Source organism: Rousettus aegyptiacus, unplaced genomic scaffold (assembly GCF_014176215.1).
Source record: "Rousettus aegyptiacus isolate mRouAeg1 unplaced genomic scaffold, mRouAeg1.p scaffold_m13_p_13, whole genome shotgun sequence".
Classification (NCBI taxonomy): domain Eukaryota; kingdom Metazoa; phylum Chordata; class Mammalia; order Chiroptera; family Pteropodidae; genus Rousettus; species Rousettus aegyptiacus.
In genome coordinates this window covers 11,926,000-12,070,178 of record NW_023416288.1, presented here as the reverse complement: position 1 = coordinate 12,070,178, position 144,179 = coordinate 11,926,000, and the positions used below count along the sequence as shown (strand labels likewise).

The window sequence follows — 144,179 nt, the reverse complement described above, 5'->3', positions numbered from 1 at the left end:
GAGAGATAAGTTATTGTACCAAGAAAGTTTATGTTTAAGAGGTGACCACAGAGATGAATTTCTAAAAATAAAACACACAGGATTTGTTAAATAATATGATGGAGTTGTAAGTAAAATGTAACAGCTACATAAGGAAGGAGAGGCAATTCTGTCTGTGGAGATTCAGTGAAAAGGTAAGTAATAAATGGATTTTGTCTCGGCCAATACCAGGCTCAGAGGTAGAAAGATGTCTTCATGGCAGTCTAGGAATAGAAAGAAAATTAGCAGTTTCTGGGCTCAGCAAACACAGTGTCAGTGGGAGAAACATTTACTAATCAATGGATATGAGGGGAAAGTGCCTAACTTCCTAGCTGTGTTTCAGACTACTTCCCCTCATTGTTTTTTTTCTCTCTAGCTCCATCAGTTTACATGTGTTCCTCAAAAACTCCATGCTGCTTTGCTTCTTCAAGATTTTAGCATTAATTTTCTCTCTACTTATTTGCAAATCTTTTCAGGTTTTTAGGGATAGTTTTAATACCATTCTTGTTCTTGAAAATATCAGAACAGATAACAATAAACAAAGTTACAGAAAAATATTATTACAATTAACATTTTATGCATTAAAAAACAAGGGAACATTTCACTTAACCTTCAAACTAGGGAACATTTCACTTAACCTTCAAAGGAGGTATATGTTTTCTGCACATTTAGAAATATACAACTGAAACTCAAAATTAAAGCAAATTTCTTTTTGAGGTAATTCATAAATTTCAGGGCTCAGATTTGAACTCTAAATCTGCAAAAGAAAAGAAAAACTTCCATTAAAACAAAATTCCATCAGAACAATGACATTTGGCCAATGTATTTGCTTCTTAATCTCCTGCTGTTATTAACTCACAAAAATTTAAATAGAAAGTTAATTTTTTTTTCAATTCAATATGTGAACACTTTTGTACAATTGGGGAGAAAGTATGGGTGCAAGCCAAGTAAATTATAAATTCATTGTTCCAAAAATTAAAAATCGTCTTAATCCCTGCATTTAAGATTGGCATACTGAAATAAATATTACACATTCAAAATGATATAACTTTATGTAGCCAGGTAATATTATCATGCCCAATGCCAAAAGCAGTATATATTTTATGAAAGAAGGAATGTTACTATTTTAAACCCAGAAATATTAATATATCTAAATTGTTCATTTTAAACATAAGCTCAGTGAGTCATATGTAAGGTACATTATAATCATCATTATTAGGTAATATCCTTTATGTAATGTCAATCTTTCTCTTTTCTAATCACCAACATCCACCATTCATTATGGATTTTGTATATGGAAAACAGTAAGTTTATTTTTAATACTAAATAAATTTAAGGGGACTATAACACAGTATGATTCTTAATTATATACATATTCATATATATATATAAAACTTCATATATATACAAAACTTCAACTTCCTTTTGGAAGCATATTACTTATAAATTAATAAACAAGTAAACAATGGAATAAAAACCAGGTAGACCTAGTACTAGTATTTTTTATTTTTTGTTTTTTATTAAATTTATTAGCATAACATTTATTAATAAAGTATGTTTTAAGTGTATAACTCAATAACACATTAACCGTATATTGTATTATGTATTCACTACACGAATTCAAATTTTCTCATATATTAAACCCCTTTATCCTTATCTACTTTGCTCTCCTCCCCCTTTCCCTCTGGTAACCACTAAACTGTTGTCTGTGTCTATGAGTTTTTTTTGTTTATCTGTTTGTTTGTGGTTTTCAGTTTTATATCCTACATATGAATTAAATTACATGGTTCTCAACTTTTTCTATCTGACTTATTTCACTTAGCATGATACTCTCAAGATCCATTCATGTTTGCGTAAATAGCAGTATTTCATCTTTTCTTATGGCTAATATTTCATTGTATATATGTACCACATCTTCTTTATCCAATCATTTATCAAAGGACATTTCAGTTGTTTCTATGTGTTGGCCACCATGAGTATGCTCCAATGAACTTTGGGGCACATATATCTTAATGGACAAATGTCTCAAATTTGGGGAGTAGATAACCAAGAGAGGGATTACTGGATCATATGTAATTCTATTCTTAATTTTTTGAGGAAACTACATACTATTTTTAATAGTGGTTGTACCAATTAATAGTCCCACCAGCAGTATATGAGGGCTCCTATTTCCCCAAAATCTTTTCAACACTTATTACTTGACCTGTTGATAATAGCCATTCTTACAGGTGTGAGGCAGTATCTGTCTTAATGCAGTTTTGATTTGTGTTTCCCTAATAGCTAGCAAAGTCGAGCATCTTTTCATATGTCTGTTGGTCTTTTGTATGCCTTCTTGGGAAAAATATCTGTTCAGGTCCTCTGCTCATTTTTTAATTGGATTGTTTGTTTCGTCATTGAGTTGTATGAGTTCTTATACATTTTTCGGATACTAGATCTTTATCAGAGGCATTGTTTGCAAATATTTTCTCCCATTCAGTTTGTCACCTCTTTATTCTGTTGATGGTTTCTTTTGTTTTACAGAAGCTTTTTAGTTTGATATAGTCCCATTCATTTATTTTTGCTTTTATTTCCCTTGCCTTTGAGGTCCCATTCATTTATTTTTGCTTTTACTCCCTTGCCTTTGAGGTCAAATTCATAAAATCTTCTCTAAAATCAAGGTCCATGAGTTTAATACCTGTTTTTTTCTATGCAATTTATTGTTTCAGGTCTTATATTTAGGTCTTTTATTTATTTTCAGTTAATTTTGGTGTACAGTGACAGGAAGCAGTCTAGTTCTTTTGCATGTGGCTTTCCAATTTTCCCAGCACCATTTATTGAAGAGGCTTTCTTTTCTCCATTGCATGTTTTTAAGCTCCTTTGTTGAAAATTATTTGCCCATCTATATGTGAGTTTATTTCTGGGCTACCAAATCTATTCCTTTGGTCTCTATGTCTGTGGGGTTTTGTTTGTTTGTTTGTTTGTTGTTTTGCTTTGTTTTATTTGTTTTGCCCAAACCAAACTGTGTCGATTATTGTCACTTTGTAGTATAATTTGAAGTCAGGTAGTATGATACCTCTGGCCTTATTCTTTTTTTCCCGAGATTGCTTTGGCTATTTTGGGGTCCTTTGTGATTCTATATAAATCTGATGATATCTTGTTCTATTTATTTAAAAAATGCCATTAAGATTTTGATGGGGATTGCATTAAATCTACATATTGGTTTGGACAATATGGCTATTTTAACTATGTTGATTTTTCCAATCCATGAACATAGACTATCTTTGCATTCCCTTAGTGTTAACTTAAATGTAAGTTTGCCCTGTCTGAGGTGTGGGAGTCTGGGGTAAAAGACATAGATCAAAACTCTTTCAGGGTGAAATTGAAATCAAGAACCAGGCCAACAATCCAATAAAAGCATCAGGCTTATAAGTCTAATCATAAAATATAGAACATAGTATGTGACATTAAAATACAAACTGTAGATTCAAGAAAAGTTGGAAAGATTTCAATATAAAAGTTAAAAGACAGAATCTTGAGAGACTCTGAGGAGCTAGAGGAGATTTGTAAGAACCTTCTTACAAATCTGTTGTGAGAGTGGACCAGATGACAGAGAGGATCATTGTCTAATTTGGTAGGTATCAAAGAAGGAAGGCAGTGTGTGGTAATGTTGAGTTCTGAGTTGGAAGAGACTTTCTATAAAATGTAATGATGTTTTGTTTGTAGAGAAATACAAAGATTTTATCAAAAGTATAATGAGATAAAGCAAAAAAAAAATCAAGTTGTGAGTACAGAAAAATTCTCATTTCTCATAAGTATAAAATCATCTGGCTGAATAAATGCCATATGCCAGAAGCTTTGCTAAATGGGTTGTTTCTGATAAGACCTTGCCATGATTTGCTTTCAAAAATCTCTAGCCTTATGGTAATGTATATTATATCCATCCTTTAACGGGAATTCTAGAAGGAAGACATTTAAGTGGGTATATATTTTCCCAAGACACATGGTAGCTAGGTAGAGATAGAGCAACTTAGCAGAAATGTACTGAACACTTACTGACTGGTGGAGATATAACTGTTACTCGAAAATTGCCATGGCTCTGTGTGGATAGAGATCTTACTTTAAGTAAGAAAAAAGACATTATCTAGCAAAAGAATTTAAAAATCTTGTAAATTATCAAATTATTGTACTAGAGAAAAACATTTTGATTCACAGAAGATTGGTCTGGATTAAATGGTTTTGGTTAGACAGGGCCGCATTATTTGTGAGATGTTTTCAGAGACATAGTTAATAATGTTCCATACAATTTTCAGTACCATGTAAATATTAATAGCCAAAATCTGATTTCTAGAGACAAAATTTTGATATGATAGATTACTATGTGACTATTTAAAAATTATATCTTTATGGCAAGAAAATATAATTATAAATAATTACTATATATTGTTAAATAAAATAAATCAGATTTAATATGTAAATATAAATTATATATATAAATTCTGTATATATAATGTATATACACATACCAAATCTGTAATAATAAATACCAAAATTGAAAAGCATTACCTCTAGATGTTCGGATGAGTTATAAACATGGTTTTTCTATACCATATTTTTAATTTACCTACTGTGACAGATATTGCTAATGTCATAAAATATCAACAAATTAAAAATTCTATGTCAGAATAGGTACAGTGAAATAAACAGAATTCTGTCTCGACAAATCTTTTTTCTCTATATAAAATACACATCTTAGAAAGTACTTTGCATTTAGTAATTTTTTATTTATTTTATTTATTTTATTTTTCTAGGCAAGGCAACCCTTGGTTGACCTCACAGATTGCAAGGACTTTGTCAGCTTACAATCCCTTATTTTTTATTTTTATTTTTTATACCTACGGCACCTAGTCTTCCTAGGTAGTCTCTTAGCTTTCGAAATCAGATGGGATCAGGCTTGTTCAGGGTAGCAATGGCTGCAGACTGTATTTAGCATTTAAATGTTAAACAAATTCAGCCACTATCATAGAGTTATCTTGGAAAGAGCTTGCATGGTATAAATAATAGTTTCAGCAGCTTTCACTTATTCATAGGATAGCTCATTATAGTGATAACTTATTTCAGATGCTATCTGGAGTGCTATGGTCTTAATGTATTTTTTTTTTTACCCAAAACCATCCTAATTAAATATTTTTTAAATATTTCAACTACTAAATAATTTTTGGTCAGAGAGATTATGTATTTTAAAAATATTTTCTTTTTAAGAAATATTGTTTTTTCTTGGTAGTGATAAGTGAAAGGATTCAAACCAATTAGAAATATTGGTATGCAGAACGTGTAAATCCAAGAGTCCAAACGAAACATCAAAACTACAAGCAGATACGCAGGGAGAACATCTCAGGATAAATAATACAAGTACCATTTTTTTTTATAAAATGCAAAATTCTAGAGACCTGATAACGCTATCCTATGCAGAAGTGCCAATGATTTGTGAATTAAAAATAAGGCCTAGGGTTCTCTTAAGGCTCCCCAGTTAAGCTCACCTGAAATCCTTTAGGGAAATTGACAGAAGCAAGTAATGAATAAATACATAAAATTTAAATACTGAATTTAGCTAATCAGGTCAACAGAAAAGCCAGAAATTAAAGCAAACTCTAGCAAGTGGCAAAGTGATGTGTGTAAAAGGCAGCGAGCGAGTGACCAGAGTTTGTCTCATTTGGAAGATTACGTGACTCACTATTGGTGCCTTCACACATTATCACTACCATCTGGACCCCTGTTCAAGGCTGTAAATATAAAACGTATCTTCTTAAAACTGAAAAGTGCGATGGGCACGTCGACCTTTTTTGACAAATTACTGTGTTTCCAGGAGTTCCTCTGATAATTCCTTTACGCTATATAATTAAAACAAATCCATTTACAGTAAGATAATAGGACTTTATTTATCTGTTGATTTCATTATGGTTTAGAGTATCAACCCCTGGAAGATTTTTTTTTTCCATTATGCTTTCCATTATTGTCCAGAAAACAATATAAATTTATACCTGACAAAAAGTTCCATAAACCACAGTTCTCACAAATACACACCTATATACTTAGTGCATGTTTTACATTTCAGAAGTTGCGATTGTATTACAATTTTCTACAGAAAACCAAGTCTGATTTGTGGCTCAGTTCATTGGGTATTCAGTTAATGAAGCCGCAGTTATGATTTTTATCTCCGTTTTAGAGAGTTAGTTTTTCTTTCGCAGGCATTTTTTCCCCTTGGGAAGGTGGCTCACATATACTGTTATTACTCACAAGAGAGCAAGAGAATGAGATCAAAGAGTCACTATAAAACCAAACCAAATTACAAGTTCTGCTATGGTGGGCCATTAATTATAGTAGAGCAGAGCACATTCCCAGTTACATTTTCAGGTATTCATGGGCATCTGCTTGTCGGTTCCACAGGGTGCTCCCTCCTTCCCCCCCCCCCCCGACACCACCTTGTCTTTCAACCACTCCCTCTGGGCTATGTCCCTAATGCACTTTCTTTTTCGACAATCTCATTACCTCTGCAATGATGGCACTGTTTATTTGAAAATCACGGACATAGATATTAATTTGGACATCTGATATCCACTATGATTGCTTCTAACATCATCTTGGGGGACAGGAATAAATGATCCTAATATACAAAAATGCCTCCTGATATCAGAAAACACAAAAAGTTTATATGCTATTGTCATTGTCACTATTCAGCCATTATCACACTTTTAGTTTATACTTCTGTATTTATTTGTCTGAATATAAAAGAAGCAACATGCTAGTGATAAAGGTCTTAGGAAATAAGGTATGGCTTTTTACTGGAGAAGAGTAGGCAGATAGAGATTGATCCAAGTTTCTTTTTGGTTAGGAAAATTAAGTTCATCTGTTTTTACTTTCTTTCTTTGAGCTTACACTTCCAGACTCAAACCATCAGCAAATCCTGTTGATTCTAATTTATATAAAAATTAAATACAAAATGGAAACTAGATTTGAAAATTCCCTGAGCAAACAAGACCAATGAAGCCACATAAACATACTTAATTTAGCTTATTTTGCAAAAGCGAAGCTTGAGCCATTTCTAGTAAACGACTCTAAAACTCATAAATGAAACTTAAGTTGTTCCTAAAATTGGCCTAAGGCAACCACTTTTAAACAACGTCCTATCACTATGGTAACTCCAATGCAATAACTAAAGAATAAACAGCATCCACACATTTATGCTATAAGCCAACCAATTAGAATATACCTCTAAGCCTTGGTCAGCTTTTCGACTATTTTTATTTTCATAATAAACTCTTATGAATTACTATTTTAGTAATCTGAAGGGTTTAATTTTGCCATTTTAAATTTTTGACACTTATAGATTCTGTAATTGATCACTTCACATCATCTGTGCCAGAAACATCCTGCTTCAAGGATGGTTAGACCTTTGATTTTGTCAATATCTTCAATAATCTATTGTCCTTACAACCTTCATGGTACAGGAATAATGATCCTTTTAAAATATTAATTCATGCTCAGAATTTTCCAATTGATTCTCATCTTTCTCAGGGTAAAAGCCCAAGTGTAAATGTGGCCTTAAAGACCTCTGGAATCTGTCCTACCAACCCCCAACTATTCAAATTTAACTCTATTTCACATCTCTCATTCACTCAGCTTCTTACCAGGGATGCATCCATCTCTCATGGGCACAGAAATATTTATCTTCATTAGCTTCTTTCTAAATAAGAAAATTAGAATATTAAAAATATTAAAAATAACATTTTATGATTCTATTGTTTAAAAGGTGAATATAATACAGGCTGGATTTATGATGTATTGTTTATCCATATATTTTTTCTTTAAAAATAAATTAAAATGTAAAACATTGTGGGTGCTTGAAAAATATCATGGGCTCTGGACTCTGTCTACAGTGCCTACTGGCCAGGTGGGCCCTGTTCCTTATGCTTTCCTGATGCTTTTTTTCTTGATAACAGATAACTGGAATGTGATCCTTCCAAATAGCTACAGGTGTGTTGTTAGGAATAATGATATTTCCAAACACTGTTTTCGGATTATCTGTCAGTTGCAATTATAGGACTAACACTATGGAGAAGTTTATTCTAAATGAAAAAGATTTATTATACTCCTAAATCCTAGAAGAGAGAGATACAGTATGCAGGAGGCTATATGGCAGAAGCTCCTAGGGAGCTGAGAGAGATTGAGGACCCTCAGACAAGTGTATTTACTGAGTGTTAGGGTGGAATCGACAAGGTAAAGGTGTGAGGGGATTTCCTTGGTGCATTTGAATGTCATGAGGTCAAAGTAAGGGGAAGAGAGGAAGGGGAGTTTATGGCAGTGACCAGTTTATTACACTGAAGCCCCAGTCCCCTGGAGAGACTGTTAATGGGGATGTAGAGGCATCAGGAAATATGAAGTTTTAAAAGCACAATATACAAAGTTTATTTCTACAGGTCTTTGTCCCAAAGTTTTTCTTTCACCTTAATGTAAAAAATGTTCCAAACTCCAGCATTCCTTATCCTTCTCACTTGTGTTTGTTTCATGTTTCATTTTTGTTTATATAATTCGTTATGTCTTCAAATAAGAATGAGTGCTATATGAGAAAAGAATGCTATGCGTTTTGTGCATTGCTTTTTATTTTTTTCCAAACTCCTGGAAGTGTAGCTTGAAATAAGCCTAGCATAAAATATTAAAAAAATAAATCATCTACAAAAATTTTATGCAACTGGAATAGAGTAAGCTAGTTTTTTATACAACTAAATAATTGCTTGCCATACTACCTAGCAATTACATCTTAGCCATTTTGGTAAATTGTTTTCATATTTTTATTTATACTAGTGTATACAAACTATTTTTTGTACATTGATATTTATTTATCCTGCAGCTTTGTTGAACTAATTTGCAACTTCTAATCATTTTTTTAGCTATTTTTAAAGGAGTTTCTCTGTATGAAATCATTGCATCTACAAATAGAAATAATTTTACTTCTTCCTTTCCAAACTGGATGACTTTTATTTTTATTGTCTAATTGTCTCACCTAGAATATCCAGTTGAATTAAAATAATAAGAATGCACATTTTTGTCCTATTTCTGATCTTTGGGAAATATATGCAGTCTTTTACCTTACCTATGAATTTTTCATAAGCACCTTTTATCAGAATGTTCCTAGATTGTTGATTTTTTAAAATTTAAATATGTAAATTTTGTCCATTTTGGGGGCATCTATTAAATAATCATAGGTTTCTGTTTCTGTCTTTTACTTTATTAATATGCTGCATTACACTGATTTTCATATGTGAAATCGAACTTGCATTTCTGGGATAAAGTCCACTTCATGTTTTAAAATCTTTTTTTTATATGTTGCTAGATTAGATTTGTTGCTATTGTATCGAGAATTTTTTGTGTCTAAATGGTATAGATCTGCAGGGTTTTTTTTTCCTCATAATGTTTTTGTGTAGTTTAGGTATTAGGGTACATACTGATCTCATGGAATCTATGGGAAAGCATCCCTCCCTTCTAACTGTTGGAAAAACTTAAGAAGGTTTGTTATTACTTCTTATTTTAATGTTTGGTAGAGTTTACTAATGAAAATATCTATGTCTGAGTTTTTGTTGATTTACCAATTCAATTGCGTCACTCATTATGTCTACTTAGATTATCTGCTTCTTCGTAAGTCAGTTTTTGTTTTTTGTGTCTTACTAGAAATTTGTCCATTTTATCTAAGTCATTTAATTTGCTACTATACAGTTTTAATAGTATTCCCTTATTTTCATAACATTTCTCTTTGGTTCCTCATGTGAGTAATAAAGTTCCCTCTTTCATTCCTGATTTTAGTAAATTGGGTCTTTTCTCTATTGCTGTCTTGCTCTCTTGGTTTCTCACTCTCTTTGGTAAAACTAGCTAAAATTTTGCCAATTTTGTTGATCTTTTCAAAAACCAACCTCTGATTTTGTTGAATAACTCTATTTTCCAATTCTCTCTTTCATTAATTTTCACAGTAATCATTTTTATCATTTCCTTAGTTCTGTTTGCTTTAGGTTTAGTTGGATCTTCATTTTCTCAGTGACTTAAGGTCAAAGTTTAGATTGTTGATTTGACATTTTTCTTTTATTTGAAGAGAGAGGAGGAAAGATAACACATAAAAAAGTGTAGATTTTTGCAAGTGACTCATCTTATCATGTAAGTATTAAGATTTAGTAATTCCAGTAATTTAGACAAGTTACTTGGCCTCTGTGAGCCTCAATTTCCTTGTCTGTAAAACAGAGATTATAATTCATATCTTGAAGTGTTGTGACAAAAATCAAGAAGTAATTTCTCAAGATGATATCTAGGTAAATATAGTTTTTCAATAAATTTTATATGGTAATTATGTCAGTAAAGTAATTTTCTCTCTCATAGGGACAAAAAAGTAAAGATATAATAACATCTGTATCAAAGAAGACATGCATTTAAAACACACATAAGAGATACCATTCATCGGACTCATAATGTAGAGAGATAAAATCATATTTCTAAAAGAGAATTTAATAAATACTTTGCATGCGGTAATTCAAACACTTAAGCATTCCAAAACACTCATGTCTCTTATTATTTTCATGAGTTAGTTAGAAGGAATGATGAAAGTAATATCAGATTACATTTCTGAGAAATCATAAGATCATTAAAAAATTCTATCCTTCAATGCATATTTCCAAAAGCATTTTTTGCATATGATTTATTTGTTCTCCTTGATAAGTAAACATGATTTATCTTTTATAAATGAACCATGCAAGCATAATATGCTCTTTCTTCTCTTGTAATGTATCAAAAGCAATAACAGAATGCTGGAGACAGTAACAAACTTTGAGTAGCTGAGTACTCGGATTGTGTGGGTGGTACCTAACGTTTTATAATAAATACAGAACAAATTTGAATGTATTAAATTGGAATTAAGGTGCTGTACTTACCCTTATAAAGAATAAAATGGTTTCTCATCTCAAAATTCAAAATGTGATTTTCTTTAGGAAGAGTTTTTTTTAGTAGAAAATAATGAAAGAGAAAAACATTTCTCTAAATATCACATATTTTTATTTAATGTAGGACATCTGCTACCAAAACTGACCAAAAAAAAGTTAGTAAATATTTAACATTGTAGACTGAGTAAGAATTTTCTGAGCAGCAGAAGTATTACTGTCACAGACACTTATTTTTTTAGAACTAAAAATTACTAAAATTTTTAAGGATAAAAAATGATGTTAAATAATTAAATCTGATATAGATAAGGTTTTAAAATGTAATATTTGACTCATTGAGCCCTATTTCTTATCTACTTTCTGAAATAGATGTTTTAATTTTAGTGTCATAATGAATACTCGCATGATTAAATCACACTTTATTTAATTCATTTTGTTTCCTAATAAAAGAGTTGTTAACTTCTTAGATGAAAATATATTGTTAAGATGGGAATTATAGTGTTTATGTAATTGAAATACAAAATACTGCTTAGAACCTAGTTAAGTATCATGCTATGCCCTTAAGTAATATTGTAGTTAACTAGCTTATTAAAATGAAATAACAAAGTAGAAAAATAATATGATAGAATAATACCTAGTTTAAGTAAATGTACAACTGTATTTCACTAAAATTTTCATTGTATTTTTAAGTCTATAATAATATAAATTCCATCACATATACTTTATATTTATATTAGAGCAAATACACTATTAGTAATACTTTATTTCATCCTTGTTTATTTTTCTTCTGTGGCTTTTAATACCAAGATGAACTTAAACTGTGACACTGTGACTTGGAATACATAATATGTTCTTTTATATTTCTTACAAAACTTTATATATATGATTTCCCAGCATTTCTCTAATGAAGTATAATAGTAAAAACCTGGGGTGTTTTTCTTACCAATTTCTATGGCTTTTCTAGTAACAATACTTTAGTTCCCTCTCTGATTTTTACTTTCAATGGACTGAATGGGACTTGAAGTACTCATCTCCAAATACAAGCAATATATCCAGATGTAGATAACAAGTGTATTTCATTATTCTGGTTCTGGTGATTAGGTCAGATGTACTTGTGTAATCCAATCTAAACCAAATCAATTTCATCCCAAGGATTTTGCTGGGAAGAGTCTGTTTCTCTCTTCTCATTACGATAAGTGATACGCTTGGAACTTCTTTTGGCTTTTTATGCCACTCAAATAGGATGGAATCATGCCTGAGAAGGAAGCCACAGGGAAAAAAAAAAGCAAGTCCTAGGACTAAGAAATTGATGTCTCTTCTATTTGGGTATCTGGATCTAGACATTCTTAAAGCTAGACTGTCCTCTGAACTTTCTAATTTAATAAATCAGTATGTTTATTGTTGTTTTTTAAGCAAGTTGGAGTTGATGCTCTGTCCATATGTAAGAATCCTTACTAATACATGCAGATAGAAATTTCTTATCCCATATATGACAAAATAGAGCATAAAAATGTCTAGAACAACATTCTATAAATACTTAACTATCTTGGTGTATCCAATATGCTTGTAGCTTCTGTGTTTTTCTGAAATAAGCTATATAAGACATAAAATAGATAAATCTCAAATACATAATTTCTATAAATTAATTTTGAGAAAAATAATTATATGTACACTTTTCTTTCAGCTTTATTTTTCCAGTAATGTATTTGTTGGGGGAAGGGTAAGAGGTTAATCAATAGAAATATTAAATAAAAAACCTAATTTCCTCATCTATTTTATGAAGTTTTGGGGCCTATTGATTTCTCATTTTTTTCTTCATTACTAAAATAAGACCTAATTTATGACAGAAAAAAATGGCTTGATTTTCATGCTTTTATTCATACATATTGCTCAGAGTGGATATTAGGATAGGAGAAGTCTTAACTAGGATTAGGTATTACTGAGCAAGGTATAATAAAAGGTATGGGGCAAAGGAATATGAGGTAATAGTGAAAAAAAGTGATAAATGACCACGGTATTAAAACTATGAGTCAAAGCCAACATATCTTCTTAGAAATGAGCTTGTATCTTGCTCCCTATTGCCTTCTGAAAGCAGAGTTAATGCCTGCCATACCTAAAATACTAGTTCATTTAGATTAAAGCCAAGATAAAGTGATTGATTGAGAAAGTAGGGAGGTATATAGTATAGGTCACAACTAATGTCATGTGAATTTTATTCTGTCATCAGATATATTTTTCTCAGAAGTCCCAATATTAAAAAAAATTTACATTTGAACTCTTTATGCAGAACCTATACTCCATAGTTGTGAATATCTGCACCTATCTCTTTTGTTATATACCTTGTTTAATTTATAAATTTATGCTCTCTTGCTCTGCAAATATTTTAGTATAGTTAAGCAATCAGCAGATTTTTCAGAAAAGTATTTTTATTAATAACAAAATTATATGTATGTATTATATCATTACAATGTAAAAATAAACATGAGATATTAGTGTATAAATATAATGATTAGTATACTGTTAATGTGATAAATAATAGGTAAAAATATATTTCTGCAGAGCAGTAAAGATTCAAGACTAGCAGTGAATTTTGTCCTTACAATTTCTCTAAAGTGATACTCATGTCTGCTTTAGCATATAAATCCATTATAGTATCAAATAATGTTTTCTACTTTAAGTTTAGTAAATAATAGGTGAGCATTTTAATACACAGACATGTTTAATAAAAAACTTTAAGTAATTCCAAACATTATATAGGACTTCAAAATAGAATACATAGATCATTTAGTACTCAATCATATTTTACAAATGAGAAAAAAATACAAAAATGGTAATAATTTTATAATACGCAGCTAAATTGTGATAGGAACAGGCTATTATCTTGACTTTCAATCCTAAACTCTTTCCATTAAACCACTTAATGTTAGAGTGGGCCATATCAGTTAACTAAGACACCCAAGCACAATTTCTTGCTTACTTAACAGGAAAATGCTAATACTTCTGTTTAATCATTTGCTCTCATATATTTTTAACTCATTTCATAAAAGCTTTGGGCCAGAAATAGCATATATAAATTTTGCTTACATTCCATTGATGAGACTTGAACTTGGCGACATCAGCAAGGAGTGTAGTTTGTGTGTGTGCCCTGGAATAATATAATTATTTAAAGTTTTTTGTTTATGTATTTTCTCAAAATTTCTTTAAATTAAAAAAAAATCTTTCTTTTGTTTTATGTGACCCTTAAAATGTCCTGTCTTCTATAACTTAATATCATACTTTAGTATTGTGCTCATGTTTTGCCAGTGGGAAGGAGAGTCGTATGAACCATTTTTTAAAATGCTTTTGTCAACTCTTAAAATAATTCTTTCATTAGGTAGTTTTAAAGAAGAGAATTAAACATTTTTTTAAAAGAGAATTAAACATTCTTCTTGACTATAGTAGCTCAGAGTTAATTTTTAACCATCTTAAAATTATAGTCACGTAGGATCCAGTAGAATGAAAACTATATTAAGAGAATTAGAAATCTCTCCTGTGGTGTTGTGGATGTCAGTTAACATTAAGGTATAATTTTCTCAAAAGTATTGAAGATACTAAAACATTCAATCCCAAAGCTATACGTTACATTTTTTTTTTTTTTGTATTTTCCAATATATCTCTGGAGCTTAGCACATATTAAGAATATTTAAGTTTTGATAAGTTATTACATAAATAGACCTCCTCTCTAGAAATTGTATCTCCCGATAAGTAAAGATAAATTTTCAAAAATTGACAATAAGCGACCCCACCATCCTGCCCTTGGGTACTGCGTTACTATATTGATTCATATCTTTAGTAATGTGGCTTGATTGGATCAGTGTAAATGACAGAAATAAGAGAAAATAAAGTACTTTTGCACTGAGGCACGCAAATCTTGCAATGTTGCTGCTCCTAGGAACTCTACAACCACCTACTGTGTGAATGAGCCAAGCTGCCTCTGAATGATAAGAAGCACTAGCCAAGTCATGCTCATCCCCTAGGTGACACTGAATTTGCTGTCAGATATGATGTGAAGCATCATAGACCACCTCATCTCAGCCAAGCTGCCTGCTGACCAGTGATCATCTGAGCAGCCTGAAAGAGCTATCCTGTGTACTCAAAAATTGGGACAAAAATTACTTGTTGATTTAAGCCAAAAGTTTTAGGGTGATCGTATACTCAACGAAACATAAATGTATACTTTGTTGGAAACTGGAATTTTTCAGGAGATTCATAGTAGAACCCTAAAAGTAATTAAGAAAAGATGTTTACAGCAATTACTGCATTTCACATCCTTTGGAGAACTATGGGTATATTTTTTACATTGTGCTCATTAGTATACAGTTGCTATTTAATTGTGCGTTCTTTGATTCTGAGTTGTTTGTAGCAACAATATAAAGAAAAAATAAATTAAAAATGGAAGAAAAAATAAATAACTACCTTAACTGTGTTAGAATCTACTCAACTCACATGTGCTGTATTTCTTACTGACTAAACATCTGAAGTTGAATTATAATTATTTATTATTATTCAGCTTTTTGGGTTACTACATTCATCCTAAATGACAAAGTTCGTTTCAATGCATAAAGCCGAAAACCTTTATCACAGACTTCTAAATGCAATTCTACTCTCTTAAAAAAAAAAAAAAAAGTTAAACATGTATCCTTTGAAGTAAACAAATTTTCTGAGGACAATACTATAGTCATTTGACACTTTAGAGATTAAGTAAGCTGTTTTTAGTGCTGGCCAAAAATCATCTTCACAATTTTTCTTTTAATCAAAACTATAGAAGTTGGCTAGCACTTGTCATTTTAAAAATCTCAGTAAAGAAAATAAGAAATGACAGAATGGACAAAGACATTTCAGTATGAGAACAAGAAGATCAGAAATGTATTTCACAGAAATAATGAATTAGAACATACACTACAAAATCGAAAACAAATTTATTTGAATTAAAAGTGTTAGAGATAGTATACTTTTCAAAAGTCAGTAGGTTTAAAATGACTGGATACGAATTGTAGTCTTTAAGGAAGTATTAAATTTTCTGTATTTTCAATCACAGTCACTGTACAATACTATTGGCTGCTTGTAAATGTAATAAGTAATTAAATATGAAGTTGTAAATTTTAGCCCCTTACTCCAATACTTGAAACCAGCTTGAAACAGGCACTATCAATTAGTAGTGTCAATCGGCACCCTAACTCCTAACTTAATTTTCCCTTAAAGTAGTACAGACAGTGGCAGATATCTCAGCTATGTTAACACTAATTACACAGTATTTACTCAGCTTAAATATGAAAAAGGTTCTCAGAGTGAGTTTGAGTACTATTTTTTCTTTCCTTTTTTCCTCCTTTCCCCCCTCCTCTTTCTTCTCTACCTTCTTTTTTCCTTTTATTTCTCATCTTCTGCCACTTGCTTTATGCTCAAAATTTATGGTTATTATTTCAATTAAACCGAAACCCCTTATATTCAGAACTATCATGAGCCTCTCTGAACCAAGAAATCTATTGGAAATAAATTTGATTTACAAATCTGTAAAGTGTCATCATTTTGAAACATGTCCAAGTGTCCTTTGACCAACTTTTCTAATACTAGAAAATAATGTATTAAATTGAATTTTCAAATAGTTTGAAAATGAGGAATAGTATTATCTTCTTATAAGCAGAAATGAGAAAAGGAAGGGAAACGGATGGAGCTAAAACAAAGGGCAAGTTTTTAAGCTATATCTCTAGCTCTAAAAAGGGTTCTGAGTTACTAAAGCAGATAATACTTTTAGTTGAAATTTATGGAGGTAGCAAAAACTTTGACACAATTGAGAATCCATTACTTGTCACCAGAGGTGGTTTATGACTATTGTTGGTAGCAGTTTGATCAGCCTTGAGGCTCTTAGCTGGGTGAGAAACTGTCTAGATATCACAAAGTTTGGGGAAGAGCCACATAAGGGCTTCCAGCATTGTTAAGAACTAGTTCTAAAGTAATATGTCCAAGTTTATGTTTATGTTAATAGATCAATTTTTACAGTTTAAAATTTTAATTAAAAATGTATAAATGTAGGTGCTTGCTTATAGGAAAACTTACTAATAAAGTAAAACATACTCTAATAACTGATTTCTTATTTTTTAAAAAGATGAAAAAACTAAACAATGAAATAATGAACAATCCAATATAACCTGTCAGTGGTATTTAACTGACATTCACAGAGTTCCAGAACAAAGATGGTAGCAAATAGCTAGAATATTTTAGTGGTGAAATTATGAACGATTACACTAAGAATAGGAAAACTTTGTGCCGAAGCTTTTAAGAAAGCCTATTAAAAATGTGTTAGTGCATAAAAGAATCTTCCTCAAGATGATTCTTATACAAGTAAAAACTTGTGGCATTTCCTCAAGTTGTAAAAATAGAGATTGATATTTAGAATGAACTGTAATAAAATATAATATGAATTACACCTATAAAATAAACTGTTTATATGTGTGATATTTGGTAAAAAATTAAATATAAAAAATTATAATTTCATGCCCATTGTAGCTTAGTCTAAATTCACCTTCACATGGTTCAGATAAAGAAAAATAAAAGAAAAGCTAGTGTGCATCTCTTATTTTAGCTTCTCCTGGATTGTGAGCTCAATCTAGACAAAATATCTTGTCTTCAGTAACATTCATTCATACCTCAGTTCCATTTACTTGATTTCTTCCTGAACTGGTCTGGTGTATAATTTTCAGTAGAAATATTACAAAGAGCTTTTGAATTATTGTTTGCATTTTCAGAAAATGACTTGCTTACATTTATGGAGATGCTGCTAATATGGAATGAGTTTCAATATTGACCTTTTGGTCGTAATAATATTGTTACTCCTACAATTGAATTTTATAGCTCTAATTAGTAAAATTATTTCTCAATAGTAGGAGAATTTTTGTTATTTTCCCTTTTTCAAGTGTCTACTAGAATTTCATGTAAAAATTTATGATTCTTTTTATTTGTTGACATGTAGTATCATTTTATATTAGTTTCAGGTGTACAGCATCGTGATTAGACATTTATACAATTTACGAAATGATCCATCTCCCTGATAAATCTAGCCCACTTGGCACTACATATAGTTATTACAATATTATTGACTATATTCCCTATGCTGTACTTTACATCACTATGACTATTTTGTTACTACTAATTTGTACTTCTTAATCCCTTCACCATTTCCACACAGCCACCAAGTAAGCTAATATTGACATAGTCATTTGACTCTCGGTTTTAGATAGTACCAAATGTCATCAGTTAAGAGAAGAAAGACAGAAATAAGTATTAGAAAGTGTAAAATTCTTCAATTTACTTTTTAAAAGAATTACATATAGAATTTTTATTGTCTTATTGAAATTCATGATATATTAGACTATGATATAGGAGGATAAATTTTCTAGTTTTGTAACTAAATTAGTTTTAAGTACATTAACACACTATATTTTTTAAAAGCCTTTTGTGATATCAAAGAAAAAATTAAGTTTATAGACAATATAAACCCAAATAAAAGATCATGAAGACAAATAGACATTTTTTCTTAAAAAAAAATCCAAACTAACTTTATACATGCAGTATTGTTGCAAAAGTTGAAAGGATAGTGTAATTTTGTATACCCTTCTCCTTAAAACATCTATTATTAATGTTAGCATCTTAAATAACCAATATACAATCATTATAAAAAAGATAAGAAATTAACACTAGTACAATAGTATTAGCTAAACCATAGACTTCATTAGAAAACAGTTTTTGAAACCAGGATCTGGATTCTAGATGTGCTCATTGTTACTGGATGCCATTTAGGTATTTGTTTATACATACAAAGAGTCTAAGAAAAAGAATATTATTGTTATAACTGCTTGTTATTTTAATAATAAACTGAAATCATATAAATTGTATTATCTACTTTATGAAAAGAAAATGGTTGAGCTGATAGGCGGTAGACCTATTAACAGGAGGAAAACTCCAATTCTTCAAGAAAAGTTGTGCCTTTTGTTAGAGAATCAAATGTTGATCTATAGCTATGAACGATAACTTCATTGATAGTGTAATTTCAGTGAAATTATAATTTCACAGTTTTGAAATTTATAAATATTTTATATGGAGGTAGCATTTTTCCAGCATTGTGAAAAATCAAATAAGTAACAATTACTAATTACATAAACAGAATACATGCCTGAGTGAATTTCGAGTCTTGGTGGGGGTGGGGAGTAGCCTTTGGCATCAATCCAAATGTCTTAGACAGCGAGACAGAAGCCAGGCAAGGTTCAATAACACCACAATCTTGTAAAGTGTCTAGAAGAAGATAGTGAGTTTTAGATGAAAGGTAAATGTCTCTCTTGGAGTTTGTCTGTCACGAATTTGTATGTATGTAAATATGTGTGTATTGTGCACACATTTCTCAGGTATGGACAAGGAGAAAGTTGTAAGAACAACAAGATTTCCCACACTTTCATAGGTGTTTTAAGTTCTTCTACACCTTTAGTCTACTGTTTTATCAATCACAACTGCATGGAAGATGTGTGTGTGTGTGTGTGTGTGTGTGTGTGTGTGTGTGTGTGTGTGTGTGTCTATACCTACCCCATCAAAGTTATGCTTCACGTCTTTTTTCACAAAAATCTTAGAGCAGTGTTTCCCAAATATCTTGCCCTTGATAATGGAAACTAAAAGTAGTATTGAGAAGATATAGTTAGATGATAGATGATGATAGATTAGATAGATAGATAAATAGATATAGATAGATAGATGGATAGATAGATAGATAGATAGACAGACAGACAGACAGTCAGAAAGATGATAGGTAGATTGATAGGTGACATAACGTATCTTCAATGTATTTTTATCTGTGCCAGAGTCTATAAATCATCTAAATATCTAAGAAAGAATATACTGAACATTAATATCACTAGTAAAGAGTCATAATAGCCCAGGGGAAAACTCAAGAATCACTAACTAAGTGAAATATCAGTTATTCATCCCCTAGTCTTATATGTGTTTATTTTCTTTTAGTTGTTGTTGTTTAAATGTGTATGCCTTTTATTCTTAAAATTATTGAACCTGACACTATATCTCTTGATATCTATCTGTACGTAGCACTACATGCACTTTAGGTGTTTGAAAAGTGAATCTTAGTGTCAATGAGGTTGATTAATTCTTTTTTAAGAACTATGTTACTGTTTACTGTTCAATATTTATTTAGTGCCTATTTTCTGAAATACTGTTCTGTACCACACACTTCATTGTTAGACTATTTGCACTTAAAAAGCACTTGGGCAGAGATCAAATTCATTTTGACAAGTTTCTGAGTCATGATTGCCTTCTCACAATGGCATTTTAGGAGGGGACATCTTCTGTATTGCATCAAATGATACACTTCAAACAAGTTCAAATATAATTCCCTGACATTGGAACATCTTAGATTTCTGGAAAAGTTGCTTTGTGGACTGAACATACTATAATCGAACTGTTCTAGGGACAAGGTTAGACAAGATGCTCCTCCCATGCAAACACTTTAAAGTTTTTTGGGGAAAAAAATTATACTACAAACACGGCATCTGAATATATTTTGATCTAGTTTAATCACCAGCATCTAATATTTACATTATTCCTCTTTCTACATAATTGTTACATAATAATATGGTGCCTTAGACAGAAAACTATACTGCTAAGTAAAATCTGGTTGCTACAGGACCCTCTTACCTTATACTCTTAAAAGGCCACTTTATCAGTTTTCTGCAATTCTGAAATTACAAAATCCTACCATGTCTTAGGAGAATATTATGTAATATGGTTTCATATAATTCTACTCTCCTCAGCCAGAGATTCTGATACTTTGCCTCATTTGCAGAAATTTGTTTAAAAGACAGATGACTTCATGCCAACTGATTAAGATGCAGAAAATCCTAAATTATCTGGCTTCTATATTTACCTCTCTCATAACTCCTGTCATATTCCCATATAATTCCTGAGACATCCATGAGAAATAAAAATATTACCACAATTGACCCTTCATATGTATGGATTTCACATCCACAGATTCAACCACCAAGGATGGAAACTATTTGGAAAAAAAAGTTATTTGTTATTGGTATGTACTATGTAGTTAAGGCTATAATGGTTGCATCTGTACTGAACATGTACAGACTTTTTCCTTGTCATTATTTCCTAACAACTATTTATATAACATTTACATTGTATTTGGTATTATAATTAATCTAGAGATTATAATTAATCTAGAGATTATTTAAAGTATACAAGAGGATGTCCATATGTTATATGCAAATACTAAGCCATTTTATGCAAGGGACTTGAGCATCTATGGATTTTGGTGTCTACTTGAGGGTCCTGGAATCAATCCCCTGTGGATACAGAGAGACGACTCTATGGCATTTGCTAATCAATATCTTACTATGATCTATGCATGAAGTGGCACACAGAGAGCTTGAATTGATTTACTGGCAGTACCAAACACTAGCATGATCTATACAAGTCTCAGGCTTTCCACACTATGATCATTATCAAATTTCCCACTCCCCCACTTAATTTTTCATTGCTCCTTTTATGATTTCTCTTAACTCTTGCTATTTGCCTCATTAGAGTTTCATCCACTGAATTGTAAATTATAAATAAGTCATCCACTAGAATGTTTAGTTCATTGCCATTTTACCAGCACTACTGTCTGGCAAATAATAGATTTTCAACAAATATTTTCTGAGGAAATGAATGAACAAGTGAATGAATTCTTTAAAGTTTAGCTTTGTTGTATATTCTTAAAATAGGCCTTTCCTGCTTTCCCCACATTGCCATCAGGCCAAATTAGATACCTCTCCATGTTAAAACACACACTTTTCCAGTAGTATACATGACACATTATTTGTTAATCTTATCTGTCTCGAAACATTGACTTCCTTGTCATTAGGAGTTCTGTTTTATTCATATTTGTTTTTCAAGCTTTTCATGCCTACTAGAGCATACAACATATATTGGGAATTCAATAAATATCTGTTAAAGTAGTGTATGAATAAATTTATTTTTAATCATAAATGGATATTCAGGGTATGTGTGCATGCATGCATGTGAGCATGCATGCATTCATCCAGGTTTGATTCTATCTAGGCTTCTTCTACGTCTTCTCAAGTTTAGGTGTGCATTTGCTTTTTGGACTGGAATCTACTTTGCTATTTTTGATCAAAAAGAAAGAAACATTTTATATCATCAAAAGAGAGAGATTGTTCAAGTTTCTTTCTTTATTGTTACTATTTGTTTATTTACATGCTTTTTATTGCTTTTCAAATGAATGCCATAAAAATATTTAGATATCATCTATATTTTATTCAGTCTCCTGTTAAAATGTGGGAATTGTAAGTGTTCTCAGTGATTAGGGTGGATGAACTGTCAGTCACATCTTCCATTATGTGTCATCTTATATAGGTGCCAAGAGTCTATACCTAATTTGGACATTATCCAAAGAATATCCATGACAAAGGTTTGCTAAGATTTCTATATCTTACAATATGACAGGAAACCAGGAAAGCATGTATCAAGTAAAATGTTAAAGTCAAGGCATAAATGGATCCACTAACAGAAATTAAAATAACATATACAGAAGATAAGTTAATTTGAAAGTCCATAAGGTTTATTTAGTTTTAGTAGCAACAAAAGGATAGTCAGGACTTGATAGTGTGTAAGACTAAATGGTTACCAAATGGTCCATAAGAACTAAAGGGAACAGCAACAAGAAGTCATAAATACTAGATCAGCATAAACAGGATCTGACGCTAGGGTTGTTGTTCTTTATGGTTGTTTAAGATGTTGTTCAGATACTTTATTCCTCTCTCATTCAAATAAGTTATTAATAAACGAACATGACCTACAGGCCTGTGTAAAATTATAATTAAAACACTGAAATGTCTAATATTATAATATAACTAGCAATAACAATAGTTACAAAAAACTGAAATTTTATCTTTTCTATATTCTTATCATAAAATAGAATGATCTTATTTATTTCTCTTTTTACCTTTTTATCTGAGAGGAAAGACACAAACCATGTTTATAGCTCCATGAAATGTTGGCAAACTACATACGCCCATGTCACCAGCCCAAATCAAGACACAGAACCTTCCTGGCAATCCCCCTCGAGTCCCTTCCTGGTCATCCCCAACCCTCCAAGAAAAACCACCATCTGACTTCTAACCTCAGCGACTTAAACCTGAAGTTTCTTAAAAAAAAAAAAAAAAAAAAGTGAGTTTGTGATCTTTATAAATCAGGAAATCTGCATTTCTGCCATCCCGTGAGGAAATCAGACCTTATAACCCTCATCATGCCCCCTGCTCCCACCCTAAATACAACCCGCTGAAGCAGAAGCAGCTGTTCCTCAGTGGGTGTGGCCTCTCCAGGCTCACCTCCTCCTGTCACCGGCTTGGACCTCTGGTATAACGGCTTGCAACACTAGTCTTTCATACCTCTTTTTCTCAATTTCAATGTCTTTGTACTTTTGACCTCCTGATCCTTTTGTATAACAAGGTATTAGAAAAATAGGTAATTTTTTAAAAAATTCCTTTTTTCCAAGAAGCAACTAAAGAGGCCATTCCAGCTCACTTTATTGTATGCCGTCATATACAACTGTTTCCTCACTGTAGTCTATACACGAATGAAGGGTTGGAAATCTCTCAGAACTAAAACGATAATTTGCGTAGCCTCGGTTTTTGTGTTTCTGCTGAGTTTGAAGTGTATGGTAAAAAGCAACAATAACAGTATTTGTAGGAAAATCTGAGGCATTTGATAAATGTTTGCTAAAATCAAGAATAACTTAGAATGAAAAACACACATACAAAATAGCATTCAGTTGTTTAAAAAAAGTTTTCAACATCCATCAATTAGATACTTACATCGTTAAAAATATATTTATTTAAAAGGCAAAGTTGTTTGAAAAGATATTAAACCTTCATAGTAAAAACAATAGCTTAGATAATGAAAAATCCAAATCGCTGACATTCTTATTATTTCTTCTTTCTCAGGTGAAACACTGAAGAAATTGGAACTTTCATTATAAACTTTAAAAGCTTCTTAAAATATATATTAAGTAATAGCGGGCCTTGGGAGCAAAGGAAGTGAAACTGAAGTGGTTCAAAACCAAATTTCATACAGAATTTCACCTTTCAACTCTTTTCTCATCTCCCTTTCTGCCATATGAGTACAGATATCTGCTTTCACTTTGGGGCTGTGGATGATCATGGTCAGATAAAGCTTTGTCCCTAGAAGAATCCTTTAAACATTTTCTCCCTAAAACAGAAACTAGACATGATTGTTGTTTTTTATTTTAATGTTTAAGTGGTCTTTTCAGCTTAAGAATTCAGACACATACAAACACTGAATTTCATGGACAAAGCAGAAAGTCTTTATAAGGTATATGATTAGAATTATATGAGGTCCCTAAATATCATCTTTAGAAGTCTCTTTTAATTTTTAATTATATGTTAGACTTCAAAAATATAGGACAAAAGAATTTAGGATTTAGAACTGTCTTTAGAAGATTCTTTTCTGTGCAAGATAATAATGTTTGTACATCTCTCATGATATTATTTGTTCCAGCCTATATATTTAATAGGTATTATAACTCTTAAATGATTAATATTTTGTTCATTTAATTTCAAATTTTATATACATAAATCACTCAAAATTTTCTATATTTTATTACATTTATAAAATGTGTTAAGCCGTGCATAAATCCTGCATGGTATCTTTTAGCTTATTTATATTATTTACTAAATTAAATATAATTTATACTCTTTTTTTGACAACCTGACACTTCTTTTCTTTTTTTATTTATTTTTTTAGGTGAAGCAACCCTTGGTTGACTTCAGAAATAGCAAGGATATTTTTAGTTTATGATCCCTTATTATTATTATTATTATTTTAAAATTATTTTATGTCTACAGCACCTGGTCTTCTTGGGTGGTCTCCCATCCAAGTACCAACTAGGCCCGACCCTGCTTAGCATCTGAGATAAGACAGGATGGGGCTCCTTCAGTGTTACATGGCTGTAGACCTGACACTTATTTTCAAGATTTAATTTACTCATTTGAATTCCTTCCCACACTTTCTGTTAGCTTAGCCTCTTACTTAGAATCCCCACATTCAATTACTTTCCTTATTTTTTAACAGATTTTTTTGAGGTATGTTATCCTAGACTAGCTACTCAGTATTTCAAATCAAGTAAAATTACCAATGTGTAGGTCATTTGAGGAAGCAGAAAGTACAGTCATGCCTTCCTTCATAGATTATACTGTGCCTCACAGAGCACCTGAAAGAAAATATTGCTTAATCTCAAGCATTCCTTTTTCTCTTAAATATATTCTCTTTTCCAGTTTTTCCCTCCTGACTTATTGCCATCAATTAATTAATAAATGAACAATAGTTTTAATAGTCATTAGAAAACACCATGAAAGTTTAGAATGAAAATTTTTATATTTAAAATTATTTTATGTCTACAGCACCTGGTCTTCTTGGTGAAGAATCTTAATTGATTCTGTAAAAAATCTGGTCAGTATAAAAGTTCAAACTCATTAATGTACCATCTAGAATTTTGTACGTGTCATTGAAATGAATCTTGAGTGTGTAAATCTATTGAATTCACACACTAGGAGGAACTGTTTTTTGAGTCCTCCCAACTGGCCACTCCTACCACCCACTCCACAACTCAAAATCTCAAACACGATTTTATTGTCACATTAACCTCAGTAAATGCAGCACATCTAAAAATAAATAACAAAAGTTTATTTTTTACTGATTATTCAATCAAGAGCCTATTTGCTTGTAAACTCAGAAGATCTAAATCAGCGCGCATTACTGAAGCATTTTAATTTTATTTCATTTTAATTATTACTTCATTACAACTGTCAGCATTTCATTCTGAGTGAGTCATTCCAAAGCATTTTTTACTCCTATCAGCTTCTACTTGTCAGATCCTTGATTGATAAAACCCACTGCTCATTTTACTTTTGCATAACTACACAAAGTAGATGTTAGAAAAGCCCAAACTGTAAAAATCTTATTGGATTAGGAATTGTCAAAGTCCACATCATTTCTAAGGAACCAATTTTCTCAGAGTACAGTAATTTTCCTTTCAATGGACTTAGATAATTGATCCAAATTACATGCTATGAGTCTCAAATTAAACTTTTAAAATAATTTTTACAAAAAAGTAGAGTATGCTAGCATGTGGGAATAAACTAGGAGGCATTCAATATAAGTTGGAAAATTTTTCATAAATTCGATGAAAATCATATTAGTTAATAAAAGCCTTGATTAATCAAATAATTATCATATGAGTTTCTGAAAATTAAATACAAGTAAATATATTTTTATTGTAGTATGTAAGAAGTCTTTTCATCTTAAGAATTCAAACACAAACACATACACACATTTGCAGAAAGTGCTGGTTTGATAAGCAGAAGTTAGTCCTGAGTTTCCTATGGCAAGGTAATCAAGAATTCACTGAGCAAGTGGACCAGAGAAGCAAGAATAGAGAGGTTCAAAAACAGAACTAGTCAACTTAAACTTTCTCTGGACAAGAGAATTTGAAGAAATGAGGCAGAGACTTCTCTAATTAAAGGGAAACATTTGGTGTTAAACTAATTTCTTGGCCTTTGGTCTCATGTAAAAAGCATCTACATGATTTCTGTGCATGTGTCCTTGTGTTTTCTCCTCTGTGTTATATGCAGAACAGGATCTGGGCTGTTGTTACTCTGACTCCTTGCTAGAGATGGAATGAGGTTTGTTCATCTATATGGTGTTATTCTCAGTCTCTTCCACAATGTCTCTCTTCATTTTTTTCTATTAAATACCTAAAATTCAAATCATCTTACTTGACATTAAGTTATCTGATTCTGAAGCCAGTCTGGTCCCTGGATTTTTGCATTATCAAGTAATTTTGCTCCTTATTTTCAACCTCTATCTAAATATATTTTTTTCTCACACATATTGACATGCTCAAATTCCTTCCATCATAAAACAAAATAAAATTAAATGAACTTCTTCAGCAATCTAATGAACCTTTAGCTATTGCCCTATCCCGTTTCTTTCTCTAAGTTCTGAGCTGCTGGGTTCATAAAATTGATATCGATGTCAATATTTCCCAGGAGATTGGTACTTCTACAAATATTTTATGAAAAAATTATAAGATCTCATAATTTGGGGACCATTTGGATTAAAGTAAATTATAATTCTTTGTTGCAAGATTGCTCAGAAAATATAAAAATTTTCATTCTAAACTTTCATGGTGTTTTCTAATGACTATGAAAACTATTCTTCATTTATTAATTAATGTATTTATTTATTCATGCATTATTTGATTCAAAAAATCTAATATACATTTACAGTCTCTAATTTCTCACTTTAGATATTCACTTCAATGAGCATTTTGCTACCAAAACTCTTTTTAATACCATATAGAAATTGTCAATATAGTCATGTGCTGCATAATGACGTTTCAGTCAATTATGGACCACAAATACAATTGTGGTGCCATAAGATTATAATGGAGATGAAAAATTCTTATTATTTAGAGACCTTATAGCCATTTTAACTTCAAAGGGCAAAGTATTACTCACCCGTTAATGGTGATGCTGGTGTAAACAAACCTAATGACAGGCCAGTCATATGAAAATATAGCATATACAATTATGATAATAAGCTATACCATCTAGGTTTGTGTAAGTGCACTGTATGATGTTCATGCAACAAAGAAATTGTTAATGACACATTTTTCAGAATATATTTATGTTGATAAGTGGCACATCCTAATGTCTTCGAAACTGTAGAGAAAAACAAACAAAAACGACTAATGATCTTTTTAGTTTTAAGTTACTGCACCTCAATATTTTATACCAGTGACTCTTCTCTTTCCAAATGTCCCTCTCCAAACTTCATGCTTTTTCTTTGTCATCATTCTCTTTGTTTCTGTATCTCCTACTCAGTCTTCTTGGCAGACTTCTTGTCTATTTACCTGTTGGTGCTGGTATCCACAAAAGGCTGGTCTCTGATAAAATTATTCTATACATTCTCTGGGTTATCTAATTTTTTTTTTAACTATTTATATTCTTGAGACAGCAAAATTTCTATATCCAAAATTTTCCAAACTTCTGATTCACAAATCTAGCTGCTTACATTGCTCTCTGGGTTTTACTGGGAAATCCTCAAATTAAATATGTACTAAAATATCTATTTTTATCTTGTACATGGCATTGCTATCTGTTCATTTACCCATGTCACAGTCCTGAAAACTCTTTTCCTCCTCACTGAGATCTTGACATAAATACATAAAATAATTTCATTGGTTCTATTTTTTTTTTTAATTTTGCCATCTCATCTCCTTATATAAAACTTAAAGACCACTGACTTAGTTCAGTCCCTTACTCATTACTTGATCATTCATTGCTAGAGACTCCTCAGCGCTTTTGCTTTCCTAGATCTTAGCACTTAAAAATGTTCTCAGAATTTTCTAATTCAAGTACAAATTTATTTGTCTGTGCTATTAAAAGTTTTCAGTAATCACAATTACAGAGGATAGTCCAGGTAAAACAATATTTCATTTCTTACATAATCTCCCAGAAATTTAATACATTCCAATTATTAGATGAGTCCTATTTTCCCTGCAATTCAAAGTTGCTGACCATTTTGACTGCTTCTGTTAGGCAGTTAGGTAGACATGAGTAACAGGGGAATGCAGGCCCAATCCAGAGCCCCCCATTAAGGCCTCCCAGAAACACCCATTTTGCAGTTAAAAATATCCTTACATCCTGAAATATGAGGAAATAAAAAGCCACAAAATAACCGCTGGTTTAGTTCAGCCACAAGTGCTTGTGCAGTTAGTCTCACCTTTGTCCTTCCTTGAGCTCTACCTCATTATACCATAATTATAATATCATACATATGCCTGGAAATTCATCAATCTAATTATAACAGACTGAATTCTGGGTAACTGTATGCGTAGTAGACAAAAAGTTATGTAACAGCCAACTGTATTCAAAACGATTTCACGTACCAATTATCTAGCACTGCCCTTGAAACCTCTCATCTTGGCCCAAATATAATGCAGATCTCTCCATTCCTATGCGACTCTGGGTGGGGCCTTCTATGACATAGCCTGTTTCTCTCTTGAAACGTACTTTAATAAATCTTACTTTTCCTAAAATTCACTGATCTGTAATTCTTTACTGCATTGGAGGATAGAATTGAGGCCCCCTCATCACCACTGGAGCAACAATGGATTTAGATGGCATCTAACAGTAACACTTTGATAAAGAAAACAAAGCAGAAATGATGTTGCTTGAGTTTAGAGGTTAAGAAGAAAAAGAAATACACTTCTCCCCAGCCCTCTGTTTGGATGCTCATCCTTAGAAACTATCCACCATATTCTGAACCCAGGCCACTTGGAGAGGGTGTGTCTATATCTTCCAACAAACAGCCTCCATATTGACCACCAGCATTAATGGCGATGTACGAGTGATCACATTAGAGTGAATCGACTTTCAGATAATAGCCCCTAGGTATTAAGTCATTCCTTATAAAACTTAATGAATTTTCTCAGTAGAAATATTGTGAAGTCATCTCAGAGGCCAAGAAGTAGAATATTGACAACACCCCAAAAGCAACCTTATCACTATGCCCTCATTTTCCCAAAGTACAGTTTTGTTGTTTTACAACTTCATATAAATTATTTTAGATAGTAGGTAACTTTTTTGTTATTTCCGGTTTCATTTGCTCAATATTTTTAATAAAATATATTCCTTATTGGTTATGATTTGGTTTATTTTTATTATGGTATATTATGCCACTGGGTAGATTATGATTTATTTATGCATTTGGCTGTTTAGGATATTTGGTTTGTTATGAATATTTTTTGTATATGTCTATTGTATGTCTGTCAGTTGTACCTAATAGAAAATTTGCTTTTTCATGAGTAAATATTTCTTTAACATTAATAGATAAAGGCAAACAGCTTTTCAAAGGGAATTTATCATCACAACAACGATGTATGAAAATGTTGTTGCTCCACAATCTCACCAACTCTTGGTATGGGCAACTAAACATGTAAAAATTTTATAATTATTACTTTATTATTGATTCCTAGATTCTTTGGATTGTGTCTAAAGAACATTTTCTCTATGATATCAATCATATAAACTTTAGTGAGGATTGATAAATGGTTCAAAATATTATTATTTTTATAAATAATTCATATGTTTTAATGTAGTCTACACTTGTTGAATGAATTGTTTTATAAACAAATGCATGCTATTAATTATATATTTTATTTTATTAACTTTATAATTTTACATTAATTATATTTTAGGTAATAGGAAAGATATGTAATATGTTGCCCAAGGACTATTAAATTGTTTTTTTTTTTTCAGTTTAGTAAATTATCACTTCATTATTTTGATGCCATTTTATTGGTACACACAACCTTAACATTTTTTAAGTTTTTTACTGGAGAATAAAATTTTTAAACATTATGAAATATTTCTCTTTACATTTATCAAAGCTTTTTAACTTTTTTTCAACTTTTAAATTTTAGTTTAGTAGGCACTCAGAGTCACTAGCAATCAGAAATCAACTTAATCTTATTCTGTGACTGAGATAATGTGAAGATGGGCTGATCTCTTTTCAAATATTAAACTGCTATCTCCTAGGAGACATCCCTTTGATTTACGGTAGTTTAACATAACTAACCCCTTGGTATGTCTTGCTGTCAAACTTTATATCCATAGTACTGAAAAGGTGTCTTTACCTTCTTAGCTTCTTAACTATCTTTATTTTTGGAGGTCGGGGCAGGGGGTTCAGGGTGGGAAAAAGAATAGGACAACAGGGTGAGAAAGAGACAAATGTCTCTAATGGAAGAGTAGCGCCAATGCTGTTCTTGCTTGTTCTTATTTCCCACTTCTCTTAAATTTGGGGTTGATAATTGTTTATTGTCCTGTTAGTTTTCTAGTTAATTAAGGCAGATGATTATTATAGTTTCAATAGTGGTCTTAAGTGAGAGACAATTACCTGGTTTGTCATTGTCAGAAGAATTGTATTTATTAATTTATAGAGTGGGTATTATTTTCAAAATTTTAATATATTTACATCATTTTCTGTTCACCATATCTACTGAAATTTCAGACTTTGACAGGAAATACTTTCCATTTCTCTAAAGTACATCTTTTAGCATTTTCCTGAATGAAGGTCTGTTATTAGGCAAATCTCAGTTTTTGTTACATAACATTGTCTCTTTTCCACTCTAGTTTGTGAAAGATACTTGTATTAATGATACATTTTTGATTTGTTTTTTATCATATATTATTTTATTGCAAATATACATATATATTCTCCCATATTTTCCACTTTTGTACTTGAAAAGTGGGAATCGTTTTTAATTTTTATATTATCTTTCTTTGTGTATATTTCAAGGTCTTCCTAGAATATGTGGTGCCAAATTTACCCAATGGTTTACTAATATGTGGATTTTTTTTTGCTTGGTATTCTTTGGGATTTCTGATTAAGAGATTAATATTTTTCATTAGTACTACAAAATTCTCACTTACTATGTCTGCAAATATTGCCTTTACAGCAAACTTCCCTCTTTTTCTTTACCTCTATTTAAACCTACATGAGACTTCACTTTATCCAAAATTCTTCCAAATTTATCTTTTACATTTTCTATAGTTTTGGGGAAGATGGTTAATAATGTTGTAATAAATATAATTTTTTTTTAATTTTTACACTGTGATCCACATAGATGTTTTTAAAGCTTTATCTCATAGTTCATTAATTCTTTATTTTATTTTTATAGTCAGCCTTTAAACCCATCCATTGAAAGTTTTAATTTTTTAGTTTTTGATAATGTTATTAATTACATTTCATTTTTACATTAAAAAGGTGGGGGTATATATATATATATATATATATTTTTTTTTTTTCCCCACCTCTATTTGGTCATTTGGATATTCTGCCACCCTTTATTCTTATTTTTTTCCTTAAGCAAAATAAATGTTTTTAGGACCCTCATAGTGTGAATTAATTCTGAGAGGACTGTACTGAGATTACACATTCTCATGATTACGTCCTTTCATTCAGTGCCAAGGTTTTGTGAGGCACCCTGGGTAAACAGTTTTGTTTCTAGTTGATCCTTTCCCTGACTGTATACCTCCATGAATACCTAATTTTTAATTAGAGGCAATGTCTTTTCCCATTAAACTTTTACCTTGAATATTTTTAAAACATTTTACCTTACATTTTCCACATTCTTATTCATCTTTTCAGACCTGCTTCAGACATAACTAACTCTACAAAGCATTTTTTGACATGATAATAGCCAAGGTAGAATTAATCACTTCCATTTTTGTGCCCACAGTAAACCCAAAGCATATCAGAAGACCTGAGCCTGTAATAATTTTTTAAAAATTTTTTTCTAGTGTTTGTATCTCACAACAGTCTATAAACTTCTTAAATTGAGACTATGTATAATTTGTTGATTTATATTCATAACACTGAGTACCAGTTTTAGCTCATAAGATGTTCTCGATAAATGCTCGGATAGCTATAGGTGTCAAGATCAGAAACAGAAATAACTTCCATTTCTGATTCATGAAGTTTCCTCCATTATACATCTTTTTAAAAAAAATTCCTTTTCTGTCTTTATTGAAATATAATAGACAATTAGTTGCCTGTATTTACATTGTACAATTCAGTGAGTTGTTTTTTTTTTTTTCAATTATAGTTAGCATACAATATACCACTTTCAGTTGTAAAACATAGTAATCAGAGATCCACATAACTCTCAAAGTGTTCACTCCACTAAATCTAGTACCCGTCTTCCCCCTTATATATTTATTACAACATTATTAACCATCTTCCCAATGCTATACTCTACGTCTCCATGTCTATTCTGAAACTATCCATTTGTACATCTTAATCCCTTTGTCTTTTTTTCTCCCCCCCAACCTTGCTTCCATCTAGTATCCCTCTAAATATTCTCTGTATCTATGAGTTTATTTCTGCCTTTGTCATTGTTGTTGATTTTATTCTTTAGATTGTACATGTACGTGAAATCACATGATATTTGTCTTTCTCTCTACCACCCATTTCATTCAGTACATCAAGGCAATATCTTTTTCCATCCCCTTCCTTTTAGTCTGTGTGTATCTTAATCTGAAGTGAGTCTCTGGCAGGCAGCATATGTAGGGGTCTTGTTTTCTTATCCATTCAGTCATTCTATCTTTTGGTTGAAGCACTTAATTCTTTTCCATTTGAGGTACTATTGACTGGAAAGTAGTTATCACCATTCTTTATTTGTGTTTTTGATACATGTTTTTTCTTCTTAAAGAAGTCCCTCCAACATTTCCTGTAAAATTGGCTTGGTGATGATAAATTCCTTTAGCTTATTTTTGTCTGGGAAGCTCTTTATCTGTTCTTCAACTCTAAATGATAGTTTTGCTGGATAAAGTATTCTTGGTTATAGATCCTGGGTTTTCATCATGTTGAATATTTTATGTCAAGCCCTTCTGTCCTGCATAGTGTCTTTTGAGAAATCAGCTGCCAGTCTTATGGGTGCTCCCTTGTAGGTAACTAACTACTTTTCTCTTGCGGCTTTTAAGAGTCTCTCTTTGTATTTAGCCTTTGGCATTTAAATTATTATGTGTCTTGATGTGGGCCTCTTGGGTTCCTGGTTTTTGGAACTCTCTGAGCTTCTTCTATTTTCTTCACCAAGTTAGGGAAGTGTTCCATCATTATTTTTTCAAATAGTTCTTCAACATCTTGTTTTCCTTCAGGTACCCCTATGACATGAATATTTTGGCCTTTAATAGTATCCAATAGGTTCCTTAATTATTATTATAGTCTTGGCTTCTTTTTTCTTGCCATTCTGATTGAGTGTCCTTGGGTTTTCCATCCTCTATATAGGTCATTTGATCCTTTTTTTATTCATTTTGTTTATTCCATTTAATTAAACTTCTCATCTCAGATAATGTGTTCTTCATTTCTGACTGGTTCTCTTTTATAATTTCTAATTCCATTTTTACATTTTTCATCTCTTTGTTGAAGTTCTCACTGAATTCATTTACATGTCACATAAGTTCATTGAGCATCATTATAAGTAGTGTTTTGAACTCTGCATCTGTTAATTGCTTGACTCCATTATTTCTGGATCCCTGTTCTATTCTCTCACATGGTTTCTTCTTCTTTGCCTTCCTATTTTGACTGCCTTTCTGTGTCTGCTTCTATGTGATAAGCAAAGCTTCTAAGTCTCCCAGTTTTATTAGTGTGGATTTGTGTAGTAGGTGTTCAGTGACACAGTTCTGGGAGGGGTTCAGCTGCAGGCCAAATTTAGCCCAAGCCTCTGCCCCTCTGGAGCCACCTCTTAAGATTCAGCAAGCAATTCACAGATTCTGTGCTTATAGTCGCCTCAAAAGACCACACCAGAAACCAAGGCCGGCTGCCTGCCACCAGTGTGAGTCTATGTGCTGCTCATCAAGGAACACCTGATTCATGGAGGATATACCTGGATGTAGCTTGAAGAGGGCTGCAAGTTGAGGGAGATGGAATTTCAGGGAATCCTCTGGATGTAGTGACCTCTGTTATCCAGTTTGATGACTTCTAAGATATGGTAGCTGAGTCTAAGGCACTGGGAGTAGGGACAGCTCAACAGAAGAACAATGGATACCACCAGCACCTCTGTACAGACCAAGTCTCACCTCAGCCCTCACTCCAACAACTCGGTGTCTCCCTGTAAGTCCCTGGCGGCCCTTGTGCTCAGCCGAACTGGCAATGGTGCGCAGAGCGAGTAGGTCCATCACCATGATGATCTACTCACTGATGCAGCCTCTTTAAGAGGCGTCTGCAGCTGCTGTTGTCACAGACTCTGTCTCACTCAGCCGCTTGGGACCAGGCAGCCCTTGCTCCTTCCTACCTTCTGCCATTGCAGGACGCTTTCTTAGATTTCTCCCTAGTTGTATGGCTTATTCATCTAGATCCTAGGTAATTTTTCCTTGCTGTTTGCTCCTTGTTTCTGTCACAACTTTGATTTGGTCACGGGAGGAATGAACAGAGCCTCTATCATCTACACCATTTTTTTCCCACTGCCTCTCCTTTAGACTTCTTATATTTTTTTCTTTAGTGCACCAAAATAATATTTTCTTAATTTTTAAATGGATTCTATAATTTGACTAGAAACCTGGTCTATATTTGGTAGAATAGAATACATCGTTCAATATATAATTTCTCAATTGACTATTGTATGTTATCTTCTATGCTAGATGTTAGCATTGAACAGTTACTATTATAAAAATCAACTCTCAAGGGTGTGAATAAAAAACATTATTATTTTTTTCTTTCCTTTCCTCTGTCCCATTTTATCCTGACCCTTAAAGAAAATCTAGGGCAAGTCCTTTGATTTATGCAGTCAGGCTCGTATGATAAAAATGTCCCCGGTCACTTTTAATCAAAAGTATAATTTCATTTCAGGAAACTATCAAATCTACAAATTTTCTTTAAATGTAATGTTTTCTTCCGGCTCCACTTTGTCTGCAGTGGGAAAAGGGGGTCATGATTGGCTTTTTATTTATTTCCTTAGCTAGAATTTTTATACCGGTCTTCTTGTGACATCTCCCAAGTTGAAAAGGAGTGGGAAACCAGGAAAAGTCTCATTAGATTACTTTTGTTTAACATTAATTTTGTCTCGTTGTGCCAACTACTGAGAAGTGCCATTTCACATACTTTTAAATTTATAGCTATAGAAATATTGTAACTTGCCTGAGTACAACCCTCTATTTTGTTGCCCCATGTAATTCCAGTTAAGCTTTCACTATTTATGTTTTTTATACATGTATAAGTTTATAGCAGCCCTCGATGCTAGAAGATATGTATGAAACTCTCCAAATGGTCAACTTGAAGCCTTCCTTACCAGGCTGAAAGTGAAAAAAAGTATACTTTCCTTTTTTCCCTATTGGTATATAGGTTGCTATTCAAAGCAAATTTTTTTTCAAAGAAATATCTCCAATTTCCATGTTCCTTTTTTGAATCATCAATTGTATAGCCAGAAAATGAGTGATAGTTACAAAACCCATTTTATCTATCTCCTAAGCAAATTCAATATCAGTTGCTTATAAGTCTTTAGAATGTAAAAATGCTCAGTACCTGTTATCTTAGGATTTCAGCTAAAAGTGAGAATTTCACTTCTATCATCATTTTACAAAATGATGACTGGAAACTTATTATACTGAAGTTCACATACTAGGAGAAAATAATCGATATATAAATAATTGATAATAATATGATACTTGCTTTAACATATATATAAACTATATACTCTGAGAGCTCAGAAGATTGGGAGAATACTGTCTAGTTATGTCAGACAACTTTTAAAAGGCAGAAAATATTTGAGGAAAAACTTGAAAGATGTATAATAGTTTGGCAAGAATAGAATAGCAAAAAATTAACCAAGCAGAGAGAACTCTATGTTCAAAAGCAAATCGTAGTGAGAAAGCGATATTTGTTTGGGATCCAAAAAAAATTAAATAAAAGTTTCGGTAGATCTAATGACTAGTACATGAGATATGATGGTAAGAAGTGATGGATTAAAAATGATGCTGGTTAAATATTTTGGACAAGATGTATATAGCTTCATCTCATGATTTTAGAAAATGGGGATTTTTTAGGAAGATTTGTAATCATCAGGAGAGTAATATGATGAGATTAGATGAAAGTAAAGTATTTCTCAAGATGTATTACATGGAAAAATGGACCACGGTGGAAAAAGTGAAGAGTCCTGAAGAAGCTCCTCAAAAACAGGCTCTATAATTAAATATGTTAAAGATAGTTTGTATTCTACTTATTATGCATACTAGTCTATTGAATAGTCTGAGAATTTTTGAGGTAAGATACTCTTTTAACATTGAATTAACCCTGTATCAATCAAATGCGTCAGTACCCATAATTTTAACAACTAATAATAACTTATAGAGATATTAAATAGTGAAAAATATTTTCTAGATAGCCTGATGTCGATGACATTTATGAGCATCGAGAGGCTATTTAGAAAGAGATCATAATTGTTAAAATGACAGATTATGAAAAGAATGATTGATAGTTCTTTTAATGACGCAGAGTACCTATGTAGGGGATTTATTCTACCAAGGGACATGGGTGGACAGTGAAAAAAAGGAGTAAAGTTTCACTCTGAGAGCTCTACATTTCAATTGTCTGTGAACATCAATCCATTCACAAATAATAAGCAAGCTTACTAAACTTAAGTTTAAATTTAAATTTTTGATTAAAAAAAATTAGCTTAATCATCTCTTCTTAAGTATTCTGCATTACATTAAGTCTGCCAAGTACTATTTTATTATCTGCCTAAATGTGTATCCCACTTGCTAATTTAATTGCTAAATGTTTAGGAATTTAACACCCATAAGACTTATCACTCTACCTCATAACCCCAACAGTCTTGTCTAAATCTTGAGGAAATATCTCTGCATAATTCCTAAATCAAAAGGGAAATATCCAGTTGTATAAATAAAAACTAAACCGAAATTAAAACCTTGCTTAGATATTAAGTGATACTCTATTAATGTTATTAATTATATTTTATCTTTTCTTTCCTATAATATCTGTAATTTTAAAAATGAAGGCTTATAAAAGTTTTTTTTATGGAGAAAATATACTGTTACTTCTATTTCCAGTAACAGTGCTGACTATACATCACGGAAAAAAAAAAAAAACTACCAGCATAAAATACATAGAAGTGCTATTTCTGAATGCATAGCTGACTTTGCAAGATGTTAAGGAAATCCCCAGAAGCAGAAAATGAAAAAGAGGCTGAAAACCACAGCTTTAAGAAGGCCTGAAATCATGAATGCCCTCAAGGCATTAACTGAGTTAAATATTTGAATTTTGGGTTTTAGTGTCTGCAAGAGGGAAAGAAAGGAATCACGATTTGGGGCATGGTAAAGTGGTTACTTAGAAATAAGATTTCTGCCTAAAATAAAATCATTAAAGAAGTACAACTTTAGGAAAGTGTGAATTTTTAAAAAAGTTTTTCTGTAGGCAATATCAAACAACTGCAATATATATTTATATCAGCTTAGATTCGAGGCAAAACTTAAAATATAGAAGAATATTTTGTTGACCACTCATAATGATAAGTATGGCCTCAAGCAGGTATCAGTCTGAGTATACAACTGTTGAGTAGTTGCTTGGTCAAAGCTCAATTTAAATTAGGTTAATGTTTTATAGCATTCTGGTTCCTGGCAGAGGGAAATCTCCTGGGAAAGAGACTTATCTCTGGACTCAAAGAATATAGAAAGATTTGAGACAAAAACTGATACAGTTGAAAAAAAATTGACCATTACATAATCAGTGGGCAACTATAACACATCAATCTTAGTAATTATCAGAACAATTGTCCTCAAATTAATAATAATAAATTTATAAATCAATAAAATGTCTCCAAATAATTATGTATATATAAAACCATATATCCTTCAAATTAAAAAGTGAGTATTCTTATATAATTGCTAGTCCAAGGTAAACCTTTGTGGTGCAGCTAAAAAAGCAATTAGTAATATAGCGCCTTAAATTTTGATCACTAAAATAAGAAATAAAAACAATGAGTTTCAAAACTGCCAAAAGGATCAATAAAATATATAAAATTTGGGAATTTTGATGTGACAAAATGAGAGAAAAAAATTATTAATGACCTATATTAGAAATAAAAAAAAAAACACACAGAGGTTAAATGATTAAGAGTAACTAAAATAGTTTAGGCAAATAAATATAAAAAATAGAGAAATTCAGAGTTCTAGTATAAATATATCTAGTAAGCAATAAGTTAATTAAAAAGTCACATAGACCCATTAACATTAAATAAATTTAATCAGTATGTTAAAATATATGCCTATACATCCCACTCCTCAAAAATACTCCAGGTAGTGATATAAGCAGCATGATGGAGTAAAAAGACCTTTTAGTCTCTCCCTATAAAGTTATAATAAGCTGGACAACTATAATTCAATGAAGGATTTCTTGCTCAATAGACAGACACATCTGAGACACACATTGAGATCTGACAGTGGATATATTAGAGTGATCAGGGGAGGTAGGATAGGGAAAGGACTGAGAGGCAAGCCATAGATGTAGTCTGACACTCAGAGCAGACCTGCTAACTCGGTAGAAGTGGAGAGTTAGATGGCAGCATTCACTGTATAGTATAGAGAGGGCCACAGGAGCAGAGAAAGCAAGACCAGTCCAGTTAGAGGCTGGTACACATTGTGGCTAAGGTGAATGATGAGGGCAGAAATGCAGTTCAAAGATGTGGTTGATACTGTTGAGCAGCCACCATCACACAGATGTGCAAATCCACACCTGTCCTCATGCCTGCCTGGCTCCAGCTGACACAGTAGCAGTGGAAATATAGGATTAAAGCCCTCACTTGGCAGCCTGAAGAGAACCTAAGAGGCAGAAACAATATTCCAGCCTGAATGACTGGTACACGTTGCAGCTAAACCAAGTAGAAAAAACAGAGCCCCAGACCTGGGAGCCTACCTCCACCCACCCACCCATCCCCCACCTATAGCAGCACAGTCCAGTAGAGGCAGCTGCTACACCTCAGATAATACAGCATGGCTGGCTGCCTCTGGTTGCAGGGAAGCAACGCTGGGAACTCACAGGCGCAGAACTCCATCTCCTGCCACATTCCACCATGGGAATGGTGCCCTGAGACCAAGATGACCCAGTCACAGAGGGGGCACCTACCTCCAGAGAGAATATGGGTCATTACCAACAACCAAGGTGACACTGCCTTATGGGATCTCAGAAATACTAGTAGGCAGGTAAGAGAAAACAAAACTTGCATTATACCACCATCTACTGGAAAAAAATTTTAAAAAGCCCTCTACTTGTCAACTTGTTAAATTATTAAAGCATAGCAGTACTTTTTTAAAAAAAAATCCCATTCCTCGAATACCCTGGCAAACAAATAATCTATCAAATAGCATGAATAACAAGGTGGATCAGAAAGAAAATTAAAACCTTCAGAAAATAAACTTAAAGACATGGAAGACTGATTTAAATGATAGAGAATTTAAAACCGTGGTTCTGGAAATATTCAGTAAGGTACAAAAAGAAAAAAAAAACTCAGAAAGGCAGTTTAATGAGCTCAGAAATAAAATCAACAAGCAAAGCAGTTTTCAAAGAGGTTGAAACAAAAACAAACAAACAAAAAACAGAAGTCCTGGGAATGAAAAACTCAATTAGGTAAAGAATAAATTAGAGATTTTAGGAAATAGAGCAGACGAGATGGAGGAAAGAATTGTTGATATTGATGTTAGAAATCTAGAAATAACTTGGGTGCAAGGAGAGAGAGAATTGAGAGTAAAAAAGTAAATAAATAAAAACTGAAAGATCTCTAGAAGAACAATCTGATTCTATTAGAAAGAACAATATAAGAAAAATGAGTATACTGAAAGAAGAGAGGGAAAAGGGAACATAGAGTCTCTTGAAACAAATAATTGACAAGAACTTCCTAAACCTATAGAAAGAGCTGGACCCTGAATCCAAGAAGCAAACAGAATAGCTCATTACCTAAATGCAAAAAGACCTTCTCCAAGAAACATTATATTAAAAACAGTCAAAAGTGAATGACAAAGAAAAGATTCTCAAAGCAGCCAGAGAAGATAATAACCTATAAAGAGATCCACAATTAGATTATCATCAGATTTTTTCAGTAGAAATCCTGCAAGCTAGGAGATAGTGGAATCACATATTCAAAATATTGAAGGAGAAAAATCACTAGCCAAAAATAATATATCCAGATGTTATCCCTTATATATGAAGGAGAAATAAAAGTCTTTCCAGGCAAACAAAAGCTGAGGAATTTTACCACCACAGAACCTGCATTATATGAAATGTTTCAAGGAGCTCTTCTATCTGAAACAAAAAGATAGAAGGATACAAAACCGTGAGTAAGATGACAAACAGAAAGAAACAGAAAATCACATCTCTATTTCACAATAGAGTATTAAACACTTAATTATAACATAAAGCTTAAAGAAGGTGAAAACATTTTCAAAAAAAGGGACTAAAGCTTCTACAATTTGGAAACAAAAACACAGCTGCTATAAAAAGGGATAATTTATGACAATAAAAACATAAAAGGGCAGGGGGGAAAGGAAAGAACTTGTATAGGTAAAAAAGATAAGTTGCAATCAGAAAAAAAGGACTATTGTATGTATAAACTATTTTTTTCATAAACATAATGGTAACTACAAAATAAAATTCTAGAAATGAGACACATAACATAAAAGAGAGGAAACAGAAAATCTAATAGAAAACCACTGAACTAAAAAGCAGGCAGAAACACAAGGAAAAAGAAACAGTATTAATTCAGAGCAACCAGAAAACAAAAGATAAAATGACAGAGGAAGTCCTCATATATCATTAATAACCCTAAATGTAAATTGACTTAAGCCACCAATTAAAAGCCACAGAGTAGCGGGATGGATAAAAAACAATACCTAACTATATGTTTCCTTCATGAGACAGATCTCAGCTACAAAGACAAATATACACTCAAAGTGAAAGAGTACAAGTTGATACTCCAAGCAAATGACATCCAGGGAAAAGTGGGTGTAGATTTCAAGATAATAAAGATAGCAAGAAACAAAGATAGATATTTTATAATGATAAAAGGGAAAATTTATCAAGAAGACGTAATGTTTACTGCTATATGTACACCCAACCTGAGGGAACCAAAATATATAAAGCAATTACTAACAGACCTAAAGGGAGAAACTGACGAAAATACAAATACATTAAGGAACCTACACTCCATTGACAGAATGGATAGGTCATCCGAACAGAAAGTCAATAGGAAATACTGGCCTTAAATGACCCATTAGGCCAAATGACATAATCAATATTTACAGCACTTTATAACCCCAAACAACAGAATATACACTCTTCTCAGTGCACATGAAACATTCCCAAAAATAGATCATATGCTAGGGCACAAAACTATTCTCAATTAGTTTAAGAAGACTGAAACCATACCAAGTATATTTTCTTACCACTATGATATGAAACTGAAAACTATAAAAAGAAATCTAAAATAAGCACGAATATATGGAGATTAAAGAAAATGCTTCTAAACAACTATTGACTGAAGAAGAAAAAGGAAGAGAACAAAAGATACATAGAGACAAATGAAAATGACATTATGACATATCAAAATTTTGGATATATAGAAAAAACATGCTAAAAATGAAGTGTGTAGTATTATAGGCCTACCTCAAGAAATAAGAAAAAGTTCTAATAAACAATACAACACTTTATCTTAACTATAAAAAGAAGAACCAACAAAGCCCAAAGTCAGCAGAAAAAATAAAATAATAAAAATAAGAACAATTAAATAAAATAGAGAATTAAAAAATAATACAAAAAAGTAATAAAATATGAAGTGTTATACAGGAATGCTATGAAAGGCTATACATCACCAAATTTGAATAACCTAGAAGAAATGGACAAATTCTTAGAAATATATAACCTTCCTAGACAGAACTATAAATAATTGGAAAATCTAAATAGACTAATTAACAGTAAAGATATTGAAACAGTAATCAAAAAACTCCCCCAAAACAAAAGTCCAGGACCAGATGCCTTTACTGGTGAATTTTACCAAACATTTAAAGGGAATTTAAATACTATCCTTTTCGAACTTTTCCAAAAAATTGGGGAATACTTTCTAATTCATTTTACAAGGTCAACCTTATTCTGATATCAAAACCTTGCAAGGACAACACAAAAAAATAAAATTACAGTCCAATATCTCTGATAAACATAGATTCTAATCAAAATACTAGCAAATCAAATAAAATACATTCAAAGAACATGATACACCATGATCAAGTGGGATTCATTCCAGGGATGCAAGTATAGTTCAACATGTGCAAATCAATCAACATGACATAACAATTAACAAAATAAAGATAAAAATCATATAGTCATATCAATAAATGCAGAAAAAGCATTGAAAAAAATACAATATCCATTTATGATTAAAATACTTAATAAAGTAGGTATAGAAGAAAAGAACCTCAACATAATAACAGCATATAAGACAAATACTCAGCCAATATTATATTCAATGGTAAAAAACGGAAAGCTTTTTCTCTAAGGTTGTAAACAAGATAAAGATATCTACTGTCTGTACTGTTATTCAACATACTGAAAGTGCTAGACAGAGCTTTCAAACAAGAGAAAGAAATAAAAGGTACTCAAATTGGGAATAAAGAAATAAAACTGTCACTATTTATAGATGACATAATTCCATATATAGAAAACCCTAAAGACCATACCAAAAGACTATTGGAAACAATAAACAAATAAAGTTACAGGATACAAAATCAATGTACAAAAATCCATTGTGTTCCTATCTACTAACAATAAAATATTAGAAAAAGAAATAAAACAATCCCGTCAGCAATTACAAAAAAATAAAAAAGATAAAATGCCTAAAATAAACTTAATGAAGAAAGTAAAGGACCTATACCCTGAAAACTATAAGATATTGTTGAAAGAAATTGAAGAAGATACAAAAAAATGAAAAGATATTCTGTATTCATAGATCAAATATTGTTAAAATGGCCATATTACCTAAAGCAATATACAGATTTAATGCAGTCCCCAATTGAAGTCCCTATGGCATTTTTCAAAAAAAAAAAAATCTCAAATTTGTAAAGGACCAAAAAAGGTGGTAAATAGCCAAAGAAATTCTGAGGAAAAAAAAAAAGGCAGTGATATCACACTCCCTGACTTCAAATTATACTACAAAACTACACTAATCAAAACAGCAAGGTATTGGCAGAAAAAAATAGACACACAGAACAATGAAACAAAATTGACAGCCCAGAAATAAATCCACACATATAAATATAGGCAACTAATTTTTGACAAAGAAGACAAAAATATATGATGGAGAGAGGAAAGCCTCTTTGATAAATGGTGTTAGGAAAATTGGAAAGCTATATGCAAAAGAATAAAACTAGACTGCTCTCCAACACCACATACAAAAATTAACTCAAAATAAATTAAAGACATATATATGACATGAAACAATAAAATACCTAGAAGAAAACGAAGACACTAAACTCATAGACCTTGGTCTCAGACAGATTTTTCCAAATCTGATATCAAAGACAAGGAAGGTAAAAGCAAAAATAAATGAATGGGACTATATCAAACTAAAAGGCTTCTGCACAGCAAAAGAAATAGTGAACAAAACAAAACAGCAATCAACTTAATGGGAGAAGGTATTTGCAAACCGTACCTCTGACAAGGGGCTAACATACAAAATATGTAAGAACTCATACAACTCAACAAAACAAAAAAACAATTCAGTTAAAAAATGGGCAAAGGATCTGAACAGACGCTTTTCCCAAGAAGACATATAAATAGTCAATAGAGATATAAAAAGATGTCCAACTTCACTAGCTGTAAGGGAAATGCAAATCAAAATCACAATTAGATACCACCTCACACCTGTTTGAATGGCCACTATCATCAAGGCAAGAAATGACAAGTGTTGGAGAAGCTGTGTGGAAAAGAAACCATCATACTCTGCTAGTGGGAATGTAAATTGGTACAGTCACTATGAAAAACAGTATGGAGTTTCCTCAAAAAATCAAGAATAGAGCTATCATATGACCCAGCAATCCATCTTCTGAGTATCTACCTGAAAAACTTGAAAACATTTATTCATAGAAAAATGTACCCCTCTTTTCATTGCAGCATTATTCATAGTAGCCAAGATACAGAAACAACCTAACTGTCCTTTGATGAACAACTTGATAAAGAAGATATAGTACATATATACAATGAAATACTACTCATCAATAAAAGATGAAATCTTCCCATTTGTGACAACATAGATGGATCTTGAGAGTACCATGCTAAGTGAAAAAAAGTCAGTGAGAAAAAGACAAGAATCACAACTCATATGCGGGATAGAAAACACAAAGCAATAAATAAACAAAACAAAGAAACTCATAGACAACTGTATATTGATTACCTGTGGGGAGGGTGTGGGGGGAGGTAGGAAAGGGGAAAAGGGGGCAAATATATGGTGACAGAAAGAAACTAGCAATGTACAGATGACATTATGGAATTATATATCTAAAATTTATGAATGTTATTAACCAATGCTAATCCAATAAATTTAATTTTAAAATAAAATTGCAAGTGAGAAAAAAAAATTAAAGCCGTATTCAATAAAACAGAAAACAGAGAGGGGAAGGGAAGGGAATGGAAGGAAAGGGAAGAGAAAGGGAAGGAAAGATAGACAGAGACAGAAACAGGTGTTTGTTGTGTTGTGTGTATGTATGTGAGAGAGAGAGAAAGGAAGAAGATTACTTTACATGTAGAAAATACTAAGGAATCCACACACAAAAAAACATTACTAGAATTAATAAATTAGAGAGGTCACCAACACAAGATAAACATATTAAAATTAAATATATTTATATGTATTAGCAACACACAATCCAAAAAGATCAATTATGTAACTATTCATCACATCAAAATTAATAAAATACTTAAACCACTTATAAAAGTGCATGCCAGGTCAGAAGCATGGCGGCAAGAGGCATCTCTCTACCTTTCTCCCCTTGATATAACAACAAACTGAACATTTACAACTCAACAAATAACACTCAACCTATGCACAAGCACATATGAGTGATCTGCACATCAGAACATTGGGAGGTGGGCAAATTGTGAGTCTGGGAGGCAGATTAGAAGTGAGAAACAAAGGAGATGCAATAAGCAGCAGCCAGGGCTCACTGCAGGAGGAGGGGGAGGGGAGATTTTTGCAGCCAGTTCTTGGCTCTTTGAAGCTGGAACAGAGCTGCTTGAGTGATCAGCATATTCCATGCAGTGGAGCCCAGGGAGCAGGGCAGAGAGCAGGGTGGAGACTGAATGCAGAGGAAAGACAGCGGGGCTCAGCAATTGTTATTGCCAAGCGGGAAGCTAAGTCACGAAGCCTGGCCTTGCCACCGTCCCCCACCAACCCAGAGAGCTTCCTCCACTCATATCCTCTCAGAGCTAACAGTATTGAGCCTAAGGGGACTTCATGCAACCAGTATCTAAACGTACACTACAGCCAGTATCAGAAACAGGTGTGGGGATATCAAAGCAAAACAGCTGAAATCTGAGGGACAGCACTAGGGGAAGAGCACTAGGCAGACCTGTCTGAATCAGCCCTAACCCAACTAGTCAGGCTGAGCCTGCAAGGAAGTAGTAGAACATTGTATCTGATTGTTGGGGCTGTAATGAGACTTACGACTTCTTCAGAGACTCAAACCCCCATCACCCATAGCACCGTTTCACCGGGGTAGAGCCCAGCAACTGAGGCAACCTGATTACAGAAGAGGCACACCAGCTCACACCAGAAAAGAAAAGGATGTTTTTCGCCTCAAAGCAGATATGCAAGAGAGTCGGATGCCAGCTACTGGAAATCAAAAGAAAACCCCCTTCTCATCAACTTGCTAGAGATCATTATATAATAAATTTAAAAAAAAAAAAAAAAAAAAAGCAGAGTACACTCCTATTACTGCCCAGGTAGAGAAATAGTTCATCAAATGACATAAACAACCAAAGTGACAAGGCAGCTCAGAAAGAAAGTGAAAAAGCTCCAGAACATAAGCTTAAAGGCATAGAAATATGGTGTTTAAATGACAGAGAATTCAGAATTGCACTTTAAAAAAAAAACTGAACAAGATGCAAGAAAATTCTGATTGACTAATCCAAGAAATTAGAAACAACATAAATGAACAAAATGAATACTTAGATTAAAACCCTAAAAAAAAAAAAAATAGAACTTCTGTAGATGAAGAACACATTCAGAGAAATGAAGAATGAAACAGCAAGCTTAGGAAATAGAGCTGACCAGATGGAGGAAAGAATTAGTGATAGCCAAGATAGAAATCGGGAATGATGTGGAAAGAAGAGAGAAACTTAAGCATGAAGAAAAATGTCAATAAAAACTATCTGGCACCATCAGAGAAAGGGACATAAGAATAATAGGTGTACTAGAAGGAGAAGAGGTGAACAGAAAGCATATTCAAACAAATAGCTGACTAAAAATTCCCAAACCTATGGAAAGAACTGGATTTTCAAATCCATGAAGCAAACAGAACACTCAACTCAAAAAGGCCTTTCCAAGATACATTATATTAAAATTGTCAAAAATTAATGACAAAGAAATAATTCTCAAGGCAGCCAGTGAAAAGAAGACAGTAACTTACAAAGGAAAACCCATTAGACCAATGGGACCAGGGAACGGAACCAGCGCTCCTATGAAAACCTAAGTCATGATAATCTGAGGTGGAGCTGAGGTGGCAATGCTAGTGGTGGGGAGTGGCTGCAAATACAGATTAAGCTTTACTGGCTCATCCGCCGCTCACCGGATGTGAGGCCCAGTTCTTAACAGGCCATGGACTGGTACTGGTCCAAGCATGAGGACTGGGGACTCCTGCATTAGACTATCATTGAACTCTCAGTACAAACCTTACAAGGAAGGAAAGAGTGGAACCGAATATTCAAAATATTGAAAGAAAGAAACTACCAGCCAAGAATAATATATCCAGCGAAGTTCTCTTTTTGATATGAAAGAGAAATAAAGATCTTTTCAGACATACAAAAGCTGAGGAAATTCTCCACAAGACCTGCGTTACAGGAAATACTGAAGGGGATCATTCTTCCTAAAACAAAAAGACAAAAAAGAATACATAATTATTAGTAAGATAACTAACAGACAGACAGAAGTAGGAAAGTGTAACCCTTATGAAGAAGAGGAAAGCTTAAATATTACACAATAGTTAAAGGCTGCCCCCTTAAAAAGCTCTCTAAAAAAAGAAGATAACAGCAACTGCAATTTAGAAATGAACATTCAGAATATATATCAATAATTTGAGACAACAAAAACAGAAAAGGAGAGGGAGTAAAGATCCAAATCTGCAAAGGGGAATGGAGATAAAGTACATGCAGAAGAAAATAAAAATAATAAATTGCACACACACAGACACACACACATGCACATACATATAACTATCCTTTACATATACTTAATGGTAAGGACATAGTAAAAATCCAGAACTGAGACACATAACATAAGAGGGAACCGAGGTAAAAGCCACAAAACACCACCAAATTAAAATAACAGACAGAAACACAAAAACAAAGAAACAATGGGGACACCAACCTACCAAAATAACAAAAGATAAAATGGCTATAGGAAAACATTATATTTCAATAATCACCCTAAATGTAAATTAATTGAACTAAAAAATAAAAAGACACAGAGTAGCAGATTGGATCAAAAAACAAAACCCAACCATGTGTTACCTTCAAGAGACACATCGCAACTGCAAGGCCAAATATAGACTAAAAGTGAAAGGGTGAAAGTGGAAACAATACTCAAAGCAAATGGCATACAGAGAAATGTGGGTGTAGCTATACTAATATCTGATGAAATAGACTTCAAGAAAAAAGGGTAATGAGAGACGATGATGGACACTTTATAATTATAAAGGGAACCATATATCAAGAAGTCTTAACACTTATCAATATTTATGTTCCCAACCAGGCAGCACCAAAATATACAAAACAACTACTAACAGAACTAAAGGGAGAAAGTGACAAAAATGTAATAATAGTAGGAGACCTAAAAACCCCAATGTCAGCTATGCAGAGGTCATCCAAACAGAAAATTAATAAGGAAATATCATCCTTAAATGACACATGAAACCAATGGGACATAATTAACATTTACAGAGCTTTTTATCCCAAAATAGCAGTTTATACATTCTTCTCTAGTGCACATGGAACCTTTTCAAGGATAGACCATATGTTGGTACACAAAACTAGCTTCAATAAATTTAAGAAGACAAATTATTCCAAGCATATTCTCTGACCATAATGCTTTGAAGCTGGAGTTCAACTGTAGAAAGAAAGCAGGAAGAACCACAAATACATGTAGATTAAACAACATGAAACTGAAGAGTGACTGGGTCAGAAAAGTAAAAGGAAAAATCAAGAGATACAATAGAAACAAATGAAATGAAAGTACAACATATCAAAACCTTTGGGATACAGAAAAAGTAGTAATAAGAGGAAAATTCATATTATTACAAGCTTATCTCAAAAAACAAGAATGAGCCCAATAAACAGCCTAACATTATATCTTAAAAAAACTAGAAAAAGAAGAACAAATGAAGCCCCAAGTTGGCAGAAGGAAGGCAATAATCCAAATCAGAGCAAAATTAAATGAAATTGAGACCAAAAAGACGGTAGAAAAAATTAATGCAACAAAGAGCTGATTCTTTGAGAAGATTAATAAAATTGACAAATGTCTGGCTAGACTTACTAAAGAAAAAAGATAAAGGACACAAACAAAATCAGAAATGAAAGAGAAGTTATGACAGATATCATCTAAATACAAAGAATCATATAAGAATACTATGAAAAATTATATGACACCAAATTTAATAACCTAAAAGAAATCTACAAGTTTTTAAATATATACAGCTTTCCTAAATTGAATCATGAACTGGATAATCTAAATAGACTAATCAACAGTATGGAAATTTGAAACAATCATCAAAAACCTAGCAAAAAGTTAAAGTCCAGGATCAGATGGCTTCACCAGTGAATTTTACCAAACTTCAAAGATTTAATACCAATTCTTAAACTTTTTCAAACAATCAAAGAGGAGGCAATACTTTCTAACTCAGTTTATGAGGCCATTGTTACCCTAATGCCAAAACCTGGTAAAGGTAACCAAAAAAACAAAACAAACAAAAAACAAAAAACAAAAAAACTAAAATATCTCTCATGAATGCAGATGCAAAAATACTAAATAAAATACTAGCAAATTGAATACACAAACACATTAAAGAGATTATATACCATGATCAAATGGGCTTCATTCTAGAGGCACAGGGATAGTTTAGCACATACAAATCGATTAATGTGATACACCACATAAACAAAATAAAGAATAAAAACCTTATGATCATATCAATCGATACAGAAAAAGCCTTTGACAAGATAAAGCACTTATTTATGATTAAAATATTTAATAGAATGGGTATAAAAGTATCTTATCATAATAAAGGCCATATATGACAAACCCTCAGCTAATATTATACTTAATGGTGAAAAACTAAAAACCTTTTCTCTAAGATCAGGAACAAGACAAGGATGTCCATTATTACCACTATTGTTCAATATAGTATTGTCAGTCCTACCCATAACAATCAGGCAAAAAATAGAAATAAAAGGCATCCAAATAGGGAATGAAAAAGTCGAATAATCATTTTTTGCCTATAACATGGTTATCTATATAGAAAACCCTAACAGCTCCACTAAAAAACAAATAACCAACAACAACAAAAGGTAGAAATAATAAGCAAGTACAGCAAAGTTTCAGCATCAAAATCGATGTTCAAAAATCCACAGTGTTCCTATACTCTAATAATGAATTTTCAGAAAAAAAATGAAAAAAAACATTCCTTTTGAAATTGCAACAAAAAGAATAAAATACCTAGGAATAAAGCTAACAAAATATATTAAGGACCTGTACACTAAAAACCACAAGACTATTAAAAGAAATTTAAAAAGACACAAAGAATTGGAAAGATATTTTGTGTTCTTGGATTGGAAGAGACAATGTAATTAAAATGGTCTTATTACTTAAAGCATTGTACAGATTTAATGCAATACCCATCAAAATCCCAATGACATTTTTAAAAATGAAATAGAACATAATATCATCAGAGTTGTGTGGAAGCACGAAAGACCCTGAATAGCCAAAGTTATCCTGAGAAAAAAAGAACAAGGGTGGAGGTATCACTCTGCCTGACTTTAAATTATATCACAAAAAGAAAATAATCAAAATAGCACATTTTGGCAGAAAAAAAACAATGACACAGAGCAGATGAACAGAATTGAGAGTCCAGAATTAAACTCCCACATATATCAGCAAATAATTTTGACAAAGGAGCCAAAACATACAATAGAGAAAGGACAGCCTCTTCAATGAATGGTGTTGAGAAAACTGGAAAGCCACATGTGAACGAATAAAGCTAGCCTGTTGCCTGTCACTGCACACCAAAATTAAGTCAAAATGACCAAGGACCTGAATATAAGACCCAAAATAACAAATTGCAAAGAAGAAAACATAAGTACTAAACTCACAGGCCTTAGATTCAGAGAGGATTTTATGAATTTGCTTTCAAAGACAAGCGAAGGAAAAGCAAAAATAAATGAGTAAGACTATATCGAACTAAAAAGCTTTGGCACAGTGAAAGAAACCATCAACAAGGCAAAGTGACACCCATCCAAATGGGAGAATATATTTGCAAACAATGCCTGTTACAAGGGCCTAATATCCAAAGTATATAAAGATGTCATATATCTCGACAATAAAAAACCAATACAATTAAAACGTTGGCAGGACCTGAACAGATACTTCTCCCAAGAAGACATATGAATGGCCAATAGACTTATGAAAAGATGCTCAGCTTCACTAGCTATTAGGGAAATGCAAATCAAAACCACTATGAGATAGCATCTTACATCTGTTAGAACAGCTATTATTAATAGGACAAGTAATAGTTGTTGGAGAGGTTGTGGGCAAACAGAACTCTTATACATCCTTGGTGGGAATGTAAATTGGTACAGTATGGAGGTTCCTCAAGAAACTAAGGATCAAATTATCATATGACTCAGCAATACCTCTTCTGGGTATTTACTCAAAAAACCTGAAAACATTTATCTACAAAGATATGTGTACCCTGAGTTTATAGCTGTGTTATTCATGAAGGCCAAGATATGGAAGCAACCAAAGTGTCCTACAATAGATAATTGGATAAAAAATGTGGTACAGTGAACTATTACTCAGCCATAAGAAAAGATGAAATACTGTCATTTGCAACAACATGGATGGATCTTAATATAATCTTGTAAGTGTAATAAGTCAGACAGAAAAAGTTGAAAACCATATTTCACTCATATGTAGGATATAAAACTGAAAGCAACAAACAAATATAACAGAGGCTCATGGACACGGACAGTGGCTAAGTGGTTACCAGAGTAGAGGAGGAGGAAGACAGAGATAAAAAGGGTCAAATATTTGGTGATAGGAGGAAATCTAACTTTGGGTGGTGAACACAATGCAATATATATACAACATACTGTTGAATTCACTTGAAATTTACTTGATTTTATTAATAAATGTCACCCCAATATTTTTTAATAAAAAAATGCATGCTATGTTTACACACTGAAATCTACAAAATATTGCTGAGAGAATATCAATATATAAATATAAATAAGTATAGAGATTTTCCACGTCCATGGATTGGAAGAATCAATATGGTTAAGGTGGCAATTATCCCCCAATTGACTATATATTCAACATTATCGTTCTCAAAATTTCAGCAGCAATTTTTGTATAAATTTGTTAGCTAATTCTAATATATTTACAGAAATTTAAGGACCTAAGATAATTTTTAAATAGAAGAGCAAATTTGAAGGATTTATACTATCAGATTTTAAAGTTGTCATAAAGTCACAGTAATAAAAATTACCATAATGATAAAAAAATTAAGCATCCAAAATAAACCTTATATTTATGGTTCATTGATTTTTGGATAAGGTACCAAGAAAAATTCAATTTGGGAAAGGATAATGTTTTCAATAATTGTTTTGGGACCATTGTTTTTAAATTCAAATGCAATAACATAAACTTACTTCCCATCAACACAAAATTAATTTAAAATGGAGCATTGACCTAAATGTAGAGCTAAAATACTAAAACTGCTAAAGGAGAAAATTTTTATGGAATAGGTAAAGATTTCTTAGTTATTGTACTAAAGTATCAACCTTAAAAGGGAGATAAATTATACTTTATTAAAATTAAAACTTCCATATGTTAAAAGACACCATTAAGTAAATGAAAATACAAACTATAAACAGAGAGAATATATTTTCAAATGAGAGGTGCACCAACATCCCAATGGTTTCCTCCTGGTGGCTATTTCTTTGTTTAATTCTTTTCCATTCAGTGTAGACACTACCTTTGATTTGCATACAACTTATAGAATATGGCACCAGTGATGAGACAACCATCAATAGTTGGTTATATAAGATGGTCTAAGCCACATGGAGCTTAGACTCCTCACTAGCTCAATGAACTTTACAGTCATCATGTGTCAAGCAACTATAGGCATTCTCCAGCTAAAAACCCAAGTAAAAATCCAAGACTGACATTTAAATATCAAGAAGATGAATTCTGCCAACAACCTGAATGAATTTGGAAGCCTATCCATTCCTATATGAGCCTCCAGAGGGAAATAGTGCTTTGCCAAAATCTTGATGGCAGCCTGGTCAAGACCTTGAACGGAGAACTGCACTAAGTTACGCCCAGACTTCTGACTCAGGAGAATTGTGACATAAAAAAAAAAATGTGCTAGTTGTTTCAGGTCAGTAAATTTGTGGCAATTTGTTATGTAGCAATGTAAATTAAGTAAACCACATTTCTTCAAAAAATATTAAAAAATGATTCGAAAATATATAACTTTTAAATTTGGTATTACAAAGTCAAATATTTAACTAAAAGTGAGCAAAATAATCTAATAGAAATTTCTCTAGAGAAGATATATAAATGGATAATAAGCACATGAAAAGGTGTTCAACATCATTATTCTTTTGGGAGACACAAATTGAAAGCAAAAAGATATAACATAAGCCACCTACTAGAAGGGCTATAATCAAAAATATAGATAATGCGAAATGTTGGTCAGAATGTGAAACAACCAGAACTCGACCACACAATATAACTACTTTTATTCAATGACATTTGAAATAACTTTTGAGAGATTAGTAATTGAACCCTGTGCAAGATTAACGAAGCACTAATTATTTTTTAAATGCCTACTAAAATGACAAATGACTTTAACATGATATATCATATCTTACTGATCATAAACTAGGATACATTATAATTTCCCCATTTTATGTTTGAGGAAATTGTGACTAAATCATACTACATAGTTATATAGCAATAGATAACATTTATTAATCAATTACTGTGTGCCAAACATTGCTCTAAGTGCTTTAGGTAGTTTAATCTTCATAAGAACCCCATTAAATTTATTTTTCATCACCACTCACTTTTGGAAATGAGTGAAAGAGAGACTTAAAAAGTTAATCAGCTTGTCCACAGCCAAGCAGTGACAGAGCTGAAGTTGAATGCAGGCAATATGGTTGGAGACTCAAATTTCTTAACCTCTATGTATAAATCTTCTCCAATATTTCTATGTACGATAGCTTTAAACTGGTAGAGCCACAATTGAAAGATATTTATTTATTCCCAAAGTCTGTGATATTTTCTTTATGATATACCTCTTCTCCATCTGAGGTAATATGTCTGCTGAGGGTGGAGGTAAGCACTAAAATAATTTTTTTTTTCTGTGTACTTTAGAAGGAAAAGATTAATTTGAATAAAGCGGGAGTCTGGTATAGAGTAATTGTTACCTGTGACCTCATGATCTTATGAATAAATTGTTAGGCTGCAGAGAAGAAAGGATTCCCTACAACACTATCTTCTAAGTTTATCTGAAAATATATGTCTGTTTTTCCCCCTTCAGGTAGAGATGTAATACACAAAAGAGCCTGGGCTTGGATGCTTTGGCTCTGCATCAGCCTGGATGACTCCAAATTCCTATGCCTTCCTTGCTCCAGATTTTCTCTGGAATTAAAACTTTTTCCTTCTGCACAAGACTATCTCTCACAATCTAAGATGTGATCCCCTACATTCTCTGTCCTATTGTACTTATCTCTAGAATATTATCGCATAGTAGTGCAGAATTTACTCTCAGGCAAGTGTTAATTATAATGACCCCACATAAAGTCATTTTGTAGTGTAAGGATAAATTTTTCTCCATTATACAAAAGCAATTTTCTCTGACATATTAACCTTCAATGAACATTTTTCTAATTTTATCTAGGCAGAATTACACAGTGGAATATGAAAAGTATTTTACAGTGAGTTAAAAAAAAAAAACTATTAGAAACTGTGAGAAAGAAAATATTTACATTTTAGTATTTATTTCTATTTTAGCTAATGTAATCAGTTCTCAGAAGTATTGAAGAAAATGTCTTAGAGAATAAGATAAACTGAAAAATACTTTGCAATTTACTTAAAAAATGTTAATGGCATTGCAAAGAAAGTAATTGGGCTTAATTAGCAATACTTTTAATTTTTATTATAACTTTTTGTAATTTAAATTTTTTTCAGCTCTATCGAGGCATAATTAACAAATAAAATTATATGATATTTAAATTTTACATCATGATGATTTAGACACATACTCAACACATTGTGAAAGGATTCTCTCCATCTAGTTATAATTTATCTTATTCTTTGGTTAAGAACATTTAAACTCTATCTCTTATCAAATTCTAACTATATAATACAGTGTTAACTACAGATATCATGTTTTACATTAAATCCTCAGACCTTACTCATCTTCTAGCTGAAAGTTTGTACACTTTACCAACCTCTTCCTATTTCCCACATTCCCTAGTCTCCAGGAATCACTTTCTGCTCTCTTGAGTTGTTTTATTTTACTTAATATGATGCCCTCAAGGTCTATCTATGTTGTCGCAAATAGTTGGGTTTCCTTCTATGTCATGACTGAATAATATTCCATTGTATATATATACCACATCCATGCATCCACTGATGAACACTTAGGTTGTTTTCATATCTTGGCTATTGTGAATAATGCTACAATAAACATAGGGGTACAGATATCTCTTTGAGAACCTGTTTCCACTTCCTTTGGATATATATCCAGGTGTGAGCTTGCTGGCTCATACAGTATTTTTAATACTTTTAATTTTTTCAGAACCCTTCATACTGCTTTCAGAGTGGTTTCACCAATTTACATTCCCACCAACAATGCACAACAGATCCCTTTTCTCCACATCCTTACCAACAGTTATCTCTTGCCTTTTTGATAATAGTCATTATAACAAGTATGAAGTGATATCTCATTATGGTTTTTGTTCACATTTCTCTTATGATTAGTGATGTTGAGCCCCTTTTCTTGTGCCTGTTGGCCATCTTCTTTGTATATCTTCTTTGGAAAAATATCTATTCAGGTCCTCTACTCATTTTTTAAATCACATTTTGTTTTTGTTTTTGTTTTTTTGCTATTGAGCAGAATTAAATTTTTATTATAATAGAGTTAAGACATATATAAGTAGAATGGATATGGAAGAAATATCAGTGAAGCCTAGAGTCTATTCTACTTGGCCTCCCCTTTTCCTCACAAGGCAGTCCCCTGACATACCCCAGGGTAACTCTAGGACTCAAGAGAACATAGTTTGAAAAAAAAGTGAAATAATTTATTATAAATGTTAAAAAAAAATACCTTCATATTCAAAAATAGGAGCCACCATTAAAAAAAGCAACATCAGGAGAGTTTCCTCATAGAAAAGATTTTTGAGAGACTAAGGAAACAGGGATAAAAATGTGCTCTGATGGAATGATCACTGATCTGCAGCAAGTTGGTTAACAAACAGATCTACCATGGTAGAATTAAAAAAAATCGATTTTCCTCTAAAGCTCCTTCCCTATTCCTATTCACGTTATACCTCTCTCAACCTTTCTCACTTCCTCTTTACTTAAGTTCCAGCCATATAAACAGCCCAGCTGTGATGCCATAATAATCACAAGGGTAAGCCTCATTATGAGAAAATTGTAAAAATGGGCAATTGACCTTGTGCTGATGACTGTGGCATTATCATCAAAAGAAGAAAAATCAAACATTTTCTGTAGAGAGCCAGATAGTAAATGTTTTAGTTTTTCAAGCTACACCTGATGACTATTGCATTTTTTCATATTTCTTTATTTATGTAATTTTTTTAATATAAAAAGTGTTACTTATTTCACAGGCCTTACAAAACAAGTCTTGGGGATAGATTCCATAGGCCATAGTTTGCCAATCCATTGTCTAAAGAATCTCTTTATTGTCAGACAAAAAAAATGTGAGAACCTCCAAAACTATATTCTATTATTTCCAGTACTCTGTTCACTATATATACTCATACACAAAATCAATGAGTTTTAAGATCTATATACAGTTGCTACTCTGAAGGAATTGGTGGTAAATATTAACCAATTTCTATGGCTTGGTTCTCAAGGGATTTGGTTTGTCACATTGACCACAGGTGAGGGTAATTGGACTGAGCAGAGGTAAATTTGTTAACAGACATTTATTGCCTAACCTGTATGTGGGAATTAGGAGTGCCAAATATCCTACAATGGGAGTTTTACCCATGATGGAAAATGACCACCCCCTCCCCAATTTGCTAATAGCAGCCATGTTATGAAACACTAGACTTCTGGGGTCAATACTTTTATCCAGGTTTCAGAACAGATGCACTTGGAGAACCAGAAAGCTTATACAGTTTGAGGGCCCTCATTTCAGGGATATGAATTTATCGATACAAAATTTGGCATAAAATGTATATTTAGAATGAGAATTTTTAAAAAGCAAATAAGTTCTCAAATGTCACAGCATTTAAATTACAAAATAAATTTTTATAAAGTTTTAAAAAGCTGACAAGTTCTCAAATGTCACAAGAACTTTTAAAATGTAATTATTACTTGTAATGATACTTATAATTTTATATTGTTATTCTTTTTCCCTACATGTTTTGCCTCATATTCATTGATAATCTATATAACATCTGTTTTACAGTATTATCGTACTCTCTATAGAAGGAAAATATAGTTCAATATTTCCTCTAGCATGGTTGATTGACACTTTTTAAATCAATTATTGACACTCTCAGCTCATCATTCTATAATATGGATCTGTAACTTTGTAGATTCTTGCTTAGGAGGTGCTCCCTGTGGAGGCGAGGCTTTGGGAAACTCTATCCCTTTGATCTCATTTGGCAGCCACTAGAGCAGATGGTCCAGCTTTGCCCAATACTCTCTGATCCAGTTCCCTCCATCTGCCCACAGGTAATCTGTCCTCAACGGAGACTAAGCAGCATCTTTGTCATATCTCGGCATCACAAAGAGCGTGAAAGCTCCCCTAGGTTCCTCATGGAGCAAAACTAGGATTAAATGGGTGACTTCCACTCTGGGACAGTGGTCTAAGACTCTGCCTCAGGCTGGGGGCTGCTGCTTCCCTCCAAGGAAAACCTCTGAAATTAAAGGTACCTGGGCAACTAAGAAGCCTTGAGTATTAAGCTATATTAAGTTCATATAAGCTCATTTCTGCCAAACTGAATCCATGCATGTGGGTCACATTAATATGTCCCATCCATCTTTTCTGGAATATCTGCTTCTGGCTCACTTTTTTTCTAGCTTAGTTACTCAGACTATAGGTTTAAGAGCCAAGTTATGATTAATCCATTTTATGGAAGATTTTGTTTCTCACCAATACACTATGTACAAACTGGCCCCCTTCATTCTCTCTCTCTCACTTTTAACTCCAGCATTATATTTGTGTATCATGTAGAAGACGTATTGTCTGTGTAAGTGCAGCAGCCTCTGTGAGCATTTCAGGATCTTCTTAATTCCCTTTATTGCTTCAAATATAAAATTGATCTCTATTATGCCATTCACGACACCTCTAGTATAACACAACTTAACAACTCTCTGCAGAAGTATCTTGGAGTATTAATATTTAAAAATGATTGGACCCCTCTCATAGATGTTGTTGTCATTCTTTAAAGAAATTTTAATCACTATTTTCCTAGCTCTCTTCTTATAATACCCTCATTTCTATACAAATAGATGCCAGAAATAATACCAATTTAAAGCAAAACATTAACTATAATCACTTATTTTTTAATAAAATTAATTTAAATAGTTAAAATTAAGAAGACCCCTTTAGAGAAATATATATGTATCTTAGATTGTTGAAACTTAAGACAATGAAAGCTATTTGTCAATAAGTAAAATTTTGGTTCATCATACTTACATGCTTTCTGATAAATTTTCCACCTTGTTATCATGAGGCTTCCTCTTACCTTTTATATGAAATACATAATGTATTTTATACAAAGTAACTCAGAGAAATAAATGTACTATAGCAGTATAAGAAAATGTATATAAGAAACTAGGGTTTTCATTTTTCTGAAAGCAAAGGCATGTGGCATAATCATGGGAGAAAAAGCATCCTAGTCTTCTCAAAATCTGTCCTATCCATGAAGAAAGACACAGTGTGTTTCTGTAACCTGGCAACTCTGTATCTATTACTTTCAGAGTTAAAGTCAAGTGTTTCCTGAATTGGTTTATCAGTTAAGTTGATATTATCTTTTAATGCTGCAGTGCTTCTTAGCTTATCTCGTGTCCCTCACAAATGTTTTTTTTTTTTTTTTTTTTTTTTGCTTTTTCCTTTCTTTGGAAGTTATTTCAAAGGAAGAAAAATATGAATATGTGGTACAATATATGTGGGAAAATGCAATTACATTTTACCTCCACCTATAGTTTACATTTTTCTGAAGCATCAGAAAACAATAATTATTATTTTTAAAGATGTCAAGTTTCAAAGAAGTAAAGGTCTTCATGTAGACAAAAAGGAAAAGGGCAGTAGGGAATTTATTATATTAATGGAATCTTAAAATGTGTTAGATATATAGAAAACTTTTAAAACATATTTATAATTTATCTGCTGTTCATGCCAAGGATTTATTGTAGGATCAATTTACATATGATCTAGACAATGATTTTATACAAAAATTGAATCTAAGGACAACCACTCTCCTGATGTTCAAATCTTCTTCAACACCATTACTGATTGGTCTCTGAATATCCCCAGTGATTAGGAAATTAATCTCATTATCTATTTCATTTTCCAGAAAGTTCTGTAATTATAAAGTTATTTTCCATGTTAAGTAGAAATTTACTTTCATTAGCTTCAAATCCCAAAATCTGTCCTATCCATGAAGAACAAATATAATTTCTCTCTTACCTAATTACATTTCACATCTTTGAGGTTTTGGTTCTAACCTATTATATTATGGTAATTCAAGTTTTGCAGTGGCTCCTGAGAGATGCACTAGAAATTTTTGTGGGAAAGGAGAGGGAGGGAGAAAGTAAGAGAAGTTGGAGCGTAGGGGTGAGAGGAGGAAGTGGTATCCTTTTCCACACCACTAAACTCAGCTTCATCCAGAGCAGCTCTGCATTTAGAGTTTTTGAATTTAGCTCTGTTCTAAATTGGGCTTCTCACATGAGATTTCAATTTTATTAAAAATATTTAAAAGTTAATATTCTCTGTGACAACTCTAAACATTTCTAAGTTATATAGAGATTTGGACTCTCCGATTTATTACTAGTGATTTTCCTCACACTTTGTGAATGGGGCCACTTCAAAATCAATGTGAATGTCAGACCTCATGTATCTCAGGATTGAAATAGAATCTTAGCATTAGCTGTTTGGTGTGAACTTCAGCTTTCTCACAATTTCCTTCCAAATACTGTTGGAGTCCCTCAGATGTCTCCTATTAGTTCACCAAGAAGTAGCTCTCTTCAATATGCAAAGTATTTATAAGTGTTCTCTGTGGCAATTCTGGCCTCTCTATGGATGACTCTTACTTTGGATCCTTACGAAACATAGACCCTCTTTTACTATTGATTGTCAAGGACAATGCCATTGCTCCTCACAACTGTCAAAATATCTGTTTTGCTGTCAATGCCTGAGGCAAAGCTGTTCATGCTCAATCCTGAGATATTTATGCCTCAAGTAAGGGCAACGAAGCCCATGAACAATATGTTTAGCACCCTACTCTCTTCTTGTCATCAGTAATGGTGTTGCTGTCCAAGCTGGCACAGTCTTTGCGCAGAAAAGACCATTGATATGGTAATTTATACTACCAATGCTGCTGCTCCCACCATCAGCACCGTGACAGCGTGATGTTGTCAAAGACATTGAAAATATTTTTTAGGTTTAAAAAATGTAAATTACTGCAAGTCCTCACTTAATAATGTCGATAGATTCTTGAAAACTACAACTTTAAGAGTAATGACATATGATGAAACCAATTTTACCATAGTCTAATGATATAAGCAAGAGTTAATTTCCTATGGCATATGTGTGTGTGTGTGTGTGTATGTGTGTGTGTATTCACAAATTCATCACCAAGCTTCTAAATAAAGATCCAAAGTACTTCTAATATTAGACATTGAAATAAATGTGAACTGTAGAGACATTTAAGAAAGATTAATAGAAACAAGAGGATTTTTTCCAGCGTGTCTACTCCAGTCCAGGGTCATGGGTGGCGGGAGCCTCCCCAAGCAGTTCAGAGTACCAAGCAGGACGCCCTTCCATGGCAGGGCTGCCCACACACACAGCCACACCACACTCACTCAAACTTGGGCAATCAAGACACACCAGTTCATCTCACATGGATAGCTCTTGATGTAGGAGGAAACAAGTCCCTGGAGGAAACCCATGCAGACATGGGGAGAATGCATAAACTCCACACAGGCAGCGGCTCTGGCCAGGAATCAGTTTTGTTTTTTTTGTTTTTTGTTTTTTCTCTCTATCAACATTATATTGGAACAACTTTGAACAAAATAACTTATTTGAGGACCTGCTGTATTTTCTTTTTCTCTTTCTTTCTTTCTTTCTTTCTTTCTTTCTTTCTTTCTTTCTTTCTTTCTTTCTTTCTTTCTTTTTCTTCTTTTCTTTTCTTTCTTTCAACTGAGGCAACCCTTGGTTAATCTTACAGATTGCAAAAACCTTGTCAGCATACAATCTCTTATTTTTTATGTTTTATGCCTACAGCATTTGGTCTTCCTAGGTGGTCTCCCATCCAAGTACTAATGAGGCCTGACCCTGCTTAGCTTCTGAGATCAGACGGGATCGGGCTTGTTCAGGGTGGCATGACTATAGATTCTGCTGTATTTTTAAATTCTATTATTTTGACCAAAATAGCCCACATGATTTTTGGTCATCCAGGAATTTTAAACTCTTTTCCAAATTTTAGGAACATCCATTTTAAGAATGTCTGCTCTGTACAGTTAAAGCCAGCAACACATTCCCATGACCCTTGAAGCCAGGCTCAAATATTTGATATGGGCTTTGCAGTTTACATACATGCCATAAGATGTTGATTAGGAGGAGAGGGACATTAATGAGACGCTGCCCAAAAACAGCCAGTGTGCATCCCTAACGGTGGCCAGGGTCCTAGTAGCAATGCTATATATTGGCTGACATTCTTGTGCTAAGTAGCAGTCAGAGTAGATTTTTCATTAGTGCAGATGAGTGTTATAATTCAGTCATTATTCTTGGCTATGCAAATGCCTGGCCTCGTTCTACAGCACTGAAGGAGAATTGATGGACCTCTTTGTATTTTAATTAATTTATATTTTGCTTAGAATAGCTACAGTGGGGTTTGTGATTTTTAATTATGTCCTGACAGATAAAATCAGCATACTAAACATTTGAGTAGAGACCTGAATAAAAGCTTTTGAATTAAGAGGAAAATTATACAAAAAACAAATTACTTATATTTTAAAGACAAAATTTAAGATAAGTTAGAGAGCTCTGAAAGTTAAAAAACTATATATTTACAACAGAGTTTTATAAATATTATTAGTAATGATAACCACAATATTTTGGGTGAACGTCTTTTCTTCTAGTTTACAAATACTATATAAATTTATATTTAGAAAAAAATGTGTTTAGGATAAATATACTACCACTTATTTCCTTATTTACTCATTTCTTTGTATAAAAAATAATAATGAGAATAATACAGGGTTCTTGGGAATAAGTAATGAAGTAAAGTTTAAAATTTATTTTTTAAATATTTTTTATCTCCAATTAAGTGTCTGAGGTTTTATTCCCTAGTAAACAGAATAAATTACCAAAAAATAATCAATATGGTTAATAGAAAAAAATGTGAAGTTCAGATTTACCTGTTACACATGGAATACAACATTTCTTCTTTGTTCTACAGTTTCTTAACCATATCATGAGTGTTATATCTGTTTTAGCATGCTTCATGTGATTTTAGTGAGGGAAAAAAAACTACTATAAGAGTATAACCCTTATTCTGCGTTTGTTGAAAATTTTTGTCTAATGAAAACTAACTTCTGCCATTTTTATCAGTCATTAGAAACAAAATGAGAAATTGCTGACATAGCAAATGTTCACCAAGGACTAGGTTACTATTCATAATGAATGTCAGACTGATATTTAATAGAATTTGTGCTGAGGGGGGAAATGGTGAAAGAGCCAATTAAAATAGATCTGGCCAGAATACATTTTTATATCCCAGCAAACTTTGCTCTTAGTTTAGTCTAAGTACATTTTAGAAACAGAGCAAAGTAAACTATAATGTATATTTTTGATAATGTAGATGATAATGATGTAAATTGACTATAAACTCTATTCATAAAGAAACATTCTGTATCATCGGCGACTATACTCACAAAGTATAGTATGACATATTTATATATATTTATATCTATGTATAGATATATAAATAGATCTATCTATACTTATCTGTATATCTCTCTATACACACTTACATACACGGAAACAAAGAAGTATACATCTTTAATTGAAAATCTAAAATTCAGAGAGCAGTACATCAAGTTTTTTATTCTGATTCAGCAAAGCCTTTTATTCTGATTCAGCAAAGCCTGAGATGAAAAGTCACTAGACTACTTATACTTAAAAAAAAAATTATGATTGTTCATACATTTTGCAGCTGAAATCATGAGTTTGATGACAGGTTACTGCCACAGATCCTTCTGGTAGTGTTAGTTATATAGTATATGCACTACATTTCCTGTTTAAAATTTAAAAATTCTGGAGGAAGATGGAGGACTAGGTAAAAGCAGGATTCACCTCCTCTCAGGTCGGCACTGAAATTACAACCAAATCATAAAATAATCAACGTGGAGGGAGAATCACCTGAAGCCCAGCTGATCATAACACGGAAGTCTCATACTATAAAGGAGCCACAACAAAGCCAATAGGAGGGGCAAAATTGCAAATTGGGCTGGACCCGCATCTGCAAGCGGTGGAGGATCACTGGGAGGGAGAGCAAGGCTGCAGAGGCTCCCCTGTAGGAGAGCAGAGTCCTGGCCTCATTCGGGGCCTCTCCAGGCTAGGGAAGAGGAGTTTCCAATAACTCTGACTATAGAAAATGGAGGGAATTTGGCTATGCAGTTGAGATAGAAGGAGACCGAAACCCTAGACACTCCTTTGAATGGACCACACATAGCCTTTCTAACCTGAGGACACTAACTTGGGATACCAGTGGATCAGAGGCTCCCTCAAGATTCAAACTTGGAAAGACTGAATTTCCTAACACCATAAGGAGGGCTGGATGGGCAGCCACCATTGTGATTCAGTTGGGCCCTCCTATAGGGCAATCTATACTTCCCCAGCTTCACTGTGCAGATCTTTCCCACAGGGCCACTAGGAAGAGGTGGCCTGAGGAGAGCAGCTAACCCCACCCAAACTGCAGATTGCCAGGGTCTTTTGTTGCTGGATGGCTGCCACATCCTGCACTGATTCAGGGCCAAACATTAGCAGCTGGAAGTCAACACTGTGAAAGCACATTTCAGAGACAGTTTCAAGCAGATTACTGTTGCTAATAGAAATTTGGGAGGATCTCAGGGATCTGTGGGCCCATCCCAGACAACATCTGATCTTGCTGTGATCTGGGATTTTCATCAGAATGCTCAAATGGTTACCAAAGTTGCAGCTAGACTGAGGCTATATTGATCTGATGGCCATTGTCTCCCTGAGACCATGCCCCACTCAACCCACATATTGCCCCAGAGGTCCATTGACAGTCAACCACCAACAGTCTTCCCCTCCACCACCAGGATCTCCCTATGCACACAGGTAATAAAGTTTGGCTAGCACAGGACAGGCAAACAGTTGTAGACAGGAAAATCAGTTGAAGGCAGACCTCTGCTGCCTTCAAGAGCTGCAATATTGTGTCCAGGGATCTCAGGGGTCTGTGGGACCACCCTAGATGGCAGCTGGTCTCACTGTGATCTGTGACTACAGTGGGAATGTCAAGACACAGAAGTTGCAGCAAAACTGAGGCTATATTTTTCTACGGTCCTTGATCAAGCTTCACTCAAACCACGAAGTGCCTGCAACTCATTGACGGGCAGCCTCCCCTGCCTTGCTTTTCTCTGGGGTTGAGCATTCTGTGCAGGCAACAGACCTTGGCTATCACATTGAGCACATTCTGAGAAAACAGTTGTGAGCAGACCACAGCTGCCTGTATGAGTTGCGATATCCCTTGAGGCAATTGCAAGGGTCGTGAGACCATGCCAGCAGGAGATACAGTATCACTTGGGCAAATCTCAAAAGTTTTGTGGGTCCATCATAGATGAGTTGGTTGCACAGTGATATCTGACTTTGGTGGAATCCTGCAGTCCCAGAGCTTACAGAAAATCCGGTGCTGTGTAGGCCTGAGGTCCCATGACTCACTGAGATTACATCCTACCACCTAACCCACAAATTACCTGTGGCAAGCCTGGTTGCCCACGCAACCCACTCCCATCCTGTGCTCTCCTTGGGTTACAAATGCAACAACAATAACAGTACTCAGTTTATGTGGCCCACATTCATCTGGCAGAAGCATTTGGAGATGGGCCACAAACTCACTCAATGGGGTCAGCTCCCACAGAACAACTCTTACCCTCTGGGTGTAGCCAATTCCCATAATTAGTCAGCCTGAGCATTAATCCCCTCCACTGATATACTAACACTAATAAAGGCTTAGCAACAACAGAAGATCACATGCAACCCACACGAAGATCATGTCCAGAGCCCCCAGCACAGGGGATCAGAGAGAGTGCACCACTGGACCACACAAGACACCTTCCATGTAAGGTCATCTGGCCAAGTCTGAGAGATGAAATAAATATTCCTAACATACAAAAACAAACACAGAGAGGCTAATAAAATGAGAAAACAAAGAAACATGCCACATATGAAACAACAGAAAACTCCAGAAAATAAGCTAAATGAAATGGAAGCAAGCAACCTACCAGAGACAGAATTCAAAATAATGATTATAAGGATGTTCAATGAACTTAGGGAGAGAATGAGTGAGTACAATGAGAACCTCAACAGAGAGATAGTAAGCATAAAAAAGACATAGAAACCATAAAAATTAACTAGATAGAAAAGAAGAATACAATATTGAAATGAAGAATACACTAGAAGGATTCAATAGTAAATTGGATGAAGCAGAAGATTGAATCAGTGAACCGGAAGACAGAGTAGCAGACTATGCCCAATCAGAACAACAAAAAGAAAAAAGAATTTAAAATAATGAGGATAGTTTAACATTAAGTGTAACAATATCTGGGTCATAGGAGTCCCAAAGGAGAAGAGAGAGAAAGAGCAAGGAATTAAGAATCTATTTGAAGGAATAATGACAGAAAACTTCCTTAACCTGGTAAAGGAATTAGACATACAAGTTCAGGAAGCACAAAGAGTACCAAACAAGAAGAATTCAAACAGACTTACACTAAGACACATCATAATTAAAATTTCAAAAGTCAAGACAAAGAAAGAATCTTAAAAGCAGCAAAAGAAAGGCAGCTAGTCACTTACAAGTGTACCTCCAGAAGAATGTCTGCTGATTTTTCAATGAAAACTTTGCAAGCTAGAAGGGATTGACAAGAAATATTTAAAGTTATGAAAAACAAGAATTCACAACCATGAATACTCTACCCAGCAAGGCTTTCGATTAAAATGGAAGGTGAAATAAAGAGCATCTCAGACAGGGAAAATCTTAAGGAATTCATCACCTACAAACCAGCATTACAAGAAATGTTAAATAAACTTTTGTAAATAAAAAAGGAGTAAAAAGAAAATAGAAAAAACAAATGCAAATAATAAAATGGCAGTAACTATGTACCTACCTGTAATCACTTTAAAAGTAAATGGAGTAAATGTTCCAATCAAAAGATATAGGGTGGCCAAATGGATAAGAAAACAAGACCCATGCATATGCTCTCTACAAGAGATCCACTTTGGATCAAATGATACTCACAAACTGAAAGTAAAGAATGGAAAAAGATATTTCACACAAATGGAAATGAAAAAAAAAAAGCCAGAGTAGTGATACTTATATCAGATAAAACAGACTTTAAAACAAAGACTATAATAAGAGACAAATAAGTGCATTACATAATGATAAATGGATCGATAGATCAAGAGGATGTGACCCTAGTAAATATATATGCACCCAACATAGGAGCACCTACATACATAAAGCAATTATCGACTGACATAAAATGAAAGAGCAACAGTAATACATTAGCAGGAGATTTTAACACCCTATTGACACCAATGGACAAATCTTCCAGACAAAAAAACAACAGGGAGATAATAGGCCTAAAAGACACACTAGACTAGATGGATTTAAGAGATATTTTCAAAGCATTTCACCCTAAAGTAGCAAAATATACATTCTTCTCAAGTGCACATGGAGCATTTTTAAGGATAGGCCATGTGTTAGGACACAAAACAAGTCTCAATAAATTTAATAAAATTGAAATCATATCAACAATCTTCTCCGATCATAATGGCATGAACTAGAAATCAACTACAAGAAAAAAACTGAACAATACACAAACATATAGAGGCTAAATAACATGCTACTAAATAATGAATGAGTTATCAATGAGATCAAAGAAGACATCAAAAGATACCTAGAGACAAATGAAAATGAAAACGCAATGACTCAAAATCTAAGGAACATGGCAAAAACAGTCCTAAAAGGGAAATTCATACCAATATAGGTCTACCTCAAAAAAAAAGAAAAAGCTCAAATAAATTATCTAACCTTTCGCTAAAAAAAGAACAGTAAACAAAGTGACTAGAAGGAAGGAAATAATAAAGATAGAGAAGAAATAAAAGAAACAGAGTCTAGAAAAACATTACAAACAATTAATGAAACCAGAATCTGGTTCTTTGAAAAGATAAACAAAATTGACAGACCCTTAACCAAACTCATTAAGAAAAAAAAAGAGAGAGGACTCAAATAAATAAAATCAGAAATGAAAGAGGGGAAAGAAGAGACTACGCAGAAATACAAAGGATCATAAGAAAATGCTACAAGCAATTATATGCCAACAAATTGGACGATCTGGAAAAAATGGACACATTCCTAGAAACATACAATCTCCCAAGAATGAGTCAAGAAGAAACAGAAAATCTGAACCGACTGATTACTATCCATTAAAATCAGTAATCAGAAACCTTCCCTAAAACAAAAGTCCTGGACCAGATGGCTTCATAGGCAAATTTTACCAAACATTCAAAGAAGAATTATCACTTATCCTTCTCAAACTATTCCAAAAACTTCAAGAAGAAGGGAGCCTCCCTAACTTTCTTTATGAAGCCATCATTACCTTCATTTCAAAACCACACAAAGACATTACAAAAAAAGAAAACTATAGGTCAATATCTCTTATGAACATTGATGCAAAAATCCTCAACAAAATATTAGCAAACTGAATTCAGTAATACATTAAAAATATCACACACTATGATCAAGTTGGATTTATTCCTGGGATGCAAGGTTGGTACAATATCTGCAAATCAATTAATGTTATACACCATGTTAACAAATCGAAAGATAAAAACCATATGATCATATCAATAGATGAAGAAAGTGTTCAACAAAATCCAGCATTCATTTATGATAAAAATTCTCACCAAAGTGGGAATAGAGAGAACATAACTCAACATAATAAAGGCTATATATGACAAACCTATAGCTAATATCATATTCAATGGGAAAAGGCTAAAATCATTTTCCTTAGGATCAGGAACAAGACAAGGATGCCCACTTTCACCACTTCTCTTCAACATTGTATTAGAAGTCTTGGTTACTGCAACAAGAAAAGAAAGAGAAATAAAAGGTATCCAAATTGGAAAGGAAGAAGTAAAACTCTCATTATTTGCCAATGACATGACACTATACATAGAGAACCCTAAAGATTCCACCAAAAATTTGTTAGAACTGATCAATGAATTCAGTAAAGTAGCAGGATACAAAATAAATATTCAGAAGTCAGAGGCATTTTTATACACCAATGAAGAACTTTCAGAAAGAGAATTTAAGAAAACAATCTTATTTACAATTGCATCAAAAACAATAAAATACCTGGGAATCAAATTAACCAAGGAGGTGAAGGACCTGTTCTCATAAAATTACGTCATTGAAAAAAGAAATTGAAGAAGATACAAATAAATGGAAGCATATACCATGCTCATGTGTAAGAAGAATCAGCATCATTAAAATGACCATACTATGCTGTAGATTCTGTAGATTCAATGCAATCCCTATCAAAATACCAATGGCATTTTTCAGCAAACTAGAACAAATAATAAATTTATTTGGAACCATTAAAGACCCTAAGTAGCTATGGCAATCTTGAGAAAGAAAAACAAATTTGAAGGTATCATACTACCTGATATCAAACTATATTATAAAGCTACAGTAATCAAAAGAGCATGGCACTGGGATAAAAACCAATACATTGATCAATGAAACAAATAAATTCATGCCTATGCACGCATTTAATATATGACAAAGGAGGCAAGAATCTACAATGGAGTAAGGACAGTTTCTTTAATAAATGGTTCTGGGAAAATAGGAGAGATATATGCAAAAAAATAAAGAATCTGGGCCACCTTCTTATACCATATACAAAATAGACTCAAAATGGATTAAAGATTTAAATGTAAGACCCGAAACCATAAAACTTCTAGAATAAAATGTAGGCAGTAAACTCTCTGATATTACTAACAATAATTTATTTTTGGATATATCTCCTCAGACAAGGGAAACAAAAAAAAAACACAAATGGGACTACATCAAACTAAAAAGTTTTCGTATAGCAACAGGAAACCATCAATAAAACAAAAAGACAACTGACTGAATGGGAGAAGATATTCGCTTATGATACAGCTGATAAGAGGTTAATATGCAAATTTATAAAGAACTCATACAACTTGATAACAAAAAATCAAACCATCCAATTAAAAAATGGGCAGAAAGCCCAAACAGATATTTCTCTAAAGCAGAAATACAGTGGCCAATAGATATATTTAAAGATGCTCAAGGTCACTATTCATCAGAGAAATGAAAATTAAAATTACAATTAGATATCACCTGACACCTGTCAGACTGGCTATCATCAATAAATCAAAGAACAAGTGCTGAAGAGAATGTGGTGAAAAGGGAACTTTCATACACTGTTTGTGGGATTGCAAATTGATATAACCACTATGGAAAACAGTCTGGAGGTTTCTCAAAAAATTAAAAATGGATATACCTTTTGACCTGGCAATTGCACCTCTGGGTATTTATCCAAAGAAAACCAAAACAATAATTCGTAAAGATCTATGCATCCCTGTGTTCGTGGCAGCACTACTTACAATAGCCAAAATATAGAAGTTACCTAAATGCCTATCGACATCTGACTGGATAAAGAAATTACAATTCACATATACAATGAAATATTACTCAGCCATTAAAAAAGGAAATCTTATCATTTGTAATGACATGGATGGACCTAGAGGTTATTATGCTGAGTTAAATAAATCAGACAGAGAAAGATAAATACCATATGATTTTACTTATATGTGGAATCTAAGGAACAAAAAGAACAAACTAATAAAAAACAGACTCACATGATAGAAGACAATCTAGTGATGGCCAAAGAGGAGGGGGGTTGGGGGCTGAGAGAATGGGGTCAAGATTTTAAAAAGTACAAATTAATTGTTAATAGATATACAAGAGGTTGGGGAGCTTTGCATAGGGAATGCAGTTAGTATTAATGTAATGGCTATGTGGAGAGCCAGAGGAGAGAGAGAGAGCACTTAGGGGGATCACTTTATAAACTATATAAACATCTAACCAGTGTACTATATACTTGAAACTAATAAAATAAAATTTGGAAAAAAAAATTTAATTCTGAATTCTAAAGTATATTTCCTCAGAGAATTTAAATGAGGATTGTTAACCTGCATTTTTAAACCTTACGACTCATAGACTGAAGGGATTATGTTAGCTAAGTCATATGTTTATATTGCAAATACATGAAAAGTTATCTCGAACACTATGAAAAAAAAAAAAGAAAATGTATTGGTACACAATTAAAAAGGCTAGAAGTAGGGTGCTCCTCGGCAGATTTTCAGTGTTATCCAAACTCTAAATACCTATTAGGGTTTCCTGGGCTCTGTTCCTTTCTAATGACTTTTCAGGCTGCAGTAGTCATGAAGATTGGTACATCTAGATAGAATTGCAGTGTTTTTGCTCTCCCATATCAAGCCAGGGGCCTGAATTTCACTCTGGATAAGCAAGGTAGTTCATAATTTGAATTGTAGATAGGGTATACTAATTAGTTAATCTTCTGTGTATGTTCTATTCTTAGAAAGAAGATAGGGCCAGCTGCCTAAAACCGCTACATTCTTCAAGTTAAATCTATGGACTATTAGAAAGAGACAAGAGAGAAATTGATTTGGGAGAATCAGTCAACATTATCACAATGTAATCTACATTGTAAAATAGTGAGAGTGAGGTCCAAACAACCTGAATAGAGAGATTTTAAGCTAAATCCATGTAACATCACATCTACACTCAACTTCTTTAAGCTGTACTTATTCTCTGTTTTAGGATTTACTGATCTCTAATTTTCTTTAGCTGAATCTCTTAAAGGAGAGTATCCAGTATAGGTAAAACTTTAGTTCCCAATTATATTTCTGAAATACAAACAACAAAGAATCATTTATATTTAAAATGCTTTCAATATCTTAATATACAAAACTAACTTATTTTTACAAACAGTTCTGATAGAGGTTAAAAAACCTTGTTAATACTAAATACGTTATGGCATAGTAATATGAAAAGAAAATTACAAATGGAACAATATAACTAAATTATAGACAAATTCTGCAGCAATACATAAGAGAAGCACATGAGAATAGTTTGTTTTTTATTCAAATATTAAACTTTGTACAGAAACAACTGTGATCCTTTGTAAAATTATTATACTAAGAAATTATAAACATGCTGAAATAATATTAAAAATGTGTTAGGCAAATTATTCTGATTATCCATTTAAGGACTATTTAGTGATAAAAAAATTTAGTACTTCGATAATATCATGATAAATGTATACTGGAATCATTGGAGGCAAAATACAATTAGTGTTATATATCAAGGACAAAAAGAGACAATAGTTCAAATATCTTCTAGTGGTAGCTTAAGTCTCTTGACAGTAAAAGCTAATACTGGACTAAAAAAACATTTTATTTCAAATAAGACTTTCACACTACCACTGTTGGAGTTAACATACTTTTCTATACAATATGTTTTTATAGAATATTGAAGATATTTTATGGTATATGGAGATTATCTAGTCTAGGTTTTTCTGTTTCACAGTTTGTTTGTTTGTTTGTTTTCAATGATAAAAGTGATCCAAAAATAAATTGCATGCTAAGGTCACAGAGTGCCACTAGGACCCAATATGCTACACTCTCAGGAGTGCAATTGCATTTTCTCTCTCTGTTTTAAGAAAGTTGACTTTGAAATTTAGAAAGAAAATTTGTTACTATGGTGCACCTGATGGTTCATGTAAATTTTACAGAAAGTGATTACCTGTGAGGGCTCTAATAAAAGCCTAGGTTGTAATCTTTCTATCCATCTTACTACCAACTTGAGGAAGTGCTTACATCACACCAAGCTGTAGTTTTCACATCTGAAAAATGCAGGAACCAGTAGGTAATAATACTCAAACAAGGTTAATTAAGTTGTTAAGTTAAGAAGTTAAGTTAAGTTAAGTTAAATTAAAAGTTAAGTTAAGTTAAGTTAAAAGTTAAGTTTAATTAGTTATTATCAAGGTTACATTCATCATGTGTTATCTGCAAAACATTATCTTTTGGGCTATAATTTCCACATTGCCCTCATTCTTCACATTTATTTTCTACTTTTTCTGGCATCTCTCTTATTGATTATATAACTCACATAAGGTATAAGTATCATGAGTGCAGAAAATACTTATTACCTTTTTTTTGTATGCTTGGTATTATTGAGAGGTTTATATGCATTAAGGAAAAAAAAAAAACTGAGGTAGGTCTTAACAGTAATCCCATTTGACTCATCAGGAAACTAATCAAAGAGAGGTTAAGTGACACATAGAAAGAAATTTTGGAACCTGAATTCAAAGCTGAGTAGAATGTCATTCTTATCCCAACATCTTTAGCCTTAATACTGTTTCACTGTCTTCCAGGTTAGCTGTCGGTAATCATTTTCAGAAAAAAAAGTACTTAAGTGTATATTTTTCAGTAATGTTCACTTGCCATTGTAGTTTTAAATATGATGATTAAGTGTTATCATGTATAAGTTCAGTATGTATGGTTATTTCTCAGCATTCAAATGCCTCCTCTAGCAGCTTTGAATTCCTTTAGGAACTGAATGAAATATAAATAAATAAAAGAGTTTAAAGATTTTAAAAGTTATTTGGGAAGAAAGAAAAAAAATAGAAATAATCGAATGAAAAAGAATTATTCTCTAAACAAAATTGAAACAAATATGACATGAGAGGCATGGATTATAGCCATGTGTAATGTACGATTTGCCATATTTATTGATAATTTATAGCATTCTCATGAAAATGTCTCAAATATGTAGGAAAATTTTTTGGTATATAATTAAATTGGGTTAAGCAAGCCATAATCTCTATAAGGATAATAAATTTGCCAGGAACTCTGTTTCCCAGAAACAAGTAGATAGCACTTCTCTGAATGTCAGTGCCTCAAGTGTGACGTGTCAGTGTAACTTGACAACTGACAAATTATATCTATTCACTTTTTTCCACATCGTACCAATTCTTCACTTAGCAATTTTCACTCTATTGCTACAATATCTTGAAAGTAAGTGATAGATTACCTATCAGCAAACTGGAACAGCTATATAGGTGCAGAGACTTATTGTAGGAAATGGATTTACTGATAGTCATTAGCTGGGGACTTTTGAAATCTCAAATAGTTCAAAGTTGAACAAGATAACTTTCAGTCATGAGAATCAGTATTCCTCCATCTTTCAACAAAAGTTTCAATGTATCTAATAAGAACAATTAAATCTTACTAATACCTGTTGATACTGACAATGTTAAATGCAGTATTTAGAATCTGGGTGTATAGAAATGATTAATATGAGTTTATGTTGCAACAAAAGAGGTGTGAGGCAGGTATGAACTGATTCTGGAGAAATCTAATCACTTGGTACAGAGAGTAATGGGAGTGAGAGTGAGGGAGAATTATCTTTTTCTAATTAAAAGTGTTGAGTCAATTTACTTTGATGAAAGCCATGAATTTATAGCTTTCAATTAATATTTATACTCTGGTGATACTCTTTTTATAATTATTTATTACTTTAATAATACCATTTGGCAAATTTTTAGCATCTCTTTATTTAATGTGTCAAATAGTTTCTACTTATGGAGATTATATGTGTTCATTTTGTTGAAAGGACACATGCACTGAAAAAGTAACTTGGTTTTAGTTAATACTGTTAAAACAATAACTGAACTTGATTGGCATTTCAGGTATGTTCAAATTTGTCTTTAGAGTAAATTAAAACTAAGATGGTCTTTCTCTGACCTCAGGTGTCACAGTGTGATCTGAAATATTAAATACCTAGAGTGTTCTAAAGTGGCATAACCAACACTTCTGATAACCTATGATTGGGGGCCAGTGACGGTGGATATATGTGGTGTGGGAGAGGTTTATAAACATTAGGCCTTATTGAATAAAAGATGAGCCTATGAAAATCTTTATTATTCTTAATGGATTCTATTAGGAGAATTATCTGCCTTTATTATTTTTTTTATTAAAAACATCCATAGTTTCACCTCATAGATACTCCAAAACTATGATAATAAAAATGAAAATAACACTTTACATTATATGGTATTTCATGTTTTCAAAAAATTATTTGCACACATTATTTTGAATGACATACAACTATTCTGTGGAATATATAGAACAAGTATTATTATTAGTTTCGAGTAGGAAATAGAGCAAAGAATGTGTTTAATAGCATTTTATATGAGGATTAATATTTTAAAACTCTTACAAATTATCTTTACTGATAATTTGTAAATGTTTGTTGACTGTAGTGGGTGTTAGGTGAGGTGAAGAACATCAGAAGTTGGGAAATTCCTGAGATTTAATAAAAGTCAGTTAGTTTAAGCAATCACCATATATAAATTCTATACATCTTCGTCAGTGTTTCTCAACACTAAATTTATTTATACATATTTTAAGCACCTAGTTTTCTTCATCAGTGGCTTTCATTTTTTTTTCTTTTAATGGTGAACCAGGAGTTGAAGGTATGAAAATAAATTTGTTTCTAAATAAAAATGTAAAGTCAGCCATTTTTGAAGAACAAAATGGAAAATTTCTATTTAAAAGGGAAGATTCAATCAATACCTTGCTTTGTGGATTGAAAGAAAGACAAATGGTTGAAAAAAAAATCTGAAAAAAATTACATTATATAAGGAGAAAAAAATAAAGACTGTTGAATAATTTCTTAAATGATTATAATTTTGATTTTTAAATCTTTATTCAATGAGCTTTGCCTTCACTAATGACAATAAACTCTGTGTACACAAAGCACATTAATCATAATGTATGATGAACATTTTTTACTTTGTTATGGCTCACATTGCATTTTCTTTTTTTAACCAGTTGATTTATTGTCTCTACTTTTATGTATCTAATTATTGTTATTTTTTATTACTATACTATCATCTGTTTAAAAAAATTCTATAAATATTTCATTTGAATTAATTTTATTAAAAATTATCCTTTTCTCTTATGCTTTATGTCATTTAAAGCTTGAAAATCAAAGTGGTTTATGACTCCAGAATTCTAAATCTTTGTAAATGTAGGACCTTCACACACCACTACTGAGCTCTCTCAAATGAATTGTGGGAGAAGCAAACATTTGATAACAGAAGTTAGAAAAAAATTAAATTAATGTCATTATTAATCTTACAAAAAATAATCACACTTCTTTAAACTTAAGATGTAAATCTATGTTGTCGCTTATGATTTTTCCAATGATCCACTACATCCCTTAGATACCACATATCATCTCTTCTGAGAAGGCACCATGTTGCCCAATGAAATGAGACAGTGTATTTAAAAAATAAAGTGTCTAAATTTTAACCAGTGTAGCTGGCAACTAACTCTGTGTAATGATGTTAATAGCCTGTGCCATAGTTCTTTATCTCTATTTTTAAAAAAGTATTTTTAATAGCAACCACTACCTGGATGAGTCATCCCCTTGTAGCAGACTCTGAACACTAATTATTTTAGAAACTATTTTTAAAATTTCCGATATTCTGAGAAGCTTTTGAAAAAGTAGCAGGGAATTCTTTTCACCCTTACTCTATTACTTGAATATGCCAGATAACCACTTCAGTTGCTAAAATGGTTGAGTGCGAGGAATGAAAAGAAACGCCTAAGACACAAAAGAACTCATCTAGAAAAAATTAGACAAGGACTAACATTGGCTTTCTCATATAAAATACAGTATTTTAGAACACAGTGAAAAATTATTTCAAAGACCAGAGAAAAATATATTTGAGCCCTAAATTCTAAACCAATTCAGTCATGGAATAGAACCAAAACTATATTCAATAGGCAAGGAATAAAAACATTTACCTCTGAAGAACTCTGGCTTAGCAAATTCCTCACCAACATGCTATATCAAAAGAGATGAGCAAAACATGAAAGTGGAACATAAGAGACTAAAAAAACCTCGACTTTATTTAAACAGAGGAGTAAAGGGATGTCCCAAGATTCAGCTTTATATCAGATACAAAAATCAGTTCTTACAGTTTGTAGAGGTAAGATAGTAAGTACATGGAGGGAGATTTCTGGGGGTAAAGAGGACTCATGAAAATAGACATCTCTTAGAAATAATGATATAATATAGACAAATGATACAAGTTAAAAAGTAAAATCCATTAAAAATTTAGAAAAATAAAAATTCTGTACAAATAAGGAAATGCAATACTCTCCCAGTTATCTTTTGCAGAATTAAAAAAATAAAATAAAACTAAAAAGTAAATTTCAATTCATATTTGACAAGGGAGCCAAGAATACTTAATGGGGAAAGGATAGTCTTTTCCATAAATAGTGTTAATCTGGAAATCCACATACAAACGAATGAACTTGGACACCTATGTTACACCCCTCACAAAAATGTAACTCAAAATGGATCAAAGACTTAAAAATAAGACCTGAAACCATAAAATTCCTAGAAGAAAACATAGGGAAAAACCTTTTTGACTTTGGTCTTGGCAAAAACTTTTTTATATGACACCAAAAACACAAGGAAGAAAAAATAAGCAAATGGCACTACATCAAACTAAAAAGCTTCTGCACAGCAAAAGAAACAATCAACAAACTACAAATACAACCTAAAGAAAGGGAGAGAATATTTGAAAACCATACATCTAATGAGAGGTTAATTTCCAAAATATATAAGGAACTCATACAACTCAATAGCAGAAAAACAAAACAAAAAATCCAATTAGAAAATGGTCTTTTTTGACTGAATAGACATTTATCTAAAGAAAACAAACAATTGGCCAAAACAGGTTTATGAAAAATGACTCATCATCATTAATCATAATGGAAATGCAAATCAATACCACAGTGCGATACCACCTCACATCTATTAGGATGGCTATTATCAAAAAGATAAGAAATAAGGGTTAGTGAGGATGTAAAGAAAAGAGAACACTTGTTCACTGTTGTTGGGAATGTAAATTGGTATAGTTTCTATGGAAAATGGTATGGAGGTTCCTCAAAAATTTAAAAATACAACTACCATATGATCCAGCAACTCCATACCTTGGGATATATCCAAAGGAAATAAAATCACGATCTTGAAGAGATATCTGAACCCCATGTTTACTGTAACATTAGTTATAGTATCCAAGACATAGAAGCAACATAAGTGTCCATCTGTGGATGAATAAATAAAGAAAATGTTATGAACATATATAATGGAATATTATTTAGTCATAAGACTAAAATCCTGCCATTTGTGACAACATGGATGGACTTTGAGGCCATCATGCTAACACATCAGAGGAAGACAAATAATGTATGATTCCATTTACATGTGGAGCCTAAAAGATCCCAACTCAGAAATAGAGTAAAAGGATGATTGCTGGGGGCGTGTGGTTGGGGAAATGTCACTCAAGTGGTAGAAACTTCTAGTGATAAGATGAATATGTTCTAGAGATCTAATGTACAACCTAGTGACTATAGTTGATACTGTATTGTATACTTGAAAGTTTTTAAAAGAGTAGATCTTAAAAATGCTCACCACACACGCATGTTATTGTAGTAATAACTTTGTAATACATTACATTGTACTCTTTAAACTTACACAATGTTATATGTCAATTATTATCTAAATAAAATTGAAAAACAACAAAATTGGAAGACTAAAGGGTCTGAATAGATGACAGCAATAGTATATAGTTCTGGGGAAAAAAGAGTTTATGATCACTAATTTTTAAGTGAACTTGAATGATATAATTATAATGGGGTTCTGATATTTATTACTCAAAATTTCATACGAGGTACTGATAAAAAGCCTTCAGCCAGAGAATGCTTAGGGAAATAGACAATTTGTTGTCCCATTTTTCTAATCTGTCACATCTCTTTTTTGATGCATCCAATTAAGTATCTTATCAAGTGGTTATGCCCTTGTATGAAGACTGTCATTGTAAATGCAAAGTGCTCACTCTCTCAGGTTGAAATTGATTCAAGTACCAATTTTAAGAACTGCTTTCATTAAGTTCATTTCATAGCTCTGGTTATTTCTGTTTCTATTTGCTATGCACAGATCTTTGCAAATTCTAAAACTCCAGGAGGTAGAACTCTCCTCCAGTTCTGCTAGCTACAGCTGCTCGTAAATACTGAGAAATGTATGAATCTAAATGCCTGCTGTTGTAGGAGGACTTATATAAGATTTCCTGGCTCTCCTTGGAGGGAACAGTCTTCCAATTTGAGAAGGAGAGAATTATTCTTCTCTCCATTTTATACAGCCACAATTTACTTAGAAGCCATTTGCACTATAATCTATTCTGTGGTTGGGGTTATGAAAGTTATTTTACTTTCTCTGGATTTTTGCAGCTGAAATGTTTCAAGCATATTTGCAATCTATTACCCTAACATCAACATTTTCTAAAGATCTTGGAATATCTAAAAATCATAGTCATTTTTAAATAAGAAAAATGATTCTGCTAAAAGCTTTTTAACTATATCATGCAGAAGAGGTACACTGAAAATATTCAGTATTTTATTTAGTCTGTTGTCTATTTTATTATCTTGTCTCATTTTTATTTTTGGTTTGAGGTCTGATTTATTGGGGTTTTTTTAGTGACTGTTATTTATTCTACCAGCCATTACTTCAGCACAGATAAATGCAGAGATTTTACTCATTAGAAAATAAATATGTTTGAATAGCTAGTAATATCTACTGTGCTATTTCTGGATCCAGTCATGATCTTTGAGAAGATCATAGGTTTTTTTTGGGGGGGGGAGTGAGGGAACAGACATATGATAATAAATTTTAACAATACAATTTAATATGTTACCACAGAAATGTGTTCAGATAGCTGTAGATATCCAGGAGATAAAATATCTAACTGATGAGAAGGTATGGAAAAGAGAATAAAACTGTGTTTTGGATTTTATAGTATTTATAAATTGAGCTATAGCATTGATATACACAAGTCTATTTTCATAAAAGCAAAAAGAAGCCTTAAAAAAAAAAACACAAAACGGAATGCAATACTGTAAGGCAAGCAATGCTGTCTCAGTAAGTGCATAAAATTAGAAAATCAACAATGAAACCAATGTCTATGAAGCAGAGAAAAATCTGCTAAACCATTTCCCCGTTAGCTATTTTACATATAGTGGTGATCTCATGAAATTCCAGAAGGAGCGAAGCATCCCAAACTAAACTAAAGGGATTACAGTTATTTTACATCCTGACCTCAATGGCAACAGATATGGTCATTTTTCAGTTACCTATTTCAAGCGAGTTGTACAGAAAAGAGTTAAATAGAAGGTCTTATCCTTTGGAAGATGTGCTTAGAAGGGCCCTTGGCTGGCATCTGGAAACTTGGATTTTAAGAAGTTTCCTAACATTAATTGATAAGAACGTCTTGCTGTGCCTAACTCTTTAAACAAATAGTATGGCTCATGTTGAACACTTGCTTTCCTTCTGGGGGTCTGGAATTAAGATACCAACCAGGCAAGAGCTGCTTATATGAGCAGCCTCCAATAAAAACTGGGCACTGAGTCTCTAACAAACTTTATACATATGTGCTCACTCTTGCTATATAAATAATTGTGTCCTGTGGACGCCATTGGAAGAGAATCATTGGAAGTTGGCTCCTATTTTTGCCCCAAATTTACCCCACAAAACTTTTCCTTTTGGTAATATTTATTTTTGGTATTGTTTCACTTAGAAAATCATAGCTGTGAATATGACTATATGTTGAGTTCTGTGAGTCCTATGGAATCATCAAACCTGGGGATAAGCTTTTGGACTCCTAACAAATAAGATATATATTAAACTGAAATAGTTGTATTTCGATAGTCTTTCTGAATTTTTGCTAATGTAAACTCATAATATAGAAATCTGCATGCAATAGAAGAGAAAAAGCTCTTGCCTCAGAGAACATGAAGGACTGCAACTAGTGGTTTTGCAATAGTAGCTAGTTTTCTGGCAAAGCCAAGTATTTAAATTAGACATACACATAGCACATTAATTTATATAAATTATGTATAATTTATATAAATTATAACATGCACATTTATATATTAATATGTATGTGTGTGCCATCCTTGAGCTACTAACTCATAAAGAAAATATACCAGTCTGACTAAATCATAGTTAATAAAGTATAAACTCTTCACACTTGGGGATTATCATCTCCTTTAGTCCCAATACTGCCATTAATCTATTAAATGAACTAGAACACATTACTTAATTATTTTGAGTAAAGTCACTCATTTCACCTGCTATGTTTATGCTAAAGTTTAAGGTGCAGGAATAGATACTTTCTGGAATGTCTTTTGTTTCTGAAATTCTAGTTGTTATATGGGTAATGGGTGTCCTTGTCATTGACTCCATTTTCTGTTTGATCCTAAGAATTGATTTGACTGCCTCAACTGACAAGTGGGTGATCATATGCTCCTTCGAAGCACCATGTGTGTCCTACCAAGGATGAAGAATATCTCATTTAGATGAAGGGGCAATCTGCTTTTGGTGATGTACCAGTATGGGTTCAGAGAGATCGACCAGAGGTAACAGCAAAATAAAACATTTTAATAAAAGGATCAGGACTTGTACAAATATGGAAAGATCTGAGGGTGGAACTATGTGAGCAATGGCTTGGGAAGTAGCAACGAATAGATGGCAGAAAGAGTCATGAAGGACATCAGCCTGAAGTGCAGGAGAGAGTAGAGAAGGTACCACAACTGTGAAATGGAAGCTTGTCAGAGGGTTGTGAAGCACTGCATCTGGCCACCACCATCTTCTCAGAGGAGTGGCTTCTGTTTCATTCTCTCCCATTGGCAAACTCTAATGACAATTCAGGCAAGGAAGGGAATTATACATTAGTTCCAACTCTTAGAAGTGTTGAGGCGCCTACTTTACAAAAGACCACCTAGCACAGGTAGCATGCTTATCATTGGGAACCCCAACAAGACTGCACAAAAAAGGCTTCTAAAAACATAAAAGTTGTTATATATTTTATTGTATTTTTTTAAAATAAAATTTCGTAGCACTTAGTTGAATATTAATTGTCCAGTAATATCTGTGGTATTTTCAATTTTAAGGGGAAAAAAAGAAAGAAAAGAGTGATTCTCTAAGATTTATTCAAAAACTTTTAAAATATAGGATTAATATTTTATTTGACCAGAATAAACACTTTAAATGCTAGCCTATTCTCTATTGTACAAGACAAAGATTATGACATATTTAGTTACCTTAAAAATGATTTGGAAATCTATATAATTATTGCCACAGTTCAAATTGAACTGTCACTTATTCATGGTGAGTATACCAAAATACTGATATTATGAAATTATACCTCTATTATAGTTAGCTAACATTTAGATATTCTTGCCCACACAAATTTTCTTCAGCTTTTCTCATATTTAACAGTGATAAGCTAATAGATGAATTATCTGTATGTTATAGAATTGTGGTACCAAATTTAGGGAAATCCTATTTTCAAGTCCTAATTGAAAAATTAGTTTTCCATGAATGATTTCTATAGGTTCCAGAATTACACACCTCAACATATGCTTTATTATATTTATCAATATATATTTGGGAAAAAAGTACAATTTGTCCAAACATTAAATTTCTCACAGTACAAAGATGTTATAGACTGAACAATATCAGTATGCCAAACAAAACTGTGAAATCAAATGAGCAACTGATAATTAGCATCAAGCAACCTAACTAGAGGAAAAAATATAAAGGTCTGGATTTGTACTATGATGGACACAGCAAATGTAGGAATACCTGAAATTATGTTTGTTATGCCCAAAGCCAGAAACACAGTAAATAGGAGTTAATAATCATGTGATAACAACCTGTTTAGCACACAGCTAAGTAAAGATAATAAAAAGGACAGTCCAAAAGAGTGAATGCCTGTATATACTAATACATTTTGAAACCTTAAGTTGTCCTCAGTTGATTTTGATTCTCTGGTTAAATACTTCTGAGCATGATGTATACTTTTCTTCTTGTCTTCAAGGTTCTGAGCCTTATTAATGTACTTCTGTATTTCTCAGATCTTAACCAGATTTTTATTTAAATAGCTCATTTCTCAAAAGAAGTTAGCATGTCTTTGTGTTGAATACTGCTGTGTGATGTTGTCGGTATTTAGTCAATAATATAATATTCAGCCACCTGATAATAAGAGTTTCTAAATTAGATTACTATTTTCTATTCATTTTTGATAGGGTTACCTAGTCAGCCTAAAAGATAATCATGTTAAAACACAATAGTTACAATAAATGTTATGTATGTAAAAGAGATTGAGGGAGCATTGCAAGGGGACATGCAGCATAAGGTAGAAAAGAACACATCAGGTAACATTTCCTAAAAAAGGTGACATTTACTATGAATCTTGAATCACAAAGTAATGAGGCATGTGCCATGCAGAGAAAAGGAAGATGCCAAGTATAGAGCTATCAGAGTGTGGAGTATTCAGTCTTATTCTACAAGTAAATCAAATTTGTCAGAACAATGGCAGGAGAAGTGTCAGGAAATGACCCTCAGTACTTAAGAAAGAGACGAGTTATGAAAGGCTTTGAATTTTATTTTGAGAAGTTTAGATTTCTTCTTTAAAATGATGGAAAGCCACTTAAGGATATATTATAAAAATATAATTATTACATTATTTATGTTTGAAAATAATCTAATCATTTTACTGGAAATACATTTAAAATTAGAAAAAAATATTAAAAGATTGTCAGATTAATCCTAGTGGAAAATGTTACTATGAATGTAAACTAAAATAAGAAGAGGAGATACAGTAAATATTTAGGACAGAAAATACACAGGCATTGATTAGGTTCGAAATGGGAGAAAAATGAAAGATGAATCTTAAGTTAATCTCAGATTCTTGTTTGATTAACTAGATAGATTATAGTATTACCACAAATATCCAGGTTAGGAATAAATCTAAAAAGAAGATGAGGAGGTCTGGGTGTGATAAATTTTAGACATCCAATTGGAAAGAATTACATAGTAGTCTTAGAACTCAAAAATATTTTTCTTGGAAAATGTTGATTTGTCATTATATTAGTTAAGTAATGGTTCTACACGATCAGGGTACAATAATATATTTTATAACTTCCTGAATAGACAGCAACAATTTTTATACCTGTTCACAATCCAGTAAAAATTATAGCCCTCCTCCTACATTAACTCATATTCAAGCATATGTTCAATAACTACATATAGAGCCTTACATCTCACCCACACATCAAAATTCACATCACACAGTATAATATATATGATTTTTCAAGTTATGTAAAATTCATATGCCAATAGCACATTTTGCTCTTAAAATTTCCCTTCCTTGAAAAAATAAGACAAAGTGCTTAAGATCTCAAATTTACAAAAACTAAAATGTCAAAAGGCAAAGAGGTATGATTTCAATTAAAAGGTATATAAGGTCATGGGATACTGATGACAGACCTGAGTTCTGTGAAAAGGAAGCTATTTAATAAGAGATTTCAAATTTTCTCATATAAAGTGAAGTGACTGGATTAGTTCAACTCTAAGGTTCCTTCTTACCATAAAATTCCAAGATTAATTAGAAAATTATTTAAATAATTTATTTTTATTTTAATAAAAGCACTATCGATGTCAATTTTGAATAATACATGAGCATTTTTCTGCATTAGATTTATAGGCATAATATATAGACATAACTTCCTGAACATAGCCATGTTCAGAAATTGACTTACTAAAACATACGGAAACAACATTTCTAATTATTGTTAAATTAATCAAATCTAGATTTTTATGGCAATACATTATATATATGGAGAGCTCTTATTATCAGTCATATTTTCAACAATGTTTGAGCAAGCAGTTTCATTTTACTATAATAGAAAACTGTGAGCGTCCATCATAAACTGATAGAAATGCTTTCTGAATTTAATTGAAATATTTTTACAAGTTTAAATCAATTCTCCACACTTTGAATTCAGGCACTTTTTATTTTATAACAGGTATATGACCTAAAAATTTATTTGATCTTAAAACTAAAATTTATGTTCAATAACCATTGTAACAAAATACATAGTCATAATACATTTCCACATATATTATGTATTCATTGAATATACATTTGGTTTCATTCAACATTATCACAGTTGCTTGAATTTGGTTTTACTTAAATTAAGCTCAGACTCACATAAACTTTCATATACTTACACATGTTCTCAATACACATGTGTACAACTAATACATATGCACACACACACCTGTATTTATGTATACTTACACACACACACACACACACACACACACACACACACACTGATTTAGAGTTTTCTTCTCCCTTGCTGCTGCACCCAATCTTCTGAATGTAAGATTTTTGGAAAAGTGTCCTTGATAATGAAAGATTATTGAATAGAAACAGCTACTGCCTTCTATCCTTAAAACATTTTATGCTGGAAAAACGGACTTGACAAAAAAAAAGTGCATGACCTCTTTATCTATCTATAAATTGATGACTAAGATCAAATGATTTACAAATACTTGCTTCAATTCCAGAGTCCAGTTTTACCACTCCCAGCATTATACAATCCAAGTCACAACAAAATAAAAGGTACTTTGAAACTAAAATATGTCTATAAAACATTGTCTCAATAAACTATTCAGAATCTCCCATGCATACCCTCTCAATTCGTTAAAAATTTATGTAGCCGCTTTTATGTAATGTTAAAATATGAAGGCAAGAACTTTATAAAAATACATTGAAATACTTTATAATCTTTAAAATGTATATCTGTATTAGTAATAAAAATTAGTCCAAATTTAGTCCTGCCCTACATCAATGTAACAATTCCTATCTGTGCTTAATTGACTCCTTATCGTTAGTGACCTTAAGCATAGTTGTTTCATAATAATTTTAAGCCGTTTTTACCATTACTTTAGAGAACTGCCACAAACACACTTGTTCTGCCTTATCAGACTATATCATCACTCTAAATACTTTTTTTCAGAACCATTTTCTCCTATCTGCCTATTCTTATGAATTTATAAATCTAGACTAATCCTTTCTCCCTAAATTCATGTTAGTACATCAGCGCATAAACTCAAGTTCCTTTTATCTCAGGACTATGACTATGGGTTAATACTAAAGCATTCCTTCTTCAGACCCAGTTCCCTATCGACACTGTGGTCCCACATCTCACTCACCCAGAATCACTGGGGAATTTTAGTTTCTCTCTATTTGATGGGGACTGTTTTCAGAATAGCTTCAAACTAATCCTATTTAATCCCCGTCATTAATTAATTTATGAACAGTAGAAACTACAAATAGAAAATATACTTAGGTTTTCAGGCTTGGGTTCTATGGCCTTAGATTTTGATGCTTTAAACAAGTTTTTCAGTTTCCCCTTAATTTCCTCTGATAACAGCAGATCGAGAAGTAATCAAAGTAAGCAGAAGAAAAATGAAGCTTCTACCAAACACCTCAATTTTTCTGCAGCAAAATTTATCTGTTTGCTTTTGAGAGTTGATTCATCTCAGTAATGCACGCGTAGGATCATCAGATGTGAATGCCAGTTCTCTTAATCAATCATAAATAAGAAATTCTAAAAAGTAATACATTTGTTCCCAATTTTCTGTTGTAACAGTACTATGTATTTCTTAAGAGATAAGAATTTGATTTATCTCTAGAATTTACCACTCTATTTTAGCAGCGGAAAATATAATTTATAAGTCCGAGACTTAATTCATAAACTTCTAGGACCTTTACCACAGAAATCACTGCCTTGCATTGCCTATTGTCCAATGTCTGAAAATTTGTGCTTCATATGCTTTATTTAGTTTGCTATTTGTTTAAGGTGGGAATAATTTAACAACAACAACAATAAGTAGTTCAAGACTTGTTCACCAATACTTTAATGAATACCTAATGAATGTTAAAATATATCATGTTCATTAGTTGGAAGCATTAACATGGCTACTATGATTATCTTCCATAAGTTGATCTATGGATCAATATCATTCATATAAAAATGAGAGGAAAGAATTGGACGTTACACAAAAGAAAATGTACAAATTTCCAATTAGCCCATGAAAAGATGATCAACTTCATAGTCATTGAAAAAAATGGATATTTAATCACTTTGAGTTAAAACGCCACACCAATCAGAATGGCTAAAATGAAAATGGCTGATAGAATCAAATGGATGAAGTTGTGGAGCAACTGGAACTCTCATACACAGCTGTTGAGAGTAAAAAAAAAAAAAAAACAAGTGCAATTTGAAAACCTTTCAAAACTGTAATACCTAAAACTGCCCTTCTAGGTATTTTTCAAAAGAATTAAAACATACGACCACAATATACTTACACAAAATGTTCATAAAAGACTGCAGATGGAAACTAAATATTCTTTATCAGGTAAACAGATTATCAAATTATAGTATTTTGTTACGTGTTAAACTATGCAGCAATATAACCAATAAACTATAAACATTCTCAATAGCATAAATATATCTTAAAATAAGAAGGCTAAGTTATAGAGGTGAGAGAGAAAAGAATGTATGCTTTTTAAAAATGCCATTATATTAGGTTTGGAAACAGACGAAACTAAGCTATGGTTATAAAAATCAAATCATGTTTGCCTTGGGAATTCATTGACTAGAAAGAAGCATAAGCAAACTTAGAGAGGTGAGGATATTCTCCATATTTTATCTTGGGTGGTGGTTTTATATGTGTTAATTTATTGAAACATACAATTGTACATTTAAAATCTGTGATTTTATTATAAGTACATTATACTTTATTTTTAAAATGATTTTGTTATGGCTAAGATACCATATAATGCCTTATTTTAAGATAAGTTGAATACCCTTTATTAAGAAGCCAAGGACAATGCTGAGATTCTCCAAACAAAGTAATATTGTCAAAAATCTGGGAAATGATACTAAGGAAGTGCAAGACTGGCTTTTGCCAAATCTCTAAAAGTAATTAAAGTCAACCTTCCTGATAACTCTATCCTCCTCTTATTTGACCCCATCACATAGTTTTCTTCCTGTTATCTAGTGTTTTCTCTTTTTTCTTAGTTACACCAAAATCTATTCAAAGGAAAATATCTACTCAATTATTTGATATCATTGTTGGATGAATTTATGTACTCTCTCAGAAACATGAAGCCTTTAACTCTCTCTCATTTTGTAATGAAAACAGACTCCTGTCAATGGATATTTGTCAGCATTTAAAAACCTGTTGGATTGGGCTATAGTTTAAGGAGTAGGCAACTGTGCCTTCCAGGTGGTTAATTGAGTAAAAATGTACCAAGGCAACTTTTTCTTCTTAGGTTGATGTCATGAAGATACCAAGAACTTTAGACATTATCAACTGGTTGGGCTAATAAGTGGCAAATTATTGAAAGAAGTTTCATAGTCCTTAAGGATAAAATCATAACTGTCCTTACCCTCAATGAATTTTAGTCTAATCACTTAACACAATCTCATAAATAAGTGCAGACATTAAAAAAATAATAATAAATTCTTGTCTACATATTATTTTTCTACCAATCCATTAATTATCCATAGAATGAAAATAGATTACTTTAATATTGCCTTTAGCATAACATATTCTATGTATGTTTTAAAATCTGGGTGATAATATTTGCATAAACCTATTAAAATATTGTATCCCAAGTTTCTCTCAACATTTCTGTTTTCCTCAATACCAGAACTCTGTCTTTGGTTTGGACTTTTGCTTCTAAATACTTCTGAATTCAGTTTAAAAACTCTTTACTTAAAAGTATTTATTAATTTTATAATAGAATATGAAAACTGAAAAATACAGTAGAAATTTTTCATCAATCCATTCATTAAGAATTATTGGCTTACTTATATAAAATCTTTTACACTTAAAGTATTTGAGCATCCTATTTTTGGTTCAGATTGTTTAGTTTATAACTTAGCTTTGGTACTTTTGGTAATTTGCCAATTCTGCTTGCCCTGTGAGCATATCCCCTCATGAAAAAAGTGGGTGTTCACTAATTAAAATTTAGGCTCAAGAGAACATTACCTTAGGTATTGCATTCAAGATTTAGCTCATTTCCATTGATAACTGTAACTTATAACTCTAGAAAAAGCATATTAACCAAGCAGAATATTGCTAATGCTTTTCTTTTGTTCAGGAGGGAAGAGAATGTGTCTGTGTAATATGTTTTTTAATTGTGATAACTATTAATAAGCAACTGAAAACAGCTTTATTTTTCAAAGTGGATAGAAAAACTACTCTCATTAACAATGTCATCTACCGAGTATTCATGAAATAAAATTTTAGTAATTTTGAAATAGCAGAGTGTATTCTAAATATATTATGCCAAAGCCAGTTATTTCAACTGGTTGACTTATAATTGAAAGTCCTAGCCCTTCCTTAGCTTTAGGAATCTAGATGTAAGGAAACTATTTTAAATAATCTCAGAAGAATCCAAATTGTTTTGACATTTATGTATAAATAATTCAAGTCCCCTAAACAGTGTATATTAAAATTATAAATAATTTAGAGGGGTTAAAAATTGATCTTAGTTTTTTAGCATGACTTCTTGTCTTTTATTTTTTATATTTCATTATCATGAACATTAATCTATAGGCTGAAACATAAATGTAGATTTAAATAAAGAAAAATATATTTAAAAATAGAAAAATGGTCTATATTCAAGATCTTATTGCCAGATATGACTTTAATGCTAGGGCTTTAAATTATTTTGACTATCAGATTATGTACCGAACTACTAAAACGACATTTATCCTACAATAATCACCCTTTGAAGAAGAAAATAAAAAATTGCTTCTCTAATTTTCACTAATAGAAAGTACTTGATATAAGCTTGTGAATATCTAAATCTTTAGTGTAAACAGAACGAATGTTCAAAAGATTTGTAATAGTAACAATTTTTAAAAAGGCAGAGGAAATTTACCAGTGGCTTAGATGAAATATTTGCTTCTTTGAGTTAAAATGGCTTGATCAGAGAGTTTTGTAATCAAAAGTATCTATGTTCAAATTCTAGAAGAGCAAAGAATTTAAAAGTTCATCAATTCCAAACCAATAACCTTGTAGTTTTTCAGATAAAATCTTATTAATATGGCTATGTGAAGATCTGTCATTTTGAAGATTATTTGAATTATTAACTCTAAGTCTTTTGGAGTTAATACCATTGCCCAGTAAGCTCCCTTGCCAATAAGACCTTAAGGCATGCTACTCAACTTTAATATTATTGAAAACAGAAATATGATAAATTTGATGAAAGGAATAATTTTGCATACAAATTAAAATATATAAAAGAATTTATTTTCTCTTGGAATGCATACATTGCAGTATTATTAAATATAGATTAGTATTCAACAACTTTCTAACCACTCATTTTTTTCAGATGTGTTAAAGAGCTCTTAGCATTAATGTGTACATTTTTTCTATTTTTATCTCAAGATCTAAAATGTCTAATAGCTAGTCTTCTTAATCTCTGCTGATTATAATACCATTTCATTTTTTATATGATAAAAATACTAACAATAGTATAGTTTCTGATATTTTAATGGATTTAACATGTTTATTATCTCATTTTATCCTCTCAATAAACCTGGAAGATAGATTGTACAGTCCTTATAACAACATTTAGATGTAATAAATTTATAGATTGCTTTCAATTCTCATTTATATTCATATTGAGAAGAAATCTCTTATGACTTTATGAGGGAAGAGGAAGAGCCCAGGGGCAGTTTGTAGATGAGGTGGCTTGGTGTACAGGTGCAAACAAAAATGTAGTGATACTTCATTATATATTCAATCAGAGGTGGCTCTGAAAAATAATGCTGAGGTGAAACCTTCTCACCATGTCAAGTTTTAGGTATTGTACCTAGACATGAAAATGCTACCTAGAAGTAGCTTAAAGTATATATACACGAAATAACAGGGGATGGTAAATGGCTTGGTTAAGTGGATAGGGGCCTTGAAGAAGGATGACAGATGGTAAAAGTTAATAAAGAGTGATGAAAAAATATGTGATGGCAACACACAGGTGGTAAAAACAATAATCTTGGTTAAGATGTTAACAGAGCAAAGAGTATCCAACATAAAGAGGCACTACAAAGCTGTATAGACACAGTAACTTATCCAATTGATGTTAACCTGCCCCTTTCTTCAACTTTCTGAGTAGAATAGATTCATAAATACAATATCCATGGTCCCCTGAGGTGGAGTCTATGCATATACTAAATTGCTTAGCTTTACATTCTCCAAGATGGATTTAGCAATTATTGCCCAAAGTCAAAACTTACAGAAACAGAAACCAAAGCCAAGCCCCTAATCAAACTGCATTCTTTGAGGATAACTAGCCTTACATCAGATAGTTTACACCCTAGGAATGCAATAATTCTTATTGACTTGGATACACATGACATATATTTCAGGTATGGATTAGCCTTTTCTACTAATAGAGTCATTGGTGGAACCACTAATGTCTTATGAAATATTTGATTTAGCGAGATATCATATCCCATAACATTACCTCTGGTGAAAGAAGCTACTTTATGGTAAAAAAGAAATGGCGGTTGGCACATGGTCTTGGGCCCAGCAGTCATATAACATCTGATTATCCGCCAGAAACTGTTGGCTTGGTAGGCTAAAAAAAGATTTTCAATCTCTGCACTATTCACATTTTGGGCCAGATAGTTCTTTATTGTGCAACAGCTCAATGGTGCCTTATATTTATTAGCATTGCTCTATCATTGGACTCTATGAAATAGATGAAAGTGCCACCCCCATCCAGCTGTGAAAACCAAAAAATGTTTCCAGGCACTGTAAATGTTCCTTGAGCGGGAAGTAGTACAAAATCACCCCCAGTTTAGAAACGCTGAGCTAATGGAGTAGCCTTTTGAAAGGACAGTTGTGTTACTAGCTTGAAGATGATAACTCTGTGAGTATAAAATATTATCCTCTAGGATGTATTATCTATCTATCATCTATCTGTCTGTCTATCTGTCTGTCTATCAATCTATCTATCATCTATCATCTGTCATCTATTTATTCATCTAATCTATCATCTATCATCTATATATTTTATATCAGTGAGTATTATATGGTGTTGTATCTTTAATAGATAGAACATATGTATCCAGGAACCAAGGGGTATAAATAGCAGTGGCCTCATCATCATTTTTATTGATCCGCTTAAGATTCTAGACTCTGGGTTTACTCAAAGTAAAAAAATACTTCCAATAGAGGATATAGTGACAGGCCCCTTAAAGCATAAACTCTAAGCTACAATTGTCCTGGTTACATTGAGTTTCTTGTGGCTAAGAGACCAGTAGGAAAGGAACAGACCTACCATAGTGAAAGGGATAATTAACTCTGACCATTAGGAGGAAATAGAACTGTTTCACAAAACAGGAACAGAGAAAAATGTGTTTTGTACCCATTTGATCTATATGAATATTTCTTGGTAATCTTTAGCTCCATTTTAATTAGTAAAAAGACAAACATAGTAGGGAATGGTTACCAGGACCTCAGACCCCTCAGAGATTAGCATTTAAGTCACTGTGCAAAGTTAAACAACTAGACTAGCAGAAGTGTGAACCAAGAATGAAGGGAAGAAGATGATGAATGTCCACTGTGGCTTTGAGAACAGCTATAGTGGCAGGCCCCAAATTCAATTCATTAATCTTTCTCTAATATATTTCTTGGGAGTAAAAATTGAGAATCTTAAATGAGCTGTTACCAGATCTTATAAATTTACTGTTTGAAGCAGGTTGCTATGAGAAGCACAAGTGGTGATCTATGGTGGGTGAGGTGGAACACCACCCAAATCTCCCCTTCAGGACTGAGGCACTCAAGCTCTGGAGTTTGGGTGACAAACGGCTCACAGCCTTGATGCTTACTGGGAATTACACTTAGCCAAAGGGAGCTGATTTACCCTAGGTTTCTTCTCTTTTCAGGGAAAGGCCACATCCAATACTTGGTAAATGTGGGGATATAAAGACCTGTCCCTCTTGCTTTAATTTGAGACAAATGTTAAGAGCTCTTCCAACTCCATAGCTTCTCATAATAAAGATTGTGTCCTCTCTTCCAAATGCACTGGAGTTTAACTTCTGCCTGATTCTGCTTCCCTTACTCCCTTGTAGGAGTTTTTCCCAAGGGCACTCTCCAATAAACTCCTTGCATAGAATCCCCTCTTTAAAGCCTTTTTCAAGAGAAATCTGACCTAAGACACAAAGAGATATCAGAGGACATCTCTAAAGTTGCATTGACTACTGTGTCTGAGTGGATTTAAAAGGGATAAATTTTATATAGATATAAAAATTGGAATTGGTCTCCAATGTTCAAACCATTAATATATTAAAGTTATAATTGTTTCTTAATAAAAAAATTAAAAAAATATTTTTGTAACTTTATCATTTATATATAAAATATATATAAATGATAAAGTTTAAAGATAGAGTGTTTATTAAAATAATTTCCCTCTGTAATCCAACTGAAATGAAATGGAAACTGTGAATTATTAATTTTACTAAAATTGCGTTCCTTGAATCATGCCTCTTAGGTACTAACTTGATTTCTCCTTTATATGGAACCCCTGAAAAAGGGATATTAAACTGAAGTATATCTAAGAAAAAGTGAGGAAAAAGAGTTAAGAATTCTGCTTATGGGCATTTATCTGGATTTTTATTACATTAAATATGTAATATTCCTGTGATGCTTGAAAATATATAAAGTCACTAGAAATAAATCAATATTTTCAGGAAAAAATCATTTTTTTTTTTTATCATGAGGAAAGGGTCTATTATTCAGACTTTAAGTTGAATTTTGAAGTATGTATCTTTCCTCTAGATCTCTGGTTTAAAATATTTCATGCTTGAAAAATAAATTTTGAAAACTGTGGATAATTTTAAACTTATTTTTTTTATACTGATTTTAAAGATGGATGACTGAGTTTTTTGATGTTAGCTCAATACAAAAATGTTTAATTACTGGTAATGTGACTCAGAATTATTTAAATAAATGTAATTTCTCAGCAGATAATTGACCTAAGTGATTTCGGAGGTAACTGTAACCTAAATGAAGAAAATACTGTATTTTCACACATAAATAATATGTGGAACATGGTTATATGCCACAATGGAATTTTCCAAGTTAACCTCAATAAGAGTTTATTAGGTCTAAAAGACTATTCCAACGTTTTTACTAATTTTTTTTTTTAAAAAATACATTTAGAGTAAAGAGGGAAAGTTAAATGCAATTGAACACAAATACACACTCAAAGAAGTAACTGAGCATAGCAGAGCTCAGCATATTATCTGAAGTTGGCAAGGATATTTCATTTCATACATCATTTAGAGACTAATTTGCCACAATGATTCTTTAAATTTAGTAGCTCTTCAGATGTTAGTGAAATGAGGGGGTAAAAAAAAAAAACATTTGTTTTCAACAAATGTCTATGCCAACATTCACAAAGCTGGTGAACCTCTAGTCCTATTGAGAATATATTCACATTTGACTGAACTAATATGCCTGACTTTTTGTAAGCTCAAAAATGAGATAAATCAAACAACCAAAATACCATTTATTTCAAAACAGTGAGTTAATTTAGTTTTAAGTCTCCATAATATATTTAATGCATACAAATTAGATGCTGGAATATAATGAATCATTCCTTGCCAACATTTTAATTTATAATCACATTAGCTTTTCAGCCAATTTAGAGATAAGGTAATGGAAAAAAAAATGGGTCCATGTGTCCTAGAAAGATAAGTCAGAATTAAATCCTGGTTACAAACCTGAACTTGCAAATTACTTAAGAGATATAGGAAAAAAAATAAGCTAGGAAGTTTATTAATTTATTCTCATAATTTTAGACAAAGTACTCAGATGCCCATTTGTTTTTCAAATGTATCAACATCTGTATTATTAAAGAGGGTGCTTATCAAGAAATTTTTATATCAACCAAGACCCTAGCAAGATACAAAAGAAGTAAAAATCCAAGTTTTTGTTTTAAAACGTTTATAATTTAAATAGAAAACTTGTAACTATTAAATATTTAAAAATTGTAGATAAATAAATGTACATATGGTAGATGATAGGTGAGATAGATAGATAGATAGATGATAGATAGATAGATGATAGATAGATAGATAGATAGATAGATAGATAGATAGATAGATAGATAGATAATAGTGATAGATACATAGATAGATGGGTAGAGGGATGGAAGGATAGAAAGAGCGACAGGTATGGGTGTTATTGAATATGTAGGGTTTTTTTTTCACGCAACAGTCCAAGTAATATAAATCTTTAATTTATTGCATCCTCACCAAATCCTGTGATTTTAATAGTTTATTACTATTATTTAATAAAGAAGTTGAGATTTTAAAGAATTAATACATTTGATGACATTCCAACAGTTAAGAAATAATGAATATAGAAATCCAATACATGCTTGCCTGGCTTCAAAGCAAGGACTCAGCTATGATACTTGTTACTTTTATTCACTATAAATAGGGCATTATATTCAGGACATTCCATTTCAAATGATAGAATCATTTGAAAGAAGCCTTAAATCATTTCTTGGAGATCATTACTGTGCACCCAGATTCTGAGTAGGTCAGAGGTGTGGTGTAGGAGTCTGCATGCTTTGTAATCACACCAGGCATTTGTTATAGGTGGTCCGTCATCCACACTATGAAAGCACTTACAGAACTCGCCTTGTGGCTATAATTTAAGGCAAATATCAAATATTCATTATTAAGAGAACATAAATAAACACCACAGGGAGTTATTTTTATTTTTGTTTGTAGCTTAAGCAGAGAAAATAAAGAAGAGCAATTTAATTGATGTAATCCATGAAATCAGAAGCTATTTTTCCATAAATTTTCTCACTGACATAATTCATATGGAGTTATTCAGTCTGCTTTCACCTTCTCTTTTGATGTGAGCAACAAATGCTTTTTAATTTTTAACGTGGAAAGAATTGTAGATTTACATGCAGTCATAAGAAATAATACAGAGAAATCCCATATAACTTACAAAGTTTTCCCCAATTGTAACGTCTTGCATAACTGTGGTACAAGATCACAACCATAAAATTTATATCAATATAATTTACTGATCTTATTCAGATGTCATCTATTTTTATAGGCATTTATTTTTATGTTTGTTTTTATACTTAGTTCTATTAAATTTTATCTCATGCATAGATTTTTGTGTGTGTGTGTGACCTGCATCACACCCACAGAGTAGTTTCATCACAAGGATCACACATGAAACACTTTGCAGGCCCCAGTCTTCTCTTTCTCTACCACCTTCCACAATTCCTAACAATCACTACGTTGTTCTCCATCTCCAGTAGTTGTTTTCATAATGTTATAGGAATGGATAGCATTTATATATATGCTATATAAATTCATAATGCTATAAAAATCACTGAGTATGTTACCTTTTAAGATTGCCTTTTTTTTCACTCAGTATTAATTTCCTTAAATTTATATTCATCCAGGTTGCTTGCACCAATGGTTTCTTTCTTTTTATTGCCTGGGTAGTATACTATGGTTTGAATGCACCACCTTTTGTTAACTATTCATTTACCTATTGAAAGATTTTGGGATACTTTCAGTTTGGAGTTCAAATCAAATGCCTGGAGTCATTCTTGATTCATTCACTTATTAATTCCTATTAATACTACCTGCAAAATACATCTCAAATCTATCCACTTTTATCCATCTTCATTTGACACGTAGTCTAAGTCATCATTATCTCTTTCCTGAAATGCAGCTGTGAGTCCGTTAGTTGGCAATGTTTGCTTTCCTATGATATAGTCATTAAAGCTAGTCTTTTTATTAGATAGAGTTTCTCCATGACCTGGTGTCTGCCTATCTCTCTCTCATCTCTTACCAACACATCTTCACTATTTGTGAATAAGTTTCAGCCACATGGCTTATTTTTCTTATCAAGCTCATATTTTGAGGGTCATTGCAAGTATTGCTCCCCTGCCTGAAGCATCTTCCAGCCTTACTTGTACATGGTGAACTCAAATGTCACCTCCTCGGACAGACCTTTCAACCTCCCTATGTTGACTACATCCATCTCGCTCATTTGCTGTCCTGGGAGCTTGTTTCAATTTCTCTCTAAGATGTATTACTACTAAAATAATATGTTTATTGTGAATAATCCACATAAGAATATTAGCCACTGCTGTATTTATAGAACCTAAATGGTATGGTACCTGGAATATAGTAGATACTTACTAAACATTGGTTTAAAAAATACATCTATCTATTTATCATCTATCTATCTATCTATCTATCTATCTATCTATCTATCTATCTATCTATCATCTAGCTATCATCATCTATCTCTTCTATCACGTATCAAATGTTCTTTAAAATATGAGCCAAATTAATTTGACAGTCTCTTTTCTTATGACAAAATTAATGTATTTTATGCCTCGAACACAGAATTTATTTTTACCTAAATATACTATGCACGTCCCCATTTTTTTCTCATAGAACATTTTATTTCCCTAAACTCACAGAACTTCTTTGTTTGAGATATTCTTACTTAAAATATCTTGTGCTGAATCAGGAGAAACATTCCCTAATCTTACAAGGTTCTAAATGCTCATCAGAAAGAAATGACTTTTGGCTTTTTTAGCAATCAGTATTTCAGCTGTTTTGCTACTTGGGAGTCAGAAAGTACACATATAATATGGTAATGTTCATCAGGCTGAGATTTTTTTTGTTATCTTGTGACATGTCTTTCAGAGACATATTTGAAAAAATTTCAAATATCAGGATTTGGTTGAACAAGGGGTAAAGGCATGAGGGAGTTTCCAGACTCAGAGGTTCTTCATCACTATTTATTGCTTTTAACCTCATTTCTCACTCAGCCTACATTTCTGTTACACTCCCTCTTTTTATTTCACCACCAACATGCCAGCCAGCTGTTCCAGCGTCAGTTAAAATAGGGTGCCACTTTCCACGCAGTAGGGACTTTAACTTAGAAAAAACATTCTTTGTTAATCTTAAATATCACTAGCAGAGAGAATGAGATATTTATAGGAATGGATAAGGAGGCTAAAAAAATGAATGTTAAAAAATCCCTAAGTGTATAAATATATTCTTGATAGCGGGGCACCTTATGTCAGCAGCCTGCTTTAGTTAGAGGAAGCCTTTGACAGTCTTCATGCTTTGGTTGCCTAATAGTATTCTGTCAGGAGTAAATTGGGTTTCTGGTAACACATTTGCTCTAAAATAGCATAAAAACTAATGACCGTGTCAAGCTACGTACACTGCCGGCAGCTGTAGCATGCCAGGATAATTGCTTAAATTTGGATTTCTGATACCCTGGCTCAGTCAAAAGCTGTATTTTGAATGTTGGCAGGCCAGACAATGAACTCACTGTGCATTTTATAGATACTAACTCAGAAATAGCTTCTGTCCCTTCAGAACTCAGATTATTTCATTATAATAATGTCACCTCGATTTTCCAAACTGGCATTCTGTTACAGAGCACAAACCCATTCGAACTATAGAAAAAAAATGCTATATAAAAGACAGCTTGAGGATGACTTTTTGGGATAAAAGACTTCTTATATCCTTGCTAGATCTAGTACAACTTTTAAATAAAAACTGTTGTTTCAGGGAGAAAGTTATACTTCAATGCCAATAGATGATAATGTGTGAACTTATTTGATCTCACTTCCTGTAAAGGTATGCTTTCTCTTCTTGCATTTATTCATAGGTTTATTTTTTAATACTTGCTTTGTACCTTCTCTTAGTTTTCCCTATTCTCTCTTTTTTTTTTATTCCATGCTATTCCTCAGTAAACATTTATACTTGGCATTGAATATACATTTACAAAGTATGATACACAAAAATAAAGGAGAGATACTTTCCTAAATAAACAAAAATCGAAGAAGGGTGTCCCAACTAAACCCATCCTATAAGAATTGCTAAAGGGAGCTCTTCAGTTGAAACAAATAGATGCTAAACAGCCGCACAAAAGTATATAAAATTACAAAGTCACTGATAAAGGGAAATATGTGGACAAACACAGAATATCACAATACTGTAATGGTGGCACATAGTGACTTTTAATCCTAGTTTAAAAGTTAAAAGAAAAAAAAGCATTAAGATTAACTACAAATACAATAATATGTTAAAGGATACAGATCTATAAAAAAGTAAACTCCAACATCAATAACAAAGTGTAGGGGGGTAAAAGTAAAAGTGTAGAATTTTTGTATGTGATTAAAATTAAGTTGTTATCAGCTTAAAATAAACTGTCATAGCTTTGACAGGCTTGATACAAACCTCATGGTAACCACAAGGAAAAACCTACAGTAGATATACAGAAGATAAAGAGAAAGGAATCAAAGCATGTCACTACAGAATAATTATTAAAGCACACAGAAAGACAGCAAGAGAAGGGACAAGAGAAATATAAAACAGACATAAAACAGTTAATAAAATGGTATTAGTAAGTCCTCGCCTATCAACAGTTATTTTAAATGTAAATGGATTAATTTATCAATCAGAAGACAGAGAATAGCTGAATGAATTAATAATAATGAAAGATTCATCTATGTGCTGTCTACAAGAGACTAACCGTAGATTTAAAGATATATGTAAGATAAAAGTGAAGTCATGGTTTTTGTTTAAAAAAAAACAAAACACATATTTAAAGACCTGCTAAAGGTTTTAAGAGAACTCTCAATTTCAGTTGTCATTGTGCCTCTGTATTTTTCCTTCTATACTTAGCATCTTATAGAAATTCTTTCTTCACCTGGGTTTTAAATATGATTTACAAATACACAAATGCAATTTCATATCCCCCAAATTTCTCTTCACTTGCTTGGCCTCAAATCATCCAATATCTACACTTATCAGTTATCATCTCCTCTTCCTCATACCTAGGCATCCTTTCACCTTTTTCCATTATGCTGATCTAAACAAGGTTTTATATTTTTTTCTTTATCTCCATTATATAATCACCTACCATCTATATTTTAATGAGCATTTCTTTTGATAGTTTTACTTTGCTTTCATTCTTCAGAAGTTTCACAATAGGGAGCAGAAACATTTTCTTAAATAAAAGTATGTGGATAGAGAAAATGAAAGCAATTACAACTCAGAGTAACATTCACAGAAGTTAAATTCTTTCAAGAAAACGATTTAGAAACTCAGCAACTTACATCTAGATCCCTGTACTAACTAGCTTCATATTCACCTTTTCTTATTTATTTAATCTTTAGATTTTAGAAGAATAACATTTTTAGACATGTCATAGAGTGAAGCGTGTGGCTCACAAGGGCCCAAATGACTTGTCTCCATTATTTGCAGATTCAAAACTCACTCTCTTAATGTATCTAGAGTTTGTTTTGAAAATGATGCTTATTAGGACATGGTTCCATAGTGTAGTGGTTAATACGTCTGCTTTACACCCAGAAGGTCCTGGGTTCTCGCTCCGGTGGAGCCAGAGTCCATGGTCTATGACTGTGCTACCCTGAAAAAGCCTGATGTCTGATCTTGGAAACTGAGCAGGGTTGGGATCAGTTAGTATTTGGATAGGAGACCATCTAGGAAGACCAGGTGCTGTACACACAAATAACAATAATAATAAAAAAAAAATGATTGCATTTATGAAACCTGGACATTTATAGATTTATGAAAGCCAGGTATTGGCTAGATTCCCCTCTGTCTCTTATTGATTTTATTAACTCGTGCTGAACCACTGAATTCAAAGCTTGTGATGGTCTAAAATCCTCTCGTATTTTCCTTTTACATTTTACTGATTTCTATATGTTTTTCTATTTTCTAAAGAATGTGAGTATTGATTTTATTCTACCTATATTTAACTAATAAGTTACCAAAATCCAACTTTATGTGCTTGGCACTCTGAAAAGCTAAAACTCAAAATGTTAGAGTTTGGAGTAAGATAAAGTTTATTAATTGAAAAGGTGTCAACTAAGAAGGTGAGAGACCTAATGGCGCCTCAAATCCATCTTGCTTGCTGGCCTAGGTTAAAAGGTGTTTAAGGGTCTAGTGAGAACAGGTATGTGGAAGTGATGGGACAAGTTTTAATAGAAGGACTTTGCCATTTATGGTAAAGGGGTATCAACACCAGATCTTCCTGAACAATGTACCTTTGGCTTCTGAAAGGATTTTTGTGTCCAAGTTCCTATTATGTCTTGGTCCTTTGGTTACGTGTATATGTAGCAGAAAGGCACAGTGAAACTTCGGTTCCTGATACAGCTGGAGGTAAATTTTCTCCTCTGCTTTGACTGCATGATTTGTGGTTTTGGTCTGTTGTCTCTGAAAAGTATCTCATTAAACAGGATAGGGCTATTTTGAGCTGGTTCTGCAGTTGCACTTCTTAGTCACCATTTCCACAGACAATTCACAAAGTCTGAGGCTTTGGTAACTTCACTGAAGACATGGTCTCTGTGCGTGGGTGTGTATACATGAGCACGCATGCCAAGTTGAAGGGTGTTGAAGTCATGAGGAAGACACGTGGACTTTAGAAACTTCCCCATCTCTGTGGCTTCACCTCTCCTTTCTTATTTTCTCTATTGGTCCCTGAGTTTAACTCACATCTGGGCTTCCTCATAGTCTAGCCTAAGGCCCGAGTTGTTATCAATGTCGGTTTGTGCAAAGATTTTCTAACTTCTTACAAAAACTTTGGTAAAGGTGAAAAAATAAGAGAATTTGAAGATCTTGAAAAGTTTATTGTTGTAGCAGATCGGTCCCACAAATGCCTTTCCTTGATGACCAGCACACACATGTCTAACAGCATTTCTCTCCCTTTGACACATTTAGTTTTCGATTGTGTAAAATATGTACGTATCTCAGCTAATGCTTCCACCTCTTTTTCTCTTGACACATTTCTCTCCAGAAACACTAAGGTGTGTACCAGTCCTGAGGATATAGTTTTCATCTTGATATTTTTCAGGTCTCTTCAGTTACACAGTTACAGACTTTGTTTTGTAATTGATGGCTTATGAAAATAGCAACACTCCTCTGTTACATATTATTATTTATTTAGTTTCAATCTCTAGAGCAAATTCTAGTAATTCTTTCTATTCTGACTACACAATAGGATCTTCAGTAATTATTTTTTTAACCTGCAAAAAGCCCTAGTTAGTGGCTTTTGATGGTATTTTATATCTAATCACAGTACTATGGACCCACAATGATAATATGAAGAATATGTTTCAGTAAATATTTTCCCAAGAGAATATAATGAGCAAGTACTTGATATTAGAATCACAGGGAAAAATATTACTGTCATGTAATTAAATGGCTATTTGACATGTATAAGTATAAATTATAAATGCATGTATTTATAGTATACCTTACTTTTCCTGAACTGAATCTATGTGTACCATGGAAAAAAATAAGCTTTTTTTACTTGTTTATCTTTAGCTTTGCGAAGAAAAGTTACAAAGGTCTATGTTATGGATTCATTCTGCCAGTTTTAGACCATTAAACGTTCTACCAGTAAAACAGTAGCAATCTGTGAGGGCATAAAAAAATAACTTTTCCTTTTAGATTTCTAAATTCTTCTGTCTGAACTCATAATTAAGTTAACATGAGGCAGATTAATAGAAGAAAATGACAAAATTTATCACAGATGTTTCGTAATATGAGACCCAAGGATACATTGGACCATTGAGGTGTAAATGACATTCTGGACTAAGGAGAAGGGGGTTAGGGGTCTAAGATTCCAAAAGGAAAGTAGATAGTTTGCAAATAGATGAGAAAGAACACATATATGGTAAATGAATTCTTGGTGGGCCACCCAGTAAAAATGGACACAGAAGGCAGTTCGACAAACAGGATTTGCTAGATTTCCCCATCTGTCACACTTAATTCATATATGCTAAAGTAAATATGCTAATGTTCCTATCAGAAAAAATAAAAATTTTTAATCTTAATTACCTTTAGATAGGTAAAGGAGTAAGGTCAACATTTCTTCCTGAGTCTGGTTTCTTAAAAATAACCAGCTTAAAATAAATATCCCAAATGGCATATTTTGAGGTGGCAAACTCTGGTCCCATCTAGTTCAATTCCCATTTTTTAATTTTTCTTTGGATTTCTACTTGGTACTTGAAGCTTCCTTTTAAATGGATGTAAGATAAATAAAGGTTAAGAGGAGACAAAAAACCTCCTGCTTTAAAGTTCACTTATCATTTACCCAACGTAAGTTCTCAATGGAAAAGTGTTCACTGTGTGCTTCACAGTCCTTCCTATTGTTTGATATCTTGACACCTAATTAACTGGGCTTCAGGAGTTTAGCTGAACTTCAACAAGAAAAAAAAAAAACTTTTATTATTTTTTACACTATCCTATAAAGGTCTATTTTATAACATCTTATTTATGCATTTTTAAAATCTCCATTTTATTAGTTTTGTGGAAATTACATGTTTAAACTAATGTCATCTAGTAATACTCATAGCAGCCTTAAGATAAAAACAAAGTATGGGTTTCCCCCTTCTATCTGAAAGTTGAATATTTGAAGGAAATCAAAGTTTTGCCACCTGGAAGCAACCTTTTGGGATATCAATTAGAAGTTGGTTATTAAGAAACAAAACACTCAGAAAGAACTTTTAACCCTCCCTCATTTCCTGAGAAATTCAGATGGAAAAAAAAAAAAAAAAAAACCAACCCTATTCAAGCAGGAAATCTTAGGATGTTTCTCTTAGCTTAAATTGAATTAAGTGTGGTCAATAGGAGGAGGGCTTTAGGCAGGGGCCTGTTAGCTAGATACCCCTGTGTTCCATTGTTTTTGAGTTGCCAATGGCAAGTAGTTGACTGCCATGTGTGTTCCCTTCTTCCTCAACTACCTGTAAATCATCCATTCTCACTTCTGAAATCTAATACCCACACTCCCCCTTTCTTCTGTGTTCGAAAAATCATGTATACCCATATTGCCTCACTGTGTTTAGAATTTTCACGTATATGTGAATTCCCCATGTGCATATGTTAACATGTGATTGTCTCCTGCTAGTTTATCTCTTTTAATTTGATTATTAGCTTAGCCAGAATAACTTAGAAGGTGGGAAGGACAATATTAATTTTTTTAGCCCCACGTGGTCCTATGAAACCATTTGTAAACTGAAATGGCACAAAGTGAAAAAGCAATTACCATTAACTTACATAGAAAAATTTTTGAGCATTCTCAGTCCCCAAAAAACAATTTACTGCATCGTACCAAATATCTTTAATTATGTTCCAAAGTTACATTAAGTGTAACACCCTTATCAGCTCTCTTAGGCTTTTCTGATACCTTAGGATACATCTTGCTAATGAATGCACAAAATAAATCAGGATAAACCACAGATGTTTACAGACAGTTTAAAGCTATGGCAGCTTAATGCTGAGATTCTGATTGTAGTTCCCAGGGAAAGGGATAGGCTGGTGTCATTATCACTGCTTGGGGTGCCCACAGCCTCTATAACAGCTTGCTGCAAAACAAATGTGGAACACAATTTTCAGTGTTTGCCTTTTCTAATGAAGCGAAAAATCCCGTTCGAATTTCTTTGGTTAGCAAAAACAGGTACTAATGCAGGTCTTTTGTAAAAGTGATGTGGTGTAATATGAATTTCAAAAAGCAAGGGATACCTGTATTTGGACTAGAGGTCAGTCTGGACAACCAGCTGGGGTAAGTTCAATTATTAAAATCTCTAGTGCCATGAACCTTGAGGCCTAATTAATGTTTACAAGAAATAAATATTTCCTGGCAATTCAATGTCTCGAAATAATTCATGCTATTAAAGCTACTAAGAATGGGTAACCTCAGATGAAGTAATGGATTAAGGGGCCACAGTGTCAGTTTTTAATATCCAACACATTTAATTAAGGAATCATATAGATGTTGAGCAAAACTGTTAAGCAGTTAGGTAGCCATGAGCGACAGGAGCAAAAGCCCAGCTCTAAAACTGCAGGAATTAAAAGAATGACAGCCCAACCCAAAGGCAGGTCCCTAACATCTCCCAGAAATAGCGTTTTTCAATTAATAATACTTTTACATCCAGAAGCACAAGAAAATAGAAAGCTAAAACAGAGCAACTGGTGTAGACCAGCCACAAACAGCGAAGACTACACTGACCTTCTTTTCACCTCAGCCTCATTATACCGTCATTATAATGTCGTACACAGGCCCAGAAGTTCATGACTCTAATTATAACAGACTGAATTCTGGGTAAGCACATGCGCAGCAGACAAAAGTTTATGTAACAGCGAACTGTTAATCAAAACGACCTCACATGCCTATCAGCTAATACCAGCCTTTAACCTCCCATCAAGGCCTAGATATAACAGACCTCTCCACCTCTACGAGTCTACAGCCCTCTCTGGTGTAGTCCATTTCTCTCTTGAAACATCCTTTAATAAATCTTTCTTTTCCTAAACTTCACTGATCTGTAATTCTTTGCTGTGTTGGCAGGAAGAACTGAGGCCTCCTAAGAACCACAAGGGCAATTACGGATTTAAATCATCCCCAGCTGTAACAAAACAACTAGACAAAGTATAATAAGTTGTAATGTTTACATTTACATAGTTTATTTATTTTAGAATTTCACATATTTCCTGTGCACAATGCTAGGATTTTTTTTCTCCTACTTTATCTATTTTATTTCTCCAATATCTGCTGGCCTCATCACAGATATACCATTTTGAGTAGATTTGCAGCCATATTTTCAGGGAAGATACATGGGACATGACACATGGCCATACACAGTTTATTTAAGGATATTTTTTATTTTCCAGTTTTTAGTGATTTTTTTTAACTGGTACTTTTTTTTTTGTGCCAGGAAATGATAGCCCTAACTAGACTTGGATCTGTGCTAGTTCTAAGTAGTTACTGTTCCCTGAGACTAAATATATCAACACAGATTCTGCACATTTCTGTAGCATTTTCAGTGTCCTCTGATCCTCCTTGGGTCCCAGAAAAAAAATGCAACCACAATCCTAGAGTATACACTAATTTATGTACTGAATCCAAAGGAATACTGATCAACAGGATTAGCATAAAATTCACACCAATGTTTTGTTTTGTTTTGTTTCTCTAGTTCCCAAAACACTCATACAAATTTGAACTTTAATTATTATGAGTGTGTAGTGACATATGTAGTTAAAATTTTGAATAGAAAGTTTTGAGTTGGAATGCTTGTTTCATAAAGAACACTAGGATAGAAAATCAAGTAATATGATAGCACACAGATATTTGGTGGTAATAATATTAAATTTACATTAAAGAAATATAGAATAGTGTTGGGTAATTGTCCTATTAAAAGCACTTTAGCAGATGAAAAGCATTTCCTTATAAAGCAATTTTTCTGGTTTCATAGTGTTATGTAGCTAGTCAGACATGAGTGGCAGGGGAACAAACGAATAGAGGCCCAGCTTAGACATCACTCTAAGAACACCCTACTGGTAGTTAGAGAATCCCTCCTGCATCCCCCTCCAAAAAGGACAGGAGGGCCATAAGCTCTAGCTGATTTAATCTGGCCACAGACTTGTGGCCGAAGGTACTACCCTAACCTGCCCACAATCTCAGCCTCATTATATCATCATTAAATACCATATTTATGCCCAAAAGTTCATGAATTTTATTATAACAGACAATTTCACGTAAGTGTATGCACACTAGGGAAAGTATTAGATAGCAGCCAAATGTCAATCAAAATGAACTGACATGCCTTTGTAAACACCCATTACACCTCTAATATAAGGCAGACCTCTCCTCCCCTGATCCCCAGGGTTACAGCTCTCTATCTTCCCTGGCTGTTACCCCTTACTCTATCCCTGCATCAGGGTATGCATCCTCACTTCCATGTGGTCAGCCAGCTTGATCTGTCTTCTATCGCAAAACGTACCTTTAATAAATAATATTTCTCATAATTGTCATGAGTGGAAATTCATTTCTTTATCAGTGATAAGGACCTAGACCTGTGTGTTACTGGAATAATGATCACCACAATGATAACAATAATTTTGAGGTCAACAAATAAGATAGTAAATTGCAAATATAAATTTCAAAATTTAATAGTATTTTTTTATATTTTTGTTTTCTATAATATTTAAGGCTAATTACTTCTTTTATAACTTAATATCAGAATAAAATATCTTAATTTAAGATTTAGTGAAAAAAACACATGCTAAAATTAGTTATTGGTACAAAGAGTAAAAAAATTCGCCAAAAAATTTTTAAAAGTTAATATTTAACTTGGATGGTTAATATTTTTAAGTTGGCAACCTTACATATTAAAATATATTAAAGATCTTACATTTCAATTGTTTAATCCTTCAATACTTAACTATATATCTGTCAATATTCCAAGTAATAAAGGTATAGTTATTATTACTAAAGAAATTTAAATATAATTCTTAACAAGTAAGATACTGTTAAAAGAGAAAACCATAGCCCCCAAATAACTTGACCTATGCTAAAAGCCCATGATACTAAACCTAGATTTGTGGCAGTCACAAGGTTCCTCTGCTCGGCATGTCAAATATTTAACAGATCAGAGTTTGAAATAAATAAAGGTTTATTTATCAAGATGGAGCTGTCTTGAGAAAACGGAAATTTCCTACATTTTCTCAAATCCATCTTAAGTGTGCGTTCAAGCCCAAGGGTATTTTATTACAAGGGGAGGGAGGAAGGTAGAGGGGAAAGGCAGGATTCAAGAGAGTGTGAAATCTCCAGATTGCCCCAGTGGGTTTTATCTTTGATAAACATTCATTGCTTTACATACATTTCCCACCTCTTCAGCAAAGACTCCTTCTGACAAAAGGGCTGTTTAAGAAGAATACTCAAGTCTCGGCAAAACTCCTCCAGTCGATTTGCATATCTATAGCAGGAGCTATTAGCCTGGAGGCCAGAGAAGAAATACAGGCTAGAATTCAGATCAGAGGAGCATTTAACCCTTTACTTGATCTAATTGCAGTTTTAATCTCTCCCAGCAATGTAATCTTAATCAACTAATCTGGAATTTTCTGATTAACTCCTATAAAGTTATCTATCATGTGTGCACTGTTCATCCCCAATAGGAAGAAGAGACAATATGCATGATAAAAACCTTTGCCATTCCCTTTCCCCTGGAAGATGTCCTGCTCTAAAAATCCTTATTTTTATTTTATTTTTTGTTAGTATCTCCCTTGCCCCACCCTTCTTCCTATAAAAACCTTCCATTTTGCACAACCCATGGAGTACTCTTTTAGTTGCTAGATGAGATGCTGCCTGATTCAGCAATCACTATATAAAGCCAATTAAATAATCAAATTTACTTGGTTGAATTTTGCTTTCAACAATACTTTATCTTGAAAGGCCAGTTTTGTTGTGGTGCGGTTAAATTTGAGACCCACGAGACTACTGAGATTAATTATGAGCCTTTATTAGCCAGGCGGCGACTGACTCTCTCCACAAGAGAATCAGCCCCGAGCCTCTAGAAGGAACAACCAAAAAAAGCCCCAAAACACCCTCCAGCAAGCAGGTCCACAGAAGCCGAGGCTGGCCATTAACATATCTTAACACAAGATAACTACATCCTTAAGATTAGCATATCTTTGCACAGGATATCTCCTAGAACTACACCCTGTTTAACATTAAACAATGGAAGCAGAAGTTGGTCATTTGAAATTTTTCCCCCCTTAACAGTTTAAACAATTTAAGAGACACATATATCCATTTTAGAATTGTGTACCTCTTCTGACTCAGTCAGAAAGTGGAATTTTATTTTCCGGTTGTCCTTATCTTTGAAGGTCACCTCTGACTACAGTCTTAGGAATTCTAGTGTTTAAGTAGTTAATCAGGCATGAGCTACTGGAGAAAAGGCCCAGCTGTTACCATAGAAAATTGCCTTGAAGACCTTCCTTAAGGACCTCCCAGAAACACTTCCCTTTTAGGGTTATAAATTACCCCAAATCCTAGAGAACAAAAGCCATAAAGGCTACTGGCTAAACCAGCTACAAATGCATGCATAGAAAGTATGGCTTGTTAAGGGTGGAAAATTTTCAAATGCTTCCGTTGTTAAACAGGGTATAGTTCTAGGAGATATTCTGTGCAAAGATATGCTAATGTTAAGGGTGTAGTTATCCTGTGTAAAGAGATGTTAATGGCCAGCCTCTACTTCTGTAAACCTGCTTGCTTGTTAGAGGGGGTTTTGGGGCTTTTGAAGCTATGCCTTCTGGAGGCTCAGGGCTGATTCTCTAGTGGGGAGAGTCAGTCGCAGTCTGGCTAATAAAAGCTCATAATTAATCTCAATAGGCTGCAGGAGCCAGCTGGCCTAGGTCGAACAACACCCGAGGTGGGGAGTGAGGATTGAGAAAAAAATAGAGACGAGAGATAGATTCGGGAGGGCCCCCAGTCAATACCGAGGGGCTTCAAGTTTATTTTGCAACACATATTTATACCCTACTTGGTGGGTAAGAAGCAAAACACCTCTAAATAACAACCAATCAGGGAAACTCTGTAACATTCCGTTTCCCACCCCTACACCAGGTGCACTTCCTCTTGAGTCAGCAGACTGCACGGCTGACTGACTCTGCAAAAACATCCTGCTTAACAGCCAGCCTTGTTTTCCTCAAAATGGCTCCCGACAATAGTCTCCTTGCGTCTCAAATTTGATTGCACCACAACAGGCTCATAATTTCAGCCTCATTATACCATCATTATAATATCATGACTATGCCAAAAGTTCATGAATCTAATTATAACAGACTGATTTCTGGGTAAGCGCATGCACAGTAAATTGTTACATAGCAGCCAACTATTAGACAACTATTGGACAACCTTACATACAGATCATCTAGGACCTCCCATCACAGCCCAAATATAAACAACCCACTTCTGCTTTGTTATAGCTCAACTTGCTGAAAACCTGCTCTTTCCTTGGGGCATACTCTATCTTATCTCTTCACCTCCCAAATTCCACAGGGGGCCAGCCTTCCTTAGAGTGGCCTGTCTCCTAAAATGTACTTTCAATAAATCTTACTTTTTCTAAATCTCGTGAATCTGTAATTCTTTGTTGCATCATCAGGGAAGAACCAAGGGACAACACACACCACCACTGTCCTCCCCCATGCCACTGGAGGGACAACAGACTTCACATCATCCTAGCAGTAACAATTTCAGCAAAGAGCTGTACTCAAGCCCTGTAACAGCAATAACAACCAACGAACAACAAAGACCACGCAGAAAGTGGGAATGTCTGCCTTATATTTGGGCAATGATTGGTGGTTCCCAAAGCTTTCCTAGGTGATTGGCAAGTTGAGGTCCTTTTGATTGATACTTGACTGCTCTATAACACTTTGCCTAGTGTGCGTATGCTTACCCCGAATTCTAATAATTGGGGTGTTCTTTGAGTAGTCTCTAATCTGAGCCCCTATTCCTTTGTCCCCCTGTCACTTATATCTGACTAGCTACCTACCTAACACCTGGTCCACCCTCAGGATATTTCAGGCTTTTGCTATTATACTTCTCAATATTTACCACTGAGTTGGCACTGAGTACTAAAAGCATACAAAATTTGCTACCCTAAAATATGTCTCTTTAGGCTAAAGATTGTTTAGATTGAATTTTTCTAAGAAACATTAGACATAGGAAAAGCTTTAAAAATTGAGAAGTTACCCTTTGGTGAAAGATATTTACATTTGTAAGGGAAATTTCCATTGGCCAGGTGACTAAATCTCTAGAAACTCTTACCAATGGAGAAAGAATTGATTTAAAAATTCTATAACAACTTACTTTTGTTTTCTGTGCTTTTCCTGATAGCCTTTCAAAACTGGCTCCCAACCTTAAACATCTTTTGTCTTTAGCTAAAGATGGTATTTAAGATGGTGTCTTGGGCCATTTCAGGGACTCAGTTTTCCTGCTTATCTCGCATATATACAAAAGGTAAACATGTTGCTAAATTTATGCTTGCTTTTCTCCTGTTAATCTATTATTGAGGCGGGGGTGTCTCAGCCAAGAACCTAGATAGGTAGAAGAAAAACTATTTTTTCTTTACAAGAGTATCCTCAAACTTCTCCCAACACTTTCATTGTTCAGAGTAAAAAGAAGCTTTCTTAGAAGGAAATTTGGAACTTGATTGAGCTATGACCAAAAACACATATTAAATACAAACATGTGAAAACTAGAAAACTCTGTGAATAATAATCTTGTAGAATCAACCAAGTCTCAGATGTCAAATTTTACTTACCATTCACAGAAAAAAAATACCATACCTATCAGTTTCTTATTGATCTAACAAATCTTGTCTCAATGGAGAAACTGATAAAAGGAAAAACTGAAGAATGAGATTTACCCATCTTCAACAAAATCCTATATTTTACACAATGACAACTATTTAGTTTTTAGAGGTACACTGGGAAGAATGTCTATACTATATATGAAAAACATCATATTGAAAGACAGGTGCTCAGTGAAATAAGCATTTTCCTCATAGACAATTGAAAACACCTCTGGGAGGCAATTTAGCTTATATTAAAGTGCCCCCTTGAGGATAAAAGCACGACTACATGACCAAAAGTATTAGTAAAATGCCAAATACTTTAATTAAATTCTCAAAAAAACTTTTTAAATGGTCAGACTTGTATAGAACAAGTGAAGATATACCTCTTTTTTTGGTAAAACAAGGGATAATTTGCATGCTTTCTCTCCTAGTTACTGTCTGCTAAAGGGGAAAAACTGCAAGAACAGCTACTAAATCTAAGGGTTAGAAACTTTAGTCCACATCATTGTTTAAGAAATAAAACATTAGTTATTAAAAGAACTTTCTATAACTTTAATTTTTGACAAAAAGGAACCATGGTTTTATTCTGTTTCAAACTCTCAGGACTTGCCAAGGCATCAGTTGGGGATGAGGATCAGTTGGAGAGGTTGGGGTGTCCTTCATTCTGCAGTTCACACAGGGTATTGCTAAATCACCAGCTTTTCTAGCCAGTGGCCATTTCTGGTTGGGTAGCTCTCGTGTGGTTGCGACACAGTTTTGGTGTATGTGATCTTAGTGGGTTTGAAATATTGGCTGCTATGACATTCTGTGAAAAGATTCTTTATAGTGGTTAATTGCTTCCACAGCACTCTGCCAAAGAACTGTTCACTCTTCTTGGCCCTTCCTGTGAGTATAAAAAAATACCTTTATTCTTTTGCAAAAAATATTCTTAACTTTTTGTTTTTACAACATATTTTAATGTACCTAAAGTTTCCCTTTCCCTATGAGTTTAATCTTCAGAAATGAACACAAAGACATCGACAAGCTTTTTTTTTTTTTTAATTTTTGCCAATATTTCTTTCTTGTGACAATGAGCATAAGGCTCCCCACCATCATTAAGAAGAAATAAAAGAGAAAATTAAAAGGAAGAAACATATTATGTTCTCAAAATAACATTCTGCCATTTCAAACAAAGATTAGGATCCTTAGAGTATTAATAAATATGTAGATAAAAACAATTATGAATATATAGGCAACTAGATAACTTGTATGTCAAAAATACATTTTCTGTAAAATTCAGATAAGTATTATATCTTTGTTTTTCAGAGATTTAAATGAATGTTACACATTTGGAAGTTTGTTTAGAACAAAATGCTAATATAGTAATTCTATTTTATGAAACAGTAATCGTCAAATTAGCCCTAGACTATAAATATGGTGTACTCGCTTTTATGTTTTAAACCTAGGGATAGATTAGGTTTACATATTTGTAAATTTATTAAGAATAGGAAACTAACTATGAGGAAGCATAGTTAGTAAAAAACAATGGTTAAAACTTGAGAATTAGGAGAGGTAGCAAGAAAAGACTTATGAGCTATGTAGGAAAAGAAAGTACAATAAATCAAGAGAAAGAATATCACCTTAGAAAATCTTAACACCAGAATTGGAGAGAAAATCATTTGAAAAACTAAATACAGCTTAAAGAGATATTTGCTCTAGGGTAGGATATAGACCTGGTGACAGATCCTAAACTCAAGCACTAGAAAAGCTATGATATATACTGAAATTATCTTTTTGAAAGCAATAGTACTTGATTGAGGGCTGAGTTCTATGTACACAGGGGAAATCTACATGATACAAGAATGACTAATATGGTACTGATAACAGAACCGAGACAGTAGAGGTCAAAGAGCCCTAGAGGATATAAAGGACCACACTAGCCAGTGTGAAGAGATTCTATTAACAGTTTTTGAGATCTCAAGATTCAGCTAAGACAAAAATATTGTATCTTGGGAATAAAGACCATATTATAGAGTAAGCTTTACCCTAGTCTGCCCACATTTTGATTTTTCTCTCCAAGTCCATAAAGACTTTTATAACATAATATAACATTCCATCCGGGGTTCCTTTTATCTTCCGGTCCACCAAAGCCCTATTGTTAGACCTTCTTGCCAGTTCATTGGCTACTACTCAAGAAATGATAAAAAGCTATACCATATTAATATTCTTATTATCTTGTTTATTGGATGCACAAATAATACAAATCTTAATTTTACTCATTCAGCAGATTTATTAGTTTTATCTTCAAATTACAACAATGAATACATTGTAATGCATTCACTCTCAAGCTACTATTCTTGCATCATCTGATAACTGATTATAGGGAGGAGCCCAATTAGCTATGAGGTCAGGAAACTCCCCAAGGAGATCTATTGTAGAGCTCCATGGCACAACAACTACTTATTCATGTGTACAATGGGCAATTTCAATGGTTCCCTGTCATATATTCCTAAATATGTCATTTTATTAAATAAGGAAACTCTTCTGCATTCCCTGTTGGAATGATGATCTGACATAAACCAAGAAGCTTGGACATTTCAGGTCTCAAAATATTTTTTTTTCTTTCTTAATAGACTCAGTTGCAATTTATGTCCAATAATAGACCAAAAATTGTCTTTCAAAAACTGCGTTATCTTGAAGCTGTAGTATCTTTCTTTTCCAGAATCTCAAAAGTTGGTTGGCTGTCTAAGGCCTTTTCTAAGAGCTCGACTCAACATGAATATGGAATAGAAACACTTCCAATATCGCTTGAACATGGCAAATCAGAAGGACCCACAAGTTTCCACTCTGGTATAGCTCTTTTGGACTTGATTTTTCTGTTCCTCTGAGCTGCACACAAATTTAGTTTTTACTCCTGGTAAATTTGTAAATAGAGTTACTAAAAATCACCAGATGTGGTCTGTGATTTCTCCAAAGACTAAAAAATTTAATTAATCTTTGAACTTTTTACTTCACTTTTTGAACTGACAATGACAATAACTTATTTTGGGATGCCTGAGGGACATCTCTTTATTTTCTGTGACTTTTTATTAAATCATGAATAAGAATTTCTCCATTTTCTCAGACCCAGTTCTTAATTTGGGTTATTCTGGCATCTTACATGGTCATAAGACTATCAAACATTGAACTTTAATTTTAACTGTTTTTAGAGTGAAATATCTACATTATATCATCAAGAATAATAGTACTTTCCAACTCCATCAAATCTAAATCTATTCTCATCAAGTTTTGATAATAAGCAGACAATTTACATATCCTTGTGGGAGACTAATACAGTTGTATTGAAGTCCATCCTACATGAATGCACACTGACCCAATTAGCCGAAGATAGAAATGGAAAAGATGACATTAAGCAAACTGATTAGAGAAAAGTAACATTCCTTTAGTGTGATTCACAGCTTGAATTGTCAATACCATATTAGGTATGGTCAACTGTATTGAGAGGATGTAGGCATTACTTTATTAAAACTTATCAATCTACAGTTTGCCTCTAGGATCTGTCAGATTTTTTTTTGATAGATCATATTAAACTATAAAAGTAAATTTATAAGTATGAACATACGTGCATCTTATAGATCCTTAATTAAAACCAAGATTTTTCTGGTGCTCCCAGGTAGCCCATGATGTTGTTACAAATCAAGGACTTGAGTGGCCTTAGGTAATTGTAGGTATTCCCATCGAGCACGTATGATTAAAACAAAAGAGTACAATATTACTCCCCCTCTCCCCCAATGATTTAAGTATGGGAAGGATCTCCATCTCGACTCAATGTTCATTCCAATAATACCTTTGTTTGGGGTGAAGCAATAATCATATAAAGCTTTTATTATAAATTCTTGCTTTAAGACATACTTGCAAACTTTCAATGGTTGCTTTATTGAATCTTGCTTATCTAGCAAGTTTAAGTATAACCATATATCATGTATCAGGATTTAACAAGTCCTCCAGCCACTTCATGTTACCTACACAAACTCTGAGTACTCTGCTGGGGATACTGCTGAGAGATGTTGGCAACTTCCATCATGCATTCATAGTCCTCTCCTTTACCTCAAACTATTTCAACGTGGACTAATTATAAAGGGATTGTGGATTTATCTTTCATATAATAAGAATTGTTAAGCCTCTAAGGCTAGCATAAATTAAATGACACTATAGTTTTTCTTTTATAGTTTGAGGACTTTGGTAAGACATTCAGACCGTTCAACCTCTTGAAATAATCCATTATAATGTTAGTAGCAATTCCGTCTCTCTCTCTTCATGACATTTAAAATCAACCATCTGTACATGTCTACTTATTTTAATTGTATTATTACCAATTTTATTCTTTTTCTGAAAAATTTATATCTTTTTCCCTTATTCAGCCCTATTCAAGGAAGTTTGGCAACATTCTTCACTCCTATCCACTCCTCTGACACAAAATTCAGTTGGTATAAATTTTCAGTTATGCAAGATGATTTAATTCTAGAGATCTGCTCTAGAGCACAGGGTCTATGGTCAAAAATAATTTATTGTGCACTTAAAACTTTGTTAAAAGGGTAGATCTCATATTAACTATTTTTACTACAACATATATACAAACACATACACACAAAAGGAAACTTTTGGAGATGATAAATATGTTTATTACATTGTGATGATGGCTGAATGAGTGTATGAATATGCCCAGATCCATAAAATTGTATATATTAAATATGGGCAGATTTTGATAATCAATTAAACCTCAATAGAGCTGTAAAAGAGAAAATGTCAGAGAAGTATTTTCTTAATTCTTTTAACATACTCTATGTTTATATATATTTTATTGTATTTAAAAAGCAATGTCACAATGTTTTCTTATATTTTACTTAATGTGTTTAGAATTTCTGCAAGATTATATAGGCATGGGGATGTAACTAGCATTTATAATATAGTTTTTAAGTGGGAAAATATGTTTTGAATGCCAAACAATTGACCTATGAATACTTTTGGTATAAAAACCTATATTAGGGAGGTTATTTGAATTTCTTAATTCATCTGACCTGATATTGAACATACAAAGAGTTCAATATCTTCAAAATGGAGAGGATTTGAAAACATCTTAAAATTTTTTTCCTTTTTAGGCTTTATTGGTATTTTAAGCCATGTAATATAGTGCAGAATATATGTTGGTAGAAAACTACAGTCGTCTCCCTTATCTACAGAGGATATGTTCCAAGACCTCCAGTGAATGCCTAACACCTCAAATATTACCAAATCCTACATATACTATGTTTTTTTTTTCTATCTATAGATAACTTTTCACTTAAAGGAAGCACTTTACGGCTTCTCTGGCATTTCCAAATTGCCAACATTACTACTCTTGCTTAAGGGTTTCTTAAACACAAGCACTGTGATATCGTAACAATTGATCTGATAACCCAGATGGGTACTAAGTGACTAATGGGCGGGGAGTATTTGTGGTGTGGAGACACTGGACTCAGGAATGATTTACATTCCAACCGGAATGGAGTAGAAAGGTGCAAGTTTTCATCATACTACTAGCACAGCATGCAATTTAAAACTTATAAATTGTTTATTTTTTGAATTTTCCATTTAGTATTTTCAGACTTTGGTTGACCAGGGGTAACTGAAACCACAGAAGAAAAAATCTTTGGATAAGGGGGTACCACTGTACAGACAAATGTACAGGGCAACATCAGTAGATCTTTGACAGATATTGCTATTATGTCCATTTAGCCATAGAACATGTAACATCTGCTCTTTTAGAAAAGTATAATTCGTAAAAATAATGTGTTTGGAACCAAACATATTAAAAAATAAGAGAATTTATCCCCCCCCCACAAAAGAGACAAGACAATCTTAAACAGTTGTTTTCATTTACTACTTTTTTTTCACATTGTAGAAGAGGAAAAACTAACCATACCAGAAATCCCATAATTATTTACACACATTATACATGGACTTGATGTATGTAAAGCACATTCATTGTAATAAAAAAAAACAAAAACAAAAACAAGCTACTGGCCTTTGAGAAGAAAGATTGGTTACTATGCCATTTGTAACTCACTTTCAATTCACCCAGGTCCTGACCCTCACCAAAATATCTAAATATAGTAGCACAGCTGACCTTAGAACTAGTTCCAGTTTGTAGAAGAAATTACATGCTTATTCACATGGAGAGAGCATAATTCCTAATGTTATTTTCTTTATTCTTACAATATGCAGGATAAAGGCATTCATTGTCATGTAATAACAACTGCATATAAATTGTATGGCCAAGAAATTATTTCATTAATATGTGTCTGTAAGACATCTGGAGGTTATAAATGACAAATCTGAATTTATATAAAAATCACTGTTGCAATATTTCTGTACTTATATTAAAAATCAACCTATGCTCACTCTTCCTAAATAAGTAGAGATATGTTCCAGTTAAAGTTGATATAATGAATAGTTATTTCATAAAGGTCATACAGTTTGCATATTTTTAATGACACATTATAGGGAAAAAGTATTGTGACATGCAAAGAAAGCAAAATTATCACAAATACATTTTAATTAGCCTCACAGTAGAAACAATATATAGATATTTAGATAGAGCCTAGCATTTAAAAATCAGAAGTATGGATTTAAGTCAAAGGTCAATTCATGGACATGCTTTGAAATCAATTGACTCATTTGTAAAACAGAGATAATAAACTATGATTAAATGTGATGATATGAATAAAAACTTAAGATAGTTGAAGCACCAGACAGTCCTGTCTTTAAGTCCTAGCTTCATCATTTACTAACTTTATGACCTTGAGCAAAACACATTTATTAAAAATTACATCTGTTTAATAACTATTAGTGTATGAAAAATATAATAACGACATAAAAGGTAATATTCATTAGTATTCCTCATCTGAAAAGTATTCATTCTCTTTCCCTTTCTTGATACAATATGCTTATAATAATACCTTTGCTCTATGGTTGCCAGGACAAAATGCAAAAATGTGTGTATTTTAGAAAACATAAAGAAACATACATATTTAGAATTTTTTTCATGATTTGTAGTTTCAGATTCACTCAGTGACACATACTCAAAAGTTCTACATAGATGTGGGCTTAATTAATGTAAAGTTTTAAAGTATTTTCTATGTGAAAAGAACCTTATTAGCAAATGGAGGAGGATATATTTGCTTAAAGGTACTTTCTAATTTCTGTGCTCATATTTTAAACTTTTCATAAAACTGTACTTCAAAACACAAGTCTTGCACAGCGGTGCCCATGTGCTCTTTCTTAATTTCTGAACTATCTTAAAAGTTAAGTTTAAATATAGTCTAAAAGTATAAATTGAATAATAAAAACACAGTTTTTTATGTGTGCTATCTGCTTTTCTTTGCTACCATAACAATTAAGAGAGCTGAGAATAACTTATAACCTGCAGTAACCAAACAGGTAAATTTTAACTATTTTTGGTGATATCAATGATGTAGAAATGGCTACCCTATATATGAGCTAATTAAGTCTACTTGCTCAGTCTTAAGGACTATTTCTCATAACTATAAAGCATAACATGGTCTTCTCCATTTATCTTGCAAGATATTATTACAGAAATCATTAGAAGTATAATATTAGATTTAGAAGAACATCTATGACATTTGTCCATAACTTTATAGGTGCCAAAATAATTTTACATTTCCATGAAAACTCCTAATTGATATGTTCAGAGAATAAGCTTCTATATTGGATAATTTTCTAGCTGATTTAAGATTAATTTTTAAGAGTTTATTTTAAAAAACAGCATTTATGGATTTCCTGAGTATAATATTTGACCCTTATCTACTTAAATATACTGGATGAATACAAGTAAGTTTAGTCTTACCCAGATAGAGTATCATGAAAAACAGTCATTATAATGAACAGCAAAGGTCCGAATGGCGAATGGCGAGTAAACTCTTTGAAATATGTTAAAAACATTAATCTTTTGCCTTTCAACAGAATGACCTTTTTTTGTGTGGTTTTAGTTTTGTAATTATTCCTTTTTGTTCACAGTTAAGATACCTTTCTCTAGATGATGAACTTCTAAAGAGCAAGATTGTCTTGTTAATCATCCTAGATCTCCTGTTCCACTCAACAACATGTCTTTGATCGTTCTGCCACCAGCAGCTACCGAGTTCTTCCTGATATTTTACTTATTTACTATTTATAAGCTTCTGTGGGCTGGGACACTGTCTTATCAAACTTGCAAGAACTTTGCACAAAATTAGACTAGGCTCTGAAATGATGTCTGAGATATTTTTCTAACACGTGGACCTTCTGACCTCAATACTGACTTCCACATTCCTAAACGCCTCCTGGATAGTCGAAGTTGCCACAATAATGAATGCATTTGTGTTAAGCAGTTTGAGTCATATGGGTGAGTTGCAAACATACCTGGTTGTATGATAGTTTAGATGTTACAGACACTTTATCAATTAAACAATGCTATCCTGGTTGTCTGACTTTTAAGATATTGTCTTTGAAACCTAGTTTGAATAAAGTAATAAATAATCTAGATAGAACTAGAATCTTTTATTTCTATAGCAAGATTACATATTTCCATTTATAAAATACTTCCACAACTACTTAATTTTGTAATGATTTGCAATGCTCCTTCTGATTTTTTTTTTTTTTTAAAGACATGTAACCAAAGAAAGCTAGGCTCACACTTATAGCTTTTTGTATAGTTTTCCTGTACCAAATAAGAGTTCATGCTCTCATATCGAAGAATCCTTGGTCATCAATTGCCATGTTCCCTTATTAGACATAAGATGTAATATACCACATGAGAAGGTGACAATTGCCATTGCTTCTTTACTGTTCAGACTAAGACATATATGGAACTATTGATTATCATCTCTATTTACACAAGCATTAGTTTTCAATGCTGAAACAACTAGAATATTTCCTTCTTGGATAAAGTTTTAGCATATAGCATTTACATATTATACTAGAAGATATTGTAGAATATATATAGTGTGTGTCTGTATGTATATCTAGTGATATATGCATGTATGTGCAAATATATACATATCCTATTTTATAAAAAACAATCTATGTGTTTTATAAGTAACATTGTTCAGTCATATGCTGACTTTGAAGATGTATGTTTTTCTACCTGACTCAATTTTCAAACTTATTTTCCGTAACAATTTTTCAAAGCATCCATAGCTTCAGCACCCCTGTAAGACTAAATTGGCATACAGATACATTTGCAATTTTTTTCATACCTGCTGAGATAATTAATTCACAGATTCTATACAAATAAAGCAGTGAATTCTGTAGTTGCTGCTAGTACCAAAGCCTTCATCGCCAGCTAAATAAAAGAGATTAAAGGTATCTGGAGATGTTTGGGTAATAGCAAGTACAATGGCTGCCCATGCTTTTTCTGGAAGGACAGTTCAGTATCTTACTCAAGTGCTGATCCATATGATCTAGGAATTTGTGGTTTTGTTCACTACCAAATTTATATACTGAGTTGAGCCTTACACTTTCTCTACAAAATCAAAGGATTATGACCACAATATAGTGAGCAGTATATAGAGAGAAGACTATAAGAAAAACAAACTAAGAGGAAGACAGCATTAGGAAGAACTTGATGTGATTACTTTAAATTTGTGTTTATAGAGAAACTGTAACATTACAGTCTCGATGTGATAAAACTTCCTTTATCACCCTACTCCAAAAAGCTAAAGGCTTTCTCTATTTGAAAGAAGGAGATAGAGGCAAATATTAATTTGAGATATGCAAATATACAAATAGTTTTTTATATATCTATACAAAACCCTTAAACATTTATACTAGAAAAGATAATTAAGAATGTATGCAGTAGTACTTTCATAATAACCAAAAACTATACATATATGTATATTATATATAAAATACATAAAATATATGTCATATATATGACACATAATTATGGATAGTAAAGTGGCTCCCGTTAGATAGAAAGCAGGGTTAAGTGATAGAATCACATTAGAAAGAATGTTCTTGCTAATTTAAATCCATACACACACAAATATAAGTATGCAAACACTCAGGCATTAAATACTGTGTCATGAATCAAAAGATGATTAATTTAATTATAAACACCTTTATTCACCAGTTTGTAAATTATTTTTATCAGTTCTCTAATATTTATTAAATCCATTCTCTTTTCCAAATTTTTTCTTAATAGTTCATCTTTACTTAACAGTTAAGTAATTGGTTATTGGAGTAGTTTATTTTAAATAAATGAAATGGATATTAATTTTAATAAGTCAAAAAAAGGAAATTAAACCAAAATAAAACAAAACACCTGAGTCTATAGTAAGTGGTTGTTCGTGGTTGCTTTTTACTTTTATTTTTTTTCTCTCTCCTCCTTCTCTTCACCTGTATATCCACCTGTTTATATTTTTACACTGGCAAAATGAAAAAGCCACAAATGAAATGTAAAAACAATAGGACACCCACATTGATGATTTTTTATTAACATTGTCTGGCTTCTTGTTCCTGTACTTTTTATACTTTCCACTAGTTTCACTTAACTTGTTTGACAGGAAGTTCAGCTATAGCACAGGGAACATACATGGCATAAAACTTTGCTAAGTATCAAGTGGATGTTTTTATTTCATCAGCTCTCACCTTGTATTCCTACTGTTATGTTTGAGAATTTCCATTACCATATCTTCACACTGATTTAATTTCTTGCTTCTGAATTTCTTTCTCCTAAAGATTAGGTCACTAATTCTTGCTGCTTCTCCTCTCCATTATCGGAACACCTTTAGCACATCCACATTCAATTTCTCCATCCATCTATTTCAATAGATGATTTGTATACTGGCAATTGTGTTATCTCTTATTTCATTGTTTTAGAAGTATTTTTGAAGTCACGTTCTTTCTTGTGTCTTTCTCCTATGACAGCTTCTTTTAGTATCCTTTTACTTTTATTCTGTTTGCTTCTGTCTCTGTTTACTGCCATTGTACCTGGATACCTGTTAAAGTACTTGTGTGTGTGTGTGTGTGTGTGTGTCTAGTCTCAAAATCAACAGAGCCTTACTCTAACTGTAATTTATATATATACATATATATGTACATATACAGCAGAGTAGAATATTTGTTTTGAAGAAATTTTAAGTCAATTTAGGGTTATGTCTAAAATTTTAATTATTTTGATAAATACTAAGAACCCTAAAAAATTCTGTATATTCATTTTAAGTAATGAATATCAAAACTGATAATACTTCATTAGAAAGAAAATCATATTGTTATTTAATATAATTCCATAATTCTCACAACCTCCTTCTAAGCTAGTTATACAAATTTTAAAAAATAGTACTTTTAAAGTTATTTTTATCTAATGCTTACCTATCATAATAATGCTATAAAAATGAGGCAGGCATAATTTTGTTTTTATATTATCCATTTATGAACATGGGATTTGTTTCATACAGTAAAGTAGCAAACGTTTTACATATATTTAGATATCTTTTATATTAAGAAAAATAAATATTTGTCTACAGATTAGTCTAGGGCCAATATGTACAAACTGCTTGGTTAGATTCTTGGGTAAATAAAAAAAGGTCATAACTAATAAAATGTGTTCTTACTAAATATCAGACAAGTTGCAATATCTCTGACAGTTTTGTTAATAATTTTGTAAACGTCTCTAATTTTAAATGTTTAATACTCAAAAGATTTAAAACTTTTAGTTTTGATTTAATCATTAATTTGACTTTTGTAAGGAAAATAGAACATTTATTTCAAATATCCTGATTTAGCCCTCAAATTAAACAACCCCCCTAGTCATTTATTTAGATCAAGCTCCTTATACTGCTAACCACTGCTACTTATTCTCTTATCTTCTCAAATGTAAGAGATCTGTTTATTTTTCATGTAGGGAACTCATTTGAACATTCTCCAAGATTCATGCATTTTGCCCTAAATGGCATACATACTATGAATTAATACATGCATTTCCCCCCACACCCTACTCCCACTTACTTTCATAACAGAAAAATGTTCCCATGGCTGGGTCTCGAATTCTTGGTCTTTTTTCTCTTAATAGTTGTCTGTACTTGTTATTTCAATGTCTTTAACTTCTGGTGTCATCGATGAAAATAATGTCAGTTTCATTCTTTGCATTTTCTTAAAGAAAAATTTGAAAAAAATTTTGCAAAATAATTTTTTCATACAGAGGTTTAGGAATCATCATGTTATGTATCTAGTTGTGTTTCTTTTTTCTCTAAAATTTGGGGACAATTTTTATTCTGCAAATTCATTTTCAGTTCATAGAAATATTATTTTTAACTTGTTTAATTATTTCTTATGTAGTTGCTCCTTATGAGAAATGTTTTATTCTCATCTTCTGCATTTGTCCTCTAGGACATTAACCTTTTCTCCTAAGTGCAATATCTTTAATTTTTATTGTGTATAAAAATGTTTCATTTATTTGTCAGTCGACAAACTCAAGTCTCAGTAATGGCAATACCATTATTCAGTTCATCTACTGATTTCTTAAATAGAAGTACTTTTGAAATAAATTATTTTATATATTGCAATTGAATCCCCTTTTAATACTTTATATTTCTCTCAATTTTCTCTGCATTTCATTTTGTCTGTTCTTGGGATAGCTTTTTCTTCCTTTCTTCTGTTGGTTCCCATGAGGTATCCACTTATGGCTCTGTAAATCCTTGAGGTTCAAGTTTAAATGATAGGATACCTTATTGAAAACAATTCTATAAGGGAGGAAAGGCTAAACAGTAAATTTTTCACTCAGTTATCAAACAACTGGAAGAAACCTTTTGTTACCAGCCATGTCCAGTTTCAAAGTATAGCCCTCTTTCCCTGAAAGGCATGAAAAATTTATGATCATAAGTTGAGGTCAAGGAGAGTAGCATGTATACCAAAAAACACTCATGAAGGCTGATGAAACCTTTCCAATGATCTCCATTGTGGGTAACATTGTAAAAATTTGGTTTTCTAAAATGCTATATTTGGTCCCCTCCTACTCACAAGAAGAGAATGCAAGTTTTGCTTCAGCTTTCTCCCCTGGGAGAACTCTCACTAGAGTCAGCAGCTTTAGACACATCTCATACTTAAGCCACCATCAGTAGCTTAAGAGAGTGTTCTATTAAGAGACATAGATGATATTGTAATAGAGTTGTAGGCATTAAATAAATTTTTTAAATTCCACATTCTCCAAATAAGCAAAGTACTTACAATTCACTACCACTAATACTCCAAAAGAAAAATCAACATCTTTAGTCTTGTGTTCTCCACTGAGTTACAAGTCTGTAAATTATGTCGCTGAAATTTCCACTTGGATGTCTAATGGTTATCTCAAAATTAAATGTCCAAAACTGACTCTCATTTTAAATATTTACTGGTCTACTTGTTTATTTTTGCTTCTCCCATGGGATGTAAGCTTTATGAAACCACAATCTTGATTTGTCTTATTGATCCTGTATCTCATGCTTAGTAGAATGCCCACCCACATAGTAGCTGCACAATAAATATCTGTTAAATGCATAGATTAATAAATGGCAATAGAACACAATATAAGTAAGGTATTCACAAAATAGAAAAAGCAATAAATTTGAAAAAAGTCATCAGTGATAAATATTAAACATAAAAAATTAAATGTAAAAATATCAATTTTTACTATTTAATTTGAAATTATAGAAAAGCAAATAGCTGAGTGTAGGACATAAATTTGTCTACTAAACATTTCTTGAATAAATAAGTACTGAAATTGATTTGGTACGATAGACAGTATTTGGTTATGGTTATACAAAATAATCATCCTCAAGGAGCAAGAACTTTGAAAGAATTCACACTCTTCATATAATTATTTCAAAGCACAGTATGTGTCCTAAGGAAATAATAGAGTGTATATTTATGTAAAAAAATATGAAGAAGTATGTATAAGACTATGTGTTGCAGCTTTACTTTGCAAAATATAAAAATAAGTCTAAATTTGCAATAGGAGAATGATTAAACAAGTTGGGGTATATAAATATATCTGTAACAAAATTTAGTCATTAAAAATGTTTTCCTAACCTCACCTGACAATCTATTTCATATAATTTCTTCAGGGAAAAATTAAATATCTAAAATATAAGAACATTTATCATGATGTTCATTGAAGAAAAAGAGATAAAGAAAGGAAAGTAGGAAAGAAGAAAAGAGGAAAGGAAAAATAAAAAGAACAAAATTAATGAAAAGAGAGTAACTATTAATAGAGAAAAAGATAAATAAAATAGGTTACATCATATCACAAAACATCATACTTTGAAATTTTTTTAAATTATAGATTAGAGCTACACCAATTGAGAAATATTATCAACGTGGAGTTGTATGAAAAAAGCAAGATCGAATACATATTACATGATTCCAGAGTATAAACTAAAAAATGAATAAAATTTCTCAAAACTATGTGTATTCATGTATCACTATGTGTATGTAAAGTATGATGGTGAAATATATGGACAAATGCATAAAAGTGGTTCAGTTACTTGGTAGGACTGAGGCAGGAGTTGGAGCAAAGGACAGAGAGTAAGCAGAATGTCAAAGAAATGGAGAAAAGAAAAAAAAAAGACTGCTCATGTCAAAAAAGAAACAAATACATTATTTTAAATAATATTTAATCCTAGAGAAAAATAACAATGTTAAATAAATAGCAATATAAAAACTCTTCATATATTGGTTGAGCAAAATTTCATTTAAGATATTTAAATAAACATATAAATGTTTCAATAGATATATAAACATATACGAAAATGATAGTTTGTTGGGAGTCATTTATATATCAAATGTATTTCAGAAAACATTTTATATGTAACATATATAAAGTATCAGTGAAACAAAAATGAAAGGACATCTAAATGATGTTCTGATAGTAATATCATGGTGGTAATATCATGGTTAATTTTCTGATATATGATATTTTGCTTGTATAACTATACACTTTTATAATTTAGAAGTTTGGTAAAATACATAATAAGATGAATTTAACAGAGCACAAGATAAAAAACACTATGAAAAGAAAAAGAACTTTGGTGTTAGAGAATCTGAAGTTCAAATTTTACTTGGCAGTGTGAATGCGAGCAAAGTTTTTGCTTCCTAAAGCCCCACTATTCATTACTATAAAACAGGCATGATAATAATAGCATTACATAAATCATTACAAGTCAATCAAAACATTTTTAAAAATTTGAATTATTTAAACAAGGGTCAAGCCGATTATTTCCTCTAGGGACTTTTTCCAAGCTTCTTTTTGACTTAGGGATATATATTCTGACTTTGAAAAATGGCACATCAAAATAGACTTATAATTCAAACTAACACTGTAGTTATGCCTATTCCTATTCTAAATACATTTCTATATAAATAAATTTCAGACTTCATTACATACTATTTAAGTAGTAGCTATCTTAAAAACACTTTAATTTTTTCAGTTAAATGTATCATGTCTGTTTCAAGGCCCATAAATATTAATCATGGCAATGAACTCTATGCAATGCTTTATTTTATCTTGTCAAAATTTAATAATATTCATTATTGTTTAGCTCAGTAAGTCTTCATTGAAGAAGCTAACAATCGATGGAGATTATATGCAGATAATACAGGATCTTGCTAACAAGTAAAGCTTCTAAAATTCTTGAGGAAGAAAAACTAGATTGAAAAATCAACGAGATATAAGTTGCACAACATAGATCGCTTCATGATCTAACAATTTAGACATAATTTCTGTGAGCAGGGACCTCCTTTGGTATCTCCTTCCAGCATTGTGATTATAAGCCCTTCTAAATGGCAAGAAACAAAGCCATACTGTTGATGTTTTATGTATTATTCCTGGATGTGTACAAACTATTGAATCAAAAGTTGTATATAGATAGAATATGCTAAACAAAGGAATACTTTATTTGCTAAGGAATTAGTCATATATTGCCTTGAAATATCTTTTCTATTTTTTGAATTTTTAATTTCTGTTTTATCTGGTATTGTATGAGCCTTGAAAGTTAAAGTTAATTCTTTGTATCACCCAAAGCAAGTGATATATTTTCAACACTGGCATTTTAAATTTTTTCATGTTAAAAGGAAATCTCATTATATTAATATATGGTATGAATCTCTGTAAACTCCTAATTTTAGAAATAAAACTGAAAGCTCAGAGATAGATATTGAGATTTGAGAGGTAGAGTCAATGCAAAATAAATGGATTAAATAATCTTCCAAAATATCATACTATTTGACATATTCATATCTTATATATAGTACTGCCACTTTGCAAAACTCCAAGAAATACCGTTGATATTGTATTTTATATAAACAGCCACCTTGAAGTTTGTGTAGCAGACAGCTCTGTATAATGTGATAGTCAAATAGAAATAAATTATTAAAATTATCTTTATGACAAAGGTAATTGATAAAAAAAAATGATCTCATGGTATTTTATCCAGATATTCAATAATATGTGGACGATACATTAAAACAAAATCCAAGTTACTTTCATTTAATTCTCCCCTTAAGAAAATTGCTTATGTGGTATTTCTATTTAAATAACTTAGAAATAATTTGCTCTAATTTTAAATTAAGACCCATTCGGTGATTGAATTTTATATCATCCCTTTTCCATGCATGTCTTCCTTTGAACACTGTGCCAAATTAAATCTATTATAAATTCATCCTCAAAAACTTTCTTTTATGTAGATTCTGCTTGTTTCATGAGTTTTAAAACCTCCCTTAGAGTAATGGAAGCCAGAAGAACTAATGAAATATATAACAGAATGTGTACAAGGCATCCAAAATCATTGATACATTATCATTCTTCTTTTAACAGACCCTATTATCTTTATTCTGACAGTTCATCACTTTCATTGCTTTTCCTAGATAGAAATTATAAAGAAAGCTTGTATTTGCTCTATTAAAGTTGTAATGATACTTTATATTTATATTTAAAAGTAGAAAAACAATATGACAACCTAAATTCCTCATCCTTTGGTTAGTCAGGACTAGTTATGAAATTCAGGGTTTTATTCATCTCTTCCTTTTCCAGAAATGTTCATTGCAATTTCTTATTTCTACACAGATTTAATATAGTACACAATGAAAAAATGATCCTCAGAAGATTATGAAATATGAATATTCATAGTGATATTTTTATTATCTAACTTCACTTGTATATTTATGAAAGTAATAAGCACATGGCTGGTTATGTGGATTTGCTTAATTTCTTTAAGAAGTTCTTAAATTTTTACTCTGGAGGGTATGCATACATATTTTAGTATCGTTCACACAGTGGATATACGTATTGATAAATATTTGATAAATAGGTTTAAATTGGAATCTACTGGATATATATCATATTTACTAGCTATAGTGAGCAAACACAAACTATCCACAGATCATCTATTTCTTTAATAACATTCAGATTTTACTTTGAGAAACATCACTCTCCCATTAGTAGCCATAGACTTTGCATGGGGTTGACAATGTTTAAAGCTCCAGAGATAAACTTTTATTTGACAAATTATCTCAAAATTTCTATCCCCTTCTAAGGTAATTAAAATTTTAATGTGACCCAAGTGGACTCAGAGTGAAAGTGAGCATTTTTGTTATATGGTTGAGTGAATGATTCCCTTGTTCTCTTTCACAGTTAAGTGAGTAGTCCTGGAGAGATCTGACAATAATAATTTGACCAAAAGGGAAACTACCTTTAGGATTAAGGAGGTATAGTAGAGGGCTAACTTTGAGTCTGTAGTGACAATATTTATTCACTATATCAAACTGATCCTGAAGACTACTGCATCTAAGACTTTCTAGCTATGTCAGTTAATTTTTTCCTTGCTTTCTGTTTCTTATTTTTCTCTAATTATTACTAACTCCATGGCATTGAACAAACTACTTAATCTCCTTGAATCTTAGTTTCTCCTATATAATATAGGAATTCCTATTTTCTATAGAAAATAAGAGGTTAATAAAGGAAATAAGAGTCTTCACAATTTTATTTCAAAAAATTCTTTAAAGTATAGGTGCTGGCATAATGTTAGAGTACCAAAAGAAAATAGCTCCATTTACAGGACAATGTTGATGACAACTAGGTACTATGGACAATAATTTATATGCCCATTATTCACTGAAATCAAAAGCTGTATAACCGAGGGTTTTTATTGCAACCCCCTGTATTCTAGGTCTAGTTAAGTACTTAACATTAATCAAAACAGCCAAACAAATTTGTAAACAACATTGCATAGGGCAAATTAAAATGACTTTTGTTCCTTGATATTGAGCAGTTAATGTTTGATGATTCACTACTTTCCTTTCTTGCTATGAAGAATAGTGATAACTTATAGAATTAAGATGGTATTATTCTCTGGAACCATTTGGTGTACTTCCCATAAATGATTAATGGGTTTATTTTTTCAAATTAAATGAATAAATATTCATCAAATACTTTCCACATAAAAATTGCCTGCTAGATGGTATGAAAAACTAGCTATACAAATTAGACAAAATTGCACGAAAACATCATTAACACATCATTTAAATAATGGTTTACAAAAAGAGAATCTAGATTATATTTGGTATAAATCACTTAATAGCAGTACCACACAAAATTATGAGAGTTTATTTTCTTGAATATTCAAAAATTGTTTCAAAGATAAAGAATGAATGTAAAATATTAAAAGAATTTTGTTCTACATAAAGACAAAGATAATTTTAATGTCAAAGTCATATTTATTTCCAATATTTGATTCTTTTGTGTTCCCTAAAATATCTAAATAAATCCTATACTTAAAATAGAAAATTATATAAATACAAATATAACTACTAAAGTAATATTGTCATTGTTATACACCCCAAAAGTATTAATTTTTGACATTATCTTATTCTTGTAAAACTTCTTTGCATTTTCTATATGTCATTCACAAAACTATATAGTCATCCTTTAACCTATATAGTCAAATCTTTAACCCTTATTCAAATTAGGTATTTTAATGAAATTTGTTTTGCTACAGTTTCATTACCCAGTTTTTTTGGAGAGGGGAAGAGTAATTTCCATCAATATTTTTAATTCTACTCTTCTATAGGGACCTATGATATCTTATTAGTATATGATAACTTATTTTTATGTCATTCTGCATAAATTGTTTGACAGCATCTTTTCTTAAATTTAGTGAATTTTGAAATCAATTGGTGAAGTCTGGCTTTCCTATTCATTTTCTATTTTTAATTTTTTATTTTGAGGCTAATATGTCAATATTATCCCTGAATGGACTGTTAGGTAATGAAAAAAATAGGGATTCACCTATAAATTATGGCAGTTTGTATTCTATGTTGCTGATAGTTTCCTAAGATAGTGTTTTATAATAAAGAGGAATTTATGATAAGGATAAAACTAAAGAAAAAGCAATATTTTTATTAAGTGTTTTGGGTTCTGTAAAAATAACTATAAAGGAAAAATAGAAACTGAAGGTGAATTAAATCACCCACAAATATTAATATATCTGTAATTAAATAAGAAATTTAACACTATGTTATTTTCCATAAAATATCAAGAAGGAATACATTCTTCATATATGCTTCTATTTAAGGTATATAGGTATAGAAATGCAGATCCAATTGTCAAAATTGTTGAAATAAATGTAAATTTGACACCTCTCCCAAGTTATTTCCACTATGTCTTTAATATTGGGTTATCACCCTTCTCGTTATCCTTTCCCCTCCTTTGGAGGTCCCAGCTTTTCTAGGATATTATACTACATTTTAAATTACTAATGTTGTAGAGATTAACAGGAAGTGGGAATGCATAGTTACATAATGGAACTGTTAAGCCTACTTACAGTTCCTAAAAATACTCTACATCTTAGTAAGGCTAAGCTGGATCAGAACTTCTCACTATTCAGTGAGAAATACAGCACTGCACTTTTTTCTATCAAAATTATCCTGCAAAGCAATGTAAACATGATGACTATAGTTAGCATTGCTGTATCTTATATAAGAAAGATGTTAAGAGAATTAATCCTTCTAGCCTGCAAAGTTTCAGTAGAGAAATCAGCTAAGAGTCTTATGGGAGTTAACTAATTGCCTCTTGCCACTTTTAAGATATTGTCTTTGTTTTTAACCTTTGGCATTATAATTATGATGTGCCTTGAGGTGTGTCTGTTTAGATTCATTTTGTTTGACACTCCCTGTACTTCCTGGGTTTGTATGTCTATTTCCTTCACCAGGTTGGGGAAATTTTCTGCCATTATTTCTTCAAATAGATTTTCAATTCCTTGCTCTCTCTCTTCTTCTGGTACCCTATGATGCAAATGTTGGTATGCCTGATGTCCTAGAGGTCCCTTAAACTATTCTCATTTTTTTTTTTTGATACTCTGATTGGGTATTTTCTACTGTCTTCTCTTCCAAATCACTGATTCAATCCTCTGCTTCATTTAATCTGCTTTGGATCCCTTGTGATATTTTCTTCATTTCGGTTATTGTATCTTTCATTTCTGACTGGCTCTTTTTAATATTTTCTATCTCCTTTCTTCAATGTTTTCTATATTTTCACTGATGTTCTCACTGAGATTATTGTTCATTGAGCATCTTTATAATGAGTTTTTTGAAGTCTGGCTCTGGTAGATTGCAAGCTTCCATTTTGTTTAGTTGTTTTCTGAAGTTTTGTCCTGTTATTTCACTTGGAACATGTTTCTTTATCTCATTTTTGGCTGTTTCTCTATGTTTGTTTCTATGTTATTAGATATATCTGCTATGTCTCCCAGTCTTGGCAGAGTGGCTGTATGTAGCAGGTATCCTATAGGGCCCAATGATACAGTCTCCTTTTTTACCTGTGTCCCATTTGTCCATATGTGTCCCTTTTGTCCACATGTGTCCCTTTTGTGGGTTGTGTGTGGCTTCCCATTGTAGTTGAAAGTTGATTACTGTTGGCATATCACCAGATGGGACTGACCTTCAGGCTGACTGGCTGGCTGTGAGGACTGGCCATGACTACAGCAGACAAGCTGACCCTATGAAGTGGGATTTGTTTTAGTGGGACTCTCATGTCTGCTGAATCCACCCTTTGGGTGTGTTGTTTGTGGTACCAATTGGATGATGCTCTGGTGTTGTCTGAAGCTGGCCACCAAGTATGTTGCTTCTGGGGCTTCTTGGGAGGGGCTCTGGAGGAGACCAAGGTTACTTGCTGCCTAGGTCCAGCCTGGGGCCAACTGGTAGAAGCTATAAAGTGATCTGCAGTTGGTAGCTATCTGTGCTGGGTTTGGAGGAGCCAGAGAGTGGTTGGCACAAAATAATCAAAGTAATAAAAAACAAGGATCTGCAACCAAGAACTCTACCTAACAAAGCTATCATATAGAATCAAAGGACAAAGAGCTTCCTAGACAAGAAAAACTGAAGAAGTTCATCGCCACAAAACCAATATTACAAAAAATGTTAAAGGGACTTTTTTTAGAGGAAGAAGAAAAAGTCAAAAATATGAAAATATTGCCAGAAAAAAAATCTCATTGACAAAAGCAGTGGATCAATCAACACTAGTACAAAGCTAGTACAAAGGTTAAAGGTAAAAGTAGGAAGATGTGTATAATTACAACAGTACATTAGGAGATATACACACACAAAAATGACAAAAACATAAACGTGGTGAGGGCAAGTAAAAATGGTAGTGATCACAGAGCGTGTTCGAACTTAAGCAACCATCAACTTAAAATAGACTGCTATAAACATAGGTAGGTATGTTTGAAGCACATTGTAACCACAAACCAAAAATATACAAGAGATATATGAGAAATAGAAAGAAAGGAATCCAAACACAATACTACAGAAAGTTAACAACATAAAAAAGAGAACAAGAGAATAAAAAAGTTACATAGAAGACTTAAAAATAATCAAAACCAATTTATAAAATATAGAAATAACTACATACCTATCAATAATTACTTTAAATGTAAATGGATTAAATGCTTCAATCAAAGGACTAATGACTAAAGAAGATATTGCACATAGATACATGTAATATTATTTGGTCATAAAAAGAATGAAGTCTTATCATTTGCAACAACATGGATGGACTTAGAGGGTAAAGTACTCAGTGAAATAGGTTAGAAATAGAAAGATAAATACCATATGATTTCACTTATATGTGGAATTTTAAAAACAAAATAAATAAGCAAGACAGAAACAAACTAATAGAGAGAAAACAACTGATGGTTGGCAGATGGGAGAGGTCTTCAGGGGCTGAGTGAAAAAAGGTGAAGGAATTAAGAAGTACAGGTTGGCAGTTACAAAACAGTTATAGAGATATAAAGTTCAGCTTAAGGAATGTGGTTAATAACACTGTAATAACTATACATGATGTCAGGTGGGTGCAAGACTTATCAGGGCATCACTTTGTAAGTTACATAAATGCCTAACCACTATACTGTATACCTGAAACTAATTTAATATTGAATGTCAATTATAATTAAAAAAATAAAATTAAAAAACATTTTTAAAAGAGAGTAGATAGGTCCTAAGAGTTCTCACCACAAGGAAAAAATATTTTCCTGTATTTGTATAAAATGATGGGTGTTAATCAAGCTAATTGTAATAATTTCACAATAATTTAAAGTCGTATCATTATGTTGTACACTTTAAACTTCTACAGTGCTGTACATCAATTTTATCTCCACAAAACTGGAAAAAAGACAAAATTATATAAAGTTCAAATAGTTGCACCTCACTCAAAAAATTATTCAGTAAAACCTTACCTCATTTTGATAAATACATGAAATTGTCTAGTTTTCAGTGGGGTTTAAATTTTTAATTTTAAATTAATTTTAATTAAAAAATTTATTTAGGATGTCTTTGATATTGGTAAATATCAATGCACTGTATTTATATTATGCAAAAATATTAAGCACATAAGTAAAAGATGATGTGCTTTAGCAATAATATGAGTGAATTTAAGTTTATAAGGTAAATATACTAAATATCATTAAATATAGTGTTTTTCCTTTGTGTTGATTAGTTCAAATACAACTTGTATTTGTAGAGATATTACTTCTCTTCACATCCATCAATGTACAAAGAGGTAAATGGACTTATATATTCGACTAATCCTTAGTAATTAGTTCTTGTGTTTATTATTGGTATGTGTCAAAAAAGGTAGTTATTGGATCATAAGAGAGAGGAAGCAAGAAAGAATGCTTATGTCCCCACTTACACACACACTACACACTTTTTTTCTCATTCATCCCCAGCTTACTGTATGAAATGTTTAAGAAATGCTCACAATACCTCAGGAACAAGTATGCACATGTCCTGGCTTCTTTTTAATCACAGTTACATTCCATCACAATACGCCACAGTACATCCCACCTTAAACTACTGTTGCACAGCTTAAAAAAAACTTTACATATGAAAGAGGATACTGCTATTTAGTTGGTAGGTAGCCAGGTGTTCAGTGAGAAACAATAAAAGAAAAGTAAATGAAACACATTATTTGCCTGGAGGGCAGGCCTGCTTTTCTGTCTCTTGTGAATTAACCCACAGAGATGCTTTCGGCTTCCTGGATAGAGGGTATTTAATTAAATATCTGTAACATCAAATTATAATTTACAATAGCGAATGTTCAAAAACGAATAAAATTGTCTTAATTTGCTCCAAAGCTATGAAACTCTTACATCAAAATTAATCCAAACTGGTCTCTGTCTGAAAACTGATTGCATTTATTTATTCATTCAGTCAGTTATTACGTGTATTAGTGCCTAACACTGTTCTATGTACTAGAATTTGGCAGTAAATGAAAGAGTAAAAATTGTTTATTTTCCTAAAGTTTGCATTCTAGACAGTGAAGACAAGACAACAAAAACAAAAGAGTAACATAAATGGTATGTTAAATAGTGATAAGCACCGTGAAAGAAGATAAAGCAGAGAATAATGAACATCTAGGGAGAAATGAGGGTATTATAGATTGCTAGAGAAGATCTCTATTTAAGATGATGTTTAAATACTATCACAGAAGAAGAAAGGAACCAAAGGGTGCTGACTCAAGCAAGAGCAGTTCAGGCAAATGAACTAGTAAGGACAAGTGATAGAAGCATTTGTGGTATGTTCAAAGAAATAAAAGGAGGCCAGAATGTTGGGAAAAAGACAGTGAGGAAGTGAAATTCTAAGTGAGATCTGGGAGGTAGTGGGAGGCAGGATGTGTAGGGCTCTGTAGGCCACCGTAAAAATTTTGGTCTTTCCACTGATATGGGGTCACTGAATGTTTTACTATGTAACATGATTAAATGTATGTTTCGAAAGAATTACTTTGGCTGATTAACTGAGCTAAAATTATGGAGAAAGGAATGAATGGCAAAGGATTAAAATAGGGAGACACCAGTTAGGAGTCTATTCCAGGTGATTAAGACTAAATTGGAAGCTGTGGACATGTTGCGAGGTCATCAGATTTGAGTTATGTTTGAAAATTGCCAGTGACTGTGGGATGTGATAAAAGAGAGGAGTGGAGGTTTGGGAATTTTGCAGCATGATGTGAATTACGAGCAACTGGAATAGAAAATACAAGGAGGGAAAGATGTGAAGGGAGAAGTTGAGTTCGTTTTTTTTTTCTTCCCCTCTTTGATTGCCCGACCCCTCCACCCTCACCCCACTACCACCCCTAATCTATGGATGTTGCCGTTTCCCCTTAAGAACTGGATCTCTGAAGGTGGGGCATTTCCTCCCACACGCCCAGGGCCTGGTGCATGGGCCTGGTCCATGGCTCCATCTGGGGCACAAATCCAGGACCTTTTGCATGTGAAACAGACTTGCTAACTACTATACTATGGAACCACTCCTAAGTTCATGTGCATTGTGAACTACCTATTACATATGTAAGTGGAAATGTAGGTTAGGCTATTTGATGTGTGAGTCCGAGTTTTAGGAAAGACCCCAGAACAGAGATGGAGATTTGGGTAGAATGAGTTTATTGATAGTATTTAAAATATTTCAGCATTGACCTCTTATTTACAAATAAATATATGTGGCAGATAATCGAAGATAAAATTTTAGAAACTCAGAACATTACAGTTAGTTCTAAGGATGTCTGTGGATCTCATTTCTTATAGGATTATGTCAAAAATTCTCCATTGTTATAAAATGTGATTAGCATAGAACTGTGTTTTTTTTGTGTGTGTGACTCCTTTAGCCATTGTGTTAAAATTTGAACCAAGTAGGCTCCTAACAACTAGATCTAATAAGAAATTTGGCAATTTTTGTGGCTGTTAATGGGTTCTAAGTATCAGAAAGTTTTAATAAAATAAGGACATGATCTTATCTCAACACAATATAGTCAATGTAGCAACAATTTTTATAAAGCTATAAACATGTGCCAAAATAGTTCATTGATTGGCCAATACTGAATTTTTAGTATTGATTATATTGCCTTCAAGTTTGACTAAATATAAAAGAACAAAATATTGTAAGATGGGCAGGATATTACTCTTCGAGGTTGTAAGAGTACCAAGTGCATAGTAAATGCTGAACTATTGCTAATTGATTAATTGTTAATAAAATAATAATAATCTAATATAGAACAAAATTTAGGTGTCAGATTAAGATAATTGAGGATGAATTAAAATGTATTTAATAAAGATATGGAATGAAAACTAATCAGAATTGTAGCTAGAAGTATTGACTACACTAGTTGAATAATAAAAAACATGTGAACGTTAATATGAAAAATTACTAACACATTAATTTCAATTTTGAATGTGTAAGGTCTTGAATTCATCAACACGGTTTCTAATATATAAGCAATGTAGATGTGAACAGCGAAGAGTGGATTGAGTTTTAGTATAGGCAATTATTTATTCACATATATACTTAGTATGCCATATTTCAGTGCATTTAAAAATTAAGTCTATTAAAAAGTAAGTCAATTATTTGCCTTTTTGTAGCTTAGAAATAAATGTCTCAATAAATATTTCTATTAAATATTACATAAAATACATCTTTCCAGTAATATTAACACAATTTTGGATAATTTATTAATATTTCTTACAAAACCAGTATTGCCTCTTTTAAATGTTGACACTTGAAGCACATTTTAAATCTCATATTGTGAAAATGATACAAATTTTCAAATAATATTTTATAAATTAAAGATATATAAACTGAAAGGGTAAAATTTCTATTTGGTGACACTAGGTGGTGGTAGAACACTTTCTAAAGGGTTGAGCACAGACTAAATCAATAAGGGCTGCAAAGATCAATAAAATAAAATGGAAACAAAATGCCCAGTGAGTAAATGTCTATTAATTTTAAATCAGTATTAAGTTTTCGAAGGCAGTATTTTCTTAATTTATTATAAGCCTCTGGCAAAATAACTCCTTAAGTTTAAAATAAATTCCAGTGCTGATCACAGCTGATGAGCCTTATATCCTTTTCTCCTCCTACTACTAGTCACTTCCTAGAAAATGGGACACCAAAAACATTTTGTTTTATCAAAGTTAGAGTATGATTTTTTTTGACAAAGTACGTCATAATAATAATTATCATTGAATCAGTCCAAACTATTTTACTACACACAAATATTTGGAAAATAATAGTCATCTTATTTTTTAAAAGTGAGCCAACCAAAGATTTTAATAAACTTTTGGAATTGTAGTTATCTCATAACAAGTAAAACTTCTTATAATTTCCTTATGACACAAGTTTTTAGAGATTAAATGATTAGTTCAATATTGCTGAAATTAGAGATCTTGTCAAGTGTTCCTTCAAATGTCATTTCTGACACATTTCCAATTTACTTGCCCTCATGTTATGGATTATCTTTGATATCCAGCCATTTTTATTGTCTATGGAAATAAACAGCATAGCCGACATCTGGATATGTACATTGAAATTCATACTAGAATATTATAAGTACACATCCAACACAAATGTTGTCACTGTCTCCAAGGTACACATCTGCATAGGTCTGAGACGTATCACTTACTTTTGCAAAAATTGCATGGCAGTACAGGGTACTTGACTTATTGTTAATGGTTCCTCTTTATTTTAAATATTAGCATATATTGTTAAAATGAGCAAGACAATATTGTGGTCTGAAAAAGAAAACTAAGATTGAAGAATTAAATGAATAGATCTAAAGAATAATTAGAAATATATTCCTGATGCCTCAGATACATTCACTGGAAAGTCAGGAAGAAATTTCAAATGGGGCATGTTCTTTTTGATCATCATTGTTAATACTGCTTTTACATTGATAGCATCACATAGACTTTCCTGTAATTGCTACCTCTCTGCCTAGAATAAGTCATTTTCCAAAATGCAGAACACTGAAGCTGAGAAAGGTTCTTTAATAAGAATTTTGTTGCCAAAGTTATGAAAATTCTTCGTACTATACAGTGACATGTTCCTACTATACAATTTGTTTGATGCAATATATATTAGTACATTAAAGAATACCTTTAAGAAACCTGTTGAATTTTTTCCAGTTCAATATTCAATTTATTTAATCCTAGAACTTACCTCCATAGTACACATTTCTGGAAATAATACTCTCATTTTTGTCTCAACATTCAACCTGTTCTGTTCTCTCCAATCTAGATTGTAGCATCTCTATATCCCCAGCATTATTTTCTGAGAAGTTATCATTATTGTGTTTTGTTTGTTTTGTTTGTTTTTTAAGTGAGGCAAGCCTTGATTGACTTCACAAGTTGTAAGGAACTTGTCATCTTACAATCTTTTATTTATTTATTTATTATTTATTTTATATATTTACAGCACCTGGTCTTCGTAGGTGGTCTCACATCCGACCCTGCTTAGCTTCTGAGATCAGGCGGGCTTGGACTTGTTCAGAGTGGTATGGCAGTAAACCATTGTTTTTTTAAAATTTACTGTCATAATATTCTTGGTGTCTTATTTTTCTTTTTTTACATTTCTTCTCTATTTCAAGACACAAATTTTAAATGTATACATGAAAGCAAATTTTATTATGACTATAATCCATCCAAAATCTAATATGATTTTGATTTTATGTGATTTAAATATAGCAGAGATCTTAACACAAGCATATAAATAGGTAAATTACATAAGGTCAGAAAATATTCAGCCCTCAAAAATTCAGTCATCTAACAAAACACAGTATAAAATAACCTCTTTTTCAGCAATAAATTTTCTCATACTCTAATCTTGGTTTTGCCAATAAATTTCTCTCAACACATATACATAAAATACCCATGCACTCACTTTGTACACTTTAGACAACAAATCAGGAGAGATAGGAGGAATTATAATCTGAAATCAATTCTCATAGCAAATTCATCACGGCCTTATTATTTATATTTACTTCCAGAAATTATTTGAGAAATTGCAATAAAATTCACATATTCAATACAATTGTTAAAAGAATCACAAAGATAAAATTAATTATCCAAGTCAACATAGAGAAGTAGTTACTAATATAATTGAGCATTTTATTTTTTAAATTAAAAAAATGTATAGAAAAAATAATTTTGAAATATTATTATTATTTGTGCACGTGTGTGTGTGTGTGGAAGGGGAAGTGGAGTTTTAAAGGGAATTTATAACACAGCTCTTCATTTACTAGGTCAAGATCATCTTCATGGGCAATGGATTCAACAATGTTTTTATATCAAGTAGGAAAACCTTCCTTAGCCTAAAGAAAAATTCATTTTAACTATACACAAAACCTTTCTAAGAATTTTCCAAATCACTGAGGATCAATTTCCTTCAACATCTCTGCAGGATTTAATGTGAATACTATTTTAAGACTCAGCAATTATAGTATCTCTTTATTCCAAATTTAATGATTTTTTGGCATTTTAATTCTCTTAAGAACTTTTTGTGTTTCTTATCTGTATGTTCCCAGTTAGCTCCATATGTCAGTAACCACATCCAAAGCTCCTGTTTAGATAGAGATTTCAAATATAATGTATTTTGTTGCTTGTTTCACCCCATTGCTTTCCTTCAACGAAATCTAGGCCACTATGGCCTACCTGGAACAAATTGATCGCGTGTGAAGGTAATATCCTTCATCTGATGTTTAACTGCAAGATCAGGTCCTGTAGTTCAATTAAGGAATTTCATTGGACCTTTCTTATTTTATCCCTATCTATTATTTTTGGGTGGAGGAAAGCAGTTGGCATTTTAAACTCTGAAAGTTTAAAATTTATGGACTTTCTCTGTTCCTTTTTACTTCTGCTCACAAACTGGACAATTATTTTCTGATCGTATCTTTCTGATAATACATTATCAAAGGAAGCTTCCGGCAGCCAATAAGTAGGGACACAGGCTAAATAAGCTTATATTTTGCTTTCCAAGTTATTACAGGTGACAATTTTATCAGAATTTTGTGGCCACATAACTTGATCACTACATTCCCAGCCGCAATGATAAGTTTCTTTACCACCCACAGCACCCACTTAAAGTTTTCCTTTTCTAATTGTAAAATAAATAATTTTCAAGTCTTAAAGATAGTACATAATAAAAGTTTATTTCTTAGTCAAATAATATTTCAATATAAGAAGGGATAGAGAAGAAGCTGTTTTCCACAGAGTTACTCAGAAATTTGGGCTCTATCTCTGTAATGTCTCTACCAGTAAAGTTCTTCACTAGATTCTTAGTATCTGGACAGCAGAGTTGATGATATATACACAAATGTGTGTGTGTGTGTGTGTGTGTGTGTGTGTGTGTGTGTGTGTGTAGAGAGAGAGAGAGAGAGAATGGAGGAGGAGGGGGAGGAGGCATATGGGCTATTAACTGGTCAATCTGCATGTATCACAAATCACTTCAATCATTTCTATGCATATTCCATTGGTAAGAAATATTCACATGGCTCTACTCAGATACAAAGTTTCTATAAAATATTATATAACCATGTGCTGTGGAAGGGAAGGAGAACCAGATATTGGTGAGGGCTCTGTCTCACATTATCAATATATGAGGTATGTATTGAATTGTGTCTTCCCAAAAAGATATTTTGAAGTCCTAACCTCTAATCCCTCTGAATGTGATTTTACTTGGAAATAGTGTTGTTTGCAAATGTAATTAGCTAAGTTGAGATCATACTGGAAAAAATGAGCCCTTAATCCAATGACTGGTGGCCTTATAATAAAAGGAAAAACCGGATACAGATACACATAGAAGGGAGAATGCCATAGGAAGATAGAGACATACGGGAAGACTACCATGTGAAGAAAGAGGCAGAGATTGGAGTGATACAAACACAAGCAAGGAACACTAAAGATTTGTGACTGTCTTCAGAAGCCAGGAGAGATATATGGACTAGATTGTCCCTCAGAGTCCTTAGAAGGAACAAACCCTGCTGACATCTTTATTTCAAATTTATAGTGTCCAGATTGTAAGAGAATACATTTCTGTGTTTAAGCCACTCCAGATTATGGTACTTTGCCACAGCAGCCCAAGGAAACTTACATATTAGTTTTAAATTTATGTATTACTTTTATAAATTTACATATTGCTTTTAAATTTTTAGTAAGCTATTTTATGATTGATATATATTCATTTCCCATGAAGAGATCTTCAAATGTGCCCATAAAAAAAGAGCTATAAATTTTAAATATTGAGATATGATTTGCCACTGAAAACACTGACAAATCTTAAAAGTTTGTCAACATGCTCTCATGATGAAGTTGGTGGAGATAAAAAAATGATGCAGCCATTCTGGAAAGTAAGTTGGTAATGTTTGTAAAATAATATATAAATTTACCCTTTGACCTAGAAAAATCACTCCTAGGACTCTCTCCTCAAAAATAAACTAGCACAACTATAAAGATACATAGCACCAGATGATGCATTGCTGCATTATTTTAAATATCAAAAGACCAAATGAAACAAATAAATAAAACATAAATTATTTTCAATAAATAACATTTTTTGAGTAAATATCTACATCAGAGGAAACAACATAGACTAGACTAGAAAATATCTATAACTTATGTAAGAATGATCAGGATATGTTGCAAGTGTGAAAGGCAAGGTGCAAAATGCTACAAATTGGTATTAGGTACTTACCTAACAAAGAATATAGATTGGGGAATACAAAAAAAATTCACATTTTGTTAATATATTTTTTTCCGACAGGAAGAATACAGAAAAATACTAATAAAAATGGGTTCTAAGAGTTGAAACTGGAAGAAAGAGATATAAATATAATGTAGAATTCTCTGAGAAGATGTTGTTCTTTAGGATTGACTTCCCAGTTATTTTGATAGTTATAAAATTAAATTAAAAAGCAAAAACTAAAAAAATTAAACAAAAAAGGGTTTATCATATTGCTGCTTACTGACACAAATTTATTTAAAGTGAATTTAAAGACAACTTTTATCTCTCTAGTGACATTTTTATGATATATATATAGACATATGTATATGTTAATCTATACACACATATATACAGATAAAGAGAGACAGAGACAGATATAGGATGACATAAAAGCAAAAAAAATTACAATCACTTTCATAAAATTAGTTATCATTAATCTGAATATATGACATATTTATGAAAATTAGAAAAGAAGTATACCAATGTTATTAGAATACTATTTTTACCCCCCCAAAAGTATAAATGTAAATCAAATATGTTAATTAGAATTCCAACAAGAGAGAGTACCTGGGAAAGTACTTATCCTCCTGACTGAAACAACTAAAAAACAGTAGAAAATACATGAAGTGATGATTTTGACATGACACAGATGACAGAATTATTAGACAAGGACATTAAAACAAACTATTCAATATGTTCAAGAAGGTAGAGCAAAGATTGAGATGTGAAAGACATAAAAAGACAATCTCAAATTTTTAGAGGTAGAAATTGCAATATCTAAAATAAAAAAATATATATTAGATGAGATTAATACCATATGAGCCATTGCAGAAGAAAAAAATAGTAAATTAGAATAATTTGTAATAAAAATTATCTAAAATCAAACACAAGAAGAAAAGAGCTGAAAATACATGTATAGAGCGTTAGTAATTTGTGAGCACAAATTCAGGCAGCATAATATACATAAAAGTAGATACCCTAAAGAAAAGGGTAAAACTGAGAAAAAATTGAAAAATAGATGAAAATTTTACAAATTTGATATAAAGTATAAACCTAGACATCAGAGATTAAGCTTGAGCACATGCATACATGTGTATACACACACACCCACACACACAAAGGCATATCATAATTAAAATGTTTTAAAATACAATATAAAGAAAATCATGAGTGGCCAGAGGGGGGATAAAGGTGTTTTCATGCAGAGAAACAAAGATAATGACAATGAGAGTTGGCTCTTTATCATAATGATATAATCCAGCACATACTTGAATAACATCTTTAAAGTGGTGAAATAATTCTGTCCTAGAATTCTGTTTAAAAAATAAATAACTGATGAAAATGAAGATAAAATTAAGACTATTTCAGGTATACACAAATAAACTAAATTTTCACCAGAATACCTGTATGACAAAACATATTTTAAAAAGTTATTCAGACAAAAGAAACATTATAATAGATGAAAATCTAGGTTTACACAGGGGAATTAAAGAGTACCAGGAATGGTAACTATGTCAATAAATATATAGCAGATTATTTTACTTACTAACTATAAAAGTTAGATGACTTGTTTAAAGTAAAAACAATAAAATGAATTTGATTTTAAACATGTATGTAGAAGCAAATGTAATAAAAATAGCACAAATATCAGGAGAAAAATCAAAGTATATTGTAGTAAGATTCTTTCACTGCATGTGAAGTGGAATAAGATCCCTTGTCAGCTGACTGAAGGAGTGAAAGATATATACTATAAACCTTAATGCAAGCCCTTGAAAGAGCAAAACAGAGGTAAATCTGTTGAGTCAATGAAGCAGATAAAATGGAACCTTAAAACATACTTAAATCATGGCATAACAAGA

General features: G+C 32.4%; 1 pseudogene; it reads right to left on the bottom strand.

Moving 5' to 3' along the window:
• Nucleotides 1-61,903: 61,903 nt before the first annotated feature.
• LOC118611233 lies at nucleotides 61,904-62,022 on the bottom strand (annotated as a pseudogene).
• Between the last annotated feature and the right edge of the window lie 82,157 nt (nucleotides 62,023-144,179).